Source organism: Corvus hawaiiensis, chromosome Z, assembly GCF_020740725.1.
Source record: "Corvus hawaiiensis isolate bCorHaw1 chromosome Z, bCorHaw1.pri.cur, whole genome shotgun sequence".
Taxonomy (NCBI): Eukaryota; Metazoa; Chordata; class Aves; order Passeriformes; family Corvidae; genus Corvus; species Corvus hawaiiensis.
In genome coordinates, this window is record NC_063255.1 from 50392782 (window position 1) to 50536960 (window position 144179).

Consider the following 144179-nt stretch of genomic DNA (forward strand, 5'->3'; position numbering starts at 1 on the left):
AGAAGGGAAGACTCATTTTGGAACACCACCACAACAAAGATGTGCCTGTGTATAGAACTGTTCGGCCAGTTTGTGATTTTCACAGTAACCTCTCCTCAGTAGTGACAGATTTCAATAAAATTAGGTGTTTGTGTCTGAGATGGTGGGCAGTCCTTTAGCACGTGCTCAGCTTGTGGAGACAGTAAAGGACTGAACTCCCTAAGCAATAAAGCAATCTTTACACATACACTGTACTAATCTAATTTGAATTTTATTGACCTTGCTAAATGAAGTATAGTACCTATCACAGGTGTTAATGCACAGATAATGGGCTCTTTACTTCGAATGTGTTGGATTTCTGTTCCTTTGTATGTGTCATCAGACTACTTGCATACCATTGCAATGAATACTACATAGACAATAGTTAAGGAAACTTTCATTACAGATGCTGATGTATAAGACAAGAAAAAGCTTTGGTGGATTTTCACATCTTTGATTGAATTTGCAGTAATGGCATATTTATCTATTTATCTCACAATTTTAGAAATCTCGCTTTTATAGAAATCTTGGAAGACAGAAAACAAATAGGAAAGTTAGAAAAAATATACAGAGATGAAACACACTATAAATTCAAGAAGTGAAAGACTTTTTGTTTAATATTCACTATGCTCTTTTAAAACTTACGTTCAAGAAAGAAACCATATAACTGCATCCTGCGAAACCACCCATGTTCAGCTTTAGCAACACATCAACACTCTAGCCTTAAAAAATACTGCTATTAAAACCTCATTGAAAACCTCTGATTTAACAAAAAATCCACTGATATCAGAAGGCCTTGTCTTCAGCCCTCATCACACAAGAAAAGAGCAACATCTGTCTTAAGTCCTGTAGCTGCTTTTCCTGATCAAGTTGTCAGATCCTGAAGAGATAGACAAGTATGATTAATCTACTTTATCTAGTGCAGGTATTTGCAATTCAGCAGTTCCATCTAAAGTGTATAAAACAAAGCAACCACAAACTAGTATTGTAATGCAGATAGATGAACCTAAAATATAATGTAAAGGACAGGTGGCATTTTTGCTGTTAATTTTGAATCGAGGACATTACCTGCTAATAAAATTCTAATAATATTCTTTTTTCAACAAGTTGATTATTTCATTGAAACAACAAAAATCTATTTGTTTCTCTATAAATTCAGAGCAGGAAAAAAAGTCTGAAAGTTTACTTTTACATTACTTATGGTAGTGGAAAGTTGCCTGGTTAGAGACTTCAAAATCAGACATATGTGGTGGCTGGTGAACATACATTACAAGGGACAGAGAGTTTTCAGTAAGACAAGTCCCTAGTACCCCGAGAACCACTTTATGTTAGGGTGACCAGAAAGGCTTCTCCCTGGATGCATTGTTCTGTTATGTGAATCTATCCCAGTTTGGATTCCCCGGTTGGCTGTCAGCCTCTCACCCTTGTCACTCCCCCAGAGCTTCCCCATTGGTCCCTGTTCCCCAGTCCCGCCTTTTCCCCGGCCCCGGATAAAACTCTGAGTTTTGGGCTCATGTTCTGTTTGCCTCTGCACCCTTCGGCAGCGCAGCAGCAATAAATGCTCCTGCTGGAACGCGCACAAATGCCCTTCTCGACTCTTTGCTGCCGACTGTAGCACTGAACCCACCCGTGCGTCTGCGGGGGCACGCGGGACCCCACGGAGCCAGGCAGGGACGGTATTAGCAGAGGGTTTGGGGTTTTGGCTTCTTTGTTTGTGTTTAACTCTGACATTTTTCTGTTCTTCATTTTAGCTACTGAAGCTGACAGTGAGGATTCAGGGGTAGTTCATGAATGTGGCCAACCTCCTGCTTCCCCAGAATAAACAAGAAGAGACCAATCTGTATACCATACACAATAAATGGGCTGGAGAAGAGCTGAGACCAGGCAGCACTGTTTTAATTTCTGAATGTTAGTTAATGAGGGTAGAGGGACAATCACTGGGCAGTCACAACAGCTAGAAAGGGATTAGTCCCCTGCCTTACTTTCCAGTGAAAGCAACAAATTATTGACTTCGAATTTGTTCCTCTGCTGAAGTTACCTGGCTCCCAGACTATGGTCTCTGAGCCATGTGCATTCTGCAGCATTTTCATGTTCATGACAGTAGTCAGAAAGATGTTTGTATCTCAGTTTGCTGTGAAGGAAATCTGGTTCTGAATGTTACAGAGGAGGTGAGTGATGTGGAGTCTGAAGACTGAGTGAGAGAGGATGTGAAGACAGCCTAGGTTGCTGATGCACTTGGCTGCCTTAGAACATGATCCAGCAGTGGAAGGGAAGGGTAGGTGCCTGCAGGAGTCTGTGGTGGCGCCTGGTGCCTCCGCGTTGTCTCCTGGGTCCTTTAAGGCACCTTCTGTGGAGGTAGGGGACAAAGTTATTTGGAATCACTTCTTGTCACACAGGCTTCACATCTGATATTCTGAATGTCCTTGATGATTTATACACAATTTCAATGTTGTTTAACTCATGACAGCTGAAACTGAACATAACTTTGTTTGTGAAGGGCTCCTGTAGACAGCTTTACATGTGTGTACTGGAAGTGCACTGTGGCATAGCCAAGGTGTGGAGAGATTTGCCCAGGACAAAACACCAGTTAGAATAATAATTAGTCAAATCTGTCCATACTATGATTGTCAATGATAATCTTTAATTAAAAATGAATCCTACATTCCTCTACTGTTTTGCCTGGATGAATTGGTTTTGTATCAAGTGGATCAGTTATTAATGTTTGAATTATTGGGGTGGGACTTTTGTATAATTAAAAAAGATACATTAAACTGTTGTTATGGTTTGAAAAACAAAACAAAAAACAAACAAAGGAAAAAAATCCGCATGCAAATGCCCTTCTTGACTCTTTGCTACCAACTGTATTACTGAACCCACCCGTGCATCTCTGGATGCACACAGGACCCCACAGAGCTGGACAGGGACAGTATTAGACATACAAAGGGTAGCTAAATTTAACTAGAAGACTAACTTTTGTAAAAATAATAACTGTCTGCTTCAAAGACTACTGATGTCAGAAAAAGTTTATAACCCTTGTCTCTAATTAAGTTGGTTTGTTAAAAAATCTCATTACAGACCTGAATCTGAAAATGCTCAGTGTTCTTAGTTTCTAGTAATGTTCACAAGCTGTAAAGAATACCTTTACATCTTAATTCCAATTATTAAGGGGAATTCATTATAATTAGGAATCTTTTAATGCAATGGATTTACAACCAACTTCCTAAATAAAGATACCTGGACCTTCTGTAAAATATGCTTCAGAAAAATCCACAGTGTTCTGGTGTGCAACGAAATTCCACAATTTTTAATATTTGAATGCAAAAAATGGCAATTTATAAAAGTGTTATAAGTAAGATCTACAAAATAAGATAAATTTGAATAATCTAGCTACGACTCAGTGTTCATGCAAACAGAAGAATCAGAGTAAGTTCTTTGTCCATTCAAGCATAAATCAGATGAGCACACTGACTTTTTCCCAGCTAGAAAAAGCTGAAACCAACCACTACTTTTCAAGATTTGTCTTGTAGTGACTCCTCAACAAACAACCCTTTAATCCCAAATGAAAAAATATCAATTTATAAATATATTTAACACATACTAAGTTTGTATAGTTTCCTTTTAGGATTTTATAAAATTATTTCTATTTCTTGTTTTTTGTGTGTGACTCTGGCTAAGTATACCACTTTATGACTAAACAAAGCCACAAATTATCCAACCCATAACTACAGAACTGATATTTTTAAAATAATATTAAAAGTAACAAATAAAGCCATTGATGTAAACTGACATTTAAAATTGTTTCCCCTTTTCTACACTATCATACTTTTTTCATACACATATCAAATAGTAAGATTAAAGAACCTTAAAATGTCTGTCTTAGAACACGTACTAAGACATGCCAAATTCAAATAGCTTTGGTTCTATTTGAGGTATTTTTGTTGGTGAACAGGTTAATATTTTTCAAGATTCACAACTGAATTAGCAGTTTAGCAGTAGTGTACACATTAGGGTAACTCCAAATGCTACTCATGCCATTGAAGACATTTTCTGTTTGTAACATCCGAATGAGGGCTGCAACAACCTTACAAGTAAATTTAAATATAAGTTACCCGCTGATACGAGGTTTTGAGACATTACTGCAATTACTTACAGACATCTGCTTTAATTAGCGTCATTTTTTAGTGAAGGGAGATTTTATTTCTCAGTTGATATAGACTGTATTTATTTCTGTAGGTGGCAGAAATCAAAATCCCCAGTGCAACAAGTACCCAGGAATACCAGCTGTTCCAGACAAAAAAGAAAGGTAGGCAAAAACTCAAGTAACTAAATTAACTGTGATCAGTATCAGAAATGGACTTTACAAAGAAGCTGTATCAACCTCATGAGAAAGTTTAATATCAGAGTGCTCGACAGTTTTTAGGGCAGTTTTAAAGCAGTCACAGTACCTGACTTGCTTATGTGTCTTTTTTCAGTATTGCAGAAATCTTTGCCTCCACACCTCAGGTCACAGAGCTTTTTGATGGTCTATTCAGACCCATCATGTAAAAACCTGGTGTAATCAGGCAACCTGTGGAGAGAGGACAATAGTTAAATGGACATAGGCACCTAATGCTAAGTGAAGGACACCACTCTCTAGGGATGCTAATAGTGCTTTCCAGGCATTATGAACCCTAAATTAATTAACAAATGACACTTGTGCTATGGGAAAAATGGCAAACAGTGTGAATGGATGATAGATGGGTGAGAATACCAGTCTCAAATATGCTTTCTCCGGTTTCATGAAAAGTAGTAACTTAATCAGGCATAAGAAAAAATGGCTGGAATCCCACTGTGTGGAAACATTGTCTAATATCACACATTGGGCAACAACCTGCTGTTTGTACCATTAGTAATATTTAGAGGAAGATTAAAAAGACAGAAATCTCATTCCTTCAGTGTTGCATTTTCCCTATCTTCAACCTTTCCGCTTTACTCAGCCTTAGTCATTGATTGTTCCAGGCAAACCCTTAAATGGACAATAATATTTTCAAAGCCACAATGAGAAAGATCATAGGGGATGAACAGCCTGCAAATACAATGAATAAGAGAGCCCAAACCCAACCACCTCTGCAGCAGACTGCCCAAACTAGCACATACAACCCACTTGTGGAAAGACACCGGTTACTGTTCTCCTTGGGGACCCAGTCCTGCAGATGCTCCCCACCACCCTGGTGCTGGCTAGCAATGGTAACAAGCACCTACTTGGCTATTGGGTACGTTCTCAAGTGAGAAGACTTTGCTGTCTTCGGAGCACACCTGCCTTGTGCTCCTCAGTACTCTCCAGACTGACCATTTTAATGGTTAGAGCAGGACGAGCAAGCCTACCATGGTGAGCACCTGGTGCCAGTCAGAGCCAATGACCCCCCTGTCCACGGGGGGACCTTTGACATGTAGGGTGGCACCACTGATTTCAGGGTGGTGAAAGTACTTCAAAGATGAGCACTACAACTAATCCTATAGCAGCATAAATCAGCATCCACCACCATCCATCACAGCCGCAATGTGGGACCACATTTTTCTGGTTTTCAATTATTAGGTGTGCACCATTTAAAGTAGTATGCAATTAAAATAAACTACAGCACAACAAATGACAGGAGAAGTGTGTCAAGAACATCAAAATCCAGTGGCAAATATTCACCTGGCCAGTAACTTGTGGGCTGTTAACCTGACGTGGGGAAGCTAGCAGTGGTCCAAGGTTGCCTTGAATCTATCTGAGTAGGGTGAAAACCTCCTGCCCAGGCTGATCATCATTGACAGGATTCACTTAAATATCCTCACCACCCAACTTTTGGTGAAGAAGAACTTTTGTGTATTCTCCTCAGTTCCTTTGCAAGGATTCATAAGCAAACAGCCTTTGGAAAAATACACCCAAAAGAAGTTTTGGCTGAAATCCACGGACCTTAATTCATTTGCCTTGCTGGGTGATTGTACTTATCAAAACACAGCCTTGATGAACTCTTGTAAAAGCAGGAAGGAAGGGAGAAGCTTTCGGGCTGCAGCCTGCTCCTCTTCCCCGGCATGGTTTTGGGGAGACACTGCCTGAACTAGGTTTATTTGTTCTGGTGACAGGGCTAAGCCTCTCCCATGTGAAATTTCACTTTTCAATGAAAACTTACTCCGGGAGGACCATCGCCAATATATTTCTCGTGTGACTCATATGCACAAACCCCAAAAGTCAATAGTCAAGAGTTTACTTGATGGAAGTTTTCTCCTAATTAAGAGGTCATTAAGGGGATCCGACTGTTACTCAGCGCTGAGACGAAGGTCACCAGCAGCTGCTCTAGCGCGGGAGATGTGCCGGCCAGCACATTTTCCAGAAACATGTTTCCTCTCTCGCCAGCGGCCCCTTCCCCCTCCCCGCCACCCCGTTTCTAGTCTCTCCAGCGCTGATGAGCTAATAGCATTTTTCCTTTGCATACTTTGGCGCTGCCCCACGGCATACTCTGGCAGCCTACGTGTGTCTGAGCGCGCCCGCCCGCCGCAGGCTCGGCACGGCTCGGCGCGGCTCGGGGCGCGGGGGGAGACAGGGAGGCAAGGCAGGCAAGGAGGCAGGGAAGGAGGCAGGGAGGGAGGATGGGGAGCCCCCGCCGCCGCGCCGGCCCGAGCCGCCCCGTTCCCCCCGAGCCGCCCCCGCGCGGGGCGGGCGGGGGGCGGCCGTGGGGGGAACTGTCAGGGCCGCACGTTTCCAGCCGCATTACGTGAACAAATGGCGGGGGTGCAGCCAGCCCAGCCAGCGGGGCTTGTGTAACTTTGCGAGCGTGCCAGCAAGTTTAAAGTCCCTGGTCTCTCCTCCTCCTCCTCCTTCCCTCGCTCCAGACACCAGCGCGGGCCGGAGGACGATGAGAGGCTGATTGTTTGCTCCGGCTCCCATTCGCATCCCCTCGCCTATAAATACCGGGGAGAAGAAAAGCCGCTCTCGCCGCCTCCCCCGGGCCGGGTTTCCTTTCCGACGGCCCCGACCTGCCCGATGGCACCTCCCGGGTGCCGCAGCGCCTGAGACCCCGCTGCCCGCCTGAGCCTTCCAGAGGCGCAGCCCGCACCCCCCGGCCTCCCCGCACCGCCCCCCCTCCCCCCGCTCCATTCCGAGCAGGAAAGGCACCCCTCGCTCTCCGCTCGCCCCCCCCTCCCCTCCCCAGTTTTGCCCGTATCTCGCTACCCGCCGGCGCCCACGAAAGAGGAGAAGATGCGTTTCGCGCCGCCGGGGCTCCTGCTCGCCCAGCTTCACGCGTGCATCTACTGGAGCTGCCTCTGGCCCGCCGGCTGCCAGCAGCAGCCGCCGCGCCGGGATCCCCCGCCGCCCCCCGCCGCCTGGAGGCAGCGGATCCAGTGGGAGAACAACGGGCAGGTGTACAGCCTGCTCAGCCTGGGCTCCCAGTACCAGCCCCCGCGGCGCAGGCAGGCGGCGGAGGCGGCGGGCAGCCCCATCCTGCTGCTGAGGAACAACGGCACGGTGCTGCCGCGGAGAGCCGCCGCCCGCGCCGCCGCCGCGCAGCCCCAGCCCCAGCCCCAGCCCGCCGCCGGCAGCCGGGGCGGCTCCGGCGCTCGGCGCTGGTTCCAGGCCGGCTACCAGGCTTCCTCCGGGGGTCGCGCCGCCGCCGCGCAGCGGAGCCCAGCGGCCGCCACCGCCGCGGCCCGGAGCGCCTCCTCGGGGGCGCCGAGACCCAGCGCCCCCGCCAGCCCCGCCGGCGGCACCGGCACCGACGGCAACGGCAGCAGCACCGGGGTCGGCAGCCTGCCGCCCCTGGGCAGCTTCAGGCCCGGCCGGGAAGATGTCATGGTAGGAGACGACCCCTACAACCCTTACAAGTACACGGACGATAACCCCTACTACAACTACTACGACACCTACGAGAGGCCCCGCCAGGGCAGCAGGTACAGACCCGGCTATGGCACCGGCTACTTCCAGTACGGTAAGAGCCCTCCTTTCCCCCCGTCCCGTCCCTCCCCTGCCGGCGGCCCCGGCCCCGCCGCACGACCCGCTCGCTCCGCGCACGCCGGTCCCGGCGGGGTAAGCTGCGGGGGTCGCCTGCCCTGCTGGCCCTCGCTCGGGGCAAAACCTGACCGGGCAAGCGTTCGCCCGGCTCTCGGACGGCAGGCAGCCCGCTCCCCGCCTCTGGGAGAGGGGCGAGCTGCCGATAAGCCCACCGAGGGGTCCGGGCGTCGTGCTTGCGATGGGGTGTTTGGGACAAGCCTGAGCAAAGGGGGATGCGAGGTTAACGGAGGGCAGAGGCAAAACGACGGCCCCTAACGACTGGGATGGTAGCCAAATATTTGCAAACGTGTCCTGCGTTGATCTTGCTGTTATGTGGTTGGTTTGATGAACTGCAGGTCTCCCTGACTTAGTCCCAGATCCCTATTACATCCAGGCGTCCACATACGTCCAGAGGATGTCCATGTATAACTTGAGATGTGCTGCTGAGGAGAACTGCTTGGCAAGGTAGGCATCGTCCCAAGCTTTTGCCCGTTCTCTGCGGATTGCTGTGCTCCTGTTTCCACCTGTGAACACGGTGAAGAGTGGGGAAGGGTGAGGCTGGAGGGTGCAAGGAAACACAGCCCACTGTAACCTTCTTCCAAGTTTGTGGCGGATGGTGGAGTGTGCACATCAGAAAGCAATACTGCCATGTTAGAGAGACAAGCTACAGATCTCCTGAAGAACCTACATGTTGTGAAAAATTGTATTACATGTTTCTATTGCCAGGCTCACTTGAACATTTCTGAATTTTATGAAATGGAGGCACCTAGAAAACCACTTCAATCTGTTGATTTTCATCTCCCTCCTCTACTCTCACAAGACCATATGCTACTTCATAAAAAAAACCCAAAAAACAACCAAACAACAAAACCCCTATTCTTAACCACCACAATTTACTATTAAGATTATAATAAGATAATTGTTTCTGGGCCTATGCCTTGTAATGTCTCCTAAAACTAAAATCTCTCTGAAAAGTGTTTCAGAGTCTCTTAAGGGGTTGAAATAACAGCTTTGTTATGAAGTTAGGTCTTGTCCAGTTGGCAAGGAGGGATTTTTCCTGTTTTGCTTGGAAAGAAATCGACATGGCTGTTTTTAACCATTTTAACTTGTTTGATACCTTATCATGCAAAACAGATTTATTTATTTACCAGCGTCATTAATTTATGTCAGACTGTTTCCAGGGTCATGCTTGCTCTTCACTTGCAGAAAAAAGAAAACATGACATAAGAAGCAGTATTTTTTATGCTAGCTTCACAATGAAGACTCATTGAAGGGTTCTTGCTGGCTATTAGTTGATTAAAATATTCCAGTACTTAAAAGACTGTAGATAATAGCTATGTAGAATAAGAAAATGCACCCTGATTCATATACATATTAATTTTTTTTTTTACAACAGTATGAAACATCTGTTCTGTGATCGTGCATACACAGGGAGTCATTTTGGTTAAGAGCAACAAATGAAATTGTGCTTTTTGGTACCAGAGTAATTTTACAGCTAAGCACTGATCTTCTTCATAGACAGAGTCATTCAGTGGTCAACCTTCCGTTTGTAAAATTAAAACCAGATCTGAGTCTTTTTCAGGTCTTGGTCTGACACGAGACATTTCCACACCATATGGAATTCCTGTTGTGAATCTCCAGTGCATAAGGAGATTGGGGCCCAACATGACCTCTGCCGTGTTACTTCTGAGACAATATAAAGTGTTTTTCAAAGTATTTCTTGCACATACTTATGGCTTTTTTCTTTGTTTTCCTTGTTTTGCATCATTGCAGTTCAGCTTATCGAGCAGATGTTAGAGACTATGACAATCGGGTGCTCCTGAGATTCCCCCAAAGAGTGAAAAATCAAGGCACATCGGATTTTCTGCCCAGCAGACCCCGTTATTCATGGGAGTGGCACAGCTGTCACCAGTGAGTGAAGTGCTCATCTTCTAATTATTCTTTTCACTAACAAATTGTCACTTAAAAGGGGACGCTTTCTAAAACTGAAGTGAAGCAGAGAGAAACCATGGGGAAACTTTAGCCTTTTACTGTCTGATTAGTTGTATGTAGTGGTAATTACTCTTTCTACAGACACATGAAACCAAGATGGATACACAACTTATCCATATGTATGAAACTCTTACAACATATAAATTAAATATAAATACGAGTCTGAAATGAGATTTGACAGTAGCACTTCCTCCTTTTATTTTACATATAGTCCCCTTACATTTAAGTGTAATCAGTAAATAAAAGTCTCAACCATGTTAAAATAAACATGTTTATATATAGGGTTTCTATAAACCCTAAAATGTTCATTTATTAGCATGTTCCCTATAATAACACATCATTTTTAACAGTGACCCATAATTCTTGAGCTGAATTTCATGAATTAATTCTTCACAAGGGATGGTCTGATCAATATGGAAAAGGAGAGTTACTGAGTTGACTGATCCCATTATCAATGATGTTCTTACCATATGATGATATTTTGACACAGGAGCATTGCTCTAGAAATAGTATAATTGCTAGAAACACAGCAAGGGAAATGTAGTAGAACTTTTTCAGCACTTTGGGAGCAGGTAACACTGCAAACTTGTACCTTTTCAGAAAACTCATATGCAAGAGTTTGCAGGTTTTTTTCCAATTTTTGCTACTTCTCAGCAGGAGCAGTTGTAAAATACCAGAACTAATTACCCAGAATACTTACTTCCACTTACTTAAAATATGGCTCTGCTGCTACAGGTACATAAACGATAACTTAATATTATTCTTTTTAAAAATGGTATGCAATGTGGGCTTGATCTGAAGGCCTCTGAGCCAATGGAATATTTCTCTCTGGGTTCAGAGGCTTGAGGCACTGAATGAAAAATCAATATGATTAGAACAAATTCTTTCAAAAAAGACTCATATTTTCAGTTTATAAATCTTGCAAGGATCAAAAAGCTAAAACTAAATCAAACCTAAAAAAACCCCTCCACAAGTGCTTTAGTTAACCTCCATCCCGAAAAAAATCTTCACCAAAACAAAAATCCCCCAACCCTCATGCTTACAAAGTTGATAAATGGATGAAATGGGTAGAGAGCAGTTGAAATCTTCCATTTGTAGAAAAACAGTTTCTTACTCTGCCACAACAGCCCAGCTATCACTGTCCAGATGCAAAGTGTCTCTGATGTTGATTCAGTTCTTGGACAGAAAATGCATTGCCTACAAAAAAATGCATCTCTCGTGATCATTTCCATAACAGTGAAACAAACTCATTTGGAAATGAACTCCAACTGCCAATTACTTTGGCTAGCCATCAGACCTCAGTGTTAGTCATCATCATCCGTGGCCCAGTTTTAGTGTTCTGGATGTGCCTGCTTGTGAGGCTCCTGTGCTGCTTTGTTTTACCAATACATTTGAATTGCGTTTAATTAGACTTTTTTTCACACACCTCCTGAGCTGAAAGCATTCAAAAGTAACAGCAGCCAAATGCTGCAAAGACAGCATGTAGAAAAGACAAGTTTGGTTTCCCACACATTTGGAAAAAGCGAAATTACAAGAATATGAGGTGTTAAGCTGCACAGTAAGAGCTAGAACTCACTTCTTTGTGTGAAACTTTGTGTGAAAGCAAGAAAAATGCATCACTTTGCCCAAATCAAAACCATACACACTTTTGAAATAGAGACAGCATTAAGTACAGACTGCAAAAATAATTGACATTGAATGAAATCTGCATTGCCAGTACACAGAAGCTGAATTCTTTATGCAGATTTTGTCTTCACCAATGTTATGAATGTGTTACATTGTCTGAAGGCCACGGAAATGTGAAACCAAATTGTTGGGGTTTTGCTAGCAAGTAGCAAACTTCCATGGAATTTATGGTATGTAAGGTAAGCATTCCTAGCAAAACCCTGGCTAAAGGCACTTATAAGATGTTCAATTCAAATATGAACTACTTAATACTTGCTATTGTTATTGGAAAAGAGCTGAAACAGGAAATTTTGGAAAAAGAGTGCTGCTATGGAATCTTTCCCATAACAAATTAAAATCTATTATTTATTTATAGAAGATGACATGTAGTACTTGAAAATTGGAGTAATGAAAATAATTGAGTGGTCAGTAGTAGGAAAGTATACTAACACACAGGTTTTGGGTAATAAATAAAATTTGGCCAGATTTACCAGGATGTAGATCAAATAAGAATATTTTAAAATGTTGGTAAGATCTGATCCATCTCTAATAATGCATCTATGGTTTAACAGACATTATCACAGCATGGATGAATTCAGCCACTATGACTTGTTGGATGCGAGCTCACATAGAAAAGTTGCTGAAGGACACAAAGCAAGTTTCTGCCTTGAAGATACTTCCTGTGATTATGGATATTACAGGCGGTATGCATGCACAGCACACACGCAGGTAGGAACTGCTTTGGAGAAAACCACGTGTCTTTCACCCCCCCAGTTTGTATTTGGATAACTTTACTGCCAATCATAGGATGCCCTAAGTTAGCTGATGCCCTAACTAGCTTCTGGAATTCCCCATTCTGGAGACCAGGATACTAACCTGGAGACAGCTAATTCACCCACCTGCTGTTAACTGTGGGTTTCTTATCAAAGTGCAGTGACACTCAGTAGCATAGCACCACTGGTAACTGAACTGTGTTAAAACACACCACAAGTTCTTGTGGCTGTAGGACTGGTCAAGCTTGCTAAGGGGCACTCAAGACAGCTTGTAAAGAAGCTGTTCCCAATGTTCATCAGCCCCAGACTGCTCACTGACGTCCTTGGCTGGCCTCAGAGTTCATAGCTGGTATTTCTTCCCTTGCTTGGAGTCTGAAGCTGTAAGGCGCTGGATTCCTTCAATACCTGCAGCTGCTGGCTGGCAGTCTGGCATAGAAAACTCAGAGCACTGTTCTGTGCCTGTACACCAGGAGGCTGTTAAAGGGAATGGCAGCTGTGTGGACATTGTGATGGGCCATGTGCAAACGTAAAGCCAGGTGCCAGGGCTTATTAGGGGAACATGCAAAATGGAACACACCATTATGATAGATAAATCCATGGAAGACTCCTACCTTGAATATTGCATCACCACCTCTCAGAACTGCTAAAGAAAAGCTTAAAAAATCCAAACCAGCCAACCCCAGCAGAACAAGGATGATCAACAGTGTAGTATGGCTAAGAGCTTTCATAGACTATTCCATTTGGAAAACTAGAAATAAGACCAAAACTTAAGTGATTGTGGATTGAAAGAGGAAATTGTTGATATTTACTGACAATTGTTGCTGTTTCTGACAATGTAAGAACTTAACACCTGTCAGGCAACAGCTTTAAAACCAGGAGGAGTGCTCTTTGGACACGTGAATGAAGATTTAAATTCCTTGCCATTGGATGTTGCAGAGATCAAAAATCTCCATGAGCTTAAGAAAAATTTAGACAAAGTAATAGAGGTTACTAGACACAAAAATATGATGGTACCCCATGCCTTAAATACAGTTAACTGCCTGGTGGAAGGAATTTGCCTGACATTACACATCCCATACCTTATGTTCTTTTCTCGTCAAGCATCTGCTGCTGACCACTATCAGAGACATGACACTGAGCTTTGATGGATCTGTGGTTTAACTCAATGTGGCCATACTTACACATAAACTTTATCCCTTATACTGCAGCTTTTAATCTAGAAGGTAGTTATTCTATAACAGAGAAATGACAGCTATGTTTCACTGGCTGACGTGTCCACATTTGAATTTTAACTATAATGAATGATCTGCAATATATAAAGGCTTTGAAGAGGTTTTATAAATACCTTTTCTACTTCTGTAGACTATGACATCTAACTAAGCAACATACATATTTTACAGCTGGAGTATTTGTGTCACTAGAATCATGGCTGTGTCAGCATTTCCACTGGAAGCCCATAATTCAGGGGTTTGTAATTGGACTGTAAAACTTTTCTCCAGCCTCAGACTTGGCACATACATGCGAGAGTCTGAGCTGATCACCGGCTGGGTCAAGAGGGAATTCCTGCAGGACTTGGGTTTTCTGTATTCTGTGTGTTGCCAGAACAGATCAGCTCTGCCTAGAGCAATCTCTATTGGCCACAGCTAATGACACTAGATTTGAACCACCAATACGTTCATATGTAGGGATTCTTACTAATGTTCCTAACACAAAGAATTTTTCAGAAAGATGCATCTAGAATAAAGGCTACATTTTCAGTTCCCTCAGATTCTTGTGTCACTATTTGTCTGAAGAGACACCATTTCCATGCAAGGGTCAGTGTGAAAATGGCCGTTGGCCCTACTGTTCAAAGATGGCACTTGGGCAGAGTGCATCCACAGCAAAAAGTTGCATCATTTCAAAGGGTAGAGAGAGGTTCCAATGTGGTGATCAAGTCTGTCCGTACTCAAGGACCTCAGAAGCTATTCACTCAACATTTACAGATACTTACTTCCAGTCTTTGGTCAATTTTTATTTCATTCTGATCTTATGTAAAGAGGAAATAGTAACATCAACAGTTTTTTCATAAAAGGAGTACTGTAACAAGTGATTATAAGAAAATACAGGTATCTCACAGATGAACAACTGTCAATATTATAGGCGTTTCTTATCCAGTAGTAATAAACAGCAGTCTATAAAATACATTAGACTTAAGTGTTCTAGTTTAGACACACAAGTAAAATGCCAACTAAAAATAGGACTAATTTTCTAGGTTAATTTTCTAAGTGAACTGTGATGGTTAAGTGAACTTCAGTCTGAGCTCCCTAATGTATAGAATGTCACTGCTTCTAAAGATTAATTTTTTTTACACCCATTTTAACCTCATTCTTAAGGGTCTGAGCCCTGGCTGCTACGACACTTACAATGCTGACATAGATTGCCAGTGGATTGATATTACTGATGTACAACCTGGAAATTATATTCTGAAGGTAAGTGTACTGGGAATAGGGAGGTTTGGGGGTTTTTTTTTGCTTTTAAAGAAGAAAATAATTTGCCCTGTTGTATGTAAGTTACCAACTGAAACCTGGCAGTAGACAGCACTGTGCTTTCTCCCCTCCAGGTGAGTGTGAACCCCAGCTACCTGGTGCCTGAATCCGATTACTCCAACAACATTGTGCGCTGCGATATCCGCTACACGGGCCACCATGCCTATGCCTCTGGCTGTACAATTTCACCGTAAGTGCCTCCCTGGCTTTCTGTGTCACTGTGCCCCACTGTTAGTATTTTGTTTTTTGGGTTTCAGGAATTTTAAAAATTGTGGGAATTTTGCTCTTGCACTTGTGCCGTTGGAATATGTAACACTTTCAAAACTGCTGCTCCTGTCTGGTCTGCTAGATAACAATCTCTGGCTCAGACACCTTCTTTGTTCTTGCACTGGGACCTTTCTAGGATCGTTCAGTACCCTTTTATAGCATCCACATAGAACTGACCAGCTGCAGTGCTCTTAAGACATTCTGCAAAATCCCACACACGTATGTTACTCTGCTGCAGTTCTTTCACACTGAAACAGTTCTTTCACACACACTCCATTTACAGTTTAGTTCTTTTAAAGTTTAAACAATGCCAAAATTATGCCTTTTTTACATTTTTCATCCAAAAAGGCAAATTCATTTAATAAATGTTGTCACGGTAGACCTACTGTACCTTAGTATCTGTGAAACACACAGAAAGCAGTCTCCTGTAACACAGAGGTAAGCAGTTCTCAGAATACTGTGTTAGTCACATAAAATATTTATCAAGGGACTTCATTTGGATTGCATAAGGAATGAGTATTAACATTGTATAGAGGTTCATATGAAATAAATTCCAGAGCAGTAAATGAAAAGTAAAACAGATGACCAGTATAGTCTTCTGTAACAGCGTCAGTGAAACAAAAACACTGAACTAATGTGACTTGCTTAATTAGCCTTTAAAATATTCATTCCTTACTTTGCATTAGGAAATCAGTAGTTAAATGAGGCAAACTTATGTTTCATGCTTTTAACTTCTAGCCTCCCCATCTTGCCTATGAAAATGTTACTGAGTACACGGAATAATAGAAAAGGTTGGAAAAGACCTTTTGGATCATGAGGTCCAGCCATCAACCTCGGATCACCACCATGCTCACCATTAAACCATGGTCTCAAGTGCCTTATTCATGCAGCTTCTGAACACTTCCAGGGATAGTGACCCCACCACTTCCCTGGGTATTCTGCTCTAATGCTTTACAACCCTTTATGTGAAAAAGATTCCCCTGACCTCCCATCTAAATCACTCTGACACAACTTGAGGCCATTTCCTCCCGTCCTGTCTCACTGGTTATGTGGGAGAAGACACTGACCCACACCTCACCACCACCTCCTCTCAGGGAGTTGTAGGGAGTGATGAGATCTCCCCTCAACCTCCTCCAGGAAAACACCCTATATTTATATATATATGTACATCATACTTCACAGCTGTCTCACGCACACATACCCACGCAGGGCTAGGAAACAAAAGGTGTGTTGTCGTTTGCTGACCTGTGCATTCAAGCTGACAAGTGGGTATTTAGCAGTTCCTCTTCCTGTGCATGCTTGCTTGTCTGCATAAAATTATTTCTCTTCTTCCAACAGATACTGAAAAGATGCAAGATATGGATGAGATGGTGCCAAATGTTTTGAACTGAAGTATCATTATACAAACTTCACTAGGTTGCAAACACTATAGAAGCAAAACTGCAGAACATACACAGATACATCCACACACCTTATGTGACTTTGAAACACTTCAGCTGCTTCTCAACCAAAACTTAACTGGATTTTAAGAATTTAAATTGGCATTACTTGTATTGCTATTGAAATGTGTGAAACTGGTGCTTCGTGCAGAGATATTTTAAATTTTGAAAATCTAACTATTTCATAAACACATGGGACCATTTCTTAGCTCCTTCAAATTTGGAGTTTACATAATAATAGACTTCAGTGGGAATATTATTGGTGAATGAGTTGAACGTATTTTAAAAGGTAGAAAAAAATGTACGCAAAATGAATTAAATAAAATGCAAGAGAAAGTACTAATGTCAGCTATCTCAGAAAATACAATAATGAAAAACAGATTAAGAGTAACGATACAGTACCATTAAAAATTCTTGCTAGGACACATTGATATGAAAGAGAGAAGTATGTTCAGTTTTCAAGGAATATTAACATATAGCAGAGAAATACATATATATTATATATATCAGTTATACCCCTGCAAGAAAAGTTATGTTTACATTTTTAATACTTTAGAAATTTTTCCATTTTCTTAAGTGAAAAACAGATGGGGTTTTGAAATACACCTTTCATCTGTGCAAATTAATTAAAAAGCGTACCCACCTTCATATGTTCAAGAAATTTTTCAAGGTGGGGCTTTAAAAAGACTTCTGCAAACTTAATGTGGATAAAAAAATACCTGTCAAGAAATGGGCTCTTAGAGATGATGAAGAGTCCCTGATGTGGTCATCTGTGAAAAACATCCAACTTGAACAGGTTAACCATCAAAATAATACAGGCAATTAACTCAGGTGGCACCACAAACAGAAGTAGGTCGGAATCTCTTACAAAGTATTTTTAGCATGAAGAAAACCTACTACCTGCTTCCCCCTTAAGTACTGTAGTTGACTTTAAAATGTGTATCTCAGTATTCAAGATAACAAAGTTGGAAATATACTATATAGAAAGGAAGAACAAAAGTCAGTGTATTTAACATCCTACTTTAGGCTGTTCAGGAACTAAATGCAACATTGTTAAGGCAAAAAACTTCCAGCCCAAATTAATGTTTTTGCTGAACTGCTTAACTGGTGCTGGGTATACTACTCCTCCTCCCATCCCCAAATTATTTTGCTTTTGCAGTGCACCCTGCTGTAAGCTACAGTAGCTGTGATTTTTGTTTTAAACTGTGAAATGACATATCACAAGGGGATCTGGCGTCTTTTTTCAGATTTCTGATCATGTAAAATGAAGAATCTACTTTTGGAACAATGGGACCTAGAAATACTGATTGGTATTTGATAAGTTTGATCAGCAGTTCAAAACACTTAATGAAACATTGGAAGCTCAATATATTAAAAGAGGAAAAAAAAAAGTGCTATTCAATGTAGTTAGAAATGAAGAATTTGAGGAGTATGGAGAAGATTTTTTATCACTATTGGGAATACTTAAAGTAGTATTTGGAAATATTTTATGCATTAGAACCCTATGGATTTAATTTGGAAGTTTGATGAATTACCATAATATCCTTCAAGGATCAGCTGTTCTTTAGTACATTTATTTATTTCCACCTTAATCATAACTTGGTTACAAATTTGCACGTAAAATGAACCTGAGAACCAGCAACCTGGTGATTACTACCCACCAGTGGAAAAGGGTGCAGAATAATATAATTTATACCTGCAGGTCCCTTTTTGTTTGCTGTGAGATCCATTTCAGCAATCAATAACCAGTACGGGCAATGAACAGAAGCAAAATTTGGAAACTCAATTTATTAGAAAACCATTTGTTACATATGTCTGCAAAAATGAGGGCCTGTTTAAAGTCTAGGCGTCTGAAATCTCAGCCCAAGGAATTTTAAGTTTAAGAGGCTTTAAGGGATTGAACGCAGCAAGTGCATTCACCTTTCTATAGACTTGAGTCAAAATTGGGGTCAAAGTCCTGAGAGCAGCTTGGGCAATGCACACAAAAGCTACTGAATGGAAGCTCGGCTGTGGGCACGGGCTGCTTCCTGGGAAGAGGTGGTGTGCTCGTACCTCATTGTGCCTGATGCTGAATGTGGGATATGACAGCAGTAACTGGAGACGGAGCAGCCACAAGAAGGGGGGCACCCCTCGCTCATGACACACTCACATGCTCACATGTCTGTGCCCAAACTACTTGCAGAACTCCACTGCAGTCAGCAAGGAGCCAGAGGGCCTTGAGCATTTGTGTAGGTGGAACAAGTGGGAATGGCCTCGTCTGGAAAGGTGTTGAACGCTGTAACTTTGAATATTGGGGATATTGGAGCTACGAAAATGTAGCTTTTTTTTTCCGTAGCAAAATATTGTATTTGTTTTGAAATGTGTGTTAAGCAACATGACATTGATGTACAATAGCACAAAAATTGCCTAAGACGAACAGAAAAACAAGGGATTTTAGGATTAAAAAAAATGAAGGAATGTGACTATAACCCTGTCTAACTATAGTAAATCACAACGCAGTAGAAGAGTTTGTTATATAGCATGTGCAGAAGTAGTTCTAAATAGGGGAGCACCAACCAGTATTTTCAGTTTCTTGGCTCTGCAGATTTGACACCTTACTTTTTGCATACTGGAATATGTTTTTGGGATTATGTGCATTTTTGTTCAAAAACATTTTTAAAATCTGTTTTCGTAAAAGCTTTTATTTTTACAGCAAATTATATTTGGATTCAATTTTACCAGACATTAGGCTTATTTATTCCCATTATCTTTGAAAGGCATATTGACATTGGTCTCAGTGGGAGCAAAACCAGATTTAAATTTTGTGAAATTTCAACTATAAATTTGATGTCTTGCAGTCTCAAATTTGTTCTGAAAAGTAAGATTGTAAAAATGTGTGTGAAACAACGACCTCCCACATTTCAAATCTTTACATAAGAATTGCACATAAGGAACATAATGTATGTCAGGCTCATTAGAGGGTTTGTTATGTTTTTTTTAATCCTGAAATACATTTGATATTTGTGTATTTCTAAAGTGTAACAAAAATGACAGACTGGTCACCAATGGAACCAAAATATTGTGTAGATATTTTTGTGTTAGTAGAAGTCTACTCATTTTTTCTCTGCTCCAGAATGAGTGTACATATCAAATGTACCTTCCTGTTATCATTCATGCATTGTTTGCAGTGTGCTCATTCAAAACCAGCAGGGCGGTTTTCATAACTGAGACATTGAAAGGTGGTTTATCCTGTGTCTCATATTTATGCCAAAAAGGCATTTTCATTTTCTCCAAATCCTAAACGGTGCTGAAAGATTTTAACTTGAACTAAAACCAAAGAGTATGTAATTGGGAGGTTTTATTATGCAACTAAATGCTACAGATACAGTGAAATGCCACTTGTTTTTGCAACTTTCTTGAAGATTTTTCATTATTTCCTTCACTTTTCTTCAAAGAGTCTTAATTTCAGTAACTTTGCATCTTTATCTGAAGAGCTCTAATTTATAATATTCAGGCACTAGCTTTGTATTCTTCATTGCACTTTCATATTCTTGTGTTACATGCCCGTATTATGGTTGCAAGTTTATGTGAAAATGACTTGAATAAAATGTTTCAAGCGTTCTACTTGTTGAAGTATTACTGCACAGGCCAGATCCATCTCCCAGTGAGAAGGCTTTAGTTAAGGTGGTTATGTCTATATGAAAATGAGGAAGATTCTGTCATTCTGACGTGGTCTCAGAAAAAATGTCACAACAAGGTAGAAACAAGAAAGATAAAATTTCACGGCATGATCAATTATCCCTCATACCACACAAAGGATTAACATGAAAAGGCTTAACAGGATGAGGCATTTGGTTTATCTGGACACATGATCTCCTTACCTTATCTGCCTTGGTAAAAACAGGAACTTAAAAAGCACTTTCAGAATTTCTGCTCCAAAAGCTATGCTTTCATGGAAAGAACATTTGAGCAGTACATAGTAGAAAAGTCTATGTACTCTAGAAATTTGACTAACAGATTAAACATGCAATTACTCCAAACAATTTTTTATTCTGTTATTTACATTCTCTGAGTACAAGCCAGCGTCCTGCTGCCTCTTCAATCTGTATGCTAAACTGATGAAACAGTCTGAGTTGTGAAGCATGTCTTGTCCCTTCACTGAGGGACTAGTACAGAAGAGCACGGTTAAAAAGTTTGGAGACTTGTTCTACTAAGAAGCTGTCAAACACTTAAATATCAACTAATGGCACTTTTGGTTTCACGTAAGTGGAGAAAAAAGTAATGCAATATATTTTAAAATGAGTAAAATAAATACAGAATTATTTCAGATATAACCCAATTTGTGTAATGTTTCTCTATTTAACAAAGTATTTCCTATCCTACTACTTATTAGAGCTAAGAGCTTCAACTGAGAACTTCTCCAAATGCTATTCCTTGAGCACAGAACCTGGTGTAGATCAGAATCTGTGCAAATACAAAAATGCAGTAAAAATTGCATATGATAATTGCAGAAAGTATATTCAAATCTATTGAAAATAAAGCATCTCCCAGTTCCCAAGTACCCTCTATCTCCATACTGCTATCTCATTTTCACATTAGATCACCTGTCTAGTATCACAAAATTGTCTACTACCAGTCGACATTCACAAAGCAGCTCAACACTTTCACATAAGAAAGTATTGCTGTAACTGAATTTTCATTTAAGCCCTATTTTTCCAGATCTAACAATTCCATAAAAACTCACTAAAGAAATATTAATGCCTGTTTGGAAGTCTTCAAACTGATCAATAATATGCCTGTTTGCTATTAAAAAAAAAAACAACAAAACCACATTTAAACTAGTCTAGTGTCTTAAAAGACACTGAAAAATCTGAGATTGTTTTGTTGGTAAGTCTGAAGTGAAAAATTTGTGCACCTGAAGCTGCCCAGTAGTATCTGACAGTATGTACCTGGCTAAAGACATTTCTTCTATGGTATGGTACCGAACTGAAAAGCATGGTTCTCAACATTTTAAAATCTAATAATCACAGAATGAAATAACTTCCCATGTCACTACAAAAACACATTGGTAGTATTTTGTGAGAGGCCTCTGTCTAAACAGTGATACAGATATGAGTTAAAATCACACATATGCTGAACATGTTACATTGTTATAATGAAGAGAAAATGTTCTAAACTTTATCAACAACTTCCAGGCAAGTTCCCTGGGCTTATCAGTTCACAAATAAATTGCTCAGTTACACATAAAAGATATTACTACTCATTTGTATAATGTATTAATGCTGTGATCCAGGTGAGTCACTAAGCACCAGCAGAAAGTAGCAGTAACCCATTAAAATATGAAGTAATGCCAGTATCCTAATCTCTCTTCTCTCATTCATGTTCAGTGTATGTTATCTTTTTCCTTTTCTTTAAAGCAGGAGCTCAGAAATGTTTTTGAAGAAAAAAAAAAAGAGATGTTTTGATAAGCCAGGCTTCCTTCAGGGAGAATTCTGTGGCCACAAATTACAGTTGTAATAATGCAGTAAGAAACTTGCTCAAATGCCAAGATAAACCAATGCTCCTAGATTTTTTAAGCACATGCAAAAAAGCACTTTAGAACACTGGCTCTTCAGAGTCTTGAACTTTTTTCAAACTATTTGCAATCTTTAAGGTTTTGATCTTTACACTGGGTACTCATCTGCTAAAAGAAAGGTAAGCTGTCCATGAAAAACTGTTACAGCTGATGACATCTACCAAAAGAAACTTCTCTTGCCTTATATTGGAATCAGAGAAGTCACATACCAAACTGTTGTTTAGTGTGGCATTCATCTAGGATTTATTTACTTATTTTAGTTAAAGCTTTATGGATTAACATTTGCATCTGGAAATTCTGAAGTTTGTAGAAAGCAGGTAAACGCATGGCTTTTTCTGTGAAATATAATCCTACAAAACCACAGTAAACATATTTTTGTGCTTTATTTTGAAGCTTTTGGCCTTAAATACTTAAATACTTTTGGCCTTAAAATCCATATGGTACAGTGAAAATAACAGCAACAAAACCCACTTGGAAATGGAAGGTTGCTTGAATTTCTCATTCCTCTGGGAGACAATGCCATTTAAGATAGTATTACACATACTGACATTTGTTCAGTATTTAGAAAAGCAAGCCTAACCATGTGGGGCAAACCATGCCTAGATATTAATACAGAATGGACCAACTTGAAGGTTTAGTCTTCAAGAACTTCACACAGGATGGGACGGACAATGGGCAGGAATTGCCCCCTCCCTCTGTGCAGGAGAGGGAGACAGAATCGGCCATACCAGCAACAGAGTAACATTACATTAAAAAAATTGAAGTTGTTCCTGCCATTTGACTCTAATGCCATCCCAAGCAGAATACACAGAGGTATTCCACAATGACTACGTATTTTAGACATTTACAGCAACTCCTCTGCGGTCAGGAGTAGATGTGATAGCAAGAGACCTCTAAACACGATTCAGTTCCAACCTGCTGACCAAGCAGGGCCACCTTTAAACAGCTACCCAGGAATGACTCAGTCAAATTCTAAATGTCTCCAAGGATGGAGACTCCACAATCTTTCTCGGCACCTTGTGCTGGGGAGCCCAGTATCGGTTCCAGCACTTCAGATGTAGCTTTATCTGTGCTTAGTCCAGGGCAAGGATCACCTCCCTCATACTGCTGGCAACATTTTCTAATGCAGCCCAGGAGGCTGCTGGCTTTGGCTGAGACACACAACAAGACTGGGTTTTATAAGACTGAAATATGTAGGAAGGCCATCTACCCTTAAGGGATGACATATTCTACAGGTTTGCATGGATTTCAGACAAATCTGAAGAAAGGAAATCCATAGAGGATTATTAAACACCATAAGCTGCAATATCACATGATGTCGTTGAGCTGTAAAACTGGAAGCTTGAAGAGATGGATGTTGCATGGTGTATCCCTGTGTGCTCCCTCTACCCTTAAACCATCCCTTTTTGACTACTTTCAAAGATGCTAGGCTAGATGGGCCTTTAGTCTGATGCAGGACTTTCCCTAGGCATCTCAAAATGTTACATGAATAGTACAGTGCAGTAATTTACTAAGTTTATGAATTAATTTGATTATGAAAGATAACTATATTTAAATAAACAACACTATTAAAGATTAATTACATGTTCAGAATTTCTTTCAATTAGGTAGTTGGAAAAGCACCTGAAGAAATAGTAAAATTTTTTTGTCATATCCCAACCAAATGAACTCCCTATGTCAGACTGGCACTTAAAAGTCAAACGTTTCTTAGTGTACAAAGTTTTTTCAGGTTTTCACATTCTTTCAGAAAGAGTTGGACACACATGTTGATGAATCCAGATGTACCTACCAGAATAAAGTATGAAAGACACCCTTTCAGTTCTTCAAATTGGCAGCATAATCAGAAGACAGAGATCACAATTTAAAAGCACAGTATTTTATTCTCTCCAGAAATTTTCATATTATGCTTACAACTGACTGGCTCTTCCAGCTACCTGATACAGTGATGAATTTGTGAAGTCTCTTCAAGTTCAAGAATCTTTTACTTTGTCTCAGTTGAGATGTATTTGACAATATAGAACCTTTCTTTTGACAACCAAATTCTCATATAAAGTACCCTCTTTCACATACAAAAAAGTCCTTCCAAACCCCCCTCGAAAGAATCTGTACCATTCTGACAGGGCACAGATTATGTTCCTAAAAACCCTTCCTTCACGTTAGGGTGTATTTCATGAATGGGGGCACTACATAATGGGATTTATGAACAAACACTATATGGCCATCACATTAATCAACAGACAGCACACAGAATGAATGAAGCAATCTTGACTGTTCTAAGATGGCAAATAATAGCAGTTGCAATTTTGTAGGATGCAAAGGATATGGACAGAATAACAAAAATTTTCAAACAGCAGTTGGAAAAAAATTTTTTTTGAATCTCCATTTACATATAGTCTAGTCATCAAATTTAATCTTTTTCCCCTGGAATACTGTAATTTGAGACATTTGCTCTCTGCGTCTCCTGCTTGCTTCCCATGAAGGATGAAGAGGCTGCTCCAAACATGCTTTCTTATTGTTGCCTTTAATACCCCCTGAAGTTTTTGCAAATGGTTTCTTCTTGAGCTTTGTTTCATTTTTAAGAAAACCTGTGCAAGTACAAAACAAAACATTAACTAAATCATGAATCTTCATAAAAGTATGCAAACTACCTTGGGATTCCAGATCTTTTCAAAAATTTCATAATGAGCTATGGGGAACACAGTCATTTGAATATTCACAGCAAGATTTCTTCATCTTGCAGCCCAGTAAATTGCCACTTGGTAGACTGCAGATACTTAAGATTTATTAATACTGACTACACTCAAAATTTGTGTAGACAAATATTAAGCACAGTCTAAACATTTTGCGTCACAATAAGCTAATGAGCGTTACACAATACAGCTCAATATGATTGAAATTATATCCTCCATCCAATTAATTCCAAAATGGTACCACAGACTACAAATGGAATATAATATTCCATATTCAGGAGCTATTGAAGAAATTACTTATGAGACAAGGTAATAGTTACATATAACTATATATATATAAATATAACCTTTACCTGTGTACAAGTAACACTAACCGCTTGACGGACAAAAAAGCACTTTCCTGTGTAAACTTTATGTCAAGTACTTCTAATATGAAAAAATATAAAATAGCAGACAATATCCACAGACTAAAATGAGAGCTCAGTGGTTTGACCACTTTAACAACAAATGTTAAAATATGTGCCACATAATTGAAAAGAAACAAAGTACAGCCCATCATGACTAGACTGCAGAAACAATAGAATTTCAAAATGTTTTTTTCTCTCATAATTTTACCAGGTTAAGTAATACATACCTGTTCTTTCATTTTTGAGAGGCTGGTCTTTAGCATGTCTAAAAACAAAAAAAGATAAATTAAGATTTTTTTAAGGAACTTGTAAGATTACAAACACCTGTGAATAAAGAATCATCATCACCAAAACACTCAGGCTGTAACTTTTCAAACACAACATGCAAGCCTTGTCAATATTGCTGCACCCATGTTAATAAAGAAGTAGAAAGACAAGTATTCAGAAGTGATTGAATTTGGGTGTAGATCTAGTTAGGAATGCTATGCATCCATCAGCACTACTGTGAATATAAAAAATATGCACTGTCAAGGAAGCTTAAGAAGACTGGTGAGTAGTTTCTGTGAAAATATTCTAAGGTTTAATGGGCTGAAATTCTCTTTGTTTAATAAGGGCTACTAAAAATCACAATCATTTCCATTACTGCGAAGGAGGGAAGGAATGGAGAACATAACACAGGGAAAAGGTTTACCTTCTTCTGTTCTGAGAGTTCTGGTTGGTGGTAGACAACGAACTGCAGAACACTGATTCCAGCTTGCTTGCTTTTGCAAGTGGCTTTCTCTCTTCCATGATCAAATCTTGTGCTATCCCAGGCACTGTGCTCTTTTCTGTCTTCACTGTGTTTTTCTGAAGCCTATCCTTCTCTTTTGTTGAAGAAAAATTATTAACTGCTGCTACTTTTTTCTTTTTTTTTACTTTGCCAATGAAGAAGTCATCACTGCTGTCACTGTCAGAATCTGATGACTCATTATAAAACCTCTCTTCAGTACTATCATCAAAGTACTCCTTTTTACTGGGATGCTCTTGGTCACTATCATCAATTATTTCTTTTATTGCATTTAATTTGTTCATACTCAGATTTTCTTTCCTTTTTTGATAGTCAAGTTTCTTTCCTGTTTTATTTTGAGTGACTGCTTGCATTTCTACTGCCTGAAATGAAGATTCTTCTGGACTATATGCTCCCTCCATTTCCACAGTTTTCTGCTCAGATTCACTCTCACAGAGTTCTTCAACCACCTTGTCAGTTTCTATTTTCATGGCTGGCTTCGTTTTGTGTTCACATCCTTGCTGTTTTTGAGGTAGCTTAGGAGCTTGGTCATCCAAGCTGCTCTTGGAATGTTGCGCTGATTTAGGCTGTTCTTCTGACTTATCCTTTTTCATAGGAGTGGCTTTGTCTGGGTTCTTTCTTGCATCCTTAAAAGCTTTAACAGCAGCTGTACAAAGGGCAGAAAAACATTTTGTTTCAGCTACACATGAATTTATGCAAGTTATTTTTATATAATAAAACATTTTTACAACTTGTATGTGTTGTATTGAGCTTGCTTTGGATGTCCTTATCAATTATTCCCTGAACACATGAGGCAAGAAATACCTTAGAATACAGTATCAACAAAAGTGAAGGAAAAAACCTTGAAAATATTATCTATTGAATATGCTGTGAGATTTGGGTTGAAGTGTGAACTTTGCTTTCCAAAAATAATCTGCAGCTGATAATCATGTTCACTTTGTGTGTAAAATTGCAAACTAATATTAAATTGCTCATATATAATTAAATGGGTATTTGATAGCTCTGTTATTAAGAAAGTAACTTTGTGACATTACTGCTAGGACTTGACCCTTTTAAACATCAATTTTAGGTGGAAAATTCCAGTTTCAAGAGAAAAAGAGAAAACCTAAATAATCAGGAAAGATACCCTAAGGATTCCTGGGACAGTTTTCAGGGAAGATTAAGAAAGTAATTTGTAAAACCTTTTACAACCCAGCTGTAATGATCTATTTATGTTCCTACTTTTAGAAATACTCCATTGCATCTATCAGATTTTCAGAATTCCCATTATATGCTCTGTTTGTTCAACACCCTGTATTAAATAAATGTCATACTGTATACTGTCACATACAAGCCCATTTCAACCAATATAAATGGTTTCAAGTTTGTGGCTTGGTTCACTGCAGCTAGTTAGGCTTTTTACAAGAGCTTTTAGTTTTGTGAGTCTTTTGCTTTTGTTCACACCAGAAATATACATGAACAAGGTAACACACCGGTAAGCTACAGATGTAATAAACAATTCAATAAAATGTTTCATACCTTTAAGTTCAAGAAATCTGGGCTTCAAGGTGGGGTGTGTTGCAAGTCTTGCCATGGCTCGCTCAGCTGCAGTACAATTTGGCTGCAAAGGAAAAAATCAAAGGCTTGAGGTCAACAGAACAGTCAACTTACACAGGTCTGTGTCAGTTATGCTACAATGCGTACTAATGTGATTCTCACCATGAACTGAACAAGAGGAAAGCTTATGACACTAACAGTATTTTATTTTTCATGCATTACCGTCATTCTAAATGCAGAAAAATCTGGCTGCCTAAACACTGACAGAAACGTAGCAGACATACATGTGCTATTTCTCAGGTACCGAACAGGGATAACGTGACTTATGTTTTTTTTTAAAGCATACCAGACACATCGTTCACTGATTTTACATTTACTATTTCATACAAGAGCAAAGAAAATTCATGAACCCACCAAATAAAGATCATCATACTGGTAGAAGGCATTCTGCTTGAAGGAATGCAACAGCCTGCTAGAAGTACCGTATTGATGCCACAAAAGTTGGCATAATTACACAGCAGATATTGAAGGAATATACGTAAAATGTGACTGAAAGGCAAGGTCTGACTTGACCACAAAGACAAGCCCGAATGTGATGTGAAATGATAGAATACTGGAACTCTGCAAACTGATTCAAAGAAGAAATATGATCTTCTTGCTTCAATTTGACAAAAAAAAAAAAAAAAAAAAAAAAAAAAAAAAAAAAAAAAAAGGATTCTTGTCATCGCTCTGCTTGAACAACAAAATGAAAAGTATCTAAGACTTTTCCAAAGACAGCTCTGTCTTCTGTTTTGTTTTTTTCTGTGTGATTTTTTGTTTGTTTCTTTTCTTCTTCTTTGAAAGGAGGAAAAGTAGGTCTAACACATTTGTAAAATACAGATTTAGCAAGAAGATTTCTTAAAGCCTGGAGCTGAATTCTCTGGGAGAGTGGAAAAGACATACCTTTCTCTCTTCCTCCTAGTGATGCTGCAATGCATAAATGTTCAAATTGTTTCTGTGATTTGAGCTTTGTGCTACAGAGGTATCACAGCAGAAGCCACCAGAACACCAACAGATGATGATATTCGTAAAGAACCAGGCAAGTGCCCTGTGACCCAACCTGAGCTGATTTTGGGGCCATCAACTCAACAGAGCATGCTGCCTCTCCTGTCCTAAGCAATCACCACAGCAGATGGAGCCCAAGCCACAGGTGTTACCTCGCAGGGAATGAGTAGAAGTGGTACTGGCTCTACCCTACGATGGAGTTAACATGCTTTGTAGCAGACAAGATGGTGCTGTGTTTTGGATTTGTGACTAAAAACATTTTAGAGTTGGTAACACACCAATGTTTTAATTACTGCTAAGCAGTGCTTGCACAGCATCAAGGCCTTCTCTGTTTCTTGCTCTACTCCTGCAACAGGCAAGAAACATCCCTGGGTACAGCTCATCCACATGCACCGAAAGAATATCAAGTCATTTTCAAGTCATGCTTAGCAATAAAAACTTGAGGCAAGGAAAAGGTATGGGGAGATGTTTATAGTTATGACATATATCTTCCCAAGTAACCATTATGTGAAGTCCTGCTCTCTGGGATGTGGCTAAACGTCTACCTGCCAATGGGAAGTAGTGAATAAATTCCTTGTTCTTCTTTCCTTCCACATACAGCTTTGATTCACACATTGAACTGTCTTTATCTCAAGATAGAGGTTTTTCTGACTTCTGCTCTTGCGATGCTCTCCCCATCCCACAGGCGTGGGGTGAGTAAGCAGCTGCTGGGTGCTTAGCTGTTGGCTGGGGTCAAACCACCAGGACACACATGCTACCCAAAACATGAGCAATTCACATTTCAAGTAGCTGATGTGATCCACTTAAGAGTGCTCAGTGGTGAATTGAGGGGTTTTCAGCCACTGGGAGCTGGCAGAAGGGGGTTTTACCCCTCGCGTGCCGACACAAAGAAGCCCAGAGGTCAATGCTGAAACCCCTCTGGAAGGCAGCACTCAGTGCCCAACACACAATGAAAAAGGGGTAGAGCTCCTCACCCTGAAGGGGCTGTATCTCCCTGTGTCTGTTAAGCAGGCATGCAGGCAAAGGCAAAGAAGTAAAGACAGGGGACTCTCCATACGTGTTCCATGCAGGTTTATTCCCACGTAAAGACAGGGACGAAGAGGCCAATTGGTGGGAGGGTCCAGGGATCTTATACTGGGTACAGAATAGGTGGGGAAGGGGATCTCAGCCAATGGGATGGAGACAAGCAGGTGGGATTGACAGGAAGGGAACCAATGGGAACAACACATAGGAGGGACTCAGGAAAGGATCCAATGGGGCATCGAGGAACAAGGAACTTTCTAGAACTAATACATATTAAAGACAGGAAATGAATATGCCTGACTTCATACATAACACTGGGAGACAAAGTATTAACCAATCAGGGGAAAACATGCAAAAGACAAAACAAAGGAATCATGGGTTCTCACCATGACTGAAGTTACATGCCAAACTTGGGTTGCTGACCACCATAGGTGGTTGTCTTAGTTCTCCTCAGGAGAAACAGTGGCTGGAGCCACCTGCACCGCCACACTGAATGTTACTTGTTTGCATGTCCATTTTCTTACAGCAGAACCATGTAACTATAAACAGTTATATATTCATTGCACAAAGATAGATGGGACACTTCCACCAACTGCTAGTGCAGGAGACTCACTCTCAATGCTTTGGTCTCAAGGAAATAGAGCAAAAGAAGGCACTACAAATACACTGGAGTCAGTACATCTAAATGCAGAAGCATTTAATTGGTTTGCCAACGATAAATCTTCTTCCTCAACCAGTGCAAAACAAATCCCATTCTGTAATTCTTTTGCCACAGTTTTAGAGCTTATAAAATATACTCTATGGTCAGCCATATTTCATGTTTGAAGCGTAGAGCATCTCGGAATTCTAGTACTTTCCCTTCCCTCAAGTCTCTGCTACTACAACATTATTTTTTCAGGTCAAGAAAAACTGGAAAAATATTTTTTCTGAAGACTGTCTACAGAACTATGAACACTCACCAGAAGGGACAGGTCAAAAGATGGGTCCATTTCCAAGGGCCACAGACTGGCTTATTTCCAGGCTAGCCTAGCTCTGAGAACTTGGAATCTGAATTTTGATCCCCAGACAGTGCTGCATGCTGCCACCAGATTCTTGGGACAGAATGCTCACATTTCTGAAGATCATATGCTATTTTCTTTGGAGATTTTCCTATAGCTGGAAAATCTATTTCTGAACTTAATTAATACACTTTTTCCCTCAGCTACTTCCTGTGGTTTTGAAAGAATATACCATGAAGTTCAGAAAGCAGCAGCAGCTTCTGTGCAACATCTGGTGTCCTTTAATTCAAATATTTATAGAAAGGCTTTAAGCATATATAGAGAAATCCATATGGAATAACCACATTTTTTTCCTTTCAGCAAAATACTTCACAAACACTACTCACACTGATAGCCAGCAGTTAACAAACATACAATATGATATTCACATTCTCTAAAATGTCTCATTGGTTTTTTGGTTTTGCTTTGGTTTTGTTTTTTGTTGTCACAGCCCATGCTCAATTTATTTTTCGTCAAGTATTTTCCAGTATATAAAACGTTATAGCAATATAGACAATGAAGAAAAAAAACCTTAACAAACGTCAACTGTTTTCACAAGCAAGAACATCCTCCCCCCACCACTCCTGTCCCTTGAATGTTTAATTAGATACTAGAATTGTACACCTTTATTCTGACACACTTCTGCTACTTCTTGTATTATTTTGCACTAATATTTTTATGCAAGAATGTGCTAGTACTTTCTACAGGAACGTTCTTCCTCCTTCAGTGTGCGAACGAGGCACTGCAAAGTGAAGAAAGCAACAGAGCAGTGTATAGTCACACTTTGCAGTGAGAAGATTGAAGTTACTGTGCCGGTTGAGGCTGAGGTAGGATAATTTTCTTCACAGTGGCTAATACAGGGCTGTATTTTGGATTAGTGCTGAACACAGGGTTGACAACACAGAGATGTTTTGTTTTGCGGAGCAGGGCTCACACAGAGCCAAGGCCTTTTCTGCTGTTTGTACTTCCACACTGGTGAGGGAGTTCGGGGTACATGGGAGGTTGGGAGGAGACACAGCTGGGACAGGTGACCCCAGCTGACCAAAGGGATATTCCAGACCATGTGACATCATGGTCAGTACATAAAGTGGGGGGAAGAAGGAGGAAGGGGGGGACATTTGGAGTGATGATGTTTGTCTTCTGAATTCACTGTCATGTCTGATGGGGCTCTGCTCTCCTGGAGATGGCTGAACACCTGCCTGCCCGTGGGAAGCACTGAATTCATTCCTTGTTTTGCTTTGCTATTGTGCACAGCTTTTGCTTTCCCTATTAAACTGTCTTTATCTCAGCCTGTGAGTTTTCTGGCTTTTATTCTTCCAATTCTCTCCCTGATCCTGCTGGTGCAGGAGTGAGTGAGCAGCTAACTGCATGGCACTTGGTGTTGGCTGGGGTTAAACCATGACAGTTACATACAGAACCATCTGAAGTCAGTCTCCTCTAACATTCTATCTTGGTAAATAGTGCATTATTTCTGTAAATAATATTAAAAACATCTATTGTCAAACACACATATAAGCCCCACATAAGAGAAACTTGGCAAAACGTGGCAATGACTGTGAAGAGAATGGACATTAAAAAGTTGTGAAGATAAAAGCAGATTCACAATTAAAGTTTTGAGATGTGCTGAAAAAGGGGTCAGAAGTATGGAATGGCTCTGAAACCTAGCACCACAGGATCAAAAGAAGGAGCAGTGTGATGTAAACATCAGGTAGAAGCCTGTGTGGGTAGAACCTGCTTCATACAATGCAGGTAATAACGGGAGAATGAGAAACTGTCTCATAGTCTCGAGGCAGATGGGATTGCAGAAGCAGAATGGTATGCCTTGGTACTACGCCTGAGACAGCAGAGCTTCAGGATGAATTAAAGGACAGAAACCTGTGATTAATTCCAGAACATGAAATGGAGACTTTTGACCATCACTTTATGCTGATTAATCTTTCTGTTCCAAGACTACTTTTGTCTGTACCCGCTCTGCTGTAGTTATAATCAGTAAAATGAAAGAGGTCATACTTTTGTTCTTCAGTTGACTTTTACACAAAAGGGAATTGCCTCATTACAGATCTCATCGAAAATAAGACTGTAAGTAGAAGCATATACTACTGTAAGGACAACAACTAGAGCTTCACCTGTGTGAGAGTGCTGCCAAACTGGTAATGCTTGGTGGCGCTGCATCTGTCATTAGTCAGTTACTTAAAACAATGACATTGAAATGGAGAGAGTCAGAAGCCCCACTGACAAGTATGCAGTACATGTCAAAAACCACGACACAGAAACCAGCCTTGGAGAATGTCATACTAGTTTCTAAACTATCTAAAAGTGCAATTTAATGTCAAATGTTAACAAGACCCCAATTAAAAAAAAAAAAAAAGCACAGACAATACTAACCAGAGTAAGCATTAAAAAAAAAACATCCAGTTCAGAGCCAAAACAAGATGTCATTGCAATATCCTTCACAGCAGCTTGGGAGAAGAGCTCTCTATTAAAAAACAGCAAAAACCAAACAAACAACTAGAAAACCTGTTAATCCACACATTCTTTACAAAACTCTAACTAGTTACAGCTGTCCTTCATAACAACAGATGCGATTAATGTGAAGTCGCAGGGTGGTTGAAGGTGCCAAATCATGGCTGCCACCCAAGTCCACACCATGACCTCATACTACTTTGGAACAAGACTTGAGAGAAGTTGCTTTCTGACTGTGAAATGCAGCTAGCTCTCTCTCTTGCTTTATGTCTGTAAGACACACAGCATGTGATTTGTGGCCATCAGATATGGTGAAGACTTTGGTATGGGATGCAACTGTTAATGGCAGCATTGCCGTCTCTCAGCTCCTGACAGCAAGGGGTTGGTTGCTGAGTCTCACATTAATGATGACAAATGATGACAAATTATTTACTCATCATCTGCCAAAACCTGTCATTTTTATAATAAACTATTACTTTGTTTTCACTCAAGCTTTAACAATTTTCAACATAACACCAAAATAATCGTACAGGTGTTATGAAGTAGCAGTTACAAAATAGCATGACAGGTGAGAAGTTCTTACAGAAATAAATTCTTTATGGATCTCAGGAAATTGTCCTAGCTTCAGCAAAATTTTTTTTAATTGGATCTTATACAACTTTTAAAATAGGCTGATGAAAAATTTCCATTTGAAGCTAAAAAAAAGTCTTAACAGATCTAAAACCCTTGCAAAAACTCATCAAGACCATGTTCTGTGATAGAACTACAGAATTAAAACTGAACAATTTCTTACAAAACATCAAGATATACAAAGCAAACTTGTTTATTATTCTTTACAATGCTTGCCACAGTTTATATTAATTTACATTGTTTTCTTTTGTCATGGTAATTCAGCCATGAAAGTATTTGGATATTTATTCATCTTGAAAGCCGTGGTGGGTCAACCAGGTACCCAGTGAAGCTGCTTTATCACTCCCCTCCTCAGGAGAACAAGGGAGAGAAAATACAATGAAAGATTCATGGGTTGAGATAAGGACAGGGAGACATCACTAATCAATTACCACAATGGGCAAAACAAACTCAACTTGGAAAGTATTAATATAATTTATTGCCAATCAAAAAAGAATAGGGTAATGAGAACTAAAAACTAAATCTTGAAAAACCTTCCCTCCACCCCTCCTTTCTTCCCAGGTTCAACTTCACTTCTCATTTTCTCTATCTCCTCCACCCCAGGGAATGGGGGGCTGTGGGTCAGTTCACCACACATTGTCTCTGCTGTTCCCTCCTCAGCTCCAGTGCCTGAAGCACCTCCTCTGCTCCTTCTTCATGGCTCTTTCTCCCACATATTCTCACTCCTCTCTTCCCTGGCTGCAATTGCTCCTGTGCATCCTACCCCATTCCTTTTTAACTCTGTTATCCCAGAAGTGCTGCTACCATTGCTGAAGGGCTTGGCCAGTGGTGGGTCCATCCTGGAGCCAGCAGGCATTGGCTCCATCTGGCACAGGGGAAGCTTCTGGCAGCTTCTCACAGAAGCTACCCTGACAGCCAACTCGTCTACCAAAATCTTGCCATGCAAACCCAACACAGAAACATTATGAAGAACATTATGAAACTGAACACCCATGGCAACATGGGCAATGTTTTTGCTCATATGTAGAACTACACCAAGTAGAAGGCAGAAGCCTAGCTGAGCTTGCGTTGCTGGCAGCAGCACTGACTCAACTCACCACTGCCTACCACAGACCCTTGAATCCAGCATCAGGGAAGAGCACACGATTCTTCTAAATACTATAGGTACTTACAGTGCTCTAATTTTATTTGTACGTGTGGACCAAAGCTATCCTTTTCCCAGTAGATTTGTTCACTTAGATTCATGTTCATTTCCACATTAACTTTGTCTTGTCTTTTGGCTTGTCTTTTATCTGTTCCAAAATAGGTCATAGATTCAAACAAAAATAGATTATTTGCTGTTCTTTACTACATGCATGGTAAAAAATACGTACTATCCAAGCATTTTAAGAAGTTTACAAGCTCTTTAAAAAGCCTAGTACTCTGCAAGTGTTAGATGACCATATTTAATGAGTATAAAAGAGTCAATAGAGTTTCTTTGGGCTAACCTGTCACAATTAATTTAGCCAAGCAAAGAAGTGTGAAGTAAATGCTTATTTTTCAGATTGGAAATGGTCAAAGAAAAATGGAGTGTTTCATCCCAAACTACCTGAGTGATCTACAGCAGAGCCTGGCATAAACCCCAGACCTGCCCAACTAAAAATTATGTACTTAATATTCTACAATTCTTTCCTTCTCTTCATGCAAAAAAACCAATTGCTATGATTGTTTCAATAAAGAAACGTCAGAAGAAAAAAGTCAAGATTCAAGTAGGCATGGATTCTTAATTATTTCCTTATGGAGAACAGGGTCAACTCCAGGTGTAAGTGGAAACAGCAAGATTGTGAGAAAATTAAAATGCTTCTAACTCACCTTTGGTTTTTCCAAAGCTAGTAAGGCTATGTGTCTATAACCCTCTCAATTTGGCATCCCACACAAACAATGCACAAACTAAAAAAAAACCCAAACTACTTCTTAAGGTTATGAAAGAGGACATAAAGTGAGCACTGTGACGACTCCTCCCCCAGTTGTGATGGTCTAATTCATATCAACACTGAAACCACTGCTGGCATTTAAGAAAACCTAGGGCATGTTGAACATTACTTTATGCTGTAGACAAATGTGGACAAATTGCAAGCGGAAAACACTTGTGAAGTGAGTGCTTCCTAAGTTAGTGTCTAAAAAAAATTATTTAGAAATATCAGCAATTAAAAAACCCCCCATAATTTAAATTGTACATCCAGGACAACTGACCAGGATAAAATACATTCAGTATAAAATCAAATGCAAATAATACATGCAGATAAAATCAAACACATAAAATATAGTAGTATAAAGGCTACATATTTTTTGCTTTTTTTTAAATATCTAGCTTTCTATAAAATATATGCCTTTCATGTATTTTGACATTTGAACAGCTGAGACACAGTATCGCTATAAAATATATGCATCTTGCCAAACTGCATAAACAATTCTGGGGGACAGCATAGTAAAACAGATGGCACTAAAAAACCCACTCAAACTGCACATAAGAAAATCAAGCAAACATTCTGACCCGAAAAACGCAAGAGACAATCATATTGGGAAATTAAACTGGAAAGCAAAATAAGATGAAATAGAAACCCTGAAACAAAAGATGTACTTCAGGGGGAATAGAAACAAAATACTCCTTGGATAACAGGCAGCAGCTGTGAGAAAGAGAAAGTTCTTTGCCACAAAATTCATGCAGTCTTAAGAGAAGATAATGAAATCTGGAAGAAACATCATATACAAATTAGTTTGACACCAACTATATATATCGGATCTGAAACCACAATTGACTTGTACAAAAAAGTGAAGTTGAGAAATCATTTCTTGTAACTGGCTACTAGAATGAGGGTCTGAAAAATTAAAACAGGCAGCTGTTTCTTAACTCTGAATAGAGAGTTAAGCTGGGTAATACCAAAATGAAATCTCAAAGAACCATTTCTTAGAAAAAAATTAAAAATTGATTATTTATACCTATTTGTTATAGAAAGGAGAGCAGAAACACAAAGGAGACCAACAACACTCAGGCAGTGCTGTAAACAAGCAGTAAACAGTTCTCTGACTTCACGTTAACCTGAATGCATCTGAACTCCCATGATTCAGCTGTGCACCATGGGCTTGTCCAACGACTGAGTGGAGCTCATGGTAGCAACTAAATTGGTGTGATACAGGGATGAGCTCTGTATTATTAAAACTATTATAATAGGCCAAAAAGTTTAAAACATTCTGTCTTGGATGAACCAAAGAAATCCACCATTCTCCCTATGACGTCAATATGCTACAAAACTCTGTACCCAACTACCAGGGATGTAATCTTGAAAAATCCTTAAAATATTTCACTTTAAAACAGATGCTTAAACCTCCAACTATATAACTTGTCAGATGCAGCCTGATACTGCATGGTAAGTATAAGCACATATTAACTTAAGTTTATAGCAGAGAAAGTAGACGTAGTTGAGTTCCTCAAATTTAAAACAGATGTAATGCTTCAAAACTAGCTAACGTTTGAAAAACAAGCACCAATTTAATCAGGTATATTTCAGATAACTTATGATATAAAGGAAAAAAAATTATCCCTGTGGACAAACCATGTCTTGCTCAGACCTTTACATTTACAAGCATTATCATCAAGGAACACACCTATATATAAGTAAAATACTGTCAGGTTAATGTCTTCAAACAGAACTCTCAGGAGAGACATATTTCTGTTCAAAACACTGTTGAAGGAACTAAATATGAGAGCCAGAGGTTTGGAGGCACAGATGACTTAAAAGACTTCACAAGCACTGCACGCACTAATGAGGGTTAGGCTGTGTTATAATATACTACTCAAAACAAGACAGCATTTCTTGGCATACCACATTGCAATTTGTGTGCATGATTGAAAACAGATTTTTTTTTTAACATATATATATGTCTTTCAGACTTTTTCTGAAAAAGACAATGGAAATACAAATTCAGTTCACTGAAAAACTATTAAAACATCAGAGATAAACATGCCAGTTCTTTGGCACCAAAATGTAGATTTTCCGTTATTAAGTCTATTGACTCAATGCATTCAAGACCTACTCTAATGATAAGCACACATCAGATATATATGTAAGCCCTGGAATTACTAGAGCACATCAGCAGAGAATGGATGTAAAAGAGATGGAAATCCTGGGTGTTCAGATTTTATACCATGTATTTCACTATATGGCACATAGAACCTTTATGCTTAGAGGCTCTCGGGCATCTTTCAGGGTATTACATTATTATTACTTAACTCCGGCATGCAGAGTTTTCCTAAGTGTAACCACTGAACCACTCCAATCATCTGGCAGTTATTTGACTTCCAAACCCAAGAAAAACTAGATCATCACCACTTGAAATTTGATGTTGTTCTATTTCCACTAAGTCATCAGTTATCTCCAGTTTCCCATACTTTGTCTTACCTACCAATACTGCCAGAGAGATGCAATGTGCTGCAAACTTATGCTGTCATTTTACCAAGCTATAACCTTTTTATGTGGATGGTTGTAGCAGCTATATTCTCTGGTGTCCCAATAGATGAGAGTTTTTTTTCAAACAGAATTCCAATAATTCAGGAATGTCTAATTTTTCTCGTTTTACAGTTAAGTTCTTCAAAGTTCAAGCAATGGTAGCTCTAGCACTTTTCTTCTAGTTTTCCAGTCTTAACAACAGACTGATGGGCTTCATAATGAGCTGAAAGAGCCCACTTAATCCTGTAACTTTTTTTTTTTTTTTTCCATTTTTATAAATATCCATTTCTTATTATTGAGTTGGGCACTTTAAAAACTTACCTGGACAGGAGAGATGGGAAGAAATCAGAATGATATTGTACTTTATTTTTACATGATATATAATGAAAAACTGATCGAGTTTCATTTGTAAAAATAAAAGGAGAATAAGACAGCAGCAGCTGTTTTTCATTTTTAGAAATATCAGGAATGTCAGATTTTTTTTCTGATTTTGCAATGCAATTCTGAGTCACACTACAAAGCAAAGATACAGAAAGAGCTTTTCCAGTTAATAATGCACAAGGAACTGTTAGTCTTTAACATAAGTAATCACATTTGTTTATGTAACATTAAAGACATCTTAACATTTTAAGTTCTCTAAGCAAGCAACCAGAAGAATGTTTAAATTCATGTAAATTCTACCTTATGTTCTCTCTCCCTGCACTTTTCTCCTAGATAGGAGGGCACTATCATAGAGTGCCAACTATATTGTGCTTCTCAAAACAAGATCAAGAGGTTATAAACTATGACCATTTTTCCCTCCAGGGTACACTGATCTTTATTTCTCACATACATACACACACAAAAGCCTTCCTGCTGGAAGTTAATGCTCTTAAAACCAGCTACGGGAACCTTGGTTGAAATTGCTCAATGAGTATCAATTCTCAGAGGATTTACAGACAGATGACAAGACAGAGGAAACATTTTGCTTTGTCATTTGGTTGAGCACATCCATCTCCCTACCCCTTCATGTGGATCAACTTTACAAATGGATTACTTTCCCTATGTATATATAAAATATAACGATTCTGTCTTTAGTATCCAAAAGAATTAAGAATAACTGAAAACACTGACTCCTATTATCTGTCCTAAATGTGTAGCTTCTCTAGTCTCATTGAACATTTTCTGTTCACCATTACCATTCTCAATGGGGCCTGTAGTACATTATTGTTATCCAAGTTTTGTGACAGTTGGAACTTCCACTCAAAACACTTCAGAGAGCTTTTCTTTTCCAGTAATACCTTTGAGCTGTTAAACTACAGTGCTTCACAGAAAAGTACCACTCTCATGCATGTACATCCCACACCATTATCCCTGTAAAGATGGTAAATTGCATTAAGTATCTTGAAGACCTGGTGGAAGGAGGGTATCTGTATTATCTGTGATGATGACACATGTCAGGAATTCTAGTGTCCCTCCATTATTGTTTTTGGTGCAAGGCTTAATATGGAAGCATTCATAAGTTACACTCTTTCCCCGTGGCTTAGTATTGGAGGTGTCAATCGTCACTGTAGACAGTCTGATTTACCTTCATTACTTACTGGATCAAGCTGTTCTATCCTTGGGCTATGAGAGACATTCCTGAAAAGTAGCCCCATGCTCCTTGTATGTCATGTCAATGTTAATCTGATGTTCCTCCACACATATAACCTTCCCTATGCTTTTAAATATTCCTTTATGTCCTTCAGAATTTTCAGTGCTGAGAGCCCAGTGCAAATTTGATTATGCTGCAGGTCATCCTTCATTTCCAGCTTTTCCTGGCCCCAAATGTACTACAAATACCTACGTGTCTCATTTTTATACCATATACTCATCCAGGCATTGATATTCTGCCTCATAGGCATTGTATGAGAGTCTGGAAAATATTCTGGAGAAGGAGATTGTGGACATCAGTAACCTGGCCTTTCTTTATTTAAAAAAACCCAACAAAACAACAAAACCAAACCAAACCAAACCAAAAAGTTGCCAATCAACCACAATACCTTGAGAACCTCTTGTTATGCCACTTTTCTTGTATTTTCTTCAAGGAAAGCATAGAAACAAGACTACTTCTAATATTTTCCTCTATTATTCCCATGACAGCTCGTATCCAGTGAGATACTGATCACGCATCACTCAAATACTCATTTAAAATAGAAATGAAATTTGTGAGTTGCTTGTCTTTTGTGAGTGGTGTGACATAAAGCTTTCTGGGACTGAAGGAGTACCACCATGTGCATGTGCAGCACCATGCATCACAACATCACCACCACAGGTATATCTGACTCTAAAAGTACTGCTCTTCCCACCCAGCTTTTCATCCATTATACCCTCACAAGCATATTCATTGTATTTGAATTACCTGGGGATCCAAGCCAAATATCACTCAAAAAAATGTGAATCAACTTCCTCTGAGCTTTACTAACAACAATATGCTTGCCCACATTCTGGTCTGTCACATCAAATAAGTGAAAGAGTGTATTCAAATCAAAGGCAATCATACCACTTCTGAGTCTGAGCCTTGTCTAGCCCTTGTACTTTAGCAAACTCAAACAGTTCAGCCAGGCAACAAAATTGAAGAAATACAGCCTCACAGGAATGCAAATGAGTGGTAGAAAGATTCTTGGACTAGCAATTTAAAATTTGAAAGGAGACAGTCCTTTTGTGTCAGAGATAAACAGTATCTCTGTGAAGTACTGCCAAAGTTACTAGCAGTTTATTTCGATACTGAACTTAAAAGAAGACTCCTTCCAGAGTTAACAAAATCAAAGCTGCAGTTAAACTGAGTTGCAATTGCTACTCTGATGTTGAAGATGATGCTAACCTTGGTCTAGTCTACCTCCTTGCTCTCAAACAGTGGCACTACAGTGGAGAATGTATGTCAGCCTAGTTTGAATACGAAGGGGCAACTGAAGAGATCTACAAATTGTTCCAGAGACAGTAAGGAAAGACTGTGGTGGAGGGAAGGAGTGGATAACCAAAAGTGGGAGTGACATGGACAGAACCTACTACAACCCTGTACTCTCCCACTGGAAGCTTGGGGAGGGACTGATACTGGCTGGGCTAGCAGATAGACAGACATTAAACTTTAGCTGCGGCCATAGTAATGGATTCTAGGTTCTAAAATATAGCCTGATGTATATAAAAGCCATGCTAAACAGCTTGGAAGTTTGGAATCAAATTTGGAAGATGAGGAACTTTCAGGAAAAGAAAACAATCAGTCACACAGAGAAAGTATTTACACCTGAATGTGATATTCAGTGAACGCAATGTGATATCAATGAATGCAAAACTCTTCACTTCATCAGTAGTCTTAGGAAGACCACAGACACTCCTGTTTAACACTAACATCTGGTGTTTGACATGGAAAATTCTCAGGAAACAGTGGCTTCATACATTTAGTGTAACTTTCATTCAAATGGAGTCAAAATACTCAGGACAAAACAAATTCAGCTCTGTAATACTGATACCCAGTACCAAGACAGTTATTTTAGTCTGTGATGCAGGAAATTGTAGTATTAAATTAATGCAACTCATTTCCAAAAAATATAACATAGTGACAGATGCACCTCTTACAGAGAGAAAAGTCTATCTAGCATCTAATATGCAAATGAGTATCTATTGTTTCATACTGAAATAAGAAGGGAAGGTAACATTTTAACATGTGGCAAAATAAATTGAATATATTATTTTCAGCATAAACACATTGTTGGAGAATAGAAACATCCATGCACCTAGTAAGGCAATCCATTCCTTCTGGAGCAAAAGGAAGTAAGATAACAATGTTACCAATAATTAATACTTATAGAGAAGGGGGACGGGAGTGAGATGGAGATTGTTCATGAAATCCAGGTAGGCAATTAAATCATCAGAGTGTAACAACCAGAATTCATATAAAAAGGAGAATGAAGTTTTTCTTGGATTCCTCAAAAACACCAGCCATTTGCCCCTACACAGGCAAAATCAAACCACAAAATTGCAAAGTATTAATGATAAGCATATTATACAAAGTTTATGGACTATCACATCAGTATCACAAAGAAAATTGATTCATACAGTAGTCCTATCCTTATGGTTTATGTATTGCAAACAAAATATTTCCATAAGCAATGTTAAAAATCCATGTACATAATAATCTACTATTAAAGGCACTAATAACAGAAACAGAAGTTTTACATCAGTAGTAACATCTATCCTAATTAGTATGTTTGTGTTGTGAGTCGAATTCTTCAGGAGGGCTGGGGGGAGGAGAAGGGAGGAGGTTGTGGAAAAATCCTCCAAACCCCAAACGAAAGACAGCAACTATTTTGTGTCTGATCCAAAGCCTTTGAAGCTAACAGCAAGTCTTCAATTAAAATGCAAAAGACCCGTTTTAGGGGCCCTTTTTATGATTTAGTGCATTTCCTCAGATTAAATCTACAGTGCATACAGAGGGGTTTTTTTAGGTGTTTTCCACCAGGAAAAACATTTTCAAAATAAAGGAATGCAAAGATCACAAGCATAGATTTAGGATTGTCAGATGAAAGAGAAACCTTTATATTTCTCAAAATTAGGAAATACAGATATGACTGTTCCTCTGTAGATGCAGATGTGCTTTCTCAAAAATTCTACTTGATTCAGAAATTACATCTTTCTTTTCCTACCACACAGTTTGAAAGTACTAGGAGTATTAAGTTTAAAATTTCCCCAATAAATAAGTGTATTCAGTAGAACAATGTCTTGTGTATTCCTTCAGCAAGACACTGCCTTGTATCCATCTAGTGAGTTACTCTGGGAAAACTGCTGCTCCAATTAATTACTCACTGTTAATTAAAGCCTGAAAGCTAGCAGCCTTTCATAATTTGCCTTTCACATATTGTTGGTGTGAAAAACATTTTCAATATAAATCTAAAAAGAAGAATAAAACCAAAACTACTATTGTGACTTCTCCACCCTTGCTCCTTTCTTGCATACTGATGAGAGAGAGGCTGAGAATTCATAGATGACTCTAAGTCCATCACCTGCATAATTTAAAAAGGACGTGAATCTGAGAAATGCTATTTTGATAATGTGATTGAAACACGCTTTTGAAAGAAATAAAGCCAATACATATTTAGCCCTGTAATTTCGTCCTTCCTGTCTGTCCTGGGCAGAAACACCTTTCTACCTTTTTCTCATGTCCTTTTTGCACAACGACTTCCTTAGTCCCACAGCAGAGATCCAGTGAATTCAAGAAGTCCGGGAAACAGGGTCTTCTCACATGTGCATCAGACAAAGCCTTGTTTGATAAATCACCCTTTCATATTACTGTTAGTATTTTGGTTGGTTCCCCTATCCCAAGTTCATTTAAGTCATATAGGTGAAGTCCCATAGACACTAAATTCACTCACCCCAGAACTTCTAACTATAATGTATCAGTCTTTGGGCATCTGTTAAAAATATCTGAACCAGAAGCAACATAGCACTAACATAAACCCTCCAAAATCATGTTAAGCCGAGTTGCCCTCATCAGGCAGCTTAGATTTTAAATGATGAAACTCATACTGTGTATCCAGTTGCTCAGTCAAATCCTGACATGTCCCCCTATGGCTGTGCATGAGCCGCCTGAGATCCTATTTCTAAAGTCTTTGAATTCCTTTTAAATTCCAAACAAGACAAAGTTGGTTCCTGTACATGAAGCAATCCAAAATAAGCTTGCCAGACCTTAAACTGGGGGGGGAGGGAATGAAATGCTTCTAAGGGCTACTAATGACTTACATTTCTGGCCTACAAAAAATTTCTCAACACACTTAGAAACTGTGGCAAGCTTTTCAGAGGGATGTGGCATGGCCCCAAAAAACTCTGAGGATCATAATATACTCAAAATTTGCTGTGCAGAATCCTCTTTGCAGACAAGCATCTGTATGATTCAAACGCAACAGGATTGAGCAATGGATGGAAATACAACACTTAACAGGAAAAGGTAGCACTGTTCTCAAGGACCAGACTAAAGATCAGTGTAAAAGAAGGGAATACTATGCTCCTAAGGTTATGTGAGAATTGCATCTGAAAGCAAAAAATATAGGTAGTATTTATCATCTGTGAATGCTTGTTGGTATTTCTGCAAGTTGGAACCATGTGCTCAATTCAATCTCTGATAATAATGTCTATTGGTACTCTATTCTTCACTCAAAGTAAAATACAATAGTTAATTTCTGTTTCAACTCTGCTCCCCCAAATCAGACAGTCACTGAATTTTGAAACACATAGACTTTATTTGTTAGAAAAAATTAGAAGTATTTTGACTTAAGGCAAGATGACATATCGCTGCTTGTAGCAGAGTTCCATTATGCTGGAATTCTGTTGTTCTCAAGGGTTTAAAACACATGCACTTTTTTCTCATGTGCTATACACCAAAGACTTACTGGAAAAAAGCTAAATGAGATGCTACAATACGTTAGTCAATATCTGTTAGCAAAGGCAACAAAACTCACTGTGCTTATGAAGGTGTTTGCAGGTGGACCAACATCCCCTTTTCCAGAGGAAACAGACCAGATTATACACAAAATTTTCTAATACTGGGAAAACATCAATACATATTAACTTACCTATCCTGCCTATCTTCACCTATCTGAATTACCTTAAAGCTATGTTAGCAACAAGTTGAAGATAACAGTTAAGACTTTGTCAGTTCTCAGTTCAGTTTTCTGCTTGTAATGAATAGCATTATATTAGGATTAGGTTCCAATTTATAACTTCAGTTCAGTGGAGCACAACACTGATGAACCAAGCCTCCCATAACAGTTAGGAATATATGCTGTGTGCAACAGTTCAAAATGCCATCACAGCTGAAAATATGAGTTTAAAATATGAGCTCTATGACATGTTTTTCTACTTTTACTAATGTCTGTCAAATATATTTGTGGCAGACAATGCACAGCTTGGTATAGAAAGTTCATAAGGACTTGAAGAAAACCTAGAAAATACAGCTTCTGTTTTTCAACAGCTGTAAATACAATCAACAATATAAAGCCTGGTCAAAGTTGCATGGTAACATTTACTACAAGTTTTACAATACAGTTTATCACCTGTTGGTAACAATGGTGGCAGGTGCAGCAATATTCATATGGATTAAAAATATTTCAGCAGATGTGCATGAAGAACTGTTCACCTGCTGCTTCTTGTAATGCTTTTATGAAAAGTCTTGCATCACGGGGCTGGTGACTCTTGCCAAATCCCCCTGCAACTACATAAATCTGATGTGCTTATTATCAATACAGAGATATTTACAGCTAAATCATAGGAACTCACAGTAAATTGCCACTTAGCACAACTTTATTGTACTTAACTGAAATATATGCAAACTCTTTTTAAATAGAAAAGTATGCTTCACTTATTCTGAAAAATGTTGGGGAAACAATAATGAAACATAAAATCTCAGTGAGCAGAAGCAATTAAACAAGTATCTTGACTACATGACCACTATGCAAAACTAATATTCAGCATTCCACAGTGAATTAAAAGCAGATTGCCTTTTGTCAATGAAAACAAACCTATTCTGAAAACGAAAACAGCCACAGGATGTTTTCCTTCAAATATTTTGAAACTCAAGTTAATGAAAAGGTAAACAGTGTGGTCTGTATTTCATGAGACTACAGAATATTGCTAGGGATAGAAAATCAAATATATTTTTTATTGTATGTTTAATAACTAACTGTGGGAAAATAAGAAATAAAATACTGGAAAATTAACTCCTGCTTAACCACAGAACCGATGCCCTCTTTAGTTGGGGAAGTGCTATGGCCAACCAAAAGCAACCAATGAAGTTATGATGGCACAGCCACCACTTGTCAGCATAGTGTTATAATTAATTGTACATATTCTTCTTCTGCAGTAAGGAGGTTAAAACCTTCTATGGGTTTAAAAAAACATCAGCATTCATCCATCAGCTTGATTTGAAATGTAAGTTCCATCCACTACAAAGTGTGAGATTAACAGAATTCCATTCCTCTGAAAAATGGGACCAGTAGCAAAAAGTAATAGAAACAACAAAGATCAAAACGCCCAAAAATTCCATGAAGGTGCTCACATTATACATTTTCAAGAACTAAAGCTAAATTAAAGCGTATTTTAAGACTTTAAGTAAATATGAGATTACATTCACAGTCGTTACTGTGAATATATAAAAAACAATGTGGTGAAATAAACCAGGAAGATCAATTATACTCCTTCAGCATTCTTATCAATAAAATTGCCCTCTTAGTAAATAGAATTCCAACTGTAAACCTATAAATTCCTTTAAAAAAATAACATCAATTATTTAATTTTGGTGCTCCTACACTTCATAGAATCAGCATGGTGCATTTGAAATCTTGGCAGAAGAGTCTACTATGGTTAAGTGACTAAACGTCACTGTTTCAATTTATAATCACTCTTCAAAAATTAAATCCCTCTCCACATGTGCTCGCACATTCAAAATCTTCATGTCTGCACCATTTCTAACATTACAGTAACAAGTTTCCGACTACCTCATCTTCACACTGGAAAATCCTGGTCAAATAAATTTAGAAGAAGAATGCTTTTTAGCTTCATGTCAGTTTATCTGTGACCTTTTCCTTACTCTCTTCTATCATTAAGAGAAGGAAAAACAGTTAAGATGCTTCTACCCAAACACTGATCCAGAAATACCAAATTCCTATGATATTTTCCTATTAACTTGATTTTGCTGACATGAAATATTGAAAAACTTGCTGCACACTATGCTAATAACTGAACTACATCACACATGACTGCAATATGCAACAGCAGAGTTATATTACAAATTAATGATGCCATTACACAAGTAAATGATCCAATTCTACATTAAAACTCACCCCATGTACTATAAACATTTCAGGTTTCAGCCTTCCTCAGTGGGCCACCCATAAGAATTTAGGATAAAGCCAAAAAAACCATAAAACTTCATGTATTGACATTTTTAAATTCAGAATTGCTTTCTGGCATCACTAATGCAGCATATCATTTGGAATGGTACTGCTCTCCACCTCAGCTGGTTATTGCAACAAGCGTCTCTCCACTTCTATGTCTTCACTTAATCTCTTACAGACATCACTAGTTAGACAGTTAATATTTGATACTGTACCATCAGCAGGCTTCAAGAGAAACATTACACTGAAACAAATGAGCCACAGGGGTGTTAGAATTCCACCTTTATTTCAAGCTAACGTTTGTCGTGCTTTGTTTACATGTGGAAAAGTCTCTCGACATTTAAAAGTATTGGGAGTCTTTTTCCAACTGTTGTTGAAACCTTACTTAGATTATTTACACTAACTGAATCATGTATATATACTATATAAACAAAACAAATCTATTTATAAATACTAAGAAATCACTGCTATGCTTCCTGGTATTCTGCTCCAGTTACTAGGGACTAGCCCACCAGACCAATGATGACAAGTCACTTGTACTAGACAGATACTCATTTTTCTGTAGATATGTCCGAGTCGATAAACCTCCTCAGAAAAGGAAGATCTATAATGAAGACACAACACAACAAACAGAACACACTGTGCGAAATCCATGTACTTGCACTCACATACGCATCTTTTCTCACTCAGAGAAGCAGGGGAAGGACAACAAGATCCAGCAAGTCTTACCTTTCTGCAGACAGTTTCAAAATTAACTTCTGTCCTAAGAGCAAGTCTGGTAACTTCATCTGGTTTTATGTCCTGTAAAGAAAGATAAGTTTATTCTTCTTATGATCAGACTTCATGAAATCTTTCTAAGGTTCACCTTCCTCATAAACATTCTAACCATTCTTTTCTTTTTAAAGGAAGAAAACCAGTTTGTTATATGGAGACTTTTGGTATGTATGTAAACACTACATTTATACTGACCTTTCCAAAACACTACCTTATACCTAATCTAACTGTATATACTACTGCTGAAGGCAAAAGGAATTTTTTAGCAGCAAAGTATGCAGTAGGGTGGTTTTATTTGCAGAAATATTTCAATTACCCATATTGTTTTACTACAAATAAACTTTGCAAGGCTTTAAATTCCCGACTTATCTTAGACTCTGAAGTTATATCAGAACTTATCAACACATGTGAACATATAAGTTTAAGACAATGAAAATGAAGCAGAGATGAAAAAAAAACATGTCTTTTCTAAAGAAACTGACTACACATGCAGTTTTTATTCCTGGACTTAAGCATTTCCACTGGCAGCTGAAATAGAGGAATGAAAATCCTGGACAAGTGGATTTTGTTAAAAGCTCAGTATTTTACGAAAGATGCCCCCATGACAGATTTCTCACTATTTTAAGACACATGCTTGATGCAGGTTGTATTACAAAATGTTCTATTAACCTCATCAACTGAATTAACTGAATATTATTTTCCTCCGAGGGCAGTGCAACAAAAAATCATGTTACATACCAATTGTTTCCCAGATGGCTATTTTAAAAGCAGTTTAACTACTCTTATGCAGGACATAAATAATTTCCACACATTTTGAAAAGTTAAAGCTCTGTACAAAGTAATTTAGTTATGTTCAACAACTATATTGCATTTGTTAATTTCTTTCTTCTCCTGCTTAACCATCCTTGATACCTATTCCAACACTTTCATTTTAACATCACGGCTAAGTTCCATATTCTATCCCTCTTCTGTCCTAACTCTGGAGCAGTCTGTAAACTTCCTTAGACATAATTTCAGGAAATACCAAGTAGTTTACATTCTTATAAAAGGTCATACCTTGCATCTCAAAACCTTTTGTTTTTCTTCTTTTTATAGATAAGATACCTTACAGAGACTTGCAATTTATCTAGACCTTTAAGGTGTTGCATGAATTGCATATGTCTTGAAACTGTAAAAAACTATCTAGTAATGGGGAAAAAAGTAACAGAACACAGTTAAATTAACAACAACAACAAAAATCTCTTTTTGTGAATGTCAGAAGAACTTCTAGAACTTTCTAGAACTCTGCAAAATCATCTCCCAAAGGTGCTAGTGGAAGCCCAACCACACTTAAGAGGACAGAATCCACACTGGAAAAACACTGGTGGATGTAGGAAACAATCTTCTACTGGCAGATGAACAGTTGGATGACCTAACAGAGATGGAAAAGCCCTATGATTCAGTTTTCCATGACTTTTCAAAGTGTTTCACAGATGGTGAAAGTAGGACACGTTGGTTAAGTGACATGCTTACTGTCACACAGCAGGTTGGGGGTTACAAATGAAGCTCTGAAACCCAGTATTATTCATCAAATCAAGCTGCTGGTTTATTAAAAAAAAACAACAACAAAAAAAGATAATTCTTATGATCTTCATCCCAAATAAAACTGCCTATTTCCTGTCTCCTTAGGATTTAAATGCAGGAACAGGGTTCAGGGCAGAGGCAGATGAACTTCAGCAATCCCTCCATGAGAATGTCAGAAGTTTAATTTTGATATGACAATATTGCAGAATTCCCAAGACATTGCAGAATCATGAATAGTACTGGAGAATGAATTACACTTTGGAATGTGAAGTCATGAAAGCCACATTGAAATGCCTCAGATACAGAATGAGGCCAAGAACCTTCTGTTAAGGCTTAAATCCCCAAATTTATAAAATGATCTCCTTCACTTCTCTTAGATTTAAGGCAAACAAAGCATTTTTGACTTAACTATTCCAGAGCACCCTGGTTTTGTAAAAGTAGCCACGTGAGTCAAGTTACTGTAATAAATACATGTTTATTCTGTCTCTTAATGGTCAGCAGCAGATAATAAAAAAGGGAGATAGTGGTATTTTTCCCAGCAGAGTTTTCTCAACTTTGAGATGCACATACCTCAGTAACTCCTGACTCACCAAGAAAACCTTAGTATTGAATATCTATTATGAAACTCTCTTTCACCATTTATGCTAAGGGATGTTATAAATCCCTGCCCCCTTCCAGCATCTCTGAGACTAGGGATTCCTCCTGCCTGATGCTGCAGCCCAGCCCAGTGTGTCCGGAGACCTGGAGGTGTCTGTCCCAGGTCCACAGATGTAGCAGTTGCTTTCTTATTGACAAGGTTCAACCAGTAGTTAAGGTATGCAGCACACAGCACTCTCAGGACTCACACAAGCATCAGTACAGCCCGCCAAGACCTCTTCTTTTCCGATCAGGACTGAAGCTCACTATTGACAGCAATGCCACCTCCCACCCCCTCAAAATGCACAAACACATGAGCACTCACGGATCCCTCAGTTTCAGCACAGCATGTCCTTCTGTCCATCTAATACCCCTCTGCCTGTGTCCATAGCTCTTGGACACCATGGATATTAGGAAGAAATTCTTTACTGTGAGGGTGGTGAGGCACTGGCACTGGTTGCCCAAAGCAGCTGTGGATACCACATCCCCTGGGAATATTCAAGGCCAGGCTGGGCGGGGCCCATCCCCCTTGTGGGCATTCTACTTGCTCGCTGGCAGCAAGTCACTAGCAGGCAGATGCACACACTCCCACTCATGTTACAGGCACCAGCAAGGGCCCTCTACCCACCTGACACCCCTTCCCAGACCACAGAACCGTAAAAACACAGAATGGTTAGAAGGGGTCTTAAAGATTCTCTAGTTCCTACCCCCACCATGGGCAGGGGTATCTCCTGCTAGAACGGCTGCTCAGGGCCCTACCCCTACACTCCTAGCCTGACTCCTGTTGCTTGCCCCATAACCTCAGTAGCTGGCCTAACCTAGTCCTTATAGCACTTGCACACAAGGGACAAAGGGGTGAGATTACACACAGGTAAGGAAAAATAAAAAGATAACAGACTGTCTCAATCAGTTGCAGTGCTTAGTCAGGTAAATTTACGGACTAGAACTGGCTAAGATTGGCCCCTCAAATGCTCGCTTCCAATTATGCTCCCCAAGTGTTGCTTAGTAAGTTTTGTGTAGTTCACAGGTCCTCCCACATCCTCAAATCCTCATGTTCCTATTGTTCCCCCTTATCAGTTACAAAGCCAAGGTTGGCCTTCTGCAAAGCAGTATCAGTAGTTTTTTAATGGCCCATTATTAGCAACTGGAGATCAATTGTCTTTGTCCCTGTCTCTGTTTATCCCTTGTCCATGGGCTCTTCTTTTACTTCCTGTGTTTTTCTTCATCCCTTCCCCCTCTCCTTTCTATCCCTTTAGCACTGAGAAGATCCACTTCTCGAGGCCCCTAATGAACACTCTCACTGCCTTCCAAATACTCTCACAGATTATAGCTGCTTTCTGAAATTATTAATTAATGCTTGGTGTCATAACCTGTGTCAGTAGGTTTCCAAAACAGATGTTATGTTCCAAGTGAGCAAGGCATACAAAGTTAAGAGGGAACAAGATAAAGATGCTACTGTATGAAGTATACAAACCACAATAAATCTAGATTAGGGCAATACAGACATAAGCCCTCTACCAACTAAGGTACACACTCTTTCTCCTTGAATATCATCCCTGACAACTGTTTTAAATAACCCCCAAATGCCTAAAAATACCCGAACCCAAAACCTTAAAAGCAAGGTGTTGACATACTGACTGCCTCCTAAGGGATGATACAAAACTGTTGGGATCAACAGACCCTTCTGCCCTGCACACCGACCATGTTTTCTCTTGTGGGAGAGAGACAATTATGAGAGGTAAAAAACACTGCCAGCACTACTGGCATTAGTACTACAGTTGGCAAATGCTGGCATGCTGATGGATAATGGGCAGTAAGCAACCACAGAAGAAATAATTTTCTTTTACTTACAGACTGCACCCCTGTCTCAGCTTCTGTTATGAAACCCTTTAGGAGACAGGGACATGAGCAAGGAAAGATTCTGCAGGCTGACGTACCCGACACAAAGCATGATGGTGCAGTGCAGCTGTCTGTCCTGATGCCTCAGCTGAGCCCACAAATGGCCACTGGAATGCCAAGATGACACTGGAAGGAGGTGGCAAAGGAGTGGCAGCAGTACGACCAGTCTGGCTCAATTTTTCAACAGTGTGGGGACTGATGCTCCTCCAGCCATTCACTGCCCAGGCAGCTGCTCCAGTGGGCAGTTGAGAGATGTCAGAACTGACCTGTCAGCCAGTTGGATCCTGTCAGGGCTGCAAGGCAGACAACCAGGCCTTGGCCTGAGATTAAGCTGAATAAACAGGATGTGAAAAGCTACTGGACATAAGAAAACTGCTGGATGTGACAGATAATGCAAGAAGCTGCAGAGTGGTTGTACAGATCATCAGGGCAGAGTTACACAAAAAACAGACGAGTTCCATGGAAAGGTGGAATACAGGGCAGACTTCAGAGGCGGACATCTTGCAAGGTACTAAGGTAACTACTAGTAATAGCGCGTGAAGCCAGTGTTGGATATGAAGTCACATTGAAATGCCAGATTTTGGAAAAAGTAAATATGGGTGGGCAAAGACTGGCCTAGGCTGGGAAGAGTGAGCACTGGGGCACAGGAAGGGGTAGCTATGGGGCAGGCACTCGCCTCTGAACAGGGTACTGAAGGCAGTGAGCTCACCCCCAGTACTTACAGAAACTTAAAACAGCAACATTGGGAGATTTCTTTTTTAATAAACCCTAAGTGTCTTACACAGAAAGACAAGACTACATTGAAGAGAAGTATGTCAAACGTAAATAGCATGTAAAAATAGGATTTCATGCTTATATTGATTGTGGCTGCTCAGATGACACTTTATCAAAGTGATACTGGGTAAGATAGAGGTTCAAACCTAAAAGGCATGGAAATGTAGTGTATTGAATAGCCTCTGGAAGACAGCAAAGACAAAAAATCTCACTGTCAAATGAGGCTTCAACACATCTCAGAAATGTAAGATTTTTCATACTAAATGTATTCCCAGCTATGCTGTCTCAGGCAGTTTTAGATGACTCAGAAAAAAAACACAGTCTGCCAGTGGCCTGTGGAAACAATTTAGGAGTCTTCAGACTATTAAAAATGACAATTTCAATTTTGTTTTGACTAGTAATTTTTGTTTATGTATATCAAAAAATTCATTAATTTTAATTATTTTTTCATATTTTCTTAGCTGTGCAAGTTTTAAGCCTTTCCATATGAAAAAATAACTTTCATCTTAAAATAGTGAAACTTCATCAAAAAATAAGTAATAGAATCAGGGAATATAGAAATAGAACACCCTTACCAAAAGTCATATTTCTGCTGAAATCTCAGCTATAGTTTGCTATCCATTAATATACTTGCAGCTTTTAAAACATAACCATAATTTTTACTCTTAAGCCTGTGTTTGAGACTACTTTCTCATGAAGCTTCTTATATTTTTTACAGCATTCAGTCTGATTTTTCCACTTTCTGCCATTTTTCTAGGTTGCTTAGTGAGGAGAAAGGTGCAAGAGAAAAAACTTCTGGAACACTTTTTCCTACAATTTAATCCCTGCATGTCTTCTTGTCATAACCAATTTGTTCCCTTAAATCTTTAGAAATTCAGTATTTTAGTCATTCAGAACAAAAGCAGTCTTAGACTTAGGGGTAAGTATTCCCATTGTGAAAGTACACAAAAATGGGATACCTTCAAATCAGCCATGGCTCACCTGAAAGCTTATCCAGCTTCCAAAAAGAAACTGAATCCATTATAAGAGCACAATTCATTTCAGTTATGAACGCATATTTTCAAGAAATGCAGTGCTCTAATTTATTATCAAACTCATTATGAAGAAAAAGAGTATTTTCTTCCCCAGTTTGTAAATACAAATCCTTTGTCAGTAGCTCAGACATAGATACACACACAAGGATTTCCAGGGATGTAAGTCACATTAGTTGACCGCCATAGCAAAGTAAATGGCACTTTGCCTATAAAAAAAAATAAAATAAATAAACCCCCCAAACCTCTGTCTCCCCAAGCCCCATTTTACTCGATGTGCAACCAAGATGAACGGTATTGCCAAGAGAGCAATCTGGATAAAATTAATAAACAGAATAACACAAAATTTAAGTGGTAAGTAAAATATGACATTGTCTAGTTAAGTGTGGCTTAAGCTTATTAGCAAGTTTATTAAACAAATCAGAGTTACGCTGACATACCTGCTTTATTACAAAATCCCTATGTAATTTTACCACTGACAAAGCTAAGCACTTTCAAGGAGCTGCCTGCCCTCCTGCCAGTCTCTATGAACTATTAGTAAAACACCTCTCAAACTGTCTTCTGAGTAATTAGATGTCTTGAACTTCATTTACCACAGATTAAAAATTTAAAGATATTTAAGATCTCGAAGTATTTTCTGTATTTGCTCTCATTTTTTAACTACAATTTTAAAAATAGGAATAAAATGGGAAGCAGTATCTCTCTTGGTAATATCGCACAGAAGAGAAGTCTAATTCTAGACAAAGAGCCTGTAGCCTTAGTCCTGGAAATTTCATCTTTCATTTGGCTTTAGTTTTTTCCTCAGTGGAATCCAGGCAATCCAGGTCACTCTCATCTTTATCCATCACCTGTAAATTACATAAAACCCTTCCAGAGAGGCCTACTGATTTGTCCCAAATTTCTCTAACTGCACCCTGATGATAGGTAAATGCAGAACACTGTACTTGCTACTTGTTTGCAACTGCACCTTCTGCAGTAAAGCACTTCTCAGCTGAAGACTCACTTTTGTTTTAATGATTTCCTGCTTTGCTGACTGTGACAAATAATTCCCAGCAACAATTTATCCCCCCTGGCTGAACAACATGAGAACGCCCAAATGATGCAATTGCTCCATTTATTTTACTTGGTGGTAAAAAATAGATTGGATAATCATTAAGATGTTGCATTCGTTGCATTTCTAAAGCAATTCTAAAAAGACCTGCCATTGCCTCCTTTTGCAGCAGACACATCTGCGGAAGTGAAAGCATTACAGACCTACCAAGAGTTTCAAATTTCTGCTGAGAAGGACTGAGGTTTTCAACTCACAGGTGAGAATCCAGCAGGGGTCAGTAACCTCATGAGAGGTAGATTGATTTGACAGGAAGTAGAGGATGGTGCTGCTAGGGCCATCCCTGTCATAGGTCTGAAACTGACTGATGTCCAGAAAATTATGAAGACTGCCAAGTCATCATAATTGTTAAGAATATTATTACCATCCATGAATCAAGTAAATATTTATGCATCTCCATGCTAAAAACTTGTTAATTTTTTTTTTGTTTTTTTTTTTTTTTAACAGTCATTGGGAAAAAACCTGCACTCACCCACTCACCCCTCCTGAAAGTGTCAGCTCACTTGCTGGCCCATGCAGCTGAAATGGGGATTCGTTCCTGGAGTTCTGGGGTGAACCACTCTTGGGGCTCAGGGCAGAGGATGTGTTGGGAAACTTCAGCACTCAGCTCCCCTTGGTTATCACAATCCACTCATACTACACAGGGAAAGGTCTTGCTATGCCTACTAAGACACAGTTCATGGTGGATTTAAATAAAAGGCCATTAAACCTATTTATTTTCAATACTCAAAAAAATTCAGAAACATCTACAAGGTCCTCAGGAAAAGAAATAAAAGACGAGGTATGCCTGATCTACTCACACTAAGGTTAATGATCTCTCTGCCTCACTCAGTTTGACTTACCATTCTTCCTGGCAAGACAACATTTAGGATTTTCAATGTTTGTGCATATTTATGCCAGAGCCTACACCTTTCAGATAGAAAAAATAAAGGAGTCTATTTTTGGGAGCTATTTTCATGATTTCTTTGGCGACTCACAGGCACAAGTTCTTGCTTTTTAAATTACAGATAGGCACAAAATCTAAGTGGTGCTAACATGTAGATCTATTTAAAAAAACATAAGACTCTACTGTGTAGTAAGAGACCACTGTAGAGTGAATGTGTTTGGGAAGACCTTTTTATTAAACATAATGTAATAAAGTGACAAAGTAAAGGCTGTCTGTTGAGGCGTATGTGCACTCAAAATTAATATAAACAAGACAAATCAGCATATTACTAATGTACTTTTTTTTCTAAGAAAATTACACATCACATTACAATGGGGGTAGGAATGTCTTTAGAACTAGCAATGCTCCCCGCATGTTGTGGAAGTTTCTCACTATCAAACAGATATATATGTACTAATAGATTTCAAATAGAAATCTAATAATGCTTGAATAAATACTATTTCAGAAGTTTGCACATATTCAGAAACAACATCTTCTTTTAATAAATAGCTTCAAGAAGTTAAGCCTTTGCTAAGCTGACAGTCAATGCAGCAGGTCTAATAAATGTCTGAAAATGTATGTATGTAAAGATATAGCTTTCCGTGGAAGTCAAATTTTACTGTACACACCTGTGTCATAAAAGACAGACAACTAAAGAAAAGCAAAAGCACAATAAAATAAAAAAAATTCCATTGATGTTTTGTTTGTTTGTTGCACTGGTATAGCCAACAAAGCTTTTCCCAGCAACCTGACTGGATCACTTGGTTCAGTATCATCATATACTAAAAACAGAGGTTTTATCCAGAAGAAATGAAGACATTTTCTCTCTAATTGAAGGCAAGTGAATTATCATTTAAATACATTCCCCTGTATCACCTGGGCTTAAGATTATTATGGTGTTCTACAGTAGTTATAGAGTTTTTTATTTACAAATTATCTAGGGTCTGTATTACAAAGAGGAAGAAAAGCATAAAAAGAAATGGTTTTACAGTTCCTAATTTTCCTGAAGTATGCACCAAAGACATTTAATGTATTTTTAATAACTTTGCATGTTTTATCAACTGCCTTATATTTCCAAGTTTTATTGAATTTTATGTTGTTTTAACTGGTCTTTGATTTTAATATAAGAAAGACATGTCAAAATAAAAAAAATAATCTTCCTTGAAATCATTAATTTTCAACCTTGTTGAATTAATAACAACTTGGAAAGTAACACTACAAAACAGATTAAGAAAACAACGGTAAAATTTAATTCGTATTTTAAAATAACAAAACCAAAGATGTCACTAGAGGAAATTACCAGAATTCAACTTCCCAAAAAAATCAGAAGCTTAAGAACCACCTCACTTTAGATGAACATAGGACAATTGAGTTTGATGGGAATTAACTATTCCTAACCCGTCAAAAAAAAAAAAAAGAATACTCCAAAATTACAGTTAGTCATCGGGAATGTAAGAATGTACTTCAAGGGGAACTTGTCTAGTAATTGTTCTTTTTGTAAGCTACACTGGTGTCAGGTTTTTGCTGGCACCAATTTTAAACATTACTAAATGTCTACAGTATTGCTGTCTCAGTTTAGATCCAAGTGAAATTCAGCGTCAACCTGTGAATTTTCATCTAATAAGATTCACAATGCAAAATTTTATAGTTTTCTGGGTTTATTGTTCTCTGGAAAATTAAAGTTATTAAAATATTCATCTAACAAAACTGCACCATATTCCTATAAACACAGTTTTGCAAAAATGGTTACCTTCCTCTAGCTAAATATCCTCATTCTTCTATGCTGCATAACCTCGTCTAAAAGCAGAACAAGCAGCTGAGGGAAGGACTACTTATTCATGCTTTAGTAACAAAACGAAAAAAACAACTCCCCAAAAGTACACTTAACATGGCTAATTGTTTGAGCTCATGTAAAATACCCAAACTTTATTTGGCAAGTATAGACTGCTCTTTTCTGCCACGTTTATAAACTAATTTAATATTTCAAGAGGTATGCAAGTCAAATGCCAGCAATTACATCAGTCTACCGAGATGAACACTGTGAACTTGGCATTTTGTTCTGTCAATTAGATTAAATGAATTGTTTGATTTTGGAGGTTCACATCTGATTCAGTAGTCACATTCAGAGAGCAGTCACTGTTTTCAGCACAGCATACAGAAAACAATCAGCAAGTCTACAATCTTGTGACGATTTCAGAAGTAGAAGGTATTATGAAAGTAAACTACAATTACAAGCATACGAAACTAACAAAAGAAGAGAAATAAAGCAAGCTTAGAAGTACAGCAAGCACGGTGCCAAAATTATCATTACTTTCTTCCAAAAGTCCCTTAGTTCTGAATGTCAGTGTTCGTTTGCACTGTAATGCAATCTGCAATTTCGTTGTACTGACAATTTGTTCTACAATGCTTTTCTAATATTAAAACAACAACCATATGCGATTTCAGGGTTAACATATTTCCAAGGAACCCTGTGCTGGCTGGAAGAGCCCCGGGTTTTGAATTACTGTCCGCGGTATTCGGCGCGGCTGCCAGCAGCGCCGGCGGCTGCCAGCAGCGCGGCTTTGGTGCGAACGGCAGGAAAGCGGCGCTACCTGCCAGGAGAGGGCGCGGGGCACTCCTGGAGCGGCGCCCCCGCTCCCCGCCTCGCCCGCCCGGCAGGAGCGAGAGCCAGCACGGCGCCACCGAGGCAGCCAGAGAAAGGACGTGATGGATGCTCGCAGCATTCCCAAACAACAAGATAGTGGCTGACAAATGGGCGCGATCCGCGTAATAGCCCCCACCCGCTACATTCGGGTTTGAAATAAGAGACGGAAACAGAAACAAAGAGTGAGGACAGAAGAACCTGAAGAGATGCAGTGTGAAGTAGAAGAACGTGAATACACAGACCCTATATGCACAACCCCTTTGTCTGCTTCCAGAGAGAATAAAAGAAAGAAAGATTAGACACCATACAGAAAGAAAGAACTTCTTGTTTCCATTCCTCTTCTCAGTATGCACTGTCTCCAGGAAAACTACTCCTCCTCCAGGCTCCATAGAGAAAAAAAATAAGTTAGTTTTTGTCCTTTCCTAGAGATCTTGAAACTTCAGCAAGACAAACCTGTCACTTGATTTGCCCAGGGTGAGGAGTAAATTCTAGACAGAGGAGACCGTAACAAAACACACATAAAAAATTTTTACTTTTAGTATATGCAGATTTTCAAACTGGCTGTTAAAAGCTCCTCAGCAAAATATTGGTACACCAATGGCACAATAATTACCCAGGACAAATACATGAATTGTGTAAAACTCCAACATCAATAGTTCCCTTTGTATCCTGGGGAATCCTCTTCCAGTTTTGTTACACCTTATATAGATGCTGTGCCGTATCTGATCATTCTTGACACTCTTCTTTATATTTTTACTAGCTTATTTGGTTGTTTTTTACATACACGAAGATGATTTATGCAGTGTACAGTAAAATAATTGATTTTAATAGGAACAGACTGTCTTCTGTCTGAAGACAAGGAAGAGCAATCTAGCATTTTCACAGATATCTATGGTAACTCTGATAACCACCTCCTAGTGGTATTGGTAAAAGCCAATTTCAATCCAGTGAAAATGAACTACTGGAAATGTAATTCTCACCACCATCACACATATTACTTAGCATTTATCACCATTGAATTTCTTCAGTCATTTCATTGCCCAGTTGGTCAGTTCTGCAGTGTTTTAGTATTACTATCTTCACTACCCCAAAATTTTGGAATCCTCAAGCTCTGTCATTCATTCTCTTTTTCTGAATCATTTCCAGCACTGATCTGCACAGAACTCCACTTTTAGCTTTCCAACACTATGAAAGCCAAGCATCTATTCTTCTCTTTCACTTACTATGTTTAACTCTATGACTAAAAGAAGAAAATTCCACATAAAATCACTAGAGGCTTTGGAGAAAGCTGGACAACAGCTTTTAAAAAGTAATATAAAACAATACACAGACTCAATTAACAATATCTACTATGTATTTACTCCTTCAAAGAACTCCCACTGATTTGCAAGGTATGACTGTCATCTCCTAAAGATACCATTAATCTGCCTCATCCTATTAATCCATGTGTTCACTAAATCCATACTTTTAATAAAAGTCTCAATACATCTGTTCAGCACTGAAGTCCTATTTACATTAGCATTACATTCCCAAATAGACTTCATCTATTTTTTTAAGCAGGAGGCAGCCATGGGGAAATAAGATTTTACACACAAAAGCATCAGTTGCAATAAGGAGTCACAGCAGCTGCAGTCACCATTCCGAATTAATTAATTTCCAAGTGACTATAAAGATACAGTGATCTCCAATTTCTTCCTCCTCCCACTACAAACCCTTCAATTAGAAGAAATAGGAATAAGACCTTTACCACAATATTAAAGAATAATTTCTATTCATGAAGAACAAAAGATCTAATTTCTGTGGAAAATTTCTTCAGAAGAAAGAGGACAAAAAAGGACAGTTAATTAAGGATATTTAGATAGTTTAATATTGATCCACCATACTAAGTAGATTCACTGTTTACTGCAGATATTTTTGTTAGCTTCTCCAGAATAAACTAAGTACACAGATCAGCTACCATACAGCAAGAAATTAATTAGAACTGCCTCAGAGATCTCATGAGGATCATCTTATCTTGACTACTACTACACCTCAGCATAGGATGGTCAAAATATAAAGGAAAGGTATGTTGTACTTACAGAAACATTATTTTCTGTTTCAGCTTCTCATAAATTACAGAAAAATTTAAGGAAAAGGCCCAAGTTGGTGCAATAAAGTGAAATGCATGCTGGGATGATGAAAGAAGCCAACAACAAAAAAATATCTATTTTGAATACATATAAATATTTTCAAAATGAGTGCAAAAACAAGCTGACACTTCTGTCATTATTTTGATTAATAATAAGTGGTTTGTTTTGCTATCGCTGATCAATTTTCACACAAAGGCATATTTTTTTGCATTATTTTTTTTTATAGTATTGCAAAGGTTGCCTCTTTATTGAAATAAACAATGAAAATACACAGAATTCAGAAAGGAGATGATGTCTCATCTGCAAGCCCTATTTTTTCAAAAAGTGAAAATGGCTTATTCTGCATCCTTACAAAAAATAAGATAGTAAAATTCTTATGCAAGACTTGAAAAACCTTCATCTGCAAGCCATATTTTTAGGTCAGCTGACAACCTGCACTTAGAACCTACTTTAATATTTTCCTTAAGTTGTCTCAAATCCAACAAAAAGCTGCCCTTGTGATCTGTTTTGACTTTGTAACTAGGAATCTAATGCATAAGAAAAAAACACATGATAGCTGCTTCTATTTAAGTATCTTGTCAACAATTAAGTTTTCAAAATGAAGCTGATGATATTTTTACTGACTTTTGTATTTAAGAAATGCAGCTCATTTTTTTAATGTAGTCCAGGACAGTATTTCAGTATATTAAAAAAACCCAAACAAACTTCTGCTATCATAATGTAATAAAACAGTAGGAATGGCTGTCAGTTATTTTCTTCCTCCAAATTAAAACTGTACAGTACAAGATCCCACACTAGTTTTTCTTTCTTTCTTACAACTTTAAGTATTCTTTCATGCTCACTATCTAGGGAAAAAAAAAAAAAGAAAGTATCATATTCTACAGCTTTCTCATGCTGAGATTGCTCATTCAACATATTTTGACCCTGCAGGGGGAGCAACCAGGAGACTAGCTTGGGAAAACAGTTAATATTGAGTATGGAGTTCCTCATTTTACCATAAATATGAATGGAAGCCATGTATACTGATGGAGTATGAAATGCTATGAAAATTAAGAAGAGAACTCAGCCAGTGAGTATACCAACCTGCCTTCTCACTATTTGAGAATCAGAAAAGGCTATAGGTAGGAATATTCAAGTAAAGAGGCTGTACTGAGGAGACACGTTTATGTAGGCTCCTGATGAGGCATTCCTTCCTCATTCTTATTCATTAATTAAAAAAACCATTAAACATCTCACTGTTTTCTGTATCTCCACACTGAGCTGTGGACTCTCGTTTTCCTCACTTCTGCTGCCAGTATACCTACAGAACCCATTCCTGCAGAGCTTCACACTCCACACTACTTGAAAATCCATCAGTTTTGTTTTTATTAACATCATCTGTGTGCATTCAGGCACAGTGTCTATATTCCTCACAGGCTGTCTGTTCTTGCTTCGACCTTCAGTGGACTTCCCGCTTGTATTTGGGCTCAGGAACACACTGTTTATCTGCAGCACCTTCTCCATTATGTTAAGTGGTCTTTACATTGTGCTCCCTACTTGGGAGAGCTTTTACTTCAGCCTTGACATCATTTTAGATAGTCATGAAATTAATATTCAGTTTGTTTAACAGAAATAATCCTCCTTACTAAGGCATACATTGTTCAAAACAGCAATGAACTGCCACTGGCAAAGTAGCATGTGCTGTTGAGAGCACAAGCAGCAAACTTTTGTGTTTCCTAAGAGTGCCTGACTCCTCGCGTGTGTACGCCTGACCAATGCACAAGTGGATGTATCTGCCACTCAAAATCCCATGAATCCTGCATTACTGCAGAGGAATGCATCATGCATGGATAAAAAGTCAGACATGCAAGGATCTGGACCGCTCCACTGAAGGAGGGCTGAAAAACTTTGCGTTCTAGCCTTTCTTCCTTCCCTAAAATGGTCTACAAGTGGCATTTGGCCCACACCGTTGTGAAAACTGAACCACCCCTGCCTCTGCCTTTTGTAGAGAAGCATCAAGGACTGTTCTTAGGCTGATTACACTGAAGTTCAAGCACTTCCCATTACTCTTACAAAAACTTTTACAGGTTAAAGATTCTGTAACATTAAGATGAATGTTTGCTATCTATTTTAAAAGAAAATATGCAAAATATGGAAACACATGCTAGGAGAAAGAAAAAGCAAAAAAATGCATTAGTTCCCACCTGACTTAAGACAATTTTACGGCAAGATGTTAACTGAAACCCAAGTTACGAAAGATGAAACCATTAACCAAGAAAACACTACTGGTAGAAGAAAATGACAAAAAACTTTATGAAAAAGCCTGGTATTTCAGAATATAAAAATTCCACACAAAAAGGCCATGCTGAAAAACCTACCAAGTTCCTTAAGCTGATCTACTACAAAAATCATCAGTTACCCAGCCCTGTTCTCAACCTTACCACCGTTACTTTCAGGAAATTGAGTGATTGTTGTTCCAAGGACAAAGAGTGTGAAAGCATCCTTCAAACTGAAGTTCTACTTTTATAAACCAATTTGGCTTTCAAAACTTTAATAATGGAGTTAATATTTAAGTCTACTTCTGTTAACATCTTGCTAGAATATGAAACTGAAAGAAAATAATGCAAAGCATTATTTTTTCCTGCATCTCTTGTACTAAATTAATTATTCCATGATAAATACTGTGGTTTTATTCCATGATAAAAACACCTTCATTGTATTAACTAATCTGTTTCTCCAGTGATAATTTTCAAGATAGAGAACATATCTTTCCAAGACACTTGAAAATGGCTGAAACCAACTGCTGCTCATTCCTAACAACTGGAAGGCATTTTTCCTTCAAGCACTGCAAGTTGCCTGTTGTCCATATTTTCTTAAAGGGCATCCTCCAAACATGATATTGCTATAGCAACACCTTCCATAATGCCAAGGTTTTTGCTGTAAGTTACAGGCAAAAGTACTCCTAGACACATGGTAAAGAAACAACCAATATATTAAGGTCTTACTTCAGCCAAGAAATTCAAGTAACTCAAGGTAAGCTACACATTGGTACGAAATTACTAGACAACCTGTTATTTTTGTGTAAAGAAACTTTCAAAAAATAATAGCTTCTTAAATATGATAAGCAGTACTCTACCATGGATAATTAATCCATTTTCATAGTATCATCAAGCCTGACAAGCAAGCAAAGAAATACCTGTAAGTACACACAAGTTGGTATTTCAAAGAAGTAGTATCATAGTAGAGGACTAGAAAAGGTCATACCGTTCTTTTCTCCCATCTTTCGTGAATTGTTGAATAAGTATTTTATACAGTTTTGGAAAAATGAAAACTGAAGAACTCAAAAACCAACGTATTATTCCAATAGCTTTGAGAACTCCTGAAACCAATTAACCCAGTTCCTGCACCCATGTAGCTGAACTTTTAACTGCTCTCATTTCTCACAATGTTTACTTCTGATTGTTGTGCTTGAGACACTTTTAATTGTATTTGCCAGTTAAGTTTTTTTTTATTCTTCAGTTCTAACAATGCAAATACAGAGAATACAAAATTGTCATTCTAACAATAATACAATAGGTAATATTTGCAAATTCAAGTAACAAAAGGTTTTTCAATACAGCCCAGCACCAACACTTCATAGATTTTCAATATATGCAGATAGATATTCAATACACAGAATATATGCTCTGTGCATATGTGACTACACAGAGCATACTAAAAAAAGACAGGGACAGGAGAATTAAACCTAAGAAGTAAAAGCATCTTATACTGTATCATTCCTAGGAAACAGTGTATTTATAGTGATATTATGTCAGCACTGTCTGTTCAGAATTTACTTGAGGACAGGAAAATAGCATCCCTGAGAGTAAGTGGCAACATTTAATAACAGCAAGCATTTAGTCTTTCCTATTGTATCTACTGCATTATTATACTATATATATATTATACAGTATAACAGTATATTATACTGTATCTATTGTATCTACTGTAGTTAGTAAAGATCCACTCTAGAAAGAGAAGTTAAAATCTTGTAACTGAAAGTTCAAATCTGTTTCATTCAGAAAAGTCCTGCTGAGCTGCAGGCAGTCTCTAAGCATTGCACCATCAAGCAACTGGGATGGTTTTCCTTGGGTGTGTTTTGGGTTTTTTGGTTACAGCCTGGATGAAAGACAACATTTGTTCCACAAAGTAGCAGCAGCCATATTGAAACACGGCTAACCAAGAAACAGATTCCCCAAGTAAATTAATTAGTACAAAAAGTTTGTGGGTTTACAGGCAGTTGAACTGAGGAACATAATTCTTAAGAAAGCAAAGAATTCTCCCTAATTAGGATTTCAAACCATTAGATTTTTTTTTCTGAATAAGAGAAACTTAAGCCATTGCATTAAAAGCTTCAGTAAAACAGACACCTCTTTCAAGGCTCCAGAATGTCAGTCTTTCTTCCCTGAGATTGAAACAAATTCCCTGTAAAATGGAATCCCCCAATTATGCCTTCTGAGGTAATCAGAAGTCCTTCCAAAGACTTTGCTGCCAACAGTCCTCAGAAGGCTTTTTTTTTTGTCTTCTGGATATATGATAAGGAGAAAGGAGGTCTGGGTTTGTCCTTGACAGACGGAAGAAAAAAGGACTGATGTTTAGAAAGAGATGTCTTTGGCAACTGGGAAAACCTCAAAAAAATTTTGTACTATTTTCTTCAACCTACAGAAAGCTTTCATGCCTCCAATCAATAAAGAATTTCCAGAAGTTCTAAGTAACCACTTCAATAAACCTTTTATCCTGAGAATACACACGCTATTGGACTTTGGTGTAATGTCCACTTTCTGGCTCCAAACCACTTTGGCTGATGTAATTATTTTCTTGGATTTTTTTCTTTTCCACTGAATTGCTCTTTGCAGTTTGCAGCTCCTCAAGACTAATCATTCAGTAAGAGACTTTGAAGTCAGAGATTTTTTCTTACATAAAACATGTGAGGAGAAGTTCATGGACAACTTGGTGTTAACAGAACAGGAACAATTGCTATGTCCTGCACACAGACCACCAATTTTGATAGGATTTTGAATCTCTTCTGGCATGTGTTTGAGATCCAGACACTAAAACTGCTAAAATAATCTAGAATAATTCAAGCCTGCTCTAAATTGCAACTCTATAGATCTCTTCCTATTTCTATTCTCTCCAACCTTTCCTTAAAATTCTCAAATTCCTAACTGGAGTTACGTGAAAGTGTTTTTTACAAATCGTATGATCAATAACTTAGGACAAAAGGTTGCTGATACTGAGGCTTCACCAATATAAAATGTTCTTTCACTCATCTGAAAGAACATTACCAGTTGGTGTGAAAGCTGTCTTTTTTACTTTTTCCATAATGAATGAGGAGTATTTCTATTCCATCTCTAAAAATCTCTGTTATTCTAGAAATCAACAGTGGTTAAAAAAATACATAAACAACTAGTGCCTTTTAGCTTGTGACTCATAAGAAACAGAAATTTTTCTGTCATCTAAGAAAAAAATAAACAGTACAGCTAGTACGTGTCAATTTGTGCATTTTTAAAGACTAAAAATCTCCAAGTAACCCAACATTTTTCCTACTGAAATATTAATATAATGGTGCATTTTTTTTAACAATAAAGTCAACCCACAGCACTTAAAATTTCAGATAACCAAGTGCATTTACTAGCTATCTGCCCAAGAAGTGGGAGAGTTTTTCCTTCTCAGCTGCTTACTTTGAAGACTCCTCCCTTTCTACAAAGTATTTCAGAGTAAAATTTGCCTTCAGCTCTCTGGACTATAAATCTAATCTCCCTTGACAACCACTCTTAAAGCTACCACTTACAAGCCCTGTACGTATTCATGCCAACTGAAGCAACACTTGAATGTACTTGGCCAATACAGTCCTGAGTGCAGGCACGCTTTAAGATGTCTGCATGAGCCAATCCTGGAAGGAAAAGCACAAAGACTCCTGGTAAATGCATGCAGAACAAATCTTGCAGTGAAACCCTCTCACAAACACTCACAAAAGCCCCATAAAACATGGACATTCGAGCTCAGTGCTCCAGCACACCTGATCACTTGAGATATTCTCTTAGGAACTGAGACACACAAACTTGCCATTAAAAAAATTTTAAAAACTTAAAAAAAAAAAGAAGAGAGAGAAAAATGAGCAAATACAAGACCAAGTTTAATACTGATGGCAAGTCATTAAAGCAGAGTGCCTCAGTATTACTGTCATGGTGTTTGAGAAGTGCTGTCTGCTTTCTTTTCCTTTTTACTGGTTTATGAGGACTCTTACTGGAAGTATTAAGCTAAAAATCCATATGATTCTACCTGATCTGGCACAGAGCACATCTAACTTGGTCAATGAAGCCTTTCCTGTTGCTAGCTTTTTTTGAAGACTAAGATAGATCTCCGCAAGGTTGAGGAAAGGAAGACAGTAATGTTAAAAAAAAAGAACCTGCCAGAATAGCACACAATAGTAAGAGTGATTTAATCACTACAGTTATCAACTGTAAACAATCAGTTTTCAAGTACACAATCAAAACAGCCATATTGTGAGAAAACATTTTTCATGGCCTATACATGACTCTTGTGCTCAACCCTTATGACTGGAATTCATAACTCATTTCAGCACACATAATTTTATGTAGTATCAACTCAAATGGAGAGATCAGCACAAATCATTATGAAGTAATAAAATTTCTGAAGCATTTTCTTGATGTCATAACATATAAGATACAAAAACTATCAATTGACAGCAAGGCTGAAAATAAAAAAAAGATTTGACTCAAGCATTGCCACTCCCTTGCAGACACAACTTGAAACTATAACAGAACTAAATACAAATGGCATGATGTTTAGAGCTTGGAGAACAGACACCACCAATACTATACTGTCAGACACACAAAATGCCTCCCCATACTCCTGAGCACCATGAGAACTTTAAATTCTGTGCTTTAATGTTACAGTAAAAACTTCGAACACCACACACTGCTAAGCAAATTCATGTTTAGCCTGGAAAGCTTAAGACTCAAACTGTCTAACACCCTGACAAACGCAAATATTCATCATTTTCTAGTTGTGTTAATGTTCAAGCTTACTCTGAAAATACTTTAAGTTTCAGTAAGGCAGCAGCAGAGAACAGACAAAACTTTCAGTTACTAAAATAACTGCCTCTAATATTGAAATATCTAAACACGGCATTACCTTCATGGCATGGATTTCTTCTATTAATCTCTCAACTCGTTTTTGGTTCTTTAATTTCAAGTCTTCTGAACCCCTGCAAATGAAGTCTATCTTTATTAAGAAAATCTCAGTTTAGTTACTTTATTTCCTTACTGGCAATACTAAATAGCAAAATAAAAAAATCAGGAGATGGAGCATAAACACAATCCCTTATTGTCACATGAACATTTTAGCAAAGAGCTGAACATAGCCTAACGCTTTTGCTGTTCTGAACAGTGGAGGAAACACTGAGGATTTAGCAGAACAACATGAAAAACAATGTTACTGTATTAAAAAAAAGTAAACCACAATTCATATCAACAATAGGTGACACTAGTGTCTCAAATACAATTATACTTTAAGATCTGAAATATTTAAATATGGAAGTTCATTGGGTTTGCTTCTTATTTTGTACAACTTGCTAAAATTGTGAGAGAAGAGTATGCTCAATTTACACTATGAACACAGTAAAAGATGTATCTCCTACTGTCTCAAATAAGACACATGGTATTATGTTGCACCAATAATCTTTAAAAGTATAATCTACAAAATATTGTTTAAACTGTTTATATAAGAATTCATTAATAGTAATGACGAAAAATCAAGTATGACCTGTATATCTATGCAAACTGAAAGTATTTTTTGTTACACAATCTTGAAGACAACTGCAGTGAGAAAACATGGTGAAACTTAACTTTAACAACAGAATAACCTAAAAAATCAAATCTGACACTTCTGTAAGTGCTGTAAAAGGTTCTGTAGCTGATTCAGATAACCTTCCAATACATTAAATCCCACTACAAAAAGTCATTCCAATTCTGCTTTATGAAACTCCTTCTAGTTAGTATTTTTAGTCTAAAATGATGTAAAAATAAGACAAACAGAATTTAGGTATTTTAGTGCCTTAAGTTTTAAATGTAGTACATTTTTCACCCACTTTTCTGTTTTTGTGAAAACAATTAAAATACTGCCTCATTTATAAAAACACAAACAGGAACACTATTATTTAAAACTGACTTTTTCAATTTTAATTTCCCGATGTGTCTGGTTAGTCTGCGAATAGTCAGGACTCTGGCCTTCTTCACATCTTTTCTCATCTTCACAACCTGTGAGAAATATGGAAGACATTATAAAGTGTTTTCCTTGATTACGTTCCATATACAATACATTCATTACATTAACTTAAATTTTAGAAATTAGTTCAACAAAGAACTATTTTTGAAAAAAGAGTGCATTTCCCTGCTAACCAAATCCCATTTCAAATGAATTCAGATTTCCATTAAAATCAAACTGCTTCCATAAACATCAGAGGAAGAACAACCAACAGTCTAAAAATGCGTCTGAGGTCTAAACAGAAGACAAGACATTCCTAACTAGCCATATTTTAATATTATTCTTAGAGCTAGACTGAGCTAGAGATTTGAAAAGTCTCACCTTTTGCCTTCACTTGGCTTATTTTTGTCCCAGTGAAAAAGCCAGCAGTAGATTAAGTCAATTGGTGTATAATACATAAAAGCATTTTCATTATGAAACACTTTGAAGTATTAAGGAAAGACTCTCAAAATAAACATTATTTATGATGGAACAGAATTTGAGATATGAAATTCTTTTATGTATTTGAATTAATTTTTGTTGAAAACAAAAATCCAAGTGATTTCTAACTTGCTACAGTCTGTCTCAATTTGCCATCCTACCCAGTACTCTATTCCTAAATGTAAAGCAGGCGGTTTTAAAGAAAATTTGACAATGATATTTTGATCTTACTACTCACTCCAGTAACAAAGAAAGAGAATTGTCATTATTATTAGACAGACAGGATGAACAAACAAATCTTCCCAATGTTTGCAACTAAATTCCATAATGAAAAACCTTATGCCCAGGTGCTGTCTTGCCAATGATGAACGTTTCAGAGATACAGGGAGTCAGTGGTGACCCTTTTTTTTACAACTCAACTTCCTCCTTATTTATTCATATATATCATACTATGTCTATTAAGATTTTATATTTAATAGTTTAACTTAGTATAACACGAAATACTAAAACAAACAAAAATAATCAGTCTTCCTGACAAAGACCAAATTTATCATAAATTGATCCAGTGGGATAAGTTTCAAAATTAAGTTGGCACCTCTTTCTCAATAAAGTTCTTTACATCAGATTTCTATTCTAATTTCTCAGAGATAACATCAAAATGATAGATTGATGATGACTGCACCATCTAGTCAAGTCCACCAGGAATATCACTACTATAAACCTAAACTGAACAAAAAAAAAAAAAGGAAAAGAAAAAACTTCAAAGCTCGCAGAGCTGTATTTCACACCTGTCATGGGGAGTCTGGCTAGTATATATACACCCTGTGCAGAGACCATAAAGATGATACTAAAAAATAAACAAACAAACAAACAAACAAAAAACCCACATACTTTGCACTAATGATTATGTTTGTAGCTTAGGTTACTGACTCAATCAAGTTGTTAAGCCCTGAACTGTATTCAGCAGTGGCTTAACTGAAGGCTGAATCAGAGCAAAACAATTTCTAGAGAGGCGTACATGCTCCCTACCTCTGCCAGGGAAGCCAAGGAACATGGGGAGCAGCGCTCCTCTGAGAATCAAGGGAGGGGAATTGTACGGGGGGCAGCGTTAGCCACTTACACCATGAGAAATGAAAAGGTAAAGAAAGTTTGTGGGATGAAACAACTAACCTAAAAGTGGTCTCGTGTTCCAAAAATTGTTACAGCGAAGGTCAGTACTTACCTTAGTTACCCTAGTAGAAGGAACTACACACAGGTCTACCTACAAAATCATTTCTATTTCAGTTAACAGCTGAAACCACATACCAAGAGACACTTAAGTGCCAAGTTTCTGCTATACAGCAGCACTGCTCAAGTCTTTACCATGCTACGGAACAAAACCATAACATTACCATTTGCCATCAAGGCATGCAGATATTTCTTTTTTAAAAGACACTGAAGGAGATTACCATAGGTCCCTATAGTACATCATTTTCTAAAAGGAAGAAAAATAATGCAGCTTCTGGTTGAATACCTCTTTGATACTATGTACATTTAGTGAGTTTGGAATGTCAGATGCAAACTGGGTATGCCTTCTTAGAAAGTCTGGGGAGGGGGGGTTGTTTTGAGTTTGGGGTTTTTTATTCTCTATTTTTTTTAATAACCACTAGAAACATCCACAAGCTAGAAACATACTGGAGTTTAAGTAACTCATACTTTACATATTTGTTACTGTGTATGCAAACATGAAGTATATTTAACTTTCTCTCAAAAATATTTTGTCATTTATTTTTTATTAGAAATATTAATGCACACACAACATGTTTCCAGGGCCTACAAGAGCCAAACTCCAGCTTCCTCTGCTGCCAGCCAATGAAGGCTGTATAGACACGACAGCAGGAATGAGGGAAGGTATTCGCTCTTTGGCAGACTAGGAATATCCATTTATGTAATCCAGTCACTTCTTTCACACGGGACAGTATGCATCAACTGTGTTCTTGGAAGTACTCATACCGTTCTCAAGAAAGCAGTCAGCTCTTTGGGAAAGCAATCAAAAAAGTTTAGCTTCAGATTCACAGTGTGCCTGAAACAATGCTTAGACCACCAGGGTAGCCCCTGGTCTCTTGTGTTACAAAGTGAGAGAGGCAACTTTGCCATCAGTAAAAAAAACCCCAACAAAACTAAACAAAACCAAAAAACCCATACCAAGAACAGTCATGACTTTCAAAAAATAATAAATATTTATTCATAATAAGTTATTTTTTATAAATACCTTAAGAAAAGACAGTAAGAAAAGGAGAAGTCTTTGCACTGAAACATAAAAAGGCTGCAGTGTAAGTCAGGATCAGACTTAACTAAGCTTTAAGACAAGGCAATAAGGATTTTTAATCTACTCAGCAGTCACAGTAAGCACAAAAGAATAATTATAAACAAGCAAAACACAAACCAAACAATTTCTTCTATCAATAGGATCTAGGGTTCCTGGAAATTAAGGAAGTCTGCAATTGTATGTGGAAATAACCACTTCAAGGATTTCTTTGAACAAAGAACAACAGATGCTTTCCTTTGTTGAAGACACTTCTTTATTTTGTTGGGAAACACTATTTACAAGACAATTAAGCCATACTTATTCATTAATGCTACCAAACCTCTGTGTTTGCAAATTATTAATAATAGGTAACACCAAAGTACGAATAGATATAAATTACATATCAATTATTAAAACTAAAAGAAATCATAAAAGAAATTAACTCACTTTTAAAAACAAGCCTAGGTAGTAACATAGACTAGCATGAATGCACATAAGTGTATTTCAAAAGCTATGGTTATAAACAAAAATCATCCCTGCGGCACTGTGCCTCTTCACAGAATAATGTATTTATATTACTACTGATGCTAAACAAAGATGAAATGCAGAAAATTTCTATAACTAATGGCATTCCACAGAAGAGAGGCATCCATCAACCCAACAGCTTGCCACCTGCAGTAAGCACTGCCACAAAGTGTGACATGTACCAGCCAGCGGCATGCAAACCATTTTAAGCCATAGGCAGATGGTAGCTGCTGCTGCCCCTTCAAAAAAGGGCAAACCAAGAGCACAGCAGGGGATCAGCAGATGACAAGACAGGCAAGAACTAGAAACTCCCCTGCAATTCACCTTTTCCAAGGAGTGCACACTACTGAGGGAGATTGTAAAAGCAATTGCTGGCTTCAGCACAGCCTACATTAAAGTGATACTTTGCACAACGCTTCCGGTACTCAACCGGCAATGAAAACAGCCCCAGCTTGAATGGATGGGTAACACTGACACAGTACAAAGCCACCAGAGTGTACATATCAAACCAAGAGGGTGGTTTCTAGCAAGTGTGTGTTTAAAGACATCACAAGAACTGTATTTAACCCAGAATCCACAGCTGAGAAAGGGAGAAACTAATAGCTTCACCTACTGTGCCTCCCATGTTACACCTGGCTCCAAAGGGTTAATAGCCATTCCCAGGGATTTGTCTTTTTGCGTGGTAGTCCAATGAGACCTTCCCAATCCTCAGCATGTCCAAGCCCTTCTCGTGCCCAGAAAGAAACTGACACAGGATTACTTAACTGAACCTTTGATCTTTAAGTCTTCTCTACGTTTTTTTGGGTTTTTTTCATGAAATAGTTCCGTTTGGCCACTGGTATTTCATCATAGTCAGAAATTAATTTCAACTAACAAAAGTCTTGGAAGGGCTCAATCAGTTCCTAAATCAGTGTTAGACTGTCTAGAAAGGGCTTCTGATCACAGACATTATCTCTTTTAAATTAATGGAACATGGTTATTGTACATAATACAAGATAAAACGCATGTGCAATAGAGTACAAAGTTATTTTAAGAGCCTCCCACATAACTAAGTTCCAAAAAAACTTGTTTTAAATTTTTCAAGTTTCTTTAAGAGAAATGTAAGGCATTTTTAGATAAAACGACATCAAAAAAGCCTGGTTTAGGTTCTGAAAGTCTGTATCATTAAGAAACAGTCCTCATATTAGGGATGGCAAGAAAAACACACCAAGGAATGTGGATAAAATGACAGTGTAGGTACAATTATACATTCAAATTCACATGACTAGTCAAAGATATTTGCCTTCACATTTTTAAGACAACAGCAGCAAAGTTCTCAAACGAACATTACATTAGAATAAAATGTTATACTTGGCCACTTCTGAAACTTGTTTTGAGATCTGTACAAGCAATATGACTCCAAACAAAGCTAATGTTCAGCCAATTAGAAAAAAGTAAAGGAAAGTGTGACTAAAGATTTGTAGATGTATCAAGAAAGGTACGTGTCTACTCTGAACTACAGTATCAACTGTACTTGACAAAAAAACCCAAAAACCGAAACCAAACCATTCTTCAAAAAAAATCCAATGGATTAAGAGAAGCACTAATACATTTCTGCATATGACTTGTTTGAATGTATTTTATTCAAAAAACACTGAAATACTAGAACAACTGTGAAGGAAAAGTGTTTTTTCACATTACCATGTACAAAAGCTAGTACTGTATATGAAAATACCTGAAGGACCCAGAACGTCTAAAAATCTTCTTAACTCAAAGTTAACAAAAGTTAACTTACTCAGTGAGCCCCAGCTATCCAAAATGCATGAAAGCCAATAAACTGATGGACATGGCCTTTTCCTCGGAGCCGTCTGCAGCACATACAACTGTTCTTCTTGGGCTTCAGCCCATGAGGTACTGAATATTTTGGTCCTGACCCAATAATGCACTTAAATTATTAAATCCTTAAACAACCAGCACTAGACAGACCAGAATTTCTTCATCCACTTCTGCTTTATGCCAGCACACAGTCTAGTCCTAGTTATGGTACAAGCAACCAGAAAAGACAAATCATTCTGTTCTCTTCAAGGAAGGACACTGCATCTAACCTCATCTAGTGAAAAAAACCCCTAATCGTAAGAGTTTATAGCACTGTGAAATGTCCATAAGGTTGAACAAACACACACCCATTAAACAGAGGCCTCCAGCCTCTCCCTCAACATGGCAAAGTCTCTCCTGTATGAAAATTGTCTTCAACAAGACAACTTTGCAGACACAAGTGCAAAAATACTTCTTTTACAATTTTAAGATGATGTTCCTAAAGCAATGTTCCGTAATTTTACTTAGACGCATCCAAATTCACTGTGCAATATAAGGTCTCTTATGTCTTTTCTATCACTTGAGGCCTGGAAAAAAAAAGAGGGTAGTTCCGAGCTGGCTTTAGCATTTCAGTTTCTTCTTGTATGCTCCAGGCTGGCAGGATTTACCTGACATGGTCACACATGAGAGTGGGATAACAAGGAGAAAACATCAAGAACCAAGGCTCTTAGTTCTGTCCCAGGAAGAATCTATTTTAAATACAGCCAATCATATTGCTATTGACAAGTTACTATATACCAGGGTCTAGTGAATGAATGACAGGAAAAAAATGAAATTGCAGGTACAGGATATACTTCAGTCCTCACAGATTTCCCTCATGCCATGAAAACCCTAGGAGGTTGAAGTAAGAGCCTGATCTATTTGGATCAAAATGGCTCAAAGCAAAAGGAAAAATAATTTTTATATGCCTGTAGGAATACAACAGCTTTTAGGTTTTACTGCAGCAAGAGATTTACTGTTGAACTCCCTCAAGTTTAAACAGTGCTGCTAAAGTAGAAAGGGAGGAAGTCCCTAAAAACACACCAAAACCACTCGTGTTTTGTACAGTGGCCTTTTTTACAAATTTTTACAAATTGCTTAAATTACACAACAACAAGTATCAAGGCAAGAACTCCAGCTGAAAAAAAACCAAACCAAAAAATAAAAAGAAAGTGAAATGTGTTTAAGTTGAATATTCAAGGTCTCTCCAATACCTACAAGAAAGACATGGAACTAAGTGATGTTTCAGTTCTCACTGATCTTCTTTCTTTTCCTCATTTTAGGGCACATCAAAAGCATTGGTTTCACTTTACAGTTACTCGGCAGTCTTCTAACCAAGAAGTTACCATGGCAACAGAGTATTCTCAACATTAATTTTTGGTGCTATTTGGCAACACAGAGTTTTAAAATTCAAAACACCTGCAGCTGGATCACATATTAGCCAGAACTAACAATAGTACATAATCTTTTGAGTGAATAATCTAAGTGAAAAAATGTTTCTGGAACTTCATTACAAATATTTCTCTCTATTATCTGGAATGTCACCTTGAAAGATCTAATGATTTTTAGATCCTTAGGAAAGGTTAGCAATTGCCAAGTTTCCTTTTTTCCTTTCTTTTTTTACAAAAAGAATCCCTGTATTACAGTATATTTTTTATACATGTCAAAAGATGTGGAAATAGGCAGTCAGACTTAATACAGCTTCATATATTTGCACTATAAAAACATATGTAAGTAGGGTGGCAAAGGCAGAAACAACATAAACACACCTACGTGGAGTATCAGTGTTCAGTTCTGTAACAGTTTTATACAAATATATAGTACAAAAAACAATATATAAAAAACCCAAAACAAGGTGAATTTTCAGCCAGATCAGTTTCCTGAACTGTTTTCCCTGATGGTCACATGAATGCTAGTTAGTTCCAGCACAAAAGAGCAAAGTAAGAACACACAGAAGACAGACAGAGGGATGGACCACAACAAATCAGACTACAATAAATGAGCTATCTCTTTATTTAATATAAAGATCAAATCCCAGCATAGAAAGTGCTGGAACACAGTTTTTCAGTTACTGTTTGTGCCACACCAATGCGGTATTAATCTTGCCTTTGACATCTTCAGCTACATGCAAACAGGTCTGAATCACGTGGACTCAATCCTATCCCAATACAACTAACAGAATGTATAAAAATTCTTGAAACATGCTTCTGGATTGAACTACCGGACCTTGCTGCCCAAAGCAGGCAAAAATGCCACCACTAGCTGGAGCATCCAGAAAGCAAAACACCTGCAGCTTCTCAGGCCTCTGGGTATTCCCCCTGTCAGGTTTCCCAAGGGGTTTGCTAAAGATGAATGAAAAAAAGCACACCGCCCACTTGGGCGAATTTCCACCTTCCTCATAGGAAAAGTAATGCACACACCCCTTGTGAGTTACTGTCAAATGCTTCCTCCACAGTCTGCCTATGCTGCTTTCTTTGTACTTTCTCAACTGAAGCACTGAAATATGGGTTTCTTTATTCAATATAGCACTGTATTTCCTCCTGCATGGAGAACAGTTGTCATTTCTAGCATAATTTTTCCAAGTAGAAACCACAATGAGTACTCAGAACTGCTAGAAAAGATCATTTTCATCTAAAGGTTTTGAAAAGCAATTCCAAATATCTAAGATAGTTGGGAAAGAGTAAGACTAGCCTAGACTTACTTGCTCATTGCCAAAGACCAAAATTTAACGGATTTACTGCTTCAAAGTCAGCGTCTCACTGGATGGAGTCAGACTCTATGGAGTACTTCAGAAAGCATTCAAGTCCAAACCAGGATCATGAGATGGCTAGACAGATTTCTAAACCCTAAATATACACCACAGTTGTAAACGTCCAGATAAGAAATAACTGTTTTAAACTAAAGATGCTACATTAGATAAATCACTGCATATGTAACCACATGGAAGTAAAAATTATACATGTCTTCCAAAACAGAGGACTACCTGAAGGTAATTTCTAACTCTATTTAATTGATCAGCTGAATGCAAGTTTGATAACCCCCAGTTATCACTCTGCTAAAAATATTTCCATGGAAGGTTGAAGGGGGATGTGATCAAGACATTTAATGGAGCTAAGCTCAAATCAACGGATTTCTATGCCTAGGACTTCTTAATTAGACCAGAGATCTAGTTAGAAGTCACATGTGAATTTCACGCCTCCTTAAGCTTTGACTTTAAAGAAAGACAGTAGCAGCAGAAGCTACAGTAGTCACGTATGAATTACGAGGGCGAACACACGTCTATAGGTAATAAGAGTGCTGAGGGCTTTTTCCCCTCTTAAAATGGTGAACCTTTTAAAAGCAGGTGGAAAAGAGCACTGCTCACAAGGCAACACTACGAATCTCTACATTACTTGCATAATCCGAAGCACGACACCACAACTTGACTACATTGACTCACAAACAATCTGTGTAATTTTGACGATAATTATATAGGTCACAAACATGATCCAAACATGTAGGGTTGAACTGCCATCATGAAAAGAAAATAGTGTCAAAATTGGGTAAGAACCTTTCACCGTTACAAATACAGAAATTCAACCACAGTGATTCAAGTATTACTTTGGAGGTGTGTTTCGGTGGTGTCATTGCTTTGGCTTGGAATTAAGAGATGCTAATATAAATGGTAGTACTGGCTTCCTAAGTCACCACAGAAACCCTCAAGTCTTCAGTGCTAGTATGTTACAACTTTTCTCAGCTATTCTGAAAGAGTGCAGCATCGAAACTGTGTATTTCGAAATTATATTTGTTAGCCTGGTTTCTGAGAAAATCAGGTTTGTAAGCACACTGTCTGTCAGTATCCCTCTCTGGTAACTTTTGGACTTCTTAAACCAAAATCAAGGTTGACCAATCATCACAGGCCAGAGCTCCCACGTGTTTTGTGAAAACTGGTAGCCAAGTAGGAGCTATGAACTAACCACATGGAAGAAATACACAAGCAGAATTCAAGTCTTTCCCATTTTGGCTGAGAACAGTGCATGCATACTCATTCACCAGCACATCTGGCTCTGAACCAGACACAGAACACCATCCCCTGATTGTCCAAACGGACAGGAAACATAAGCCATAACTACAGTTACTGAGAACACTCAAACGGAGTAACCATAAGGATAACACACTAAAAAATTAAAAAGAGACAGAGGAATAACTGAGGATATCCATATGAAGCTTTATGGAATACTGTACTGAAAGCTGTAACATGCCAGGCATCACTGGTTCTCAACTTACATATACAATACATTTTGTTTTTACCACATTCTTTGTACTGATGATTTAATCTGGTGATTGAAACGTCAGGAGAAATTAGAACACTGACAACTTGCTGAATGGGATAGAAGACAGAGCGCTGCTTCTGTGCAAGACACTTCATGCAAAAAAGATACTTTTATAGTTACTTCAATTGCCCTCAGCTTATACTAGTCTCACACACCAAGAGGCCGGGGAAGAATGGGAAGCCTGTGCAATGTTACAGCATCACTATATTTGACAAATATTTCTATCTTAATTTTACCAGGAATTTTTTATTACTATTATTATATCATTCAATATAAACACTTGTTTTGTAGTAAGACTCACCCATTTCAAAACTTATATTTCAGTGTCACTATATATTGTTATGCAAGCATAATTGTAATATATAAATATAATATGTTAATACATAAAAAATAATTATTATTATTATGCAAGCATAAAGGAATCATTATGGAAAAATGGTTACAAGTTCATTAAATGAAACAAAGCAGCATCAGCAAAGGAGTGATGAAGTTGGAGAAATACCTACTAAATCATTTTCCATTCCTCCATAAATCTGAAAGACAAAAAAAGTAGCCAAATACCACGATTTTTATATTGACCATAAATATACAGAATGCCTGCATCATAAAAGTAACCGATCTCACTATGATAAGAAAAATAAACTTTTTGTTTTAAAATTTAAACTGTTTTTTTTTTCAAACTCCTCCTCTGCAAAGTTTGTCAACACAAGTAAGGAGAGGCCTAAGTACTGGAGAAAGACTGGAAGGCTCCCTAGGTATGTGAAAACTCCCACCAAAAAAGGGGAATGCTCAACCATTAACAAAAGAACAGCTATCAACTTCTGCTGCTAAAGCAGAAGTCAGTGTTCTGGATAGAAGCAAACCACACATCAAGTGGATCTTCCAACAGTTACAGCTAATTTTCATGATATGAGTAAGTATGTATCACCAGTATTGATACATTTCGGAAGGATAAGCAGCTCTCTCTATTACACTCTCCTCACAACCCTAAGGAATTTCTGTCGAGCAAGTATATTTTAAAAAAAGAGTAGAAGTTTCTCCTCTCTAATCTGTAATTTCCAAGAGTTCTTATGTTCTGATATGACATGTATAAAGTTCAGAAAGACAAAGAAATCATCTATACACGTAGCATCACAAGATTGTAACGAAAACCATCACACAGGAAGTAAGTAGAGTGGTATGTCATGGAATGACACAGCATAGTAAGAAAAGCAGGGAATGATGTTAAGTCCAAAACATTGATTAAATAAAAATTAGTGTGTGGAGTTCCAGGAGGAAAAAAAAAAAATCAAAAATCAAAAATATCATAAGCACTTTTTTCTTGTGCCTGGAAAAAAAGCTGTCGAGAAACAAATAATAAGAATTTAGTATCCACATTTTTAAAGGAAAAAAAATCCTTTGTTAAAAAAAGAAAAGAGAACAAGAAAATAGGGAAAGAACAAAAAAGCTGTTCGTGGTTTATGACTTTCAAAGTATTTGGTACTATTGCCTCTCTTCTTAAAAAAAAGATTTGTCTCCTTATTAAAAAAATGCTACCAGATCCAAATTTCTTTGAAGAAGCATGAGACTTCTTTTAGTAATAGACTATCAAGTCTAACTTTTCATGTGTTTTATGGTGCCCCTAGCACAGACACCTGACACTCATATGAAACGTAAGTATCAAAACACATCCAGTGAATACAAATGAACACAACCCCTGCTCAGGCCTAGGGTATGCCAGTGACCAGCAAAAGCCATAGCCTCGGGAAATACAACCTGATAATCTCTCTGTTTTACACTTCCAAACAGGATGAATATTCAGCCAAAGACTGTGAACATCACCAGCATGGGAGGTGGATGTCCATTGGCTTCAAACATGCTGCAGTATTATTGGCCTAACAAACTGAAATACTATACTACTTCCAACAGGAAAACTGCTCATCTATTAAGGGGCTTTCTGCTATTATGCCTCTATGACTTGTATTTTTTGTGGGAACTTTATCCCAGTTAGTAGTTACAGATTTATGAAAAAAAAAAAAAAGTGTCTCTAACATGTAAATTACTTTTGAGTATTTTTCGAAGGAGGGGAAGAATTTTGCTAATGGGAATGGAGAATTACCTTGCTATGCCAATTAGTGTTCCTTATTCCCTCAGATCTGTTTAAAAAAAACCTATTTCATTGTGAGAATTTTTCATAAACACAAACACATGGGGAAGTCAGTGTTTAAAAATACCCCAAAAATCTAATGACCTGTATTCTTCCTAGAAGTTTCTTCATGACATCAATAGAAACTGGGGAAAGGGACAAGTATGAAAAGTAGAAAGAATAAAGAGCTTCAAATATCCCTGCCAGATGTCTGACATCCATCCATTCATTTAAACACCTTTACACAAGTTGTTCTCTATCTGTTGCCAAGATGCCAAATCTACAAGAGATTGGTATACAGCTATCGCAGTATGACTTATTAAAAACCTGGAGCAATGCTTGAAGGCTCCCGCAAAATCTTTGTTGTGATGGAACAAGTCCTCTCATGCTTACCGGTCTGCCCAGTGGTATGTTCATTGGCCAACCATTGAATCAAGTGCTGGTTCTGTTGGAAGATTTCCTTCTTCTGAAGCTTCCTACATTCTTCTTCAATCTCTAGGTTTTTCTAACCAAACTCATTTCCCCTTTCCCATCCTTATGAGCTCTCCTCATTCCTCATCCTGTTTCATCTTGTTCAACACACCTCATCACCCACCCATCATTTATGTCTGTTCTAATATTTAAAGACTTACAAGCTCTCTCCTTCCTTCCCCTCCACGAACGAGCAATCACCTTAACTGCCTTATTGTTTTATATTGTCTGGAATTCCTATCTTATACATGTAAGGTACTCTCTTCTGTGCTATTCATAATCTTTGCAGCATTTCCTCAGTGATAATTGCCTCTGGATGAAATTCCCCATTCATTCCTTTGGACTAATTGCTATTCAGAACAGTTCTCACCAGCCTCTCATGCAAACACCTTCTATCCACTCATCTCCTCCTACATTAACATACCTACACAAGACCTGGTGTTTTCTCATGTGTCCTCATAAAACACCAAAGAGGATTCACAGAATCATTTACATTGAAAAACACCTTTAATATCATAAAGCCTAACTGTAAATCAAACACTGCCAAGCCAACCACTAAACCATGTCCCTAAGTGCCACATCTACACATCTTTAAATACTTCCAGGAATGGTGACTGAGCCACTAACCTGAGCATCCTGCTGCAATGCTTGACAAACATTTAGGTGAAGAAATTTTTCCTAACAGTCAATCTGGCACAACTTGATGCCATTTCCTCTTCTCCTGCTACTTGGGAAAAGAGACCAATCCCCACCTCACTCCAACCTCCTTTCAGGTATCTGTAGAGAGCAATCTGCCTCGGCTTCTTTTTCAATACACAATTTCATTTGGTATTAAATGCCATATGAATAAACAGCTATCATTGTGACCTTTCTCTGCAAAGGCAACAACATAATGGTAATTTTTTTCATATAAAATCAGTACAAGAATATAAAATCCCTTTCCTTTAAATGACTTGAAGGACAATGAAAAGAGTCACTGAATTTAGCAGTTGGCCACTTGACTCTTCCCTTTACTGCTCTTCACTACTGACCTCTACAGCGTAAGACAAACTGAAAACAGTTTTATCACTGCATACTAATAAGCAATTTGCAATGAATGCACAATTGACTACTATTCTCCTTCTAGGAACATCCCCTCCCCCAATCCCCCAAATTCTATTATGAAAAAGTCTAACATCACCGCTTCCCTTCTACCTATTTCAGCCCCGCTCCCTTCCTAATTTGGCAGCAAGTTCCACACCCAGCAATAAAATGCTGCTGAAACACCTCTGCAATTACGCATATCTACTGTAACAGAACCATTTTAAAATTGTGTTTTAATCAGGCATATATAGCTATAAATTACATTTGATAAAAAAAAACAAACTACACCGTGTACTGGAAGTACCTCACAGTTCCTTTAAAATAAAAGTTACGAAGTTTCCCATGACCATTTGCATGTTTTTTTCATTATTGCATACTACCACACCAAGGAACCACAGATGTTTTTGTTTTATGAGAGCATCTTACTAGCCTACGTGGCCTACCACACACACTTTATATAAACCACTTGAGCTAAGAAAAAGTTTTCATTACTGTCCTCAAGTACAGCAGTCCAGTAACGGCTGTATACAATACTGCCAGAAGTAAAAAACTGCCTTGTTAGCCATGCTTAATTGCTTCAGTAATCTGCTGAAACAAAATCTGTGTGAAGAGCATGCAGATCAGAATTTGCTGCTAATATTAGTAAAACTGATGATGTGGCAACTCTAGAAACTTTAGAAACAGCTGCTGGAAGAGTTCCGAGGGAAAAAAAAAAGCCACAATTCCTCAGAATTCTATCTCGCAGAGTGTAAGTTTGGAAATTTCATAAGCTTTCAAAAGACTTTTTCCTTAGGACATTTACATGGTCTGTAAAAGAATGTCAGCAATTTAACACTTGAACTGTTTTAAGCAGAAATCAAGCCCTATGTAGCACAACTTCCTTCTTCTTCAAGAAACTGTTGTGCCTAGTATTATTTATTAGTAACACAACTAATGCAAGAATTTTTACATGCATTTCCACAGAGCTAAAATGACTGCTGCCAAGTATTCCACAGTTTAAGAAGAAAGCCGTGTTTGCTTTCCAACTTTGCTTAGACTTGTAATATACAGAAAAAACGTAGTGATTTGCCAGTATACTAAGAAATGAACTGATGGAAAAGATTAGCTATTTAGTTTTGAATTGTGTAGAAATTTATCTTTACTCAGTTCTCATAACTTGTTCATATGCCTTTCGAAGACTTTAGACTGACTTTAGTGACATTTAAGAGACTGCAGAACCAGCTTCAAGGAAATATTTAAGACCATGTGCAAGCCAGGGATACACAGATCTTGGCAGTGCCAACAGTCATTCACAGCTTCAATTAGACCACAGAGCATCCTAACACCCATACTTTTTCCTAAGTATCCAAGTGCTGGCCACTCTACCTTAAGAATAATTTTGAAGTGGTCACAGATGAACCTAAAGCTGGCTTAAGTTGACCAAGAGACAGAGACTCTCTGATACAGCTGAACCATACTGGCAGATAGCTCAGAAGAGTACAAGAACTGGTGTCCACCATTTGAGGAACAGCCTAGATGCTGGGACACTTAAGAGAACTGAAAAACCTAGGATAGGAGTCTAGGGTAAACACTTCTACTTCAAGAAAATGGCTTGGTCAGCATACTGTATAGGTGCTGGATGAAATAAGGCTCATAAACCAGTGAGAAAATAGCAAAAGAGAACTCATCTATAGACCAGCAAGAACAATTTTCTCAGGAGTAAAGAGTTCTGAGTTCCAGTTTTTCCTTTCAGGGAACTCATGTATTTTATACTAATTGTTGGATAAGCAGCCCTTGGAGCACTGCCAAGGACTTTTCCCACGGAAATGCTCCCACTGGTGAAATACATGACCAGGCTCCCCTCACTCCATAAAAGTGCCCTTCTTTGCCAGACAGTAGCCCAGCAACAGTACTTGCTAATATTTGTGATCAGTGCACTCTGCTGGTCATCAAGATTCACAGGATTCAACTCATCTCAGACTGAGGGAACCTATACATCAGCTTTCTCAATTACTGGAAAGTTTTGTAACGACTAAGCCATTAAACTAAGTATTTTCCCCCATCAGACAGTGTCATGCCTTAAAAGACAAGACTATATTTTGGATTATGAGCATTAAGACATCTCACAGCTCAGTCCAATACCAGATAACTGGTCAGATGCCTCATCTCAAGTCTCACTTCCCCTCTATATAAAGACAGCAGACACAAATATTAAATTGCCCTAAGGGACTCTTTGATTACCACACAGCCCAGGTGATAGCACACAAATAGATCTCTAAGGATAGCTACTTTATTTCAGTGAGATGCTGGATCACTGCACTGGACTGGCTGCCCAGTATTTCAAACTGTTTTACACACCGTAATGTCTACAGCACTCTGTCAGTGTTATTCTGAAAGTTTCCATCTAGGATTCTTTTTCATCAGTGTAAGGAAGGCTTAGGAACATACTTTAAAGTATCACAACATACCTTAGGTAATAGAAGCCATTTGGATCTTTGGATCTAATACACTAAAAACCTGAGTGCTCACATCAACTTGTCCATGATAGTGAAAAGCATTTTCAAAGAAAGCCCAAGAAGGCTCAAGTGTTAGTTCCCTAATTACTGTTGGAAACGCAACTCAAATATTACCGGACTGCAAACTTGTTCTTTTGCAACAGGTAAGAGACCATTTTTTTCCCCCTCTGATATACCCCGAGCCACATTTCCCAAAAAATAAACATAAACTTAGTAACATAGAAGAGACTGTATGACCAACTTCAAGAAGTATTTAAGATAACAAGTTAGTCAGGGATAAACAGGTTTTGGCAGCACCAGTATCCAGCCACAGCTTCAATTTTGAACACAGAGCATCTTAGGCACCTATATACCTAGACATCACTGAAATTTTAACATTCTTCTTTCAAGCTGATTTGTAACTAGTCTCCTATGAACTTACTATGTAAAGCTATCAAGATTAGACAAATGTAAGGGGCTCCTTTGGCTTCCCCTTTGAACTTTCTAATTCTCCTGCCTTAACAGCCTTGATCACTAATTAATTTCTGTAACGAACACCAGCCGGACAGCATAACTACACATTATATATCACCCTATTTTAGGTTTTGCTAGTTCAACACCCTCCCCAAATCTTACGTTTATTTCACAGAAAGCCACTACTTAGAGATAAATACTTAAGATGAAAAACAGCACCTCTATCAGCCAAGCAACAGCTCACTCATGGTGGTGGCACAGTCCATCTCTCCACTTCTCCTCTGGTCCCATCCCATTCACTGCTGCTCCCACTCACTTGTAAGACCCTGCTACCTTCAATCTGTAGCTACCCTAGCAAAAAACTTCTTACGATCACCGAAGAGGGAGACAAGACCACGTGGCTGGAATGGGTGAAGAGCAAGGAGAGTGAGAAGCCCCAGATTCAGAAGATGCAAGTCCGGATGCTCAAGAAACCACAGCTGGAGAATCGCACTCCTTCAGGGGCATGTCACATCTGTCTGAACAGCAAAGTAATTCTCCACAAAAAGGCGCTTCAATGTTAAAAACTGTCTTGGTTTCTATAGAATAAAATGTGGGGAAAAAACCAGACCATTAATAAACAAAATGTCTAATTTCATCCTAAGTCAACAAAAACACAGAGAGGTATATCACATCTAAGTGATAAGCTAGTCATACATAATGCTAAAGAAGGCCGAAAATAAGGAAGATCCTAAGTAACTGCAAATAAATACCACAGTGAAGTCTTAAACTCACTTTGTACAGAATGCTTCTTGCAAAAATGGTGACCATTCAAAGACTAAAAAAAAATTAAGTTAATTTTTTTTGGTATCAGTTCAAAAATATTTATACAAGCATGCTGGACCTACTGTATAAAATCCAGAAATATATAATACAGTAAAGACTAGCATGGTAAGTACTCAGATCTTTTACATTTAGTGCACCTTACAAAAATCATGAGGCAGTTCTCAGTTACAGAAGTCAATTCAGCTTCAGGAAGAATGAATGACCCACTCAAATTTCCCCGTCTCTAATCTTTCCTGATACTCCATTCAGACCACGTTCTCTTTACTGCTATGCAGAAGCTTTGGTCACCAAAAATTATTTAATTATAAAAGGATGTACTTGAACTTTCTACAATTTGTGAATGAAGGCATGTATAAATGCAATTTCAGTATCTTAGCTGTGTGTGACCACCTAAGGACAAACACAACATCTACCCATGCTACACCAAGACAACTCAGTCTTTATATAAGCATCTCCGAATATACGTTTACTTCTGTTTGACCTGTGATAAAAGAGACAAGATTACAGATACAGTTCTGTATAATTACTGAATTATATATAATTGAGTAATTAATTCAGCTATAACTCAAGACTCCAGTTTCAGACTTCCAGAGACTGTACGTCAGTCTTTCTTCATAAGGTCACTCCCCATGGCTTTTTCTCTGATTTTTTTCATTATCAGTCACGCTACTCATACTCAACTTTGCCATACACCAATCTAAATTCTTAATTCACATGTCCAGACTGCTTTCTAAATGTGCTATTCACCTAAACTGCTGCCCAGCTAAATCAGAGGACAGGATATCAGTCCTGAATCTAAAGAGTAGAAGAGCTAAGTGTTGCCACATAGAGTATCACAACACAAACTGTTGTACCAAAACACTATGAATGGAATTAATCACCTTGAGCTTCATTACTAAGCTCCCTACATAACAATTTTAATTCTGGACTTTGCTTGGCGGACTGAAAAATATGTGTGCACACACATCATTCTCAGGATATGGTTTTATCTTAACTCTACCTTTTAGGAAAGAAAAAAGAACAATTCTATCATGGATGACAAGCATTGTGCAGACACCAGCTTTTATTATCTAAAACTCATAGCTTTGTAAATACTGAGAAAAATTATTTTGTCTGTATGAAATTAATTACTACAAATTTAAGAGAAAAATTCACCTGATACCAAAGTTTCCATATCCAATCAAGTTTGAGAAATTTGATTCACGTCCCACAGACAGAAATGACTTTCAACTCTATGAATTTGCTTTACATAATACAATACCTTACTAATATTCAACTTCAGCCATTACGGTATTCATGTAGGTATACATTAGAACACTTATTTTTAAAACAATTTATACAGACTTCATTTGCATTAGCTTAATGAGCTTTCTGCAGTGTAGCTCCTTGAGGTACTGGCAAACAGAGTATCATTCAAAGGAAAAAAAATAAAAAGAAGGGTAGGAAGAAAAATGTATTTGTTGCAATAATACAGTATTGATGGCAGATTATGACGGTAAAACCAGAACAACATAATTTAAGAAACAGAGGTTCTGAAAAAAACCTCTAGATATCTGTAGCTTCTGTTTCATACTATTGTATACTGCTGATCAACAAGGACAATTTTTCACATTAAATATGAGCTATCTCCCTTTAAACCTGCCCTTCTCTATGGCAGTTGATGATTATGTGCTGCCATCTAGCAAATGTTTCCAGAAAAGTTTAACTTTGGAAGCTATTCTGTGGCAAGACACCTAAAATTTCTTAGAAAGCTTTTCAAAATAGGAAACGTATTCAAGACAGCAACAAGTTTTCAAAATGATTCCTTCAGCCTGTATGCTTGTAAGAGTAAGCACAATAGGAGAATACAATTAGGCTTAATACAGACAACTCCTTCAAAAGTAAGATCATATGTAGTGAATATGGAATTGCAAAACTGAAATTTTCATTCTACGACTTATGCTTTCCTTTGCATCAAAGAATGCAGCGAATAGAAAATGATAATACTGCATTCACTTCTTTCCCAAAAACTCTAGTCTTCACTGTTTCACTTAGTTCCAACTTTTTATGGTTTTTATTTCCTCTGCACCCACCCAATTCTCCCTTGGGCAGTAGTCAAAATGCAGCAATCCCATACAGTAATAAGATGCCTGAATTATGAGAGAATTGTAATTTCTTAACCCTTTTCAACCTCAGTTTTTCAGTCACACTGAAACTGTACCATGCTACTTACTAGCAGCAAGATGGCTTTCTAAAATTATTCGACCTTGCTGACTGTGGGTACTGCCAAGACCTTGCTTTTTTTCTGTTATTATCTAGGTATATATTCAGTTAAAGAAAGAGGAAGAAAATTTTTATATGCTTTTGGCACAAGTCCTACTTGTTAACATGGAAATAATGTGACACTTTGAAGCATTTACATTGCTATAAACAACTTTCCATGAGAAGAAAGATTAATGAAATGTCTAAATTAATTATTTGTGAATGAATTATTATGACTGGTCTCATACTATTTTCTGTTTTATTTCACCTCACCACAACAGTTGCAATTTCCTCTTTTCATGCTGGATCCTTAACACTGTACACTTACATCAAATGTCTCATTCATACAGTCACCTCAACAGTACAATATTTTTATTCTTTGTTCCTTATTAGATCAGAAGAGTTGGGACAATATTGCTCCATGGAGGTACTATTCTTTAAGCAAATTATAATTAAAAAATAAACAAAGCCCAACAACTTTTGAGGACTCTACTCCTTTCCAATTTCTCCAAAATTAGCCAGTGAGTTCAAAAGCTCTGAAAAAGCAGACAGACATCACAGTCCACTGTTTTTTTTTTTAAATAATTTTTTTAATAATAGTAATCATCATCGTCACCACTCAATCATCATGCAATTAAATGTCATCTAGTTTCAAAGCACATATACACTTCATGTAGTAGATACTACAGTACAAGTAAGTTTTTTTGACACTTGTAAGTATTTGTTTTGTTAGCTACTAATATGAAACATAAACCAATAAGCAATTAAAAAAAAGGCCAATTAACATTAAGAAAAGTGCCAGTTTATACCACTGAGAAACACTGGTCTTAAGACTATTTGCTCTTCCTATAAATGAAATACGAATTGGTAAAAAAATTTTTGAAATCTTATCATCCTAGAATTTCTTAAGATTCCACCATTCAGCAGGACATGGTATTTTATGTTCATTAACAGCAGAAGTCTTTCTTCGCTAGAATTAAAACCTGAAATACGTAACGTAAGCATAACACAGCAGAATTTCATAGAACAATTTAGGTTGAAAGGGGCCTTAAAGATCACATGGTTCCAACCCTGCTGCAATGGGCAGGGACACCTCCCACTAGACCAAGCTGCTCAGAGTGCATCCAACTTCGCCCTTAAACGCCTCTAGAGACAGGGCAGCCACATATTCACAGGCCAACATACACTAGTGCCTCACCACCCTCACAGCATAGAACCTCTCCCTAATATCTAATCTAAATCTACTCTATTTCAATTTAAAGCCATTCCCTCTCGTACTATCTCAACATGCCTTCAAGAAAAGTCTCTCTCCAGCCTTCTTGTAGACCTCCTTCAGATACTGGACTCCTGTAAATCCAGCAAAGATAAACAAGTTTATAAGCTATATAAGTGTCAAAAGGTTGTCTCTGCAACAAATATCATCATACCTACAGTATAAAGCCTAATGGGGAAAAAAATCTGCATGATCCCTAGTACTGTCTGATTGCAAAAAGCTGAAGGTGCACAGTATAGAGCTGCTCTGTAATTTGCTTTCCCTTTGCAAGTTGCAACAATACACAAGGAAAGTTTATTTAACAGATTGCATTTTCAAAAATTATTCCTTTAAACATGGTCCTAAATAAAATTCCTCCATCTTGTCTACTAGAGGAAGATACGACTTTTACTCTTAAGATACCTTCTTAAAAGGGCATCTCTGGAACAAATACACAGAAGGTATTGCTACAGAGATAGGAAATATCCAGGTATTGGTAAATAACTTATCTCTCTTTTTATGACTAATCACCACGGTAATTAATACAGCTCTGACACATACAAAAGGGCACCTGCATAGAAACGGAAAACACTTTTTAATCTATTCATGCTAGATCTCTACTCTAAGTCAGACTGATCTTCTGTCCCTCCGGAAGAGATGGCATCCAGGATTTTTCTCTGTCCTACCTTACATCTCAGATGGACCTATTATTACAGCGTGTCTACTTTCTGTAGAAACTCTGGTGAAAGCTACCTCCTCCAGAACTTACTTTCAGTTCCCTCTCAGGAGAAGGTTATGTTTGAAGTATAAGATGAAATGACATTCCCACTGTCCTTACTGAAATTTTCCAATGTTTTGTATAGAAACTCATTGTACTCTTTTTCTGAAGAACACCTCAGTCAACTAATGCTTCTGTTTTCATCCCTTGTTATATTAGCATCTTTGTGGTGAAAGACTATGAAACAAACTTGCATCAATCAGAAAAAAGTCCACGCTACAACAATGAATGAAATACCCTCTTCTTTCTTTGGTGATTTATAGGTGTATTTCAGTGTCAAATCACTCATTTCTGACCTTACCTTTGTTGACAGCAAGAACCAATAACTACTGAGTAAATATCTCTATTTTATGTACTATCAAACTTTTTCCCTGATGAAGAGGCTACATTTCACTAAATTCTTGACCAGGAAATCAACTTGGAAATCAAAGCCTCTCCAAGTTACTACGTGCCTAAAACAAAGTAATTTTTGTTCTGCTGATAACAAATTGTAACCAAGCTGTTAATTATGAAGGAATTCTGGAAGAGTACAGTGCCAAGTGCAGGTGCTCATACCACATATGCTCAGCAGAACTGCCAGCTATTCTAAACTGTTGGTGCAACACCTAAAAAGAGATTGCGTTAGTTGTGTCAGGCTTATTGTGCACAATGATTTGCAAATGTGTAACCAAAACCCATCACAAGTGAAACACTCATAACCGAATTCAACCGAACCAAAATGTAAAGAGGAAAAACATATTCTGAAATAAATATGAAACGCCAAACTTCTTGCAGAACAGGAAGAAGTTAGCTGTAACCCAGTAATTTTTCATTTTCAGTCCCTCCCTTTCCAAGAAAATAAGGCAACACCATATCTTTGCCATCAGAAGGCAGGCAGCTGGGGCTTTGGTGGTTCCGCCAGAATCAGCTGCAAAACTTCAGTGTGAACACAAACACGGCAAGACAGGCGTGATGAAATGACACTCATGGGCAGGACGTCGCACGGAGGCACACGTGTCGAAATCGCATGGCATTCCCCTAGAAGTAGCTTAACTTCACAAGACGGACGTTTGTTTTCATCACAGTTGAGCGCCAGCACGATGGGATGCGCTTCCCCACGCCGAGGGAGGGCGGCAGCCACCTGGGGCCACATGGGGCCCTCCCTACCGCTCCAGGCGGCCACGTCGGCTGCGGGGAGGGTCGGCCCCGAGCCGGCTCGCTCGCAGGGCGATCCGCCGCCGCTGACCGCCGCGCCGGCCCTTCCCCCGGCCGCCGCGGGGCCTTCCCCGGCGCGAGTCCCCCCGGCCCGTCCCCGCGGCCCGCTCCCGCCGGCGCCCCGAGGCCGCGGGTGTCTCACCTCGTTGTTGAGGTTCAGCACGGGAGCCATGGCGCCGGCGCCTCCGCAAAGCCCCGCAGGCCGCGCCGTGCCCGGGCCGCTCCGAGCGCTCCCCACGCCGCCGCAGGAACCGAAACCGCGCGCAGGCGCCGCGGGGCCGCTCCCGCTCCCGCCCCGGCCCCGGCCCCGCCCCGCCCCGCCCCGCCCGCAGCTCCCGTTCGAAACGGGGTCGAAGGGCTTTGGTTGGGTTGTTTTTTCTGGTGTTCGCGGGTGATGAGCGGCGTGGGCAGGAGGCGGATCCCGAGCTTGGGACCATTCCTAAAGAGCTCGCCTCGCGTGAGGTGAAAGCTGAACCCTCGCAGCGCGGCGTTTGCTCTGCGCTGCTGCGCGGATGGCATCGCTGGCTGGCTGGCTGAATCCAAAGCCTCGGGAGATGTACGCTTGTAAATCCTTAAACTGAAGTGGCCTCTGCCCCCACGACTGGTTTGTAATCTTAGAAATATTTTGGGGTTCTTGCTTCCCCTCTCTTGCCCCCCCTTTTTGCTGCTGAGTGGAACTCATTACAGGAGTAAATTGTGACCACTGCCGTATCTCTGGGCTTTGCTCTATCCCCACCCTGACAAAACAGCCTCCATTTCCAAAGTGGTTTACAGTTTCCAGGTTGGGTTTTTCATTTGAGCAGAAGGAAGATTTGGAGTTGTGTAGAAACTGTACCTCCTGAAGCTTTGGTTGTGTGACATTTTATATACATCATTAATTTTAAATGTCTGTAGTGAAATGTGGCTGAGCACGTGTTCTGGCTTTCGCGATTTCTCAGTCTGAAAAGTTTGGCAAAGTTTCATCAGAACTTTCCTCGTGATTGCCAGTTTATTGGGCTAGAAGAACTTCTTGATATACATTGCTACAAATATTCTTCTATTGAAACAAAACTTCTGGAAAATCCATGCTTAAATGTAAGCAAATCTTAGTATGTCTAGAGAATGAATCAGTTTTTATTTCATATTGCTGTTTATCTGTTGCAGTATTAAAAAGAACTGAGGGCATATTTGAAAATATTTGGGGAAATTGTTTTAAACAAACCCAGTTTTGTTTATATGGAAAAAAAGTTTCAGGAAATTCTTTGGACATTTACCAGCAATTAGCTGGCCCCTGGATGGCACTCTTGTGCCTACGATTCTGCTTTGAAGTCTAAATATTTAAACAAATACAACTGTTGTCAGCTGTCTCTGCAATGCATTTTATCTGCAGGATCTAGCATTTGGATCTTGTTATATTTTAATGTTTAATTTCTAACTGGTGCTCAGGCATCTCCTGTGAGTGAACTGCAGCAAAATCACCTTTGACTGAACTTTTTATCAAGTCTTACATGGAAGTGAGGTTAAGCCAGACTAGTCCTTCAGCGTATTACTTTTGAGTTCCATTTAGGATGTTTCTGAAAGCGGTGCTGGATGTTCAGTAGCAGTCTAGGTTTCATTTGGATCAGTAAAAAGCCAACTGAAAATACTTTGAGCTCATCCCTTCATCTTGTAGTAAAGGAATTTTGTTCCAACAGGAGCTGATTTTCATTTAAAGCATTCGCTGAGAGTGCTTTGACTCTCACTGCAGATGTGGGGTGTTTACCACAGCTGCTGCTTCATAAAAATTCTGACTTGGACAGTTATATCCAGTTTACTGAAATTCAGCCAACCGTCATGGGTGATCTTTTCTTTGGAGTGATCTTTTCTTTGTAGTACCACCAAGGTCAGGCAGCTATAGTGTTCTACATGAGAAGGAGCTGAATTTGACTGTATCTGAGTACAGATTAGTCTTGGATGTGATACGCATAATGCCGTCAATGTACTTTTAAGAATTACTGGATATAATCTCACATCTAGATCGGATTTGTTTGCACTGAGTGTAAAACTGGATTGCAGAAACTCCAGAAGGAAAGATCTTCCAAGGAAAATAAAGTGCTTCTTCCTTTTGTCTTGATATTTCATGCAAAACTAATCCCTAGATATGCCAGTCTTAAATTCCATTGTGCATCTTAGCAAAGAGAAAGACAAAAGCAGGACCAGGGAGCCAGCTGCGGTTCTGTGAATCCAACCAGTGCAGGCCTGGTCTCACATCAATTAGAGTTGTTCCCTGTCTGTGTAGCCTATTGGGTAATAACTTCAATTTGCCTTTCCATTTCGTCTGAATACTGAATTAACTTGCTTTGAAAGTTTCTTGTAGGCCCTGGTGACATACTTCTGGCCCTTTTTCATCCAACAATTTTGTTTTCTTCTCAGTCATTGCTGAAAATAAGTGAGTTTATTTCTTTCTCCCTTTTTAAACCTCACTGACCTTCCAGAGTTAAGAATCTTTGTGCCTCACAACTTCTTTGTTGGCCCTTTGTCATACTATATTTTGACTTAAATTCGTTCTGAGTCAAGATTTTCTTGTCAGCTTGTCACAGTCAGGATGCTCTGAGGCATTGCCCCATGTAACACATTCGTACTTTGGTGTTTTGTTCTGATGTTTCTTCCTGTCATGTCAGTATTTAACTCCAATATTTTGGCACTTATTCTCAGTGTTGGAATGCATTTTTCTGAACCATTTTCTCTCCTTTGAGAACAGCTGTGTGTGTATTCATGTTGCAGGGCAGCACGTATTTATGGGCCTCGAAGATGGTGAAGGGCCTAGAGGTGGAAAGCCATATGAGGTCACTGGGTCTGTTCAGCCTGAAGAAGAGGATAAGGGAGGCCTCACTGCAGTTACAACTTCCTCATGAAGAGAAGTGCAGGGGCAGACACTGATCTCTTTTGTGTGGTGACAGTGACAGGACCCAAGGGAGTGGCCTGAAGTTGTGTCAGAGGAGGTTTAGGTCAGATATCAGGACAAGGTTCTTCACCCAGAGGATGGTTGGGCACTGAACAGGCTCCCCTGGGAAGCCTGACAGAGCTCAAGAAGGGTTTGGACAATGCTCTAAGGCATGTGGTGTGATTCTTGGGGTGTCCTGTGCAAGGCAAGAGTTGGACTTCAGTGATGGGTCCCTTCCAGCTCAGGATATTCTACAATTCTATGATTCTATTTGTAGGACATAAGATGTTGCAGAACAATACAGGGGAGTTGAAATGGAAAACTATTTAAAGAAAGAGGGGGTTATGGCTGGGTCCATTTCTCTCCCTTTATCTTGGCGCGCTCCAGGTTCATGTGATGTGGTAGCAGCTGTGTAGACCATCTTGTAGCTACAACTGGCCTTGATCCCAGAGGCCATGCATAAAAGTTATATTTTTGGAGTACTTACTGAAATATGTGATTATTGCAGACTGACTCTTGCGTTCATATGCTCAGTACAGATGTAATGAAATATGTACGAAGTTTGTTTTGTATTGGAAATGACAAGAAGTAAATTGTAGAAATTTCAATTAATCTTTCATGTTTTGTGAATCAAATTTAAACTTTAAGAAGCTTTACAGAAAGAAGTGCCAGTAATGTTAGCTAGACACTGAGGACCACAAAACCAGAAGGTTTTCTGCAACTTGTAGTTTCCTGCAGCTTGTGCTTTGACTTTTGCCAGAGGAGTTTCTTTATACTGATACCAAGACATCTCTTCTGGGCTTGCTCCCTTTCTTTTTGTCTTGACGATTTAAAGCTGTGGATGCTCTAAAATGAGTTACCTCCCCTTAGTTTCAACCAATCCCTTTCCACTAATAAGGAACAAAACTTAGTAGATATAACTGAAAAAATAACAGTTTACTAACATGCAAAACAGCAACAGGCAAAAAAAACCCCCCAAAAAACAATCACTTAACACAAAATCACTAAATCTCAGGAACCCCACAGGAACATGGAGACACCCAAAATGGTGGGGGGGTACTGCCCCCTCCCAAGACAGCAGCCCCCACTGCCAACTATGTGTAGGGAGACAAAGGGAAGGTGGTGTCCGCCTCTGCCACAGGATATGAATTCTTATTTACATAGGAAAATTATTGAAAAAATATATAGTAAAAAATTCTTTCATGGTTTATAAACATGTTCTATGAAGACTTTCGACTATTAAGACAGAATAGAAAAGTTTGCTCTTATTATTGCAATTATTTTCCGTATTGCTTTCTTCACTTTTGAGTCTTCATACACACATACCTGTGTTACTGTCCTTATGTACTCATTAGAACACATGCTTTGGTGAAACTCACTATATTTACATCATAAGTGATCATATCCCTGTTATTAAGAAAGCAGAATTAACATTGAGATTCCTTCGTACTTAAAATTCATTCAACATTCAGCAACACACTGGGAATTTAAATTTTTTTAAAAATTCTAAATTTAATTATTATTTTAATGTATATGAAAACAGAGCTTGGAAAGAAGATTTTGTGGTGAACTCCAGCCTGAGATATTAAATGTGTAAAGCACATTGTTTTCTTCTGCAACCCATCATAAACACATCACTGAATAATTCCTATATCCTACATTTTCCTTTTTTACGAAGCAGTTCCAGTAGTTCAGCTGACTATTTCAATTGCTTGTTGTGTGAGGCCGAAATTTTCCCTTATTACACACAGGTAAAATGTTAAGTAAAAAATGGGGTCCTAAAGTCTGCTAGATTCCTTAAGTATTATTATAAATTTTAAAACTATATATAATTTCCAATAAAATGTTGTGGGTAACCCAAAACATTCCATATCCAAAAATTGTTAAGACCTGGTTGGTGAGTTTGGAGTAGAAAAAAACACTTCTATGTTTCAGTCCACAGATGACCGCTGAATTTATGATAGCAGAAAAGACTACTCAAAGGTAAGATTCAGGGGGAGAAAAAAGAGCAAGCTCTCTCTGATCCCTTGCAGGAGGAACACTTGAAAATAAACTGCAGAAGCACTCTGAAGAGATCCCATGAGCAAAAAATGGACGGTGGTTCTTTGGCATGGCTCTCAAACAACAGATGTGCCGGGAAAGATGAGAATGAAGTGGGTCTGACTCATTCACAGAGAGAGGTTGTTGGAATTCTCAGTAAAAAATGCACAGGGAATGCACACCTGTGGTGTCTACAGTTAGAGCTACACAGGATGAGTCTGCATACCCAGTCCCTGAAGAGGAATTTGGAAGTGGGTGATGGAGCTTAGAAATAGATGGGACAGGGGTCTATGGGATAGTACTGGAGTGACTGATGGGATTAATGGAGCTGATTGCTGTCTGTATTGCAAAGAAAAAGCTGCAGAAAGGAGTGGGAAAGAAAGGGATGAATTGTAGTATGAAATTTTAAGTGAGTGGGATCAGGAATAGCATGGAATCTTTACTATGAATAGAGAGGTGTGAACAGACAAGTAGAGGAGAAACTTCTTGGCTAATATGGAAGAGAATTTCTCATCTGTAGAATAGTTTTAGTTACTTATGTGAAAATACAAAACAAAACATCATCGTTTAATTGTACTCTGACAATTCAGAAATTATTTTGTCCCAGAATTTCAATTTGGTAAGCATAAATTTTATGTGTAGAGAAGTCTGAAGGCAAAGTTTGTCACACCGTATGTTAGGCTTTTAAACAGGATGTTTAATCAAGCAGGAGTCAAATCAGGATTATTTGTTACTTCCATTCCTTTCAGAGGGCAACACAGGGATAATTCCAGAGAGCACTTAAGTTTATCTATGATCTTGTTGCTGAGGGTAACAGAAGTCTAGGGTGATCAGATTCTTAACCTAAATGCCTCAATTAAAAATTAGTTAAGCAGGATGAATCTTGGCATTGATGTCAAATTGTAGTTGTGAACAAAAACTCAGAAATACAGAAAGAGAAACTGGAAGTTACTGTCTGCCTAAGTCTGAAATCATAAACAGATGTGATTTACTCCAGATGCAACAAAGTGATCCTTGAGTGCTCCCTTCAGTAATTAAAAGCCTTTGAGTCAGTGTCATCTTTCATCAGGTTCATGTACAAAAGCAGCTGAGGAATTGGAGTCTTGTAGTGTATTCCAGTGGGCACCTGACTGATCAAGATTTCTCTCTGTTTCCTTTCCCCTTTGGAACTGATCTAGGAGTTAAGTCTAAAGCTGAGCAGAATTCAGGTAGGATTCCTCCCTCAGGAGTCCAGTCAAAGGAACTCATCAAACTCCACAGATCAGAAAGTGATCTGTGAAGCTTCCTGACTTCTAAAGCAAAGCTTTAGTTTGGTAAATCAAATGATTAAAGTACAAAGAGTACTACTTTGGAAATTGCATACTTGGACAATACTGTTATGTGGTGATTAATGAAAATCATGTTTCAGTGTTGATACTAATAATGTTGATATATGAGAAAGATAAAAGACATACAAGAACAAATTTTAACAATGTAAGTTCTCCAAATTTTTCCGTCTACTAGTTAACAGTTACTTTTACCAGAATGTGCAAAGGATTGTGGCATTTTAACTTGAGTTTTTTTAAAGGCATTGTTTCTTCATATCATAGTCTCAAAGTAAACTAAATTTTTTCTAGAAAAAAAAAAAATCACTTTTTTTCCCAATGAAAATCAGCAAATGTAAACAAAAGTTTGGAATGCACTATAAGTTTTCTTAAAGTAATTAGTTGTACACAACAGTTCTTGGAACACTCAAATTTTCTGTCACTGGTCTTTTGACTTTAAAGAAACAGCTGCTGTCACTTAGGTTATGAGCATAATCACAGAACAAATGGAAGTTCTAAGAAGTTTGGGTATCTAAAAACATGAGTAAATGTTGCAATATTAGGTGCATATTGAATTTGATATCTCATATATATTTCGTAAGCTGCCTTTACATGTCTTCACCGGACCATCTGTTACATCTTTGAATAGGAAAGTACATTACTGGTCAATTTCAGGATACATATAATATAAGAGATGGATTGTAGCAGCTTGAGAGCAGAAAGTTCTACTTGCAAGCATGTGAGTCCAATTAATGGACATTTCTTTGTAGTATCAAGTTTTCAAGCATAACTGCATCATTTCTTTCATCAAAATGAGCAAAAGGTTAAAACAATTTTGGATAATTTCTCTTCGATATGTGGTTTATGAAACAGGCTGATTTTTATTTTACACAATTTATAGGAACAAAAAACCTGGGAGACTTTATACTTTAAAGCTGGACAATGTTTTTTGGTTCTTTTTTTTTTCGTGTGTGTGTGTGTGTGTGTGTATGTGTGTGCTCCTGGCTTAGAACTAGTTTACAATTAGTCTTAGAAATCTAATGTTAATACCTAAACACAATTTTATGATGCAACTTTGAGAGTAAGAGTCTGTGGTGAAAATTCTGACTAATGAATCTGTAGCTCCAGCAGCATTAGCAGAATCATGTTTCAAGGTTTTTAAAAGTGGAGTTGAAAAATACAGATGAAAATTTAATAAGTCTTTTTAATTTACAAGGTTGTTGAACCACTACAACCAGTAAAAAGTGTTTCATTTAAAAGCACTCCATGTCCTTGCAAAAGAGTACATTATGTGATATACCCAGAGTTTATGTAACATGGGATCCTTTGGCAAAGATTAAACATACTGAGCTTTCAAGCCACAGAATGATGGAGAAAATCTGGTGTCTTTCCAATGTCAGAGCTGTTGTTGAATGTTTGCTGTGAAACCACTAAACACAAGATAATTTCCTGAATTCTAAAAACTTGGGGCTGACATGGTGGAAAGCAACTTTGCAGGAAAGCACCTTGGTGTCCTGGTGGGCACTAGTTGACCATGAGCCAGCAATGCACCCTCATAGCAAAGAAGGCCAGAGGTCTCCTGGATTACATTAGGAAAGGCAATGCCTGCCAGTAGGTTGAGGGTAGTGTTCCCTCCTCTCTATCACATGTGAGACACATCTGCAGCTGTCAGTCCATTTCTAGGCTTCCCAGTGCAAGAAAAACATGAACATCCTGGATCAAGTCAAGTCAAGGACCGCATCATCAAGGAGCAGGCAAGAGAGCTGGGACTGCTCAGCCTTGAGAAAGCTCAGGGGGACCTTACCAATGAATGTAACTGTGTGGTGGGTGTAGCGGTGCCTACTTGATAGGACAAGAGGCGGTGGGGTGCAAACTGATAATAATATCAAAACCCAGCGTATAAGTAAGTTTTTAGTGTTTATTGTCCTACATTGAAACAGGTAAGTGATGGGAAGAAGAGTATGCAGTTCCTAACTGATCAGTATTTATATCTCAATTCTTTGGTGGTTTTTTGAGCAACTTTGTCATATCTTGAGGGAACACATCAATGGTATATCTTATTTTGGTCAGAGGAACACTGCTAGAGTGATGAAAATATGTTAGCCAACAGACTTGAATGATTTGAACAAAAGAGAATGCACTCCTTCTTCTGGGTGTCTTTTCCTTTTTTCTGATGTGATTTTTTATGAAGGTGGCCTTCCTTTTCTGTAGCAAGTGAGGAATATACTAGAACATGTAAGACTCAAGGATGTTGTTACTGCATAAAAATATTAAGCACCTGCCATGGTTTTCTTCACACACTCCAGATTAGGCCTGGCTTTTCAGTCCACTGAAGACTATTCTGAGTAGAGATTCTACCTGGTGATTGTCAGGGACTTCCCTGTAGGAGCTTGGGGTGGGTTGGACGGTCAGGACGGACGGAGATGAGAGATCTCTGAAGTCAGATCTTGGAACATGCGGTTTATTGCAAAGGGCGTGGGTACAGGGGCACTGCTTAGAGCTGCCAGACTCAGCTCGGAGCAGGCCCAGGAGAGCAAGAGTGTAAAAGTAAGAGCAAGTAGGTAAGAGTGGAGTAAGCGAAGAGGAGGTAAGTAAGAGAGTAAGCGGGTCGGGGGTAAGTAGAGTGGATTCTGAAGTCCTGGTTACAATACAATAAATCATCTTCTGTACTGAATATTCTAATTGTCACTAACCAATCTAATACAAGATACAAATCCTATAGCATTTACATACAGCCTATAAGAATTGTTATATTACCATAGAGTATTACATCTTAACTCCTAAAAACTACTCTTTGGACCCCTTCTGCTGAGCTAGTAGGGTCTGCTCTGACCCTTGGACCTGCCTGCAAGCAGAGGGTATTGTTCAATCAAGAGGGGATTACTTTCAGTCAGCCATACCATTGTTTTCCAGTTGTTCAGTAACTAAGACTTGGTATCTCAAAGGTGGCCTTCATTTCGATGTCGCTTATAGTTTTCATATTCCCAAAATCTTTTGTCAGGCAATCATATTTATAAGGCTTTCCTGTTTCATCTTCCCCAACATCTCCCCTGTTCTGATGAACAACTAAGATATTAGACACAGTCCTACTCGTCATTTTTTGCACACACTGAAGTATACAAGGTACTGCTACTAAAACTATTACTACTAGAATAATCAAGCCTATTTTACAGAGTTCCCTTAGCCAAGGTGCAAAGCTCCAACCATCAAACAAACTGTCTAGCCAAGACGGGTCATCTGTTGTAATTTGGTTAGCCAGGTCCCTTAGGTTTTGTAGCTGTTTGTGAATGGAAACAGAATGATCGGATAAGTTCATACAGCATAATCCTTCAAAATCTTCACAGCCATGCCCATGTGCTAATAAAAGATAATCAATGGCAGCTCTATTTTGTAAAGTGGCATGGCTGACACTTCCCGATTTTTTTCTTCCTGTCTCTTTTTCAAATTGCCTAAATTACATACATACGGTCTTGTTTCTGACTTGGTCTAACTTCCATTTCTGAAATAAAAGCCTTTCTATGATGCCATAAACTGTGGAACAGAATATGAAAGTAATCACATCTGTTGGCTTGGATTTTTTTCATTTTTCTTGCATTTCATTAAATTTTCTAATGAGCACTCCAGCAATTTTATTAACCTCTTTATTTTAATTTATCATAACTGTAGGAAGAATGTTCTAATTTCTTCTTTGCTTTTTTTCTTGATTTTTTAAGCATTGGCAAATTTGTTAAGCTTGCTAATAAAATATTAGGGAGAGTTTTTTTTCACTGCTTTGGTATTTGTGTGTGTGTGCATATGTGTGTTGTGGATCTGTGTCTTTGCTTTGATACTGCATGAGAGAATAAATAGAAAATTCTTTTGCACTACTGAGAAAAATTTAGAGGAATTAGTTCACAAGGCCTCCATAAGACTACTGCAGCAGCCTCTCCACAGCTTAGTTACTGCAGACATGGCTCTTCACAGATTTTGTTTCTTTTGAAGCAAATAGAGTAGGAGAGGAGCTAAGTGAATTACCTGGCTTTTCTGTTGCATCTGTTGCAACAGAAAACTCTCAGTAGCATTGACAATAGTGTCAGGCAGTCTTTCAGTCACAATATTTCTGGGTTTTATTAGTTTTCTATGGGGATGACTGGCTTGATATAGTAAGTAAATTTGCATATGCGTTCTGAAAATAGTCACCAGAAGTAAATATCCAGAAGTGGGAGGCAGTGGGGTGATTACCACTCTGAATGAGTAGCAGTTATTTTAGGAAGAAATGCCTGTACATAGAGAACAAGTTCTCTGCCACTGAATGTACAAAATCTCTACAACCCTTAGTAGTATCTTGATCAATATCTGGTTGTAGTTCTTCGAATCATAGCATCATGTCTAGAAAATAACAAATATATTCATGATGTTCCAATCAGAATGAAGCATGTGTAAAGTGCAATTTCCAAGTGAATATATGAGTTAGAACTTCTGTGAAATGATTCTCATCATTTAATTTCTTGATGTCCAATGATGAATACCCATGTCTGGGAAAATTTCACAGAGGAAAACTGTCATAAAATACATGTTAAGAAGGTCTTTTAAGACTGCTCAGGCTTGGTTTGCTCAAAATTCTTGCTCGAATTTCTATCAAGCAAGGAAATAATTTTGTTTTATGCTTTAACTTTATGGCCTATCTACTGCAGTAGCAACATTTTAGCCACTGGTTTCCAAGGGAAAGGTTATGTCAGTCCTTCTGATTTCTCATTCATTTTGTTGATAGGTGAAAGACCTGACTCTGCATGACATTTGTGCAGTGCAAGTTTTGGAAGGCAGATAGAAAGTTGATAGCTCAGCCTCCATATGACTTCTCTGCATAACTTCTGGGGGTTAATTAATGCTAATGGCTTCTGATTGTACTCCTCACCCTGGCATGGGCGCTCCTTGGGAAAGAAGCAAGGTCAGGATAGTTCTTACCCACTGAATTGTTCTCTGCAGTTGGTAGCAGCAGGCTATTAGGATGCTTTAATTTATTTGAAGGTCAAGAAAGCCAATTGCAGGGCTGCTGGATGTTCCAAACTGATACAAACTCCTTGCTGAGCATAGCTCAACTGGGAACCAGAAAATCTAGGCTGTAATCATATTGGAAATCTGCAGTGCAAAAGCACTTTTGTGCTTAGGCTTCACACATAAAAAGTTTGGCTTCAGCTCATGTAAATAATTCATCTGCTTAGTCATATCTTTTTTATACAAGTTAAATTCAAGTATCTCATTAAAGCTGGAAAATAAAGATTACTCTAGAGTCGGGCTGAGTGGTTTGGGATGGGCACAGGGTTAGTCTCGTTGTAATGATCTGACCAATGGGGATTTTTCTACTACCATGAGGAGATACTTCTTTCAGAGATGATGAGTTTTTTTTATGATGCCATTAAAGTGAAAAATTGGTGAAAAAGACCAGAAACCAATTTCCACACTGCTTTTTGAATGTTTATATAGTCATTAACGTAATACATGGACATCCCTGAACTGTGCAAGTACAACAAGAGGAATGAGGACATTCACCTTGCACACATAGCCTGAAAAGCACTCTGTGTATAATTTATTTTTGTGCCCTGGTGTCAAACTAGAAACCTGAAGGAAAAGAGTTCAATATTAGATGGTTGTAATTTAAGATAATGGTTAATTACACCAATTTTTTCACTTACTGCTTAAACCAGCTTTCCTATTGTGTAGAACAACACTTGGAAGAACATCTAGACTAGAAAAATCTTGCTACACCTTTCTTTGTATTATTGTCTGAGAGTTTGTGGAAAAGTAATCAATAAATTATGACTTCTTTATTTAAAGAAGTTGCTCTACAGACTTTGTTTAGCTATATTGGTTTTGTAACAGACGTGTTACAAAATTTCTTCCATGTGTGATGCTTTGGCTTGTTCTGTTATTGACTCATAAGATGGGTGCTCCCCCTGAGAACCCTGATTTGGGTTGTGTATGGTACTTTATGCTTGTAATATTGTAATTTCTAAGGGAAAAATTATCATTTTCTGATTTTCTAAAAATTTCGATATTTTCAGCAGCTTTCTTTCTGCATTCTGAATATTAGAGAAAGACTATATGTTCTTGATACACAAGAAGGTATCTCATCAGGTGCTTAATTAGTGTTAATCACGTTAATATGACAGTCATTTGAATATTTTCATCAACTCTCGTATAGCAACTTAATTTTAAATTTGGCAATGCGTTAGGAATTAAAGATTCTCTTGGTTGGTTCTCATAGATCTTGTGCATGAACTTCTAATGTCTTCTATGAATTGCTTTACATACTGAAGTTAAACAGATTTGCTGCAAGTATAGCAAGGTCAAGAGTTCAGGTTTTGGTATTCTCTGTGTTACATATAGAAATAGCTGTTCTGGTGTCTATGGTAAAGGATAAAGTAGAAATAGACCCAACCATTGGATTTTGAGTAAATCATACAATCTCTTCTCCCTTCATTTCTGAATTCCAGCTTCTATTCCTCTGTTTTCCTTCTCTGAAATGAGTAAGTTTAACCCAATGGGGTTTGGGTTTTTCGATAGCTCTGAGTTGGCTACTGCTGGACTTTTAAACAAATACTTTAATAAAATTTGTTCATCCCCACAGCAAATCATTTAGACCCTCTATAACTAAACCTCTTTCATTGTTATGCTTGTCAGTTCACTGGGAAGAAGTGTTATGTGCATTTTGAACACCTACAGTGAATTGAGGAATGACTGCACTGGCAGAAGAGGTCAGTACTTCTGATAGTCTGAAAGATGAAAAAAAGCATAAGTCTTGCAAAATTTTAGTTTATCTGGCTTGTAGAAAGCCTATGTGAACTTCAGGATGATGCACGTAAGTGAGGAAATCGTACAGTTTGTTCGCTGTTATAACTAGGAGGTCCAAAACCCTAGTAACCACTAACATTCATTTACGTGGATGTTCAGGTGCATTTTGTAGCATATTTTTAGGTATATGTTAATCAAATTGATTTTCAGTCTGCTTAAGTCAGGAGAGAGAAAATAGTTTATAGAAATTTTAGTGTAATACTGACCAAATTCTACCCATTTTCTGAATACAAGTCCATGCAAGTGCTTGCTGAATTATGGTGAGCAGGTTTTAAGTAATTTGTCTGATGTGTGTACTTCCACATAATAGCCTGTGAATATAGTTAGCCACATAACACAGGCGGTGGGATGCACCACATATATTGGAACAGGAAGTGTTTTCTTTCTCTAAGAAAGAGTGAAAATGTAAAGGTCATGTTTGTACCTTTATGTCAGGCAATTACTAATTAAGGTGGATATGAAAGAAGTTCAGCTTTTAATGTCACCAAGCAATGCCTTCAGACATCACTCAAAAGTCAGATCTGATCATGTAATTTCAGTTATTTTTAAAAATTTTACCCACTAATAAATAAACAGCCTATCTTCTACTGTCATAATCTGGAAGCACCATTGGGAAGAACGTGTTCAGTGACTGAAGAAATTTTTAGGTGTTCATAAGCATGTGTGTCCTATCTTTTGTTCTGTTGATACCAAAGTTCTTTTATTTATAAGAACGAAAAGTAAGGCTACTATTGGAATTTTTAAAGGACTTTTTACTGCTAAAAGGGACAGATTTCTTAAAAGTTCACACCATTTAATGGAAATTGTTTTCAGTCTTGACAGCAGGGGCAAGGTGCAGCAGTGTTCACATAGAGAGATCTTTTTCATGATTAGGAAACTCTTAGCACATGTTTATCATTAGCTGATTTTGCTGCCCTGGAGTTTTCTCTCTGTTAATATCTGAGACCCAGAAAACAGATAAGTAAGTTAAAAATCTATGAATAATTTTTTGAAATTTAAATTCAGTCACAAGATTCTTGGTATTATTGGAAGTTATGAGAAACTGGCCAGGAGATTTTACTTTGGTTAGAAGGAAATACTCTCTATAGTGTATTACAAGCTTGACATCTTGTATTACAAGTTCTCCCATAATTTAGGCTCTGGTTTATTTAGAATATATATTATTTACGTATTATATAGATAATATAATAGCACAGGTATAAAATGCATGTATGCTTACAAGGTAATGCTTAGATATGATCTTGACTTTAAGGATGTATTTCAAAGTTTTTATGAACAACAAGGACTTAGTTGTAAAACACCTTTGTTGCAGAATACCTTGGAGCTTTGTATGTCAGTAGAAAACAGTTTTGCACATACATCCTTAAATACTATTCTTTCCTTTTATTTAAGGAGTGCACCAAGGTTTGCTGAAAGGTTACTTTGTTATTCACCTTCTTATAAGAAAAAATAAATTGCAGTTAGAAATTCATGGTTTTCTGAAATATGTAAAATCAATCCTTACATCTACAGCCTCTGTTACTCAGTTTTAGATGTGAAGACCAGCTCATGTCTATAATCTCTAATTCTCAACAGAGCAGGAAATGTGAGGAGCAGAATTGTACTAACAATAATATGACTACTGATTCATTCCTGCTTGATACCAGGGTGGTTACTTCAGGAGCTCTCTGTAGGGGACCTGTCATTACTAATGGTTGTTGCCAGTGTGGTTTGTGGCAGTAGCTGAAAGCAGAATTGCAACTTCAAATTTCAGCAGTTGAAGTTAGAGGGTAGTGTTGCTCAAAGACCTCTTCAGTACTGCATGAAAGGTGGAAAAACTCCAGATTACAATATTTTAAGTAGTGAGATACAGACTTTAATACAGCTCAGCCAATACAAGAAATACATGAATGTGTATATGAAGCAGTCAGATATATGGTCGGATACTGCTCAACCAAGGTAAGAAATATGTTTCTTCAGTTGTTCCTTTTCACTTCTTTACAAGGAACACCCAAGCAGTTATGAGACTGAGGTGGCAATCTCTTTAGGAAAGTACAACTGGGCAAAACATCCTTGAAAACACCTTAGATAGCATAACAACCACCCACAACCGTCTCAGTACAACATATTATTATATACACCTCTTGCAAGGGAAGAAGATGAAGGAGCAACAATTCCATAAGGCATGTTCTCTTCTCAAACTGATATATCATATGGAGCAGGAAGAGAGAAAATCTGTCTTCCCATACGTGTTCTGAGGTCCTCACTGGAGACATTTTTGTGTACATCTGTATGCAGGAGTGGTATATGAATATCCTTACTTACGTCAGTCTACATTGCAACTTTTGAAATATAATAGAACTTTCAGTTCAGTCTTCATGGTCATAACTGAATTTATATTATGGCATTACACTTACTCTACAGGTACTAACCCTATGCTGGAAACTAACTCTCATTTCAGTAATGTTTAATTTCAGAATAATTTTTTGTCTAATAACTTAAAAAATCATATTACCAAGCTCTGTATTTTTAGATTAGATTTCAGTTATGTAAATCATAAATAATTTAGTTCATTAGTTTCCATCACTGTACTGATATATGTGTTGTTATAATATATTCTTTTTATGTTCCTGGGATATTCAGGGTACTGAAGCAAATGGCTGTTGGGGCATTGAGTATTGTTTCAACACTTGTTCCCAACATCTGTTTCTCATTTGAACTTTCTGTACTCCTTTATTTTCGTGCCCTGTCTGGGCCTCTGTGAAACAGAGCTGCCGAAAGGGAAAATAAAGAAAAAAGAAGTTTCTGGTCCCTTGAAACTCTGGTCAGGCAGCAGTGTTCTGCAATATTTTCTTTTTACACCACCAGACATGCAAAACGTGTGCTGTCTCTTATTCTACATTTTTTCTTGCAGGAAAAACTCTAGCCAACTTTATGACAGAAGAAAAGAAGCAAAAAAGGCTGATACATGATTCCCAGGTTCCAGAGGATGTTTTAGACATTGTGGTCTGCAAACAGATCTACCAGTCTGTTGATCTGGACTAAGTCATCCTTCACAGGAAAATAATTTACCAGGACTCAGTGGGCAGCAATCCTTTTGAGAGCGCTTACCTCGAAGAGCCAAGATATTCCAAAGACTTGTGTCGTGAATGTGTGTTTTAGGGTTGCTTAAAGAATCACTGGCAAAGGTATTGGCAAAAGCAGGGTTAGTGTAAAAGCAAAAGCATTACAAAGTTCGTTGCTAAGGTTCACCCTACTACTTACTAGATGGTTAAAGCACACAGAGAAAAAGCAAAGAAAAATCTAAACCCCTTCAATCTACGACCAAAATCAATCCAAATATTACCTGTGAGAAGGCTTGCGGGCTGAGGGAGGGGGGGAGGGAGGAGGAAAAGAAAGGGTAGGAAAGGATAAGGATCAAAAGAAAAAAGGAATAAAGAAGGACTTGCTGTTGACTCACAAGGTGTGGAGTAGACCCTCTTGCTAAATGGAGCCTAGGAAATTTTTGGCATAAAGGTTTAACAGCACTTAAACTTAACAGCACTTAATGTATAGCTTAAGTTAAACAATTGAACAAAGGATTCATACAGAATTTACTATAGCACCACAGTAACTCACAGGCCTAACTTACTTACAAATCTAAAATACTAAGAATCCAGGAGAGTAACATTCACAGCACATTTGATATGGCATGTTAACTCTAGCATGCATGCAGACCTCAAGGATGTTTAAGAGATACACTTCTGAAAAAATTCCCATTCAGTTCAGGGAAGTACTCGCGTCAGATGCGTTTGCATCTTCTCAGTGGGTGAAGGGGTGAGTCTGGAGGACAGGGCGTATTACCAGCATTGCTGTTTGGTGATCCTCTGAGTACAGCAGACCTGAGAGTTCGCTGGCTCTGAGAGGCCCCACTCACAGGCAAGAAGCTTCTGTAGTCCAGCAGAGCTCCAAGGCTCTCACTTTGGACCATGGTTTATAGGGTTAAAACAGAGTGAGCTTTGGTCATAATAACTTTTTCATCCTGGCTGCAATCCTAGTAGGTAACTTTCTTCAAAAAGTATTATTCCCCTTGGGCTGTTTTTCAGGCATGAAAAATAAATTTCCACTGTTTGTTAAAAACCAGGAGACAGCACTAGTTCCTGGGAACAGTGTTTCCAATAAGCTCAAGAAAAGCTGAGCTCAGGTGCTTTTCGTCAAGGCTGAAGCCTAATGAGCATTTCTCAGATCATAGTTTGGCCTGAGTGGGGCAGGGGAGGTACCGCCACAAGTTTTCAGGACATGGCACTCTGCTTGAGCTGGTCCAGGTTTCACTGGACAAGAACTAGCAGTACTACCCAAATCCCACTTCAACACGTGTCCAGTGGAGACATTTTAAGAACACATTAAGGAGGTTTAGTGGAACTGACATGTCTCTAGACTTTCTTTATTTTTTAAAGTAGACAAATATTTTCAGAAAATTCATTTAAATATAAATGGGCTGTGAGAATAAAATTGTATAGGATATTTTTCTAAAAGATGGAACGTTTTTCTTAGAATTCTGAGAAACTGAAATTTGTCTAGAGCACATTGGCAATGACTCATGGGATGCAGCAAAAAGGGACTCTGACACAAACTTCTCTGCCACTAAGAATGCATTTAGGTGACAGCAAAGTTGGTGCATTTGCAGCATGGTGCAATGCTGAGGGTGAAATCTGCTAGGAGTCAAAACACTATGCACAAAGTATGGTAAAGGGAGATTGGTGGAGGCTGAAATCTGTTTTGTCTCCACAGAAGTTCAGCTAGATACTGCTTTGAGAGTCAGCTCTCAGTTTTCGGGTAGGTTTTTTTTGTTGTTGTTGTTGTTTTTGTTGGGTTTGGTTGGTTGGTTGGTTGGTTGGGGGGTTTTTTGGGTTTGGTTGTTGGGTTATTTTTGGTTTGGTGGTTTTGGGGTTTTTTTTGGTCAGTTAGTGTATGATGACATTTCAGTGTTCCAGTAGTTGACAAGGGAAGAAAAGACTGTTTCTTACCCACTATACACTGCCTTTGCCTCAATGGTCTTTTTTGCCTTCCAGTTCCTTCTATGGTGAATTCAAATTTTTCAATCATGTAGCACCAGCCAGGTCAAAGAGAGAAGTTCATTTTGCATCGTGGGAAATGGTATTTGGAGAGCCTTGGCTGAAATGGATGCCTGACATAGAATTTCCATAATGCATTATAGGACCTGGGAAATGCTAGTTAATATTTTTTTATGTCAAAAGGACCTTTCCTTTTTGGTGCATTATAAGATATATGAGTCAGATAGACCAACAATTAAATGTTTAATTTTGACTTTATGTACGAAAAACAGGTTTCCTGTGGAAAATTCACAATGAGCTTTAGTATTAATATTACTTAAGCAACTGTTTATTCACTAAACATGTAGAACTGTGCTAGCTCTAGTAAATTTTTAAAAAAAAATTGAATCCAAGAGCCTTCAGGAAGACAAATATTTCAGTAGAAACTGGTGATCAAGCATCAGTTATGTTCTTTCTAGTTGAAATTCATAAGGAACTTATTTGTAAAGACTAGATACGATTTCTGTCATAGATATGTTTATATTAAGAGCATTGTGAGGAGTTACACTGAATGGAAAAGAGTTTCCCATGTCAACCATAAACATACAAAAACCAATGAATCACAGGCTTTCCTTTCCCCCCTGCTCACAGTCCTTACATACAGGATCCAGTTGTTCCAAATTTTGTTCTTGAAGCATTTGTAGACATTACTTCCTTAACAATTACTTAGTCTAAAAATGTTTATAACTAGAAACTTATGTTTTCAGGCAATAAACCAGTTCTGAGCTGTTATTCAGTCAGTTCCATAGATGATATCTCCCTAGTTTCATTCTCAAATGTGGATCGATTTATACACCTTGACGTACTTTGTTGTCACAATTCTGTCTTGCAAGCAAGACAATACTCCCTTGTGTAGAGATATGCCAGTTGTATGTTAAAAGTCATCTGCATAGTTTAAAAACAATAGCAGACAAGGATAAAGGATTTTAGTAGTCAATAATCCTATGTTACTTCTGTAAAACAGAGAAAATGCTGTGGATAGCAGGTAGGGCCTTCTCCATTTCTGCTCACAGAAGCAGAGAACTTAGGTGATACTTCAAAAAATTGTTAAAAATAGAAGCCCAGACTTAAATGCTTGACATGAACCAGGAAGGAAAAGTGGTCATACTGACAGATGTCATAGTTCTTACAGTCTGCTCCATGTGAAGGAATAATGTTGTGTATTTCATTGTCTGATGACAAACACTTCATTGCTCTTCACAGCACTGAAGAATAAAGCACCACAAATACTTTTTGAGGCTGCTAGGTAGTTATTATCATCATTGTTTTCAGATGCAAAAAACATCCCAAGTTTATTAACGGTCTAAGACAGAGCTAGGAAAAGAACTCAAAATTCTTGAATTCCAGTCCTTTGAGTTAACGAGATGACCTTTTCAAGACCATATCTCCTGTTTCTGGTGTTTTATTAGTACACAGCTGAAGAAAGAAAAGGGTTGGTTTGGTATAGTTCATTACTTCAGACTTTTCCTGTTAAGTCTGAATCTCCTGAAGGTAATGTGTGGGCTGACGTGTTTATCCTGTGTTACTGAATGAACATCAGGAGAAAAACACTGGTGAAGAAATAGTAAAGACTTTTAAAAAGAACTTGCTTCAAAAATTCTGGTTTCAGTAGCTCTTGTGAACCAAAGTAACAGTGTGATCAAAGTCTGTGAGTTACTACACCACAGATTCTAAGCAAGCAGCATGTGCAATTGAGCCTCCTGTTATGTGTCCAGGAAATTCCTTTCTCAGTGCTGTAAGTGTAATGTTACAAGACTTTGCATCTGGAAATTCCGAATTTTATTACTGCTTAATGAAGACTAAGTATTTTTTATTACTGCTTAATGAAGACTGAGTATTTTCACAGATCCCATCATCAGTTCTGCTCAGGCTGTTGTATGACAGCTTTCCACATGGAATCATAGAATGGGCTTGGGTTGGAAGAGACCTTAAAGACAATCTAGTTCCAACCCCCCTGCTGCTATGGGCAGAGACACCTTCAACTAGATCAATGTAGTAGTTTGAAAACAAATCAGTGGGAGGCATCAAGTCAGAGTAACAATTTAATAGGGAAATTTAAAAAACACGAAAGCAGAAAACACTGGTTTAAACTGACAGAGTCAGGACACAACCTGACACCCTGTTAGCCAGGGTGGTGGTAGCAGTCCAGTAAGATGGTGGCTGCAGTCCTCCTTGTGAGAAAAGAGACAACTCTTAGTTAAATAAAAAATTAGAATAATTTATTGAAAACAGAAAAATTGAAAAATTACAGAAATTAGAAAAGTATAAAAATTTGGGATCCTATGGCTCGATAGATGGTATGCCCCAGGACCGCAGAGATCTGAGATCTTCTGGCTGAGACAGCACTGGACCTCAGGTAGAGAAAAGGACTTGCAGTGCTGGGCTGACTTTTAGCTGGTCCAAAAGTCAGGGAAAAAAAAAATTATTAAAGGCTCCTTAATAGGAGTAAGGCTTTTAATGCCCAGCACTCATAACCACCACAGCTAGCCTGCAGAAAACTGCCCCCTCTTGGAGAGCTGCCTCATTGTTTTATAGTGCCTTTGCTCTGCCCCAGTCCGCCCACAGCCCGCCCGCAGCCCGCCTACAGCCCACCCCTTTGGTTTAAAGTGATTGGTGCTTTCCCTTTGATAGATCATCTCCGTCTACCAATAGCTCGTCGTTGTCAGAGGGGTGGTATCAGTTGAAATAAGAGTGGTAACATGCCCCCATTAAATTCAGGTTGCCACAGAGCTTGCCTGCAGGGTAAGGGCTATGGGGCTAAAAATAGCTGCTGGCTGTTAGAAACTGGGGTTTTGGAGTTAGTCCTTGGACTAAAGTGCAAAGTAAAAACCCTTAAAAAAATATTAAAATACATCTAATGCATCTTAAAACACTTGTAAAAGTAGACAATGAACATAGGAAAGATAACTCTTATGGTGTACAGGTGGTTTAAAGTTTGAAAAGGGAGCATAAGTTAGGGATTTTTAACCGGGGAATTTTTAACTGGGAATGGTGCAAATAAACTACTTTGAACAATTGAAAACACTAATAATAGAACTTGATTTTTGTACCTGGGCTGATGGGTTAATTTTAACATTCAATTTAGAAATATTTAACTCAGAATTTATTAATTAAGGCACTTAATATGCAAAGACCAAGCACAATTAAGGATCTCATGTATGACACTCTTGAAGTGGTGGATGTGGTTCTGTCGAAGCGGTGGTCCTGTAGAGAGGTCTGCTCTTCCTCAGAAGGTCCAGTGGTGGCTGTGTAGCTCCTGTCCTCTGGGAATCCAGTGGCAAGGGTGGCTGTGGTGCTCAGAATCTCAGATTATATCCAGGATGGAATGCTTGGTTCCTCCTTCTGGGTGGAGCATCTCCCAATGGGATGATGAGTCATGAGGCCAGGCATTGATGGGCTCATTAGCAGAAGATAGTCCAGAGGGAGGAGGCAAGGAAACACTGCCCCTCCTGGTTTCAACAGCTCATCAGGATGGTAGTAGAATACACTGCAACCCAGGACAACCAAGCTGCTCAAAGTCCCATCCAACCTAGCCTTGAACACTCCCAGGGTTGTGGCATCAACAACTTGTCTGGACAGCCTGTTCCAGTGCCTCACCATCCTCACAGTAAAAAATCTTTTCCTAAAGTCTGATCTAAACCTACTCTCAGTTTAAAGCCATTCCACCATGTCCTGTCACTACATACATTTGTAAAAAGTATCTCTCCATCTTTTTTGTAGGCTCCCTTCAGATACTGCAAGGCTTCAATTAGGTCATCCCAAAATATTCACTAAAACTGTAAAATTCTTACGCAGGATCTGAAACACAACTGAAGACTTTTCGTACTTGAGCATTTTTTATGATATGGCAAAGAATGTGATTATAAAACAAGGTCTGTGTTTCAAACCCAACTTTTGTGAGCTAGAGCTGTGGAAATTGGTTTAGCATTATTGCCTAGAATTTCTACTAGTGTTCCTCCGGTTGAAGAGCTGCTTTACTAGCATTTTGGAAGGAATTGAACTAGCAGCCCTGTAGAGTCTTGATGAAAAGGTATTGCTGATGCTAGCCAAATGCAGTCTTTTTATTCAGAGAACTTAGAGTTTGTGATTTATTATTAAGACAAATGAGTGTCAAAAGGAGGTTGCCCTCTATTCATTTAATGAAATAGAGTGCCATTAACAGAGAAGCAATTCTCTTTTAATTGGGCTAGATTATTGCATGTACCCAAAATAAACTCTTGAATGTTACATACTGCAACATCTTTCTAATTAAAAATTATAATTTTTTATATCTGTCAAGGTTTTTAAGTGGTACTTTTCATAAAAAGCTGTTGAATTATAAAAAAATCTGGCACAGAGCAAAAAAGTATCCGTGCTCCCTGGGTTTTAAGTTTTAAATCAGATTTTTTTTTGTCTCATTTATTTCCTTTAATACTTGATTATAGCCTGTGTGGGAGAGCTTCCAAATAAGCGGAGGATACTGAACTATTTCTTGAACAACAATAGCTTATGGGATCTGTTTTTGAAGGCTTCCACCATGTTTATGTTAGTAGGGACTGCGACTACTGGTGAAGGAAAAACCACTTTTCACTTCCCCCTGCACTAGTACATAATGATCAAAGTCAGAAAACCACTTTCTTCTTTAGAAACCGGTTAAAAAACAGTGAAATGAAGTATGATCTTGTAATTACTCTTAGGCTGCCTGGCTGCCCTGTTTTTCATGCCAAAAAGTCCTTTCATCTAAGAGGCATTAGTGTAAAGTTTAGGCTGGCACCTAGTGTTTCTTATGATGTGTCATTAGTAGCTTCAAGCAAGCACAGTATTGAGTCAGCTTTAAACCAATCCTAAACTCTTTCTCTCTCCCTTTCTCAGAGATGTATCAAAATGCAGCAATAATAAAAAGCAAAAAGATCGAAACTTCATTAATTCCCAAACAAATAATAAATCAAAAGCTCCAAACTTAGAATAAGTACTTCTGAAGTGTCAAAGATTTCTGTTATTTGAAGGTAGCCAGGATATTATGCTGCAAGACTTACATGCTTTAGCAAAAGCTCCTCTCGCTGTGCATTGAGATAAAAGTCATCAAGTCAGTGTGGTTAGCAGATGTGAACAATATTTTATAGCGAGTCTCCTCTAGTGGTACAGATGGTGTAGAAATACTCGTAGTAATACATTAGAGAAGCTGATGGAGTTACAAAACATTAAAAGAGAGGAATACCCTTGAACATCCTTTTGAGACCATGAGGCTAATTTATTCTAATACGTTGAAGTGCTAAAGTAGAGCTGTGATACAAATTCTTCCCTGTCATAATATGTCACAATGAGTACCTTGTCAATTTTAGTTAATTACCACTGCCAGTAATCCCAGTAAGACATTACCTTAAAAATAGCTTATGATCTCATGGGTACTAGAAAATTAAACTCCCCTGCTGCTATATCTATTTTTTGCCATCTCTCTACATTCAATTTATAAGAAAAGTTAAAATTCCTGTAAGTTCTTTAGAAAATAATTGTAGTATCTTAGTAGTTTCATATTTCAATTCTGGCTGATGAATTTGAATATAAATTCACTCAGTCTTCTCTGAGTAGACTGAACATGCTGCATGGGTAATAAACACAAGCAGGGGATGAGCTATTGGCTTTTGCTTCTTATTTTGAACTGCTCAATTCTGACTAATCTAAGAGATTATTGCCACCCTTTTCTGCGGGATAGATTCACCCTTTGCTTTAATTTTCTTTTTGTGTAGAGGATCTAATGAGTATACCTCTACTTTTAAAGACCACCTTTTTACAAAGGGTTAATCCACAGGTTGTACACTTTAACGCGTTTGGATTCTCTGGTTTTTTCTTTTTTTTTTTTTTTAACTAAGAAGACTACTGCAAAAAGCAGACCTATGAAACAAATCACCATCAAACATTATTTTGCATTAAAATGAAGCTTTCTTGCTTTGATTTGAAATAATGAGACTGTTAAGTGGAGAAGCTTCTTCCATAGCTGATGAGAAAACAGACTCCAGAACATCAGCTATCTGTGCTTATGTTGAAACTGAGTCAAGGAAATAATTGCTAGATAAAGAGAACCTTGAAACATATTAATTCATTTTAAAGTAAAAAAAAAAAAAGGTGAAATAGATTAAAATTAATGAACAGATATAGAAGTCAAGAAATGACATTGCATTGCCAATTTACATTTGTTTAAGTGAAAATGAGTAAAGGGAAGAAGATATTAACAATTCAAGGTGAAATCTAAATTAAAAAGAAGGTGATAGTAAAAAATTAAATGGTTGCAGTATTAAATCAATTTTCCCAAGAGGGAAGCTATGAGTAAGCCATACTGGTTTAATGGGTAATAAAGCATATGCGATAGAGGATTTAAAGTGAAACAGAATAACAAAGGTGACAGTAAATGCATATTTTTTTTTAATTGGTGGGGGGTTTTTTAAAAATGTGTGCATGCAAGATTAATATTTCAGGCTTGCTTACTATGATTTAGTAATAGGCAATGGTTTTAAATTGAAAGAGTAAGTTTAGAATTGGGTGTTGGGAGAAGTTCTTTACTGTGAAAGTGATGAGGCACTGGAACAGGATGTTCAGAGCAGCCATGGATGCCCTGTCCCTGGAAGTGCTCAAGGCCAGATTGGATGAGGCTTTGAGCAGTATGGTCTAATTGAAGGTGTGCCCTGCCCATGGTAGCAAGGCTGGAACTAGATATCTTTTAGATCCCTTCTAACCCAAACCATTCTACAGTCTGAGGATTCTGTGATTAATTTTAGATGGTAAGAAGAAATGAATCATGGCAAGAATATCAACTAGGAAAGCGTAAGACTAAATAACTTTTTCACTTGCCCAGTGTTCATTCTGTATAAAAGATCATGCAAAACATTAGGGGCCAAATTCACTTTTTCTGAAAATTTACTGGTTTATACATTCTTGGTTTTTAGCAGTAGTTACAAAGGTTCAGATAGAAGAGGTGGGTTAGAAAAACAGCTTAATCTTTGGATATCTACTGATATCCAAAAAAATCTCCAGAAAAAAATGCTGATTAAAGTCAGCAAGGTGTTAAATTTTGCATTACAGCTCACTGCACATGAAGTGAGTTTGAAGGTCTCACCTAAGACTGTAGTAAATAATTGTGGTTAGTACATCTCTGTAGGGGCTCTATAAATGATAGTTTTGTCAACATGAGTAAAGTGTATGTTGCTTGTTCCAAAGGTTTTGTGATTTCTACAAGATACAAGAAACAGCTACACAACTCATAATGACAATGAAGAAAATGAGTATGTGCAGTCAATTTCTAAGGAACAGAAGAACAGGCTGAATGTTCTAGGTGTTTGAAGCACAGATTTCTTGTCTGTCACACTTCTAATATACAGAATAGTTTTAATGGCCTGTTCTCATGCACTAAAAGTTGTAGCTCTAATATGTACTACTGCACCTGTTTGTCTGATGTGGCATTTTTCATGAGATTAGGGCTTGCGTTGGAGCCCTGTCTTGGAAAGCATGAAGTCATAATCAGGCAAAGGTGTAACACTGAAGAACTGGTAAGATGTTGAGGTTACTGGGGAAAAACAAACACTAAAGGAAATTAAGGAGGATGAAAAATTTATGAGAAGCCAGAAATTTTATCTCAAGAAAATCAGAAGTTGATAAACAGATAAAAAAGGGACATACTCTATGGTTTGTAAGTGTGCAAGATGATTCTGACAGTGACTTTCTACACTTTAAGGGAACAAACGAAAGGTAATAGCCAAGACAAGTGGCAGTAAGATTGCTATAGGAGAAGACCAAAGAGAATTTTAATCACAGGGATTGCAAGCCCCTTGGAATTTGAGGAAGTTAAAAGCAAACAACCACAGACTTGATATGGTAGAGGAGAGGCCAAAAAGATTGTAGTTAGGGATCTCTACAGACCAGCTTTATTAGCTATTTGGACAGCTGATGGAGAGCTGATTAGGATAAAAAAAATTATAAAAATGATAAACAACAAAATAATGAGAACATCCAGCTATTGTGAAAGCAAATGTTTCCTGGGGATAGCTGTCAAAATTGATAAAGCTGAACAGTCCCTTTATTACTTACATAGCTTCTAATGCTTTAATAGTTCATGACAGGAGATAAAAATGAACTTCTTTTCCTATCAGTCACAGGAATTTTACTGGGTGACAGTGTAATAACATTTTGTGCTGCAATGGTCAGTTAAATCTTTGTAAAGTTATGATTGATATTCATCTCATTTGCATTTTTTGACCTTTATTGTGGAGTTTCTTTCCTATAAAGCTACTGCATTTCATTTCTTCTTCATCCAATATTCCAGTGCCTGACCTAATTGTGACACCATGATTCTGAAAGTAGTTATTTAACCACTTTGGGCAGCCAAGGTCCAAGTGAAAGTCTGAATAGCCTGAGAGGATATGAAGTGCATGAATTATCTCTGCCCCATTATCATCTAGCACTTCGGAAAATTTTTAGTTCTAGAATAGTCTAGATGAACAAAACCATTCCCTGAATTAAAGTTTATTTAAGTTTGACATAGAAAAGACCCACGGTTTGCTTAAGAAAGTCCTGAGCCTGTTTAAGGGTTTGAGTTCTTTCTCAGTTCATCATAATGACATTATAATGGAAGCAAAAGAACAGTTAAGCAAACATGCTGACCTTCTGTAAGCCCTGAGGCTCTCTTTGGTTCTTACATAATGATATACTGGAGGCATGAAATGGTACACAATTTTTTCTGTTGACGACAGGCCTGTGTTTAACGTTGCCATACAGAGATCAATTTAACCGCATGTACTTCTGGCATGTGATTTTGGATTTCACCCTAATGTCATATCTCTAAAAGTCACATGTACTGGTTTGAAATGTGAATTTTGATGTATATTTCAAGGAGGAATATGGAGTACAAGTTGTTTCAACTGAAATATGGACTGGTAGATTTCTGTTTATGGTTTTCACCTGTTCGCACATCCACTCTCTACGGGGACAAGGGTTGGTGGAGTGGCCTGAGGCCTTTTTTATCTTCAGCAGTTATAATTGCCATTGGGCATTGTACAGGACCCTCCCCTGAATAAATCTGTGTGAAATAACAAGCTTCAACTTTGTTTGATTTAATGAAACTCCACACATAAGAAAAAATAATTATTAGCTGCATTTTGAGTAGTCTTAAATATAGTTTTTCTATAAAGTAAATAGAATCTTGATAAAACAATGGGGTTTTTAAATTACCTGTATCTGTTTCAAGCTTTGTCTCTTTACTTACAGAAATAAGGAGGGAAGTAGTATTAATGTTTGCTAAATATTCATAGTGAAAACTACAGAAAAGTGGTCTGGAGTGATGTGGATCTGCAAATCAATTTGTATTTCATCTTAGGTTTTGAATAACTTCCAGTTGCAAAATGGTAACTTTGCAGCAAATCTCTTTTGCCCTTAAATGCATCTCAGATAAATTATACTAGTGCTGTTAATTAGAAAGAATAAAATGGTAGTTTGCTGTAGCAGGGGGGGGTCCTGGGAGCAGGGGAATCCAGCCAGAGTCACGATACGAACACCAATACGATTTGAGCATCGTGCTCCAGTTTTATTATTCCGTTACACCAAGTTATACTTTTTCCAAAGTTCACGCCCCTTTCCCATGAGAAAGCCTCTAAGCAGCAGGGGAGCTGACCAGTTTTTTTTCAGGGGAGCTGACCTTTTCCCAAGGCTGTTCAAGGCCGCCGGCTGGCAGGTGCCTTGCAAGCCTGTTTTCAGCCTGAGGCCCCATCAGGGGTACTTCTGCAACAGCCCTGGGATGCCCAAGCCCTCCTGGGGTATCCTCTATTCCACAAGGAATGCCTCTACAGTTTGCAGTTGGAGAAACACAATAAACAATATTTACCTATTTTCTTTTCAGAACAGAACTGCATTTTAATTTTACCTTCACAAAAATACCATTAATTTAGAATAAGAAAACAATGAAATAACTGGGACCAAATTTTCTTACGTCTTGTAAGCAGCTGGTGTAACTAGTGCATGCAGTTCAAATTTCTGCTCTTTAGATTCATTAGAAAAGAATCTGGCTTGTCTGCTCTCATCTTGCAGAACAGTACAGTTTGTCCCCAAATGTAACTTACATGTGAAAATAATGGAAAAGATTTCAGTCCTCGAGATAATGTAAACATTTTAAATGTGTGTGATTATCAGAGTAGTGGATGTGCTATTTTACTCAAATAATTACAACTATGCTCCCTAGTATGAGCGCAGTGTCTTATCCCTGTATTTTCTGGGGGTATACCTTTCCTCATAAAGCCTTTCATATCATAAAACTGTGTTTATATTTTGGCATTGTTGTCTTTTCCAGCTATGATGGTACTGCTACATCAGTGCCACTTGGATGTTGTACAAGTGGTGTTTCATGGTGACTACTTTATGCAAACACTGAAAGTATGAGCAGTAGATGGACACCACCTATCAGTGTGTTTGCTGGCAAGGAAGAGGCCAAGGCAGTTCTTCTGGATAGAAAATATGAAGTCTTCAACTATATGTTTTTGTTTATGGAGAGTAATGTGTTTTTCTGCATTTATCTGTCCAATGTTTTTGTTTATAAACATTTTTGTTGTATTGCAATCTAATTAGGCGCTATATGTGTGCCTGTCCGGCAAAATCACTAGATCTGCATGAAGACTGTGGCTTCAGGAATAGTCCGATCTCTAGATGGGAGTTGTTAGGAAGCAAATATCCAAGATCAAGACATAACTTTGTGCTGCCTGAATAGAGAAATTTAGTTGTATTTTGTTCGTCATAAATTGGCATACCAAAACCCTTCACAAAACCAGCATCTTCCACTGGGGGCTTGATTGTTCCAATTAGCTGCTAAAGCTGATTTATACATTCTAGTAATCTCTAGAGCTCTTTAATTCTGTATTTACACTAAGAGTGTCATGTCAAGCCTCCTTAATCTAGTGTTTCTGATAGCTGTTGAAGAGTTTTAACAGATAATTCTCATCATAAGCCACCATGACTGAATATTGACTTACAAATGTTGTGTACAAATTTGTTAAGCACATTTTTTAGAGCAGTGATTTCACTAGAAAAGAGTACATCATCCTTTTTCATTCATACATAGATAAATCTCTCTCAAACTTAGAACAAGGCAAATTCCAATGTAAATTCTTTTTATGTATCAGAAACAAGAAAGCATGAATAATGTCTTAAAGAAGAGTGTCCTAGGATGTGTGTTCCTAAATATGTGGCCATTCCAGATTTGTTGTAAAGAATTACCTTTTTTTTTCCATATAGAACACATGAATTTGGCTATAAGCATGATCAAAGCAAAAGGGGCAAATTTTTAACACTTCATACCTACTGTTCCCATAACAGCCTTGTGAGGTATAATAACAAACTAGCATTTTTTGCCAGGTCCAATTTGCAAAACACAGATGTAACAACCCAAGGTGATGGTCCTTTTGTCTCCACTGTTGTCTTTCTTCTGATACCAGACACATCTTCCCATCCTGTCTTTCACTCAGTAAGAAAGTGATCTTTTTTACTTGACAAGTAGCCAATTTGCCATGTAGCCAGCTCAGTTCCAGAGATGATATGAAGGAGATATACAGGAACAAGAGGGGAAGGAGAGGGGAGAAGGAGCAAGCAGAGCCCCCTTGGAGAAGAGTCATCACTGCTTGCCCAGCAAGGTGGGCAGCAGGCCACTCCCAGGGCAGCAGCCCTCTCTGTGTAGAGGCAAAGTGGCTGCTTGGAGAGCACAGTGGTGTAGTCAATGTGAGACTACCTTGGAAGTGGCCTTCAACCTGAGTTTGTCTAATTGTGAGAAAGACTGTCAACACTTGAGCAAGGTTTCCTGCCCCCACAGTTGACTTAAGGGTCTTTTTGAAGACAACATGCATCTTTGGTCCTCACTGGAGGCTCAGCATTTGGTGCAGTATAGGCATGTGCCAGGCTGAGGGTGGCTGCAGACAGGGACCTTTCCTACAGGAGCTCCCAACCTTTCTGCAAGAGTTGGGGACGTGCTTCATGCTGCAGACCACTAGCCCTTGCTTTGTTTATATTGGACTTCGGCTTCTGCTGAAGTGTGAGTCTGAATCTGGTAGGTGTTTCCTGATCATCTAGTCCTTCATCAGGGAAAGTCTGTAGCTGATGTTTTGGAAGGAAGACACTGCTGTCCAGGTCGTGGAGTTCAGGAATTATGTGTTGCTTCTCATCCTCTGGAGAAGATAGTGGTCCTGTTTGAGTTTCAGAGGAGGAAGCTGTGAAAACAGTGAACAGACTGTGCAGTGTCAGTATGGGCAACAAGGAGGCTGACAACATGTGTTACCTTCCCACCAGAATGACACTCATATTCTCTCCATTTTATTGTCTCTGGCAAGGTGCAAGGACTGGGACAAACAATGAATAGGGTAAACTCTTAAACTGTATCACTGCAAGTTGTCAGAGATTATGAGTGAGGCATTTTAGGGAGAACAGAAAGTGTGGACAGGTCTGACTAAGCTTATTGTGCTATTTGGAGTCGGTGTACATAACCAGTTTCCAAGAGGCATGCCTGCTTTCTTCCTGTAGAGTGGTACCTTTCAGCTTCATCATGTAAGATGCTAGGCTGCATCTTTGAACATCTTAAACTTTCACAGGCCTTACTTGGATAAGAATATTCATTACTTCTGAAATCTCTATATAATTTAAATAACAGAGTTGAGAGCATCTGAAAGTCTGTTTTTTTCCAAAGCAACCAGAATTTAGGAGTTGTGCAGCAAGATTTCTGTGGTGACATTTCCCAACCAACCAGCTTTTGTCCTTCTAAATGGCAATTAGAAAAGCTGACATTCTCATCTAAAAATGTATGAGTAAATAGAGTTACTTTTTCTAAAAAGTTGTAAGTGCTTTATACAGTCTTTGCAACTAGATCTTGGGCAGGCTGGATCTTACCAATGAAGACTTAATTGAGACTTATGCATGATATTTCTAAATTATTCAGTATTCAATCATTCTGGCAGAGTTATGATGCCAGTAATGATGTTCATTTGTGATATATGTGATATTTTTCAAAAGCAAAGACAAATAAGACACATTGTGTTCATAGGAAATTACTGCTGGTTTTGAGGCTATCTGAGCCTGCATTTGGATGCTCTAGAGATTTTGAGAATAGTAACCTGTTGGTCAGTTCTGGCAATAAAGAGAAATGTTTCCAGAATCATACCACTTTTATGCAATAAAGAGTATAAATTAAACAAATTGTTACATAAATTGATAAGAATTCAAATTTATTTTAATACTGAAACTCTGTGACATGTTTCATGGAATATCCTTGCATCACAGCAGTTATGTACTTTTCAATATATGTATGCTTGAATGGAAAATATGGAGATATTTACCTTCTGTTCCCTTAAATGTTAGTTTAGTTAGTTAGTTTAGTTCCCTTAAATGTTAGTTGCCTGCTATGATACAGTTGGATAGGCTTAGTTTTTAAGGTGTGAAGAGCAACCATCAAATAAGAAATCAAATTGCTTTAACTCTCAATCAAGTTAAATGTTATTGACCTCTCTGAAGAGTATTTTTTTTTCAGTATGCTGGGGAAAGTAGCTCAGTAATGGGCTTTTTACTCCAGTAAATGCCACTTTGAAATAATTTAGTGAATTACTCTTTCCTAGATTAACTCCATTATTCATTCAGTTTTTATTTAAGAATCCCATAAAGGTTTACCAAACAGAGTAACAACTAAGTGGTCAGGCATTGATTCATATTTCTCTGAAAGTTTTTAATATTGTGGGCTGGTGACAAAATGCCTTCTCCTGCATTCTCCCCTCACTCACACCTCCTCTCCCCTGCAATTGTCTCTGATGGGCAATATGATTTTTCCTAAGATAAGAATATCAAATACAAATTGCAGAGGTGACTCCAGATGATCACATGATGAATGCATTTCAGAGATGAAGGAGCTGTGATGCCTGTGATGGGCTTTGGTGCACACTGGCTTGCAAAAGGGTATCAAATGCCACTGGAGACTGAGCTGACTGATCTCCTGAGGCTGCAGGCGGCTTCCAGATGGATCTGCCCTCACCCACACCATTCCCTTCACTCCCCCTATCCTTCTCCCCCACCTCAAGGCAGGGATGTCTGCCAGGTACATCCAGCCATAACACTGGCAAGACTCACTTCTGAATGGATAAGTTAAAGTGTTATGGTCACCTACAGAGATAAAATCTTGCAGTAGTTCCATAGGTACTTTGTTGCTTTGTAACTGCATTCTGCAAGGCCAAAGCCTGTACATTTCTAGGGCAATCTGTTTATATTTTATCTCTTTAGACAAATTTATGTTATATACTGCATTGACAATATTTAGATACTTTATTAGCAATAAATCTGAAGATAATCATCCACATAACATAATGGAGAGGCTTTTCTCTACTGCTTTGTCACAGTAAAACTGAGAAGAGCCTGGGTCGATCTTTTTGACACGTCCTTATTTGTATGCATTAATAAGGTTGCCTCTTCATCTTCTTGAGCTTGGAGGAAGAAATGCTTGACTAATAACCAGCTTTCTTAGGCCCATCTTCCCTCCAAGGCTTTATCCCAAGGCACTTTACCAAAGAGATCCCTGAAGGGGCCAAGTTATCTCTCCTGAATTCCAGGGTAGTGAGCTTTCTGTGCACCCTTCTCACTACCCTAAGATCTTGGACTCCATTTCATGGTCACTGCTGCCAAGGCTGCCTTTGAGCTTCACACATCCCCCCCACAGCCCCTCCTTTTGTTTTGGTGAAAACAAAATCCAACACGGCACCTCTCCTTTTTAGCTGCTCTATCGCTTGGAGAAGGAAGTTACCCAAGGCATTCCAGGAAACTTCTATTGGAGTTAGCTTTCTTCATAGCAGCCCTCATGGTCCTCTGTTTTGGTTTGTTACCAAAACACTGTTGATTACACTGATGTTTTGACTATTGACAAGGAGGACTTGTACAGTACCAAGGCCTTCTCTGTCTCGCACTCAGGTCTACAGTAGGTTGTGGTGGACAAGTGATTGGGAAGGAACACAATGTGGACAACTGACCTCAACTGGCCAAAGGAATATTCCATACCATATTGCACCATGAGCATAATTAAAGGCATAGGAGAGATGGGTTTTGGGTAGGAACTGCTTGTTTATCAATATGTTTGTGGGAGGTGGTAAGTGTCTTTGAATCAGTTTGTGGTTTATTTTTGGTTTTTTTTCCTGCTTCCTTCCTTTGCTTTTTAATTGTGTTAACACATTTATGCTCCTCCAATTCTCTTCCCTATCTTGCTCTAGGGGTAAGTGAGTGAGGAGTGAGGTGTGGACTTGCATACCAGCAAGGGCCAACCCAGCACAGTTCGTTGGTAAATATGAATGCAGTTTTGAGAGCTGAAAAACCAGTAAACTTCTATTCTTACCAATCATTACATTGTTTACTATAAAATTCAGAACTTGATCAGATTACACACATACCACTGACAATGTTTAATTTTGGGGTTTTTTTAGTGTCAGTTATTTGTCAAGGAAATACTGGAAATGCAAAACTTTATAACTTATCTAGCAAAACATTTATACACATATTTCACTCCAAACATAGCTAACACTGTCAAAAATATGATGAGACAATGTTTGATTCAATGATAGTTGGATTACACATGAAGTTAAGAATGCATTTTAATATTTTTCTGGACTAGCACCATGCAGCATGTGTTCTATCCCATTTGTAGATCTGCAAATAAGGAGGCCACTTTGAAGTCCACATACTTAAAGGAGTTAAAGGAGGATTTTTAAGAAACCAGATGTACTTAACCTTAATTTGATAAAAAGCATAAAAAGAAAAAAAAAAAATCTCTGTGCAGTAACATCCATTTGGCTGGATTGCAAATGGCTGGCTGGCTGAGCTCCAGATCTCTTCTCATTACAATTTCAGCACTGTGGGATAGTTAAAGAGTAGAGGAGAAACAGCCCGTGTTTAGAGTAATGTTGCTTATATTGCTGCTTAGCCAAGGAATTAATAGCTGGCCTCTGGGGAGTCTCGTTGGCATCTGGTTCATGGCATGATTGAGGGCGCTGCTACAGAGGCTAGAATACTAGTTATCTTATTAATAACTTGCCCTCATGTGCATATTTATTACATGCTATACCTTCTGTCAGAACTATTCTTTGTATGCAGAGTCTTTATTTATGGTTCTAATTCCTTTTGCATTTTTTATCTACAGTGACCAAAGATAAACACTGAGAGGTACTATATAAAAAATATCTGGCTGATTGACTGAGTGAATCAATATTCATATTTATACTGTGTATATCACCCAAGGTCCCCTCAGGGCTTTCCTGTAATTACAAGTAATAAAATATTGCCTTAAAGAGCCAACATAAATGCTAAATCCTGAATTTATTAGCCTGCGAAATCTGCATTAGCACTCTCCAATTTTAAAAGTGCCAAAGCAAAAACTATTCATGTATCACAAGGATAGAAGTAGCCAACAGGGATTTTTTAAAATCTGGTGGAAAGATAGTGTGGAAAAGATAGATTTATAGAGAGAAAATAGTAATATGATTTTATTTGCTGCAAAAGGAGTATTTTTATGGCTTCATTACAATTCCCACTCCTGCCCATGCTGTCACAGCAAGTCACTGGATGTTGTTGCCATAGCGACAGCAAATAGCAGGGGAGATCTGCTTTTTGAAAAATCAAGCTTACAATGACAATGATAATGTCAAAATCATTGGTTTAACTCTAATATAACTCCACCATTTGTAAATCAAGTTCAGTTTTCCTGAAGCTAGTGAAATTGTGCTGTTCAAAAATTAGTCAAAATAAGATCACATTCAGAACCAAAAATGAAATGATTGTAAAGAGTAGAAGTAGACCCAGAAAAAACATGTATAATAGCTGAGTAGGTTTTAGCAATGAACATGGATGTAAAATGGTATCTTGAATAGAAGTTCAGGTCAGACTCACAATTTGCAGCTGATCACATTTTCTTCAGTGGGTCTGCTGGATCTGGACACTGTCAGTCCCTGTGGCTGAACTACATCTCCAGTGCAATACCTGGTCTTGAATCTCTGCTTTGTCATCTCAAGTACCAACTTCTTTAGAAGAACAGTATATAAACAGTATGCAAGTGAGAAACTGAGATGGTTTTCTGGAGTAAGAATTGCAGATGAGGTTTAAAATAACATGCTTCAGACATGTTAATATGTGCCTAACAAGTTGGAGAGCTTTTCTATTATCAACAAGTGAAGCATTTGCTGATCTACTCTAACTGCAGATTTACTTTTTTATTCAGTGTAGTTGTCATCTCTTTTTTCACCTCAGAATCTTGGAATCTTCTTTACATTAAACTTTACTATCCTTACTCCCCAGCATTTATCCTGCCCAATACTGATTTAATTATGTTTATTATAGCTTTTTGTGTCACTGAAAGTTGAGTAAAGCTTTCAACACACTGCTTTTTGCTGCAGAAGCAGTGAGAGAAGTGTTTGACTGGAGTGACTAACCAGAAGTAGAAATGTGCTATAGGATGGCTCATAAACATTTTTTTTACATGTAGATACAATCCTTTGAAACAGCCAAGTTGTGTCTAATGTGCTTGCTGGGGCTTATGCAGCCCAATGGCATGGCATTTCTACACAACAAATCACTATGTCTCCGATCAAACTGTTGAGCTGTATACAGACAATTTCAGAGAAGCAGGAATCAATTAGGTCAAATATAATCTCAAACAGCTCAAATGTTGGCAACAAAGGTGATAGAATCAAGGACCAGTTTTCAAATTAATGAATTAATGTATTAATGAACACTCAATACCGATTATAAAAGCTATTTGGTGATCTGAGTTTTGCTGTGGGATTGAGCACCTTTCAAGAATTCTCAGTTTTAACGACATCCTAGCAGTGGGGAGTAAATTTTATTGGGCATTCTGCCCCATATTTAGTTTCTTATTCTTAGGTAAGAAGATAGAAAATGCTTGTAATATTTCTTGGTGGTGATGAACTATTAGCTACTCCCATACATCAAATGACACCTGAAGCTAGATATTAAGCTTCTGTATGTCTGCTGTTAAAGGTGTCATTCGTGGCATGTGTTACACTAATAAGTAATGATAAATTCACAAGGGTGTGACCGGTAGATTGCCACACAAAATTATTTTGAGATCATTATAAACACACTTGAGAAAATCAAGGTATTACAAATGATCTGCATATTTCTGAACTATATGCAGTATTAAAATCAATGTGAGAAGACCTTGAAGGTATTGTTTTCTATTGTCAGAACTTCAAGAACAGTGTTACAGAATGTATGCAGAGTGGCAGAGGAGAGTGGTACAAATGAAGAAGAGAGTGACTGTGAAACTTCAAGTAATTTCATGCATATGGGAGAATAAATGAATAATCATTTGCTGGTGGTAAATATGTCACAGTTATAATGATTTCTTGGCCAGGAAAATGGCTAGTAGGGACATTACTGTTCTGTAACGTTACTTCAGGTAAGATCTGTAATTTCTTAAAAAAACATTTATACCTAAATGAATTGTCAGGAGTCTTTCATTAAGTATGAATTATTTTAAAATAATGTCTCTTGTGTAACCTGAAAAACACTGTAAAGGTTTGATGCCACTTTATACTTTGATCCCTCTGAAGTAGCTGTATTTTTTTCCATTAATTTCACTATAATCAGAATCCTGCCAAAATAAGTCTTCCTGCTGTAGACACAGAACTGTATATAATCTGGTCTGGGACAAATGTTTTTCTTCTTTTTCTGTGATCAATAACCTCCTCCTTGTTATTATTCATGTTCAATAAATTTTTAAAATGCAGGAATGAAACTAATGATCAAACTTTCAAGTAATGATTAAGCAAGGAACAATAGCAGTGAGATATCTTACAGCAAAACAAATGATAAGCCAATTAAAATCTAGAGAAAGAAGAAAATATAATCGCTATTTATCGTTTTCTACCCTCTGCAGAAGGTAGTCTTTTAATAATCAAGATGAATTTCTTATTACAATGCTTCAGCTTAAAATAGTTTTTCCAGTTTTTGATTTAGGATAACAAAAATGTGAAACAAAATGTTTATCTGAGTATATAAATACACGTTTTTGTATCCATGTGCTATTTTGATCGATATAAGAAAAGCTTAAAAGTTACAGAGGGGAAAAATGCAGTTTTCAAAAGTGTCAAAACCTTATTAACTTCATTTATGAGAATATTTTTAATAAAGAGATTCCAGAATGGTTTGTTAAAATAAATTTGTAGTATTATTTGAAAGACATGCAAACTAATGTATTTCAGTGTACTTAACAAAAGCATGCAGATATTTCTGTATGGTTATTTGTAGAGTTTGAGTGGTTTTTAACATTTTCTCATGAGATATTCCAGAACTTCCCTGAGTTCAACTGGAATTTTGCTCTTGACTTCAGTGTAAAAAAACCTCATATGTAAAGCCTTGGGAACTGAAGTTTCTAAACTGAAAACTGCAAATATAGTTAGTTGCGCTCATATCTCAATTCTGAAAAGAAAATGGGCTTTGTAATTTTTTGTAGATTTGTATTTAAGAGCTTAAAAGTTATATTATTTTTATCAATACTACACCGTGAAGACAATCATTCAAGATGAATATCTTGATATTATGAACTTTAAAACAAAGAGTTTAACTACTTAAAAAGAAGCAAGAGAAGTGCTAATGGATTACATTTTTGTGACATGCTTTAGGAAAATTGATCTTGTAAAATGGAAAAGAATGGTTTCTCTGCTTTAAAATGTACTATACTAATAATCTCTGACCTTTTTCAGAATTATGGCTCAATGATTATAAATATACTTTCCAGATTAACCAGTAAGAGTTTTTTCAAGAACAAATAGGTAATCCATATTGTCAAGGATCACAATAACTATAGCACAAACCCAACAGTATAACATACATATAACATACAACATACACAAACTGTGTAGTTTCTATGACTGCTGTTTTATTTTGAACTGGATTGAACTGATTTACTTGAAATTAGACCAAAAATTCAAGGAAAAACAGACCTTCTGAGAAGTATGATGAATTCAGTGAGATGAAATTAAGTGAGTTGAAATTCATAGTACAATACAGAAGTGGTTTAAAAAACTAAAGCCTCAGAAGATAAGCCAAATATTATTTATAAAACTTATAATTTTAGACAAAATAAATGGGCAAAGTATGGGTTCAAATGCAGAATACCATCATGGTACTCTTTAGCTTAAAATAGGCAAATCTGATTTTTAATTCTTAGTACTGACAGTATTTTAAGGAGGAATATGGATGTCATCATTCATTAAAAATTTAAGTTCATATTTACATGTAGATTTTTAAAAAACATTACTTCATACTTCACTTTCTTCCTTTACCCCAGATAATTATTATGTGGCAAGAAGTCCTGCTAGTACATTAATACTGATAGAAGGGATGTGTGATCGTGTTGTGCTCCTTTGCTCTGTCACTATGATATTTGCAACGTTTTGATGGATCTTGCCCTGATCATAACTCCACAAGGTACGTTCAAAACAAAGGTTTGTCTCAAATCTGAAGTTTACTGCCCTATTCATCACCATGTATTTTTAGTTATCTCAAAGCAAATGTTAGAATTATGAAAAATCTTGGCATGTGTTATGGAATATTTCAGAAGAAGTTGCAGTTAAATACTTAGTAGCCGTGTTCTGCTGGGTGTCATTGCATGGATGTATATGGAATGTGTGAGAGAGGTATTCACAAATACTTCAGTTCTAGTTAATAGGAATAGGCAGAATTTCTCACATTTAAACTTCAACAATTCACTGCCTTGAGCATCAGCTAATTCGTGTTTCTGAACCACAGAATCGTACAGAATAATTTAGCATCTAGTGCTTCTAACCGTGCCTATTGAGCTCAATTTTTGTCTTCTTTAATCAAATGTAGAACTTTCCATAAATGTCACTGCTGTCTTTGAATGCCCTTGATTGTTAGCAGGTTTGCTGTAGTTGCACAGAGTTGATCATAAAGTATTCTGCTCACATTTGTAGGGACAACACCAGGAGGGCATCTGAACTGACAGTTTACGCAGTAACAATTCCCTCTGACACATGCAGTAATAGAAGCTGGAAAGGAATTTGGTCATGCCCTCAGCTCTGAATTGGCGCAGTTCCATTTATATAAATGACTAGGCTGCATCAGTGTGTACAGAGATGCTTTCTCAATAAAATAAACATAATCTTCCTAAAATCAGATGAAAAGCCCCAATACGGGCTTTTGTTATGCGTGTGCCGCAACCTCTTTTCCCTCCTGTGTACATGCTCTGCCTGGGATGGCTGAGCATCCACAGGATTAACAGGGATGCTCCAGCCTCCTCCAGCTTAGGTGCTAGATCAGTCAAAGACAACTTTGTATGCTTCTCTGCTATGGTACATTGGTACACCTAAGAATATTACCGTAAATCTGTACATTCTACAATGTGCTGAACTCCTCTCCTGTGCCACTTTTATAAAAGTATAATTCCCCTGATTTTGCACTTGTTCTTCATATATGTATAAATGAGAATACAATGAGTCCCAGGGTCTCTGTAGCATAGCTTTTTAATATTTGTCATACTTTCTGCTCTTAATTTTGGACATTTCAATTGCTGGAAAAAGATTCATATGAGGCATGTAAGTTGGTAGCACTGTATTATTTTATTCTTTTATTTCAGGACCACTGTACTGGTGCCAACTCATATTGGTTTATAACAGGGACATATTCATCCTTTTATTTTGTATGGATGAGAAACACTGTAGAATGTTGTTTTGCACATTTCTAAGGTCTGGCATGGGGATAGACATAGTAACAAATCTTCCATTAACACTACTGAATTTATGTCTGTCCCAGAGTAAGACTTTCCGGTATCTTAGTTTTTTGGTAAGAGAAACCACAAAAACATACTGTTTATAGTAAATTAGGGGTGTTTCATTTCATCAGTGTACCCATTATAAGCTGATGGAATTTTAAGTCACGTCTGCAGAAGCACTCATCTGGTTGGCAGGGGAACACTAAAGTATGAAAAACCTCTGAAACCTATTCTTGTGTTGGTGCCGTTGAAGATTTTTATTGCATTAGTACGATGTACATTAGAAAGTCATAACAAAAATAAGCCTTATTAGTATTAAAATGGATTTAGTCTGAGGTGAGAGAATAAGGTGATATTTCTTTCTAGTTTTTTCAAGTGGATGCTGATAAGAGGATTTCCCTAAGTTTTCCAGAAATTGTGTCTATTTGTCTCATTAATTTCAATTAAAAAGCTCTAAACCAATATTCGTTTGAACATGAAATCAACTGTAGACTAAGACCACTGAGAAGATCCAAACTTTCTGTCTTTTCAGGGTTTCAGAAAATAGCATCTGGCTTCCCTTCAGCATAGTTAAAAGGCTTCTGTTTGAGTTCTATATAAACAGCCTCTTAGAGGGTTCTGAAAAATGACAGACAAAAATGAAAGATTAAATTTTAATTTATTCCCATCACTCCATATACTCTCTGGTGTATGGCATGAGGAATTGCGTGGGGTACAGTGCTAATCCAGTGTTGGCAGCACTTCCAGTTACTTAAACATATTTAGAAATGTTTCCTGGTGACTAAATTTGAACTTTTCAAACTCTTTTCCATTAATGGAAAATTATAGCTTGCAGCCTCATTTCGCTTTATCTAGCATTGTTTCTCCACAGATATTTTAAACATAGTGAGAAGAGACTTCTCTACTTATCATTAAAAAGTGAGCATGGTGGGGAAGTCACTTTCTTTTAGGATTCAGCATAGTGGAAGAATGTACATGTGAACACCAATGCTTTGTCTTCCTGTATGCCTATAGGTTAGATTTCACATTGCTGTCTGGCATAGCCATTAGCAATCTGATGTTCCATCCTGCTGATGTTAAATGTTGTATCTGTTACTTTAAACTAATAAAAATCTCTTTAAGGTAGTAAATTAGATTGTACATAAACAGGACTTTTATTTAGGTCAGTCATGGCAGTGAAAGGATCCAAACATCAGTACCAACATCCATCAAAAACAACCCTCCTCCCCACCCCCCAATCCCACAAAACCCATCATTTTTTATTTAAGTAGAAGCATAGCAGGAAATGGAATAAGAGTAGAAATACTTAAACAGGTAGAACATGCATTTCAGCACTGAACTTTTTGATGTGTGGCCTCTCAAGTGGACTGGCCCAGCACTGTGTGCCTACTCTGCCTGTACTATCTGCAGCTGCAAATCCGCGGAGGTCTGGAGCCTCACAACCTGCTGAGCAAATGCGCCATGAGAGTCAGCCAGGGAGGTAACAGAGACCACATTAGTCTTAAATTTCTCCATTGTATGGCTTTTGCAAAGCATCATCTCTGGCCCTGAACTTTCTCCTGAAGCTCTTTTTCTAAGAGCTGTACAAGCTTCATCCTGAGGCAATCACTTTCTGTAGTAGCCACGTTCCTTTAAAGCATGTAATTATCACCACCTGTACCAATGCCTCTGCATTTGCTTCGGAAAAAAACCTGTAATCCTGGACTGCACAGGGCTGAAATTTGACCTTCATTTAAATCTACAGCCTTCCTTGCTATTCTGTCTGAGGGTCTTGCCTCTCTCTAATCAGCATTCACCTGTCTGTGGGTTTTAATTAACAGATTAGGCAGCTGAAGTTTGGAATTTTGGTACCTAATTTCCAGTAGCTAAGTCTGGTACTTAGGTGCCATTCTGGGCATCTAGGTCCTTTTTAGATCTGGATTCGGAAATTTTATTATGTTTCCTGCACTGCAGAAGAGGGGCATATATTGATGCTCTTTGTGGTTTTCTGTGATTTCTGAGGAAGACTCCGGAGTCTTTTGTATGTAGCCTTTAGTATGTAATCTCATACTGAATATATGTCAAGAGCCAGCAGAGGAGATGGATTTGAGTGTGACAGCAGCTACCAGAGCAGAGGACTCACAAATCCCAGCCCTGTCCAGTTGCAGAGAAGGGGGGTCCTGTGGGCACAGGTCAGAAGGTGGGTGACTAGCCTGAGGCAGGGCTGACACCTGGCCAGGCAGGCAGCCTGCAGTGAAGCCCAGGTGGATGGCTATGCACAGACAAGACTATTCTAGACTATCAGACCACAGTCTGTTTCTTTTAGACTAATGCTACCTGTTTTAGTCAGTCCTGACATGTACATGTCATACTGGCATCAAAACTTTTGTTACCTCTTGTCAGTACATCATCCAAATGTGACACATTATGTTTCCCGTTTATTATTTTTATTTTTCTGAATAAATTCTTTACAAAGGCATTTTAACTTAGAGTTCACACGGTAAATTGCAATTCTTGTTTATTTTTTCTACAACATTAAATTAGTTCTCTGTAGAGGCTTTTGCATTTTGTCTGTGCTAAGGTCTTCTACCAGCATAACTACATTTCCTATGATATCTACAATAGATACAAAATATTCATGGTGTTTGTTTTTTTCCTTTTCTTCATCATTGGTCATCTGTTAAACTGCACAGTAGTGTTCATTAATTTTTTTTCTGTAAGTAACTGTAAGAATTTTCCTGGTCACCTCATTTTGTTCCTTCATTCCACTTTTGGATATGTGTTTCTATCAATAAAAGAGGGGTTATCCACAAAGCATATTTAAAAAAAAAAAAGAGTTTTTTAAGTGTGACAGGCAGCATTTGTTTCTTCTCCACATCTTTTGAACATGCAAGTACCTACTAAGAAGTAGAATTACCAAATTGGAAGACCTGTAAGTTTTCAGGAAACCTTTTCTTCCACAAAATCTTGTCCAAAATTTTTTCAACTACTTCAATGGCTGATCAGTGTTTTGAAGATTGCAAGTGGAGGAAGAGAGGTATTTGACCAGTCAGAAGGGCCCATATTGCTGCTGTTAACTGAGCACTTTTTAAAAGTAATCATGTTTCTTCTTTCATGTTACTACTAGTTTACAAAGGTTTTATTTATCAGCTTTGGTCTTTAGTTACACGGAATCTACAAAATTTTCATGTTAAAACCCAATGAAACACATGAAAAATCAGAAACAAGAAAACTGTCTTGTTCAACAGAGAAAACTGATATACAAACGTGTTTTCTGTCTTCTGGGGAGCAGTTTTAGTGTGCTGATTTCAAACACATACCTAAAAGTTTATTTAACCAGTCATAATGGGTAGACTGGTGTGTACTTGCATGGATTATGCAACTCCCTGCATTTTGATTTTTTATTTTGCTCAGAGCATTGATGAATACCCAGTAAATGAATAAAACATAGCCAGAAAGTTGTTATGCAGATCAGGTTCTCTAAATCAGTAGATTACAGAGGAGCAAGTTTGCTTCTACAGATGCAAAGCATTTCTTTTTGTTTCTGAGATAATTTTATTTTGGTATAATATAAAATCATCCTATTTGAAGCCTTCTGATTATATGGAAGACATTTGGGATACAAAAAATATTAAACATGAATCACTTGCTGAAATATTAATCACTGCAGTAAACCAGAACCAGACTGAACAACAAAATGCTTCAGAAATATTTTCAGGATATAGTTTTTAAGATACTGAAAAAGTACTGGTTTGGGTTCTGGTGCTATTGTTTTGAAGTACTCTTATTTGATATTTCAAAATCATGAGGATTCCAGAAAAAATTTTGCATAGTACTTATACTACATATATCTGTAAATGGAATCCATTAGGATATAGTGAATCACTTTACAGTGAATCATTTAGGGTACATATGTGTGGGCAGATGACTAACAAAATATCAGAGGTCCACATTGTATTGTGCCTATTCACACATCCTTTTCCATATCCACAAACAAGAGACTTCACAGACTTTTCTCGCACGACACTCCAAGCTCAAGATATCTGCTTTGTACAAGAACCTCTTATATTTCTCAATTACTTTCTGCTTATATCTTTTGAAGTGCTCGCCTTAGTGAGGTGCTCAGCCCATTAGTTTTAATCAGTTAATCCGTCCAAGGTGCAAGTTCCTAGTGATGAACAGACCTATTAGTATTTTAAAAATCCTAGTGACAACGTTTTAGTGCTTAAACTTAGTTGCACAAGGTAAAGTGGAATCATGCCAGTGATGATGAGAAATCTTGTGGTAACAAAGGAAAAATAAGAAGCAAGATCTGCCTATAATACTAAGAAATAAGTGTAGGAATAGACCGTTTTTTCCATAACAGATCATTTGAATGTGTGGCAAAACATACTTCCATCAGTTCTGTCCACTCTCCAGCTAGTAAACAGAGTTCCTTGACCATAACAGATTTCATTCTGGATCAAAATGGCACACTGACAAGATCTGAATGTTTTTGGTCAAAATACTTCCCCTGATTTTTAAGCTTTAGCAGAGCTAGTGATCATCTAAATGATAAATAATGGTTTTGCTGTCCAGGATACTGTTAGGCTAAGTCTTTTAATACCATGTCCCAATCCTTCCTTCTAAGGGCTTTTGCTCAGTGTTTTCCAGGTGGGCAGATCATGCATTTTCCAACACTGTGCTTTACTGTAGCTGTGCAGAAGTTAAACAGAATCAAATATTTGCGAAGCTGTATCATGCCCCTGTAAAGGCAATTTTACTAAAGCCTGTTTAACTCTCTTTAACTTCCCTCCTGCATTGGTATTCGTTCTCTTAAATGACAAACTGCTGTCCTTCCCAGGCATCAAAGCTGTGCTGGGTGCCGTAGAGCTTTCCTTACCATTAGCTTCTTGTCAGAAGTTGAGGACAGTAACTATTGTCATGTTATTGTCATGTTATGACATGTATAAGAAGCTGATTCCCCGAACATTATTTTTATTCCCAGGGCAATTAAAAAATACTTCTATCATTTCAGTGATACCCTAATACAAACATTGAGTCTTCTCTATTGATTAATCTGGTTGGAAGGACCTCATTCATGTCTCTCCATGACACTTAAACCCAGTGATATGCATTTAAAAGAGGCTTAAGAGGAGGGCACTAGAAAAGGACACTACAGTGTTGGGGTGCATGAAGAAAAGTGGGAATTTTATTCATTACCACTTTCCCCTTTTCTTCATACAATAAATGAGATATAAGGAGGTAGAGAGGCACAGTTTTAGGGTAAGTGAATGAATTGACAGTGCCAGGTTCACTCCTGTACTCCTTCACATCTGTACAGTAGGACAAAGGTTGGGGCTCTCAGACTGTTGTTGAAGACAATTGGAGGCTGGCAGAGCCCTTACTGAAGGAGGCTGTTGAGCCTATTCTTTTATTTTGCAAGAAAATTTTCAGTAAAGTAAAGAGAATTATGTAATAAATTCTTAACTCTCATGCTTTCCTCATGGAAACCATAGCTGTAGCTGTTAGATAGATAGAGAGAGGCCAGAAGGAAATATCTAAGACTCAGTTTGCTATACTATGGGAAGCAGGGAGGAAAAAAGAAATTTTTGGGGCTACATTGTTCTGAAAGAGTTTTAAAAAATGGATTATGTAGGATCTTCTGTAAAAAGTTTGGAATTACTTAGATTTTCTGTAAAGGCACAGAAATTCTCACCTTTAAAGGGTAATGTCATGCATTATTAATTGTTTTCCTGAACTGGAAATTATTTATTAACATCAATTAAGTGTGTAGTTTTAAAAGCATTCTGGAAGCAGGTATTGTAACTGCAATCAGTGAGTTGATGAGATCTATTTGGTGATTTTTTAAAAGGATTTTATACTGCATTTTCTAGATTGTAATTAGTCTGTGTAGATTCACATAAGGAAAAAACTTCTCTCTGTTCCTGATTGTATTAATATGTATCCTAACTTTTTTATGTAAGATTTTTCAGGCACATGGGTACTGCGGCAAATGCAGTATCCATGCTATCTTGCTATGTCTAGGATGTGGGCCCACTAATAAATGCCCAGCTCTCCAGCCTGTCAAGATCCTTCTGAATGGCTTCACAGCATTTTGGTGGATCTGCCATTCCTCCTTGGTCTCCTCGGAGATTCCTGAGGGCTGTCCTTGTCAGTGGCAACCTATGCAAAGAAGCCATTCACTACCTCTGCCTTCTCTGCATCCTCTGTCACCAGGGCTGCTGCTACATTTAGTAATGGGCCCACATTTTCCTTAGTTTTCCTTTTGTTATTGATGTATTTGAAGAAATTCTTCTTGCTGTCCTTGACATCCTTGGCCAAATTTAATCCCAGACGGACCTTGGCTTTCCTCATCTCATTTCTTCATAATCTGACAGCATCTCAATATTTATTCCAAGTGGCTTGTCCGTGTTTCCACCTTCTGTGTGTCTCCTGCTTGTGCTTGGGTATTGACCAAAGTTCACTGTTTACCCACACAGGTGGACTCTTGCCTCCTTTGCCTGATTTCTTGCTCATTGGGATTAATTATTTTTGAGATGTCACTGCATTGTCTTATAACTGCATTGTCTTATAACTGCATTGTCTTATAACTACTTTGTCTAATAACTTTTTCCCTTCTTCAGCATACTAAAACATTCAATTTTCAGTCACAATGTCAGAAGCTAGGAAACGACAAAGTTAAAGCACAGTAGAAACCCTCTCCTACTGTTCATTTGTCTTGAGAGAGGACTTAATTCTATTGTTGCCATACTATTCTCTTTCAGAATTTCTGGTTCACTCAAAACACAGGACAGATGATGCTCACATAAAAAGCAAATATTTAATATTGCATTTTATCTTTGTTGTTCAGCAGACATCAGAAAGAAGAATAATTCATTTCCTGAGGCTTTTCTGTATTTCTTATAACTATAATATCTGGTTCACAAACATTAATTACATGTTCCAAAGACTCAGGAATCTGAGTGTTTATTCCCATTTCAGAAGCACATGATTTACAGTTTTCTCATCATTACACATGAAGGTTAGAAATTGCATAGTCCTTCCCAGTGCCCCATTTGAAATGAATAGACATGATTTAGAATTTTTTAAAGAAGTTCCAACAATTTTCAGTTGCAGTTGTCACCTGTTCATCCATTCTTAAAATCAGAACAAGTAATTCACACACCAAAAGAAAGATCATATCTGATAACTTTTTTTGAGATTATTTGTACAATACATAAAAATTGAAAGAGACATCTCCAATCCTCCAGGAAAGTAATTGACTGTCTTTATAATTTCCTACTTAAGCAGTTCATTAAAAGTCTTTTAAGTTTTTTGTGAAAATGAAACCAATAAAACCTAGTTTTTATGTCATCTTCACTCCATAGTGTGATTAATTCTAAAAACATTACCAACGCAAACGTTAATTGTCAGTGTGAAGTCTTAATAAGGTCAAACAACTTTTGCAGATAAATACTTTGTTCTTGAACTCTTGATTTGTTACTGCTAATTCATTATTTAAGAAAGAGAAATAATTTCTGTGGCACACTGTCACATTGACATCAGTGTTATTTGGTAGAAGAATGAGAATTGTCTCCACCCCTTGAGTTAAAAAAATTAACTGATCTCCATTGTACTTCACCATTTGAATGTGGAGCAGCTTCAGTGTATTTTGCCAGTGCTTCCACAAATGTGTCCTGGTATCAGAGGAACAGTGAGGAGTAAGAATCCTGTTTTTCCTTCAGACCCTGGACAATGGCACAGGTCAGTGCACTTTCTTATGTCAGCTGCCATCCAGCTTGTGAACTCTTCCCATCTGACCCTGTCTTCTTTTGTTGTTGAGATGCAGTCATGACAAGGGCTGGTCATGCCCAGCTGCTCGATGCATGAAGTCATGCACAGTCCATTCATCATTAGGAGACAGAATCAGGAAATAGATAAGCAGTCAAACTCTGCCAGGTCTTCACTGAGAATGTGCAAAATGGTCCCTTCTTCTCCAAAGGGGGCTATTTGGGACAGTCTTTGACAGCCCCAGAAAGAGCCAGCACAAACAAAGATGTCCAGAAACTGCAAAGTTGTCAACAATGGGATTATGATGACTTTACGATGGAACACTTGGGAGAATCAAAACCAGAAAATGCTACAAGCCCACCTATGAGCGTTCATAGAGTAAGAGGATTAAACTGTTTACAGAAAAGTCAAAACAGAAGCATGATTGTAATTTTTGGAATGTCCTTCGCAGATTTTTTAAGTGAGGCGCTTTAACTCCTATTTTGAGGTCTAGTTTTAGAAACTGAAAATGGCAATACAATAACAAGCTAATCAGAGGTTACACATCCTTCTTTCATTACAGAGGAAAAATGAAACGCAAAATATTTTATTCTGGAATTAAAATAGAATTAGCTTTATCAAATAAAATTTTGGCTATTTGTTTTCTCTGGAAAAAATTATCATCACATGCTGATCTGAATGTTTTTTCTGTGTTTCAGTTTGGCCAACCAAGTGAAGCAGCTGTAAATGTTTTGCTGTTTTTCCAAAAATGATTTTTTTTACACTTCATCCCAGGCTATATTTCTTCTAACTGTGAAATGAGTTAAGTTAAAATGCCAGCAAGTTATGAGGTAACTTTGTGAAGCAACCCTCTTTTTACTTTAAGGCCTGTTGAGTAAGTATGCAGCAGAGCACAGAATGAAAATTTGTCATAAAGGAAATACATTCAATTTAATTGGCTCTAGTTGCTTTTCTGTGTTTTCTGCCTTTTCTCTCTAATTCTGGCAATTTAAACTATACTAAATAACATTACAGAACCACTATTTACTTCAGAATAATTTTTACTTCAGTGCACTCAGGTTCTAATCTCTGTTTGGAAGACCTCTAATAATTATGCATTCAGATACTTAATAATACATCTATTTACTTGTTTGTGCTGGTTTGCAAAAGAATCCAATTGATTGTACTGATTGATTCCTTGCCCAGTTTTACATCATCAACAGATAAAATATCCCAGTTTTATATCTCCGTTGGTGTTTTAAGCATAATCATTAAAGATCAGATATAGTCTCATAAAAACACAATATCAAACAAAATGGCTTCTAAAAAATAATCCAGGCTTAAATAATAAACCTGTAAGGGAAAGGAGGAAAGAAAGAAAATCCTACTAAACCTTTTTTTTAATATTACAGACTGCAGCAAAGCACACTGGATTCAATTCACTTGTATCACCAAACATCCAGTTATTTTATTACATAATAAATATCAGTTGATTTGTCTGTATTTGTGGAAGATGAAATGCAGCAAGCAACACAAAGGTGTGGACATGGAAGTTGTAAATATATTGATTCTTCTTTGTTTAGGATTTTTTTATCCCTTCTGGTTTACAGTTTTGATTGATCTTCATTTTAGCCAGAAGTAGCAGCAGAGAATGCAAGGGAAGGGTTCCAAGAGAGCTACTCTCTAAAATACATAAACTATAGGGCTGTTGGAGGAGCATTTTGCAAGAGTATTTGTTTAGACGGTTTTTTCTCTATAAAGATTTTAATGGGTGGTAAATGGAACAGATGATCTTATTTCCTTTGTCAGTTCTAATATTTTGTGTGAATTGCTTTCAAGATGGTGACAGAGAGGCTATACGGGTCCGTGCAAGCAGGGTGTGTATATCGCTCATGGCTGGTAATTATAGCCCTGGGACCTTGAAATACCTTTTCAAGTTATTTGTGTTTCCCTGCAGAGTGAAGAGAGGGCAAAAAAGGCAGCTTACACAGAAATTAAGTTCAGTAAGCTATGCTCTGCACTGTTCTGGACCTTGTGGTTGTTCCAAACAGATATATTGCTGATAGTAACCTTTACATAATTTCAAATTGATTTTGCACTATTCTAACTTTATGTTGACTATACAGTCTCTCAAGACAGTCTATTCCAGTGCTTCATTTTATGAAAATTCAGTTGTGAAAATTTATCATGCAGAATGAAAATTCCTGTATCTTTATGCACTAATCCAATACAGGATTGAAATAGCTAGAGACGCCCATTTTGGCACATGTGAGTTAGGATATCTCATATTCTCTGCAATATTTCTGGATGGTCCCTGCCAGGGAAACCAACCTGGAGGAGTTCAAATCAAATCACATCAAATCAAATCACTTTCTAATGCCTATAACTTAAAATGGCAGAGAATGGGATCATTGATCATAGATGTATGAAAATAAAGAATATGAAAATCCTGAAACTTTCCCACACCTTCTGCTTAGCCTATACTTTTTTTTTCCCCCCAGTGGTCTGGAATAAGATAGAAGTTTTTACAAGTAATGCTTTGGAAGCACGATAGATCGTGGAAGACATTTGAATTTAATGTCTGAGTTATGAAGAAAGACAATAGCATCTTTGATAAAAAGAACAACAGGGGCTTTCAAAGCTAGCATTTACTTTCCAGTGAGCACAAGAGCAGTCCAAGGGGCCAATGGTGACCATAAAGGACCATGAGAGTCTATTTATAGTGGATTAGAGAGTTTGCAATTTCTGGGGTTATTGTATATATTGTACAGTATACCAAAGAGCTTAATACCTATGATTTCTTCCAAACACAGTTTTAAGTGTATATTAAGAAAAGTATTTAATAATAACTAATATTTCTTCATATAGGTACATCTTCTTTGACATTCAATGATTTAGCTCTTCACAAGCAGATTTAGAAAGGAGCCATGGTGCATATAAAAGAGAGAGTTGCTGTGACTGTAAGCCTTGGGTGAATAAGAAGGAATCCTGTTACTTCCAGCACTTGTAGCTGGCTGTTGCAGCAACACTCCCAATTAGACGAGTTATCCACAAGATGGTGTACTAATACAAACTACTGGCATTCTTTTTTCAAGAAAAACCATTCTAAACTGCAGGAATAAGAAAGAATCCTTTCTCCTGTCTGTGAAAAAAATTCTTATGCACAAATTTTTATCAGTGTCTATTGCTGATGTCTCTCATGAAATGTTAATTCCCATTCATTCCCATTCATTCCCATTCACCTATGTAGCTGTTTGGTGACTTCCAATAGCTACAGTAAATATTAAAAGTGTTTCTTTTAAATCCTGGAGACTTTCTTATCTATTTAAATATGATTAATGGCCCAGGGTGCCACAGAGAAACACCATTTTGTAGCTGGTGAAAAAATCCTTCAGTGACGAAGACATGATAACCGGTTCTTCTGAAATTCTTTTTCCTGATATACCATATAGGACATATCAGCACATGATAGTGACAAAACTGGTCATATCCCAGGTCTTGTAATAATCTACAGGTGGATTGTAATAATCCTCCAGCTGTGTATGATGGTCCCAGACACTCACTTTTCTGTTCTTGTCTTCTGCCAGAGTTTGTTCTGATAATAGACTGTGTCTGAGATTTCTTAATTCCTGCAGATAAAAGGACCATATTAGATACTGGATGTCTTCAGAATATCGGTTTTTAAAAGTCAGTGGAAACATCAGTATATCGAGGATTTCTAAATATATGGACCTGCACTTTTTGTAAATCTTTTTCATTTAACATCTCTAAAGATGCTAAATATCAAAATTTTCTAAACATGAAGAAAGATATCTGCATTCAAACCTGAAAGTTCAAAATAAATATAAATAAGTGTAAGTAGCTATTTTTCCTTATTTATGCTGTAGGCAATATCTGTGTTCATCTATGTATAGCCTAACATAAAAATAAATGTATCCAAAATATCAGAGTCTGATCTAGTAAAAGTTTTATTATTATGTGTAGTTTTTAGGCCTGAATCTGATGCATAACATTGAACTAAGTTGAGAACGTTTGGTGGTTTGAGACTTTAAAGCTTTTTTAAACAATTTCTGCTTTCACCTGTTCAGTAGTTTTGCCTTAGAGTATGATACAAAGTAAAATTAAAGAGAAGCAGCTCTAGAGAAAGTGAGTCTCAGAGAAAATTCTCCACTTGTTTTTTCTCCACTTAGAATGCTGTTTCCCATTAATGACTGTTCCTGGCAATATTTCAGTTTGGTACTGTTTTCTGTGATTCTGGAAGTGAATACAAAACCTAAGTGTCAAAAAAATTTGGTTCATTTTCAAATAATTTAGCGCTTTAAGAATACCATTTCTTTTCATATTTAAGCATCAATGATATATCCAGTTGCCTGTTTCTAAAAGCATATTGATGGTTTGCCATTTTATTTAGTCCAGTAGCAGTAGTAGTCAAACCCTGCCTCCCCAAACAATCTTGCAAACTGGGAAATAAATGCCCTCATTGAACTTGATAATCAGTCTGTATTCTGTACTTAAGCCTATAGAAGATGGCCTAAAAAGGCAAAATGCAAATCTGAATACACTCTTCTTGATTGGATATAGTGAAATATAAAAATAAAGATGTAAAACTGTTATAGTGGATGTAGTGAAATGTAGGAGTTTCTGTAAAACTTCCAGATATGACAAACTTACAGGCCAGAGCACTTTTTTTGGTGCCTTGGGAAGTACATCTGCTTCTGGTGGTGTACCAGAGCATAGACACCTGGGCCACAGAGTGGTACAGTTATCTGTTAAATTTTTTTTTTCCTGAAACACATTAATATTTTTAAACTCAGATTTTAAAATCCCATGGTAGCTGCAGATTTCAGTGTTCTTATGGGGCAGAAATGTGAGATTTTTGCTATACCTCTGCAGTCTTTCAGTCATGGAAGGATCTAAATTCACAGAAATGAAGCTATATGTTAGAAATCAAGGTCCTTACTAATGTGGTGGATAACTCAACTTAGATTAATTACACAGTAAAGGATTGGTGTTGACCTGGCACAAGTCATCAGATACAGCTGTCCAATTTAAAAAATGGTACTGATTGCAGAGCTAATTTAATCAAGAAAGTAAATTTTTTTTGAGTGGGGAAAATATATTTTAAATTGTTATAGAGACATTATTTGTATATTTTTACTAGTTTCCTTGCATAGTAAAGCAGGATTGTTAC

The 144179-nt window shown here is 37.9% G+C and overlaps 2 protein-coding genes and 3 long non-coding RNA genes across 7 annotated transcripts; 3 read left to right on the forward strand and 2 right to left on the reverse strand.

The window, feature by feature from the left end:
* Window positions 1-2129: 2129 nt before the first annotated feature.
* On the reverse strand, window positions 2130-8251 carry LOC125319460. Of its 2 annotated transcripts, none has more exons than XR_007200740.1 (3): window positions 8203-8251; window positions 4464-4585; window positions 2130-2365 (listed from the first exon to the last, which is right to left on the reverse strand). It is a non-coding gene; the product is annotated as an uncharacterized LOC125319460 (long non-coding RNA). The 2 variants fall into 2 exon arrangements; XR_007200739.1 differs by lacking the exon at window positions 8203-8251 and adding an exon at window positions 7214-7399.
* Window positions 7152-20293, forward strand: LOX (lysyl oxidase). Of its 2 annotated transcripts, XM_048290645.1 has the most exons (7): window positions 7152-7967; window positions 8386-8494; window positions 9803-9940; window positions 12259-12415; window positions 14832-14927; window positions 15059-15174; window positions 16590-20293. In XM_048290645.1, the coding sequence occupies exons 1-7, from the start codon at window positions 7241-7243 to the stop codon at window positions 16594-16596; spliced, it is 1350 nt and encodes a 449-aa protein (XP_048146602.1). In that variant the 5' UTR covers window positions 7152-7240; the 3' UTR covers window positions 16597-20293. The 2 variants fall into 2 exon arrangements, with proteins under 2 accessions (XP_048146602.1, XP_048146603.1); XM_048290646.1 differs by having other exon boundaries at window positions 15059-16670.
* Window positions 20294-22612: 2319 nt separating this feature from the next.
* SRFBP1 (serum response factor binding protein 1) lies at window positions 22613-91598 on the reverse strand. Its single transcript, XM_048290647.1, has 8 exons — window positions 91479-91598; window positions 68946-69034; window positions 67911-67983; window positions 47981-48052; window positions 27647-27728; window positions 26033-26774; window positions 25569-25606; window positions 22613-24829 (listed from the first exon to the last, which is right to left on the reverse strand). The coding sequence occupies exons 1-8, from the start codon at window positions 91506-91508 to the stop codon at window positions 24639-24641; spliced, it is 1317 nt and encodes a 438-aa protein (XP_048146604.1). The 5' UTR covers window positions 91509-91598; the 3' UTR covers window positions 22613-24638.
* LOC125319461 lies at window positions 52213-56346 on the forward strand. The gene is made up of 3 exons (XR_007200741.1): window positions 52213-52639; window positions 55149-55235; window positions 55484-56346. It is a non-coding gene; the product is annotated as an uncharacterized LOC125319461 (long non-coding RNA).
* Window positions 91599-91690: 92 nt separating the features above from the next.
* Window positions 91691-111567, forward strand: LOC125320543. The gene is made up of 2 exons (XR_007201170.1): window positions 91691-91940; window positions 107307-111567. It is a non-coding gene; the product is annotated as an uncharacterized LOC125320543 (long non-coding RNA).
* The last annotated feature ends 32612 nt before the right edge of the window (window positions 111568-144179 follow it).

Bases quoted from the DNA above. Each gene is read 5' to 3' on its own strand.
- LOX (XM_048290645.1), top strand. From the start codon at position 7,241: ATGCGTTTCGCGCCGCCGGGGCTCCTGCTCGCCCAGCTTCACGCGTGC. The intron at 8,495-9,802 runs GTAGGCATCGTC...GCATCATTGCAG, and splicing joins GAGGAGAACTGCTTGGCAAG to TTCAGCTTATCGAGCAGATG. The intron at 14,928-15,058 runs GTAAGTGTACTG...TCTCCCCTCCAG, and splicing joins CTGGAAATTATATTCTGAAG to GTGAGTGTGAACCCCAGCTA.
- SRFBP1 (XM_048290647.1), bottom strand. From the start codon at position 91,508: ATGGCTCCCGTGCTGAACCTCAACAACGAG. The intron at 69,035-91,478 runs GTGAGACACCCG...TATTTCTCACAG, and splicing joins TGCTGAACCTCAACAACGAG to GTTGTGAAGATGAGAAAAGA. The intron at 25,607-26,032 runs GTAAACCTTTTC...TTTTGTTTTTAG, and splicing joins AACTCTCAGAACAGAAGAAG to ACATGCTAAAGACCAGCCTC.